Source organism: Amphiura filiformis, chromosome 2 (genome assembly GCF_039555335.1).
Source record: "Amphiura filiformis chromosome 2, Afil_fr2py, whole genome shotgun sequence".
Classification (NCBI taxonomy): domain Eukaryota; kingdom Metazoa; phylum Echinodermata; class Ophiuroidea; order Amphilepidida; family Amphiuridae; genus Amphiura; species Amphiura filiformis.
The window spans coordinates 23,226,195-23,349,812 of record NC_092629.1 but is presented as its reverse complement, the minus strand read 5'-3'; the positions used below and the strand labels follow the sequence as shown (position 1 = coordinate 23,349,812).

At 37.0% G+C, this 123,618-nt stretch overlaps 3 protein-coding genes and 1 long non-coding RNA gene across 6 annotated transcripts; 2 read left to right on the top strand and 2 right to left on the bottom strand.

Moving 5' to 3' along the window:
* Positions 1-9,973: 9,973 nt before the first annotated feature.
* LOC140146002 (1,5-anhydro-D-fructose reductase-like) lies at positions 9,974-24,453 on the bottom strand. The gene is made up of 9 exons (XM_072167740.1): positions 24,225-24,453; positions 17,921-18,088; positions 16,689-16,805; positions 15,886-15,963; positions 15,018-15,134; positions 14,203-14,309; positions 12,698-12,863; positions 11,969-12,051; positions 9,974-10,147 (listed from the first exon to the last, which is right to left on the bottom strand). The coding sequence occupies exons 1-9, from the start codon at positions 24,429-24,431 to the stop codon at positions 10,096-10,098; spliced, it is 1,095 nt and encodes a 364-aa protein (XP_072023841.1). The 5' UTR covers positions 24,432-24,453; the 3' UTR covers positions 9,974-10,095.
* Positions 24,454-62,226: 37,773 nt separating this feature from the next.
* Positions 62,227-81,413, bottom strand: LOC140146001 (uncharacterized). Its single transcript, XM_072167739.1, has 10 exons — positions 81,055-81,413; positions 75,666-75,821; positions 74,108-74,737; positions 71,175-71,227; positions 71,007-71,046; positions 70,341-70,499; positions 69,769-69,996; positions 64,561-64,889; positions 62,667-62,867; positions 62,227-62,347 (listed from the first exon to the last, which is right to left on the bottom strand). The coding sequence occupies exons 2-8, from the start codon at positions 75,715-75,717 to the stop codon at positions 64,765-64,767; spliced, it is 1,287 nt and encodes a 428-aa protein (XP_072023840.1). The 5' UTR covers positions 75,718-75,821; positions 81,055-81,413; the 3' UTR covers positions 62,227-62,347; positions 62,667-62,867; positions 64,561-64,764.
* A 9,524-nt stretch (positions 81,414-90,937) lies between these two features.
* On the top strand, positions 90,938-102,934 carry LOC140146000 (uncharacterized). Its single transcript, XR_011858166.1, has 4 exons — positions 90,938-91,482; positions 93,799-94,193; positions 97,721-97,836; positions 101,389-102,934. It is a non-coding gene; the product is annotated as an uncharacterized lncRNA (long non-coding RNA).
* Positions 102,935-111,544: 8,610 nt separating this feature from the next.
* On the top strand, positions 111,545-122,071 carry LOC140145999 (uncharacterized). Of its 3 annotated transcripts, none has more exons than XM_072167736.1 (3): positions 111,545-111,828; positions 116,328-116,644; positions 117,385-122,071. In XM_072167736.1, the coding sequence occupies exons 2-3, from the start codon at positions 116,455-116,457 to the stop codon at positions 118,779-118,781; spliced, it is 1,587 nt and encodes a 528-aa protein (XP_072023837.1). In that variant the 5' UTR covers positions 111,545-111,828; positions 116,328-116,454; the 3' UTR covers positions 118,782-122,071. The 3 variants fall into 3 exon arrangements, with proteins under 3 accessions (XP_072023837.1, XP_072023836.1, XP_072023839.1); XM_072167735.1 differs by having other exon boundaries at positions 116,253-116,644; XM_072167738.1 differs by having other exon boundaries at positions 116,201-116,644.
* The last annotated feature ends 1,547 nt before the right edge of the window (positions 122,072-123,618 follow it).

Sequence of the window (123,618 nt, the reverse complement as noted above, 5' to 3'; positions counted from 1 at the left end):
AAAAATTTGATGGCTTATAATTTATAATTTTATCCCATCTTTATGTTGCCGAATTGATCTTCTTTGACATGAAACTAATGGGAAAAAAATATTTAGCAAATTTCTCAAAGACAAATGCGCACAAGCAAAACAAATGCCTGGCAGCAGCTTTGTGATAATGCTGTGCTGACTTTCGCCACCTTTCTTCACCGCGAGTATTAGCTGCCACTAGTACGCGAAAGCGCCGGGCGTGACATGGGTTCAATCAATGCAATGGTAGCCTACGGTGACTAGGCAGTAGCACGCATTATATTCGTCCCAGAACATACCCGTACCGGATCGATTGCTTGACATAAGGTGTGACTTCTTCAACCCATTATGTAATGAATGGCTTACGGAAAGCGCCGGGTATGGTGTGGGTTCAATCAATGGTACCGTAAACAGACTCGCAAAAGTGCCATATGCCTAGTGACGTACGATCGATTGCTTGACAAGCCCCCGGGCCCCGCGGCCGCGTGCCGGTATAAACTTGTCAAGAAATACATGCATACAAAGATATTTATTTACGAACAATATGCTACGATTGCACATTGAGAAATATTACAATTGCATCCTTATTCTTTGCCAAATACAAAATATTATTAATCAGGAAAGTTTTCTGTTCGTTTTAATGAGAAATGTAAATAATGAACCAAATGTTTTAACTTTTATGTCTTTTAATGAATGATGTATTTCGTCTGTGTTCTTAATTAATTTAATATATATATATTTCTACAAGTGTTACATAAATTGTATAAAACAAAGAAATGTAAATACTTTAATGAATTTTGATATATTTGATGTATGATTTTTTGATGTTTATGTTTTTAAAAAATTCTTACATATATAGGGCCTATGTATAATTCTACAAATTGTTATGTATATTGTTTTCATGACACAGGGCAGATTTAGCAGATTTATCTGAAGGGTAACCCTGTATAAATATGGTTTTAATAAATAACATAAGTAAATAAACAAATTTGAAAAAAAAATGCTATCCAATTCTGCATTGTAAATGATTGACATTTATATGTTCATGATTCATTTTGTTTACCGGCCTGTCAATCACGGACTCATTATGACGATGCTTCATTAACAGCTATTAACACCACGGCATATCTTACGCGGTATCTTAATCCGCTTTATACTTTATACCAGGGAATAAATAAAGATGTTTATACCAACAATTTTAAGGCAGGATGTTTGAACTCGAAGATGTCAATAATGTAATAGCATCTATTTCTTAGATATTAATAAAGAAGATCGTGCAAAGGGGATGACTTTCTTTCTTTCTTTCTTTTTTTATAGTGCCTTTTTTTTCTTTTTTCTTTTTATCAAGAAAGCTGCTTTGTCTTTTGAAACATGTCTTGTTTTTGGATGTTGCTGCACATAATAATTTATTTCTATCAATTAGATTTGTTCAGTTCGTCTTAATTTCTTTGTATTTATTATTTTTTCTTTTTCTTTTTGTTCTTTTTTATCTTTCTTTCTTCTTCTTTCTTTCTTTGTTTTTCTTTCTTCTTTCTTTCTTAACACCCCGGGGGGGGGGGAAATAATTATTGCACAGCCCCTTCCCAGCAAACACAAAACGTTTTCGACATCATTCGCAAAAGGTTATACAAGGTTGTCAGAAAACCTTTAGATGTCGGGTTATATAAAGGGTAGATTAATGGTATAAAACGTTTTTATAACATTAAATTTGTTCGTAATTTACTGCACAGCAAACACAAATGTTTTACAGAAAACATTTAAATGTCGGGTTATATAAATGGTATAAAAACGTTTTAATAACATTCCAAAAACGTTTTTGAAAACTTGGTGCAAATCATTCTAAACAGAATGTTATTTTGGGGTTGAAAAAATAACAAATGTTTGCCCAAAATATTTACAATAACGTTTTTAAAATGTTTTTGTGACCTTTATATAACCCGACATTTAAATGTTATTAAAACGTTTTGTAAATAACATTTTAAGAACATTTCTGTGTTTGCCTGGTGCAAATATTTTAATATAATGTTATTTAAGTGTTGACAAAATATTTGGCCAAAAATGTTTGCAAAAATAGTTTACAATGACATTTCGAAAACATTTTAAAAATATTGTTGTAGTGTGTTTTCATACAAAACGTTTAAAACGATTTCATGACCTTTATATAACCCGACATTTTAATGTTATTAAAACGTTTTACCTGAACCAAAACCCGTATTATAACTTATTTAAAACGTTTTAAAAAAGTTTTTGTGTTTGCTGGGTTATTATCATTGTTATTATTCTTATTATTCTTATTATTATCATGTTATTATTATTATCATCATATTATATTTTTAAATTAACTTTGTTTATATTATTATCATTGTTAATATTATTATTATTATTATTATTATTATTATTATTATTATTATTATTATTATTATCATTATTATTATTATTATTATTATCTATGTGATTATTATCGTCATATTATGTTATTAGATTAACTTTGTTTATATGTTTTGTGTTACTCCCCATTGGATTTTGTGTCATACTTTCATTGTTTTTAATTTTATCCATTGCTTGTTGACACTTGTATGATCCTTTTGGATCCATCCTTTGGTCGTCAGTTGAAAAAAAATTTCCCCTGTTTTTATACATATTATAATTAATAATTAAATATAAATTTATTATTATTACTATTTTTATCATTGAATTCTAATTATTTCATTATTTTGGGTAAGCCTGCTGCTAAAATATATGGCCTGTAATATATTCTGAGAAAAAAAATCGTTCCTCTATTTTGTTTTAAAATATCCTTTCTTTCCTTCCTTCCCGGGTTTATCATGACTTAATAAGTGCATGCCCGACGGCCCAGTACTATAAACATACTACCCCGCATTGCCGGGAGTTCAAGCAATCCATCGTGCATCAATCAACAGCATGACAGCAGCACAATACCCGCGGTATAAAAAAGGGGGCGAAAGTGCACGGGTGCGAAATAGAAAGGGGGCGAAAGTGCACGGGTCCGAAATTGAAAGGGTGCGAACCGTCCAGCATTCCTTTTTGACGTGACCCCCCTCCCCCGGTATTTTTTTCATATCAAAACCTTTAGTAACATTTCAGAATCAGTGAATTCACGGCAGATTTGGCCATTCAAAACGCAACAGAAAACTGGCTAAAAATGACCAAATTTTTCTTTAAATCGCCGTCAATTTCGAACTAGTGAACTCAGAATTCTATACCCACGTTTATATTACCTTGAGATATTCTTTAACCCTAAAATTATTTTTTTTGAAGCTGTAGGTGCTTCCATAAACCCGCCTGAATTTTTATTTATTCCATCTTTTCACTCATTTTGTTCCTTTCCTGCGTGAGATCAAGTTTTTCTGGGTTTTCCTGTCAAACCTGCCCTGTTCCAACAGTCACTCTACGAAATAGCGCCACGTTATTAAAAATGTTCTCGGGTTAATCGACTGTATAGACATTTTCCCTAATGGTCATCTAAAAATGGTTATGATAGACCTGAATTTAGTCTCGCCGCATACAAAAAACTATGGGTACCCCCTAATCAGAAGTCAATTCTAGTCCCTTCGATAACTCGCTGGGTCTGCCAGTCTTAGTCACAGCCTATATGGCACAGCATAATTCGCATTACGTGAAATACGACCAAGCGTAGTTTGCGTAGACTATACGTTCATACATAGGCCTACACGCTATGTAACAGCGCGCGTGATTGGTCGAGAGCCGGGCATAAACAGCGTTTATGCCCGGTGTCCCGGATGTTAGATCGCTGGGTAGGAAAAGTGCAGGAAAATCGTGCATTTTAGTAACTTTTTTGTTATTATTTTAATGAAATAAGAATCACAAAATGTTCTGGTATGTATGAACAGGGTTCATTCATATATTTCATGACTAAACGGTTGTTTATGCCCTCGGGCCGCAAGCGGCCCCTCGGGCATAAACAACCGGTTAATCATGAAAATATATGAATGAACCCCTAAATCTATTTTTAGCATGACTCCACACAGCTCGCGTTCATCAAGGTCACTATTGCTTTTCATTGTGTAGTGAATATTATTTTGGGTAAAAAACATGTTACTTTTCACATAGACTATGCCATAGTCGATTTTTGATAAATAAAAGCATGTTATTAAGTAATCATGATGAAAGCATTCAGTTGAACTCGAAATTATACTGATATTTATTACATCAAAATACTAGTATAAATTGTTATGAAAAAGTGTATATAATAATTATATTAGTGACAGTAAAAGTAAAGTGTACGTAGGCTTATATTATTGAATGCAACATATCATAATGTCATAATTATATTGGCACTTCAATACTGAACAATTCTGATTTTAGAATCTACCAGTAGGCCTATTAATCGCGTAAGTCCCGAGTTAAAAATCGACTATGGACTTTCACTTTTAAGCAGATCTTTACCCCGGGACTTCGTTCTCTAAAACACACTGTCAATCATACTTGTTTATCATCAAATCTAACCACAAGATTAAGCATGGTGGTACAATACGCGCTAGATGCGTACGTTCATCCACCAACTTTCGCGCCAGCACAAAAGCGCCGCATTCCATAGATAGTTGTGTACCATGTATAGTTAATGGTAATGGTACGTGTCGGGAGGATTTAAACAATAACGAGATCTGGGCGACCAATCACAAGCTAGATTCATTTAAAGATGCATTACATCATGACCAATTTTAGTTAGGCCAGAAATTGGCCTAACTCTCCATAGAGTCCCGTGTTAAAAATGCTAACCGCAATCCAAAGTCAGTAGTCCACTTGGGAAGCTAACAAACAGAGGGAGTACGGTGACTGAAAAGATCAGTTGTGAAAATCTATCAATTGTGCACACATTAATTAAATCAGAGTTTTCCAGAGTATGCACAATGGGCAAGTGGATTACAGAGTAGTCTACTTTTCACATAGAAAGGTTTTGATATGTTAGGGTTAAAAAACATCCTCTGTGCAGTAACAGCTAGTAACGCCAACTCAATCACAACTTTTTTAATTATGTTCAAGTGCGGACATTTATTTATTTCATATAGGCCTATTTCGTTGAAGTTCAGGGTGTTTTTCACATCATATGACTTGTAATATAAAGTTTAGTTTAGTTTAAGTTTCATTCCAACCAATAATTAAATAAATAAGGGACCGTTCACAAACACTTGTTAGGGGAGGCCTGACCCCGGGGGCCTGACGCAAAAAGGGGAGCCCGTAAAAGTTTTGACCCTAGGTGGGGAAGGGCTGAAAAAATAACCACAATTTTTCCTGGGAAAATTTAGTTTATATGCTTTTCTATGGGGATGACCCATAATTTTCATGTCAAAAGAGGGGGGGCTGAAATTTTGAGAGATCTGGAAAGGGGGGGGGCGAAAAATTATCGCGATGTAATTTTTTAGCATCAGACTCCCCCAACAAGTGTTTGTGAACGGTCCTTAAAAATAACACACACACACAAAAAAAAGGAAATTGAGAGCAATTTCTGGGCAATTGTCGAAATTCTGGAATTTTGACAATTCCAAGATTCTGACGCAGCCTGTCAAAAACTTGGAATTGTCCGCAAAATTCTAGAATTCCGACAGTTCAGGTTTCTGACGCAGCCTGTCAAAAACTTGGAATTGTCAGAATTTTAGAATTTCGACACTTCCAATAATCTGACACACCAGCACATAGGCCTACTCCAAGATTTTTAATGCTTAAGACTTGTTTTTTCTGGGGCGTAGCCAGCTTTCTTGATCGGGGGAAAATATAAATGTCCGGGCAAAAACAAAAAATTCCTGGTTGCATCATTTTGACCCGGTATTATTAGTGGGATACATACATTATACCCGGGGGGGTTCTCAGTACAAATGACCATACGGGGACGTGCCGCAAATAGGCCTATGGGTAGCATTTTCAGCCTGTTGGTATATCAATGACCCCTTTTTCAAAGCCTATTTTAGTATATAAATGGGTCCTTTTTTCAAAATTTTCTCACTTTTTCGGAAAATAGCCCAATTTTTCCTTAATCTAGCCAAAATTTTCAAAATTTTCCCAAAATTTTGGGAAAATTTGTAAAAACTAAGACAATTTGGGTTAAATTTGGCCGAAAATGTTGACTTTTGGTATATATATAAATGGGTCCAAATTTCTTGAAAAATTGGTATATTTATGGGTCCACTTTCAAATTCTCAGCGGCACGTCCCTACCAAAACCAAACTTGAGTACCCCCCCCCTCCCGGGACATTATACCCTTTTCTTATAGGCCTACTATCAGTGGAAAACTTTGGTACATCTGCTCACGCCACTTTCAAAAGTTTTTTTTAACACATGATGCACGGTCGACTTTTCTACATAGGGATATTTTCAACCACTACAGGAAAATGTAAATTGTTTTTAAATTGCTTCCCTCAGTATTAAAAACTTTGATATATCTACTTTCAAATAACATAAATTATAAATACTTTTAGTTTTGGGAAAAGGTGGCACTTTTTACTTTAAAAACTGTTGTACGTTTTTAAATTTTCAATGGGAAATGAGACATTTTTCAAGTTTTTTGATCAAATTAATTGATTAATATTTTCAGAACACTTCGCTGGAACATGCTAAAAATTTTCTTCGCATTGCAATAAACACTAGAGAAATTTATCTTGGTGATATAAAATTCATGTTTATTAGTGGATAACAAAAGGTAGCACTTTTTGATCCAAAAATGATAAAAAGTATCACGAAAACTTATTTTTTAGATGTGCAGGGGAATTCCTAACAATGGAAATCGATCAGCCATGACGGCTAAACAATGCATGGAGCACAATGAGTTTTCCCATGCTTGTCTAGATAAAAGGTCGTGCAGTAAAAAATGTTGTTCTTCAAATGCTACCACTTTTCTGCTCATGGGAAACCTTTTCATAATTCTACTGTGTACAATTAAGACTCAATTACATGTAGGCCTAAAGTCATCGTTATTGGGATGTGCTGTGCTCGCGTCGTAGCGCGCAAAAAAAAAATGTATTTTACACTATTTTTGCCTATGATCATGATGATCGGGGTAAAAAGTGCTTTATTTGTACAATTTTTGTTCGTTCTTGTTCTTTTGGTATTTTCTTGGTAAAAACTATTTTGACCCTCCCTCCTCTAATACCGTAATCCAAAATTGTTGCCCCCCCCCCCCTTGTGCAACTTCAAACTTTTTCTGTCCCCCACGTTTCCAGCCTCCTAAAAAGAGCGCTATAGACCTATTATAATTATATATCGATAATGCGGGGTAAAAATGCTGCCCACCGAATTGTTCGTCTATGTCCCCGAAATTAGAACCACCCTCCCCCCTTCTTACCAATCCACCAGTAAGCCAAGGTAGGCATACTGAGCAAGTCAATGCTAACAGATTTTCATCTTTGTTCTGAGTGGATCACGCTATGTCACATTCAGTACGATAAATGTATTTTTAGTAGCGCTGCCAGCTGGGGGGGGGTAAATGGGGAATACCTCCCCCTGATGCTGGCCACTCTTAATATCTTAATGCCTTTCTTGTACTTTTTAGCCCATTTTCGTCAAAACTAATGTTGCCCCTCACTCTTGCAAATTGCCTTGCCCCCAACCCCCTGAAGTCCTGGCTATGCAGTTCAACTTACAGAAAACTGGATACAATTTAGCTTCATTTAACAGAAAGTAAAGTCAGGAATAATATACTGGGTGCCTTTTTATCTGTCAAATTCAGTATTCTGGGGTCAGGTTTCAGAATTCCAGCCCCACACATACACCCCCACTCCCCAAATCCAAAAGAACACACCCCATTGGGTCCTGGAGAGGATATCATTGGACATTGGAATAAATTTCTTTTTGTCTAAACCAAGTATATTCTGGGGCAATCCAAAGTCCCCACCTTGGGAGTCTTCAAGAGGCTATCAAATTCCAGTTGTATATGTAAGGTTGTGATAGCCTGTACAGCAATGACAACCCAGCAAGTACTAATAATAACCTCTCATATCAAAACCCAATAAAGACACCCAAACCAAATAGAAATGGCAAGAGCTTGGTTCTGTTTCAATACTTTTTATTATTCAAATCATGATCTTAGAATGAATACAATCAACTAAAATAATAAGACATTTTATAAAGTCCTGAGATAATAATATTAGAAGCGCATGGATTAAAATCAAAAGTATTACAGAAATTAACTGCACTCCCCCTAAAGAAGACATGACATTTTTTTATTTTTTAATTCCCAAACCAGAATTTTGTTGTGGGAAAAAATGATTCCAAGTTTCGAAAATTCCATTGAAAAAGTTAAATATAACAAAGAATTTTGGGAAATCCCATGTTTTCTTTAGTCGTTCTAAATTAATATGATGCTTAGGAATTCCCACTGCTAAGTCCGGGGGGGGTGGGGGGGGGGGGGGAAAAGTAATGTAAGGTTTTATTTCAAACTCTAATGGTAACCCACAGGTCAAATTGCTAGAATTTAAAACACATAACATGCACCTAAACAGAAACAATCCAATTTGCAATCAGCAGCTTATAATCAGCACCAATATTGCAACATCAAAACAAACAACTATACAAACATCCATCTCCACCAGTACCCCAGTAGGCAATGAGGATAAAGTGCCTTGCCCAAGGACACAACATGTTGACCCAAGTGGGGTTCGAACTCGCAACCTATGGATTATCCACTCGGCCACACATGCTCCATGGAGAATACAGGCTAACATTTTGGGTGATCCTATTTCTTCTTTGGTGGAGGAGGTGCTTTGGAAACCAGAGCCTGAAATTGTATTTGAAATTTTGAAGGCTTGTACCCGTACTCGAGTCCCAATTTCCATACCCGTAGCCGTACTCGTACCCATGGCTTCGGATCTGTACCCATACATGTACACGTACTCATGCCATATTTTGACCCGTACTCATACCCGTACTCATGGACTGGGACCGGTACCTGTACTCATGGCCTGGGACCCGAACCCATACCCGTATTCATGGCCTGGGAGCCGTACCCGTACTCATGGACTGGGACCCATACCCATACCCGTACCCATGGGTACAGGTACCATACAGTACATGGCTATACAAATGCAGGAAAGTGAGAACTTGCCAGCGAAGTGTTACGTGTAATCAGATTATCACTATGTCAACTGGATCACGCTTTTGAGTTACGCACCACGATCGAAATGATCGCAACACAAAGTCTATGCCATGGACTACCAATTCCAAAAGGTGTGTGATCCAGTTACCAAGGAGTTATGTAACCATTTTGCTGGCGCATAAAATACTTTCACTTCCCAGATGCATGTTAACTCCACTCATATGAATCCCATTGTGAGTCCTCTGATCATAATCAAAACAAATATGCTACATCATGGATGGGGAGTAATGCTCGGATCCAGATAGCAAACTATAGCAAGTTCCCAATTTTATTTTAGCCTGGTCCAGGATCCTGAAAAAGGTAAATCCAGCCCTGGCTACACAAAATGTACATGAATGCTGCACACATGTAGATCTACATTGTAACATAATTCACTCATTTCACTATGGTGACCTCTGAGGATGCTGCACACTTTTTTGTTCGGTCTATATCCAAAAATTTTGTCACTTCATGTTGAGATAGGTCAAGTGGAATTTCAGAATTAGAGAAGGAGAACCGGGACTCCCTATACCGCGCGCCACGTACAATCGCGCTGTCAGCTATGGAGAGAAAATTGGGAGTATTCGGGTCCTTATTGGCGGTGGGCGAAGACAAACAAAAACAATTCTGCGTCTCATCTGAAGTGTTGGCTAGTCGTGTGCAGGTCACATCAGGTGCATCTATCAATTGACCTTTTCGGTAAATCCCATAACCCTTTGCGAGTACACCTAAGAACTCGTCATTTTGCGTCACGCCGCTCTGCAATGCGCAGTAACGATGTTCGATAAACGATGTGCGCATCGGCACAGAGCGACGTGACGTCAAATGACGAGTTCTTAGGTGTACTCGCAAAGGGTTATGGGATTTACCGAAAAGGTCAATTGCGCCCATCATCCATGTTGAGCTAAATCATCCATGGGAAGTGTGTGGATTTTAAATAGAATCACCCTTTATCTCTTTCTTTCTCCTTTTGCATCTGCTCACTTCTTCATGTTTTCAGGGCTAAATGGGTGCAGAGGTGAATTAAAAGATCTGGAAAAATAAATCATAAAATATATAATATTAATAATTTAGTATGAAATAAAGATCCACCAGTTTTAATCAGCCATTACTAACTAGTTTATACATACAGCACATCCATGCTTCACTCATCAGATAACTGATTTCGTTATGAGTAACATATGGGACATAGGAAGCTAGTTCCTTGCCCAGGGGAATTTCAAGTTAGTGCAATTATTTTCACAAGAGCATTTTCCAGGGACTGGAACTTGGGACCTCGTCGCACTGAAGTCTGCTGCTCTATCAACTATGCTAATTATATTGCACTTATTCATTGTTATAACCCAATGTTGGTATCTTTTGTTGTCCTAATTTTAAGCACTTCAGACGTTCAATGCAGAATTCCGCCAATGCTTGGTCCCATCATGACCAAATAAAAGAGACTGAACTGTAATATAATTATATTGTTGTCTGTACTACATACTATCATCCCAAAAGGCTGCCTTTTCTGATTTTCATTATCATTTTTGTATTTTATCATATTGTCATTTTACATTTCAGCATGCTTCTTTCTTTCATGAATGGACATGAGGTTGTAATATTATGATAATACCTCCAAATTAATATAAAAATTAACTTTACTGAGTGTATCACACAATAGTGAAAATAAGAGAGCTTGAACCAAGGGCCACTTTTGCAAAAAAGTGGCCCTTGTTCTCCAAGATTTGGAGTGAATCAGGGGCTCCTGGTTCCGAAAGATTTGGAGTGAATCAGGGGCCACTTTGGATGAATCAGGAGCCACTTACCAGGGGTGATGGACCAGGAGGTACTTTAATATAAAAGTGGCACCTGGTTCAACAAAAACAACAGTGGCTATTATCAATCACCAAGAGGCCAATAAAAATAAAGATGTGCTGAATAAGTTAAATAAGTTATAAGTTATATTATACTAAGTGTACCATACAGAACTCATATAAACGACATGTTACGTACTTTAGGCTTCATGAATATAAGAGACCGTATTATTTTCTTAACTGGATGTATGATGTTTAAAGTTAAAAATGAAATTGCACCTCCTACCTCAATGATTTGTTTCGTCCAGTTAATATCATTCATTCTGTTAACACTAGAGGTAGTGTAAATGGCGATCTATATGTTCCAAAGTGCAATACAAATTATGGTAAAAGCTCTTTCCAATACAAAGGTAGCGTGATTATGGAATGTTATTTGAAAGATATTCGTCAAGTCAACTCACTAATGCAATTCAAAAAGAAACTCAAAGAAGACCTGAAATTGTAGCACTACTAATTCTGCAGCTCATATATGTCAAATGTTTTTAAATACTTTGTGTTTCTCTTTCAATTATTTGTAATTACAAAAACTTGGTTTTCATGCTGTATAATATTTATATAATGTATTTTAATGCTGTGTAATATATTTATGTAAGCTCAATTTTTTATGGTTTTTAATAATGTATATTCTATGTGTATTCAATGCTTTTATATGTTTGTCTTAGGGCCCTACTGAAAATCAACATTGTAATATTTGTTGAGTAGGTTACCCTGTTTAAATATGGTTAATAAATAAATAAATAAATAAGCATTATACTGCTTCATATTTTATATTTTTGGTTCACTATCCAGGGGCCAGTTTAGTGAGGAAAGTGTCCCTCGGTCAACTAAAATTGAGATGGAACCAGGGGCCATTACAGAGTTTCTGGGGGCCAAACTGTTCCCATCTCCCACTTATTTTCACCCTTGGTATCACATCACAAATAGATGCCAACAATAAAAAAAAATCACATAAAGCAGCCTTTTGAAATAGTAGATTATGTGATGATATTTCTATACTTACTCATGATATTTCACAAATCTCATATTCTTGTTTAAGGACAGTAACTCTGCCATCTCACCCTCAGTCAACTCAAAGTTGTAGCTCTGAAATAAAAATCATAAAACCATAATATTTTATTACTTAACTGTATTTCATAAAAGAAATCAAATGAACTTTATTACTAAGTTCACAATATGTACAGTATACAAACATTAACTGTCTATGTCCAGGGATGTAGTGTACTTTAACACCTGCCTGAATGCCAGAGGGTAACTTTGCTGATGGGCTGATAATGGGTAAGAAATTGACAAACTGTTAATATTACAGCCCTGAGCAGAGCTACTCTTTTCTGAACTTTTATAGGTCCACTTTTTGGTGATAAACCAGTAACAAAGTATGTATAAGAAAGTACAAAAAAGGGCAATATCAATGGGATTTGTGTAAAAGGTCCACATTTTGGAAGTCCCATAATAAGTGGTCCTCTCAATATGTTAAGGCAAAAGACCTAACATTCCTTTTTCCATGCATCAATAAATTACACACACAACGCAACATGGTCAGTTAGTTAGATGCTTCTAAAAATGTGCTTATTACTATTGAGTGTTAGGCTCTAAAAGTATATGTCGGGCATGTACAATTTTTGACTGGCTGGTAACTTTTATGAATTACTTGCCCGACTGGCTAAATTTATTTAAATCATTAGTACTGGTATGGCACGACACACATATAATATATACCCAATAAACATACCTCAAAATTCTCTGCTATCCTTGTTGCATTAGTACTTTTTGGTACAACATTTATACCTCTCTGCATCTGGAACCTGATGAGTATCTGTGCTGGAGTCTTGCCCTTCTTTTTAGCCATTTCTATGACAACTGGGTCATCGATTGGTACTGACCTATTGGTGTCAAGACTGCAATGGTAAAAAGAAACAAACAAATATAAGCCAGTAAACACAAATGTGTTTTTAACACCGTTTAAACAGGTTAGGCCATCTTAATTAAATCCTGTGTCTCAAAGCTTGTGAGAAATTGAAAACCTAATGTGGAATGCAAGCCTTGGGCACGGGGAGCAAATTTACCCTTGTAAAGCCACCAATTGCTCCTGGTCCTTGTAAAATTCACATGAACCAGGAGCAATTTTCTAAAATAAATTGCTCCTGGTTACAGTTTTGCACTTGATGCAATCGTGCTGGTATGCTGTATTGTATATATGCAGAAAAGGATTTAATATTGAAAATTGCTCCTGTTTCTTCAGAAATTGCTCCTGGTTCTTGTAAAATCCCAGTGAACCAGGAGCAAGGTTCAAAACAAATTGCTCCTGGTTCCAGTGTGCTTATTTCAAGGCTTGGTGGAATGCAGTGTTTTTTACTGTATTTTTTTATTTTAATTTTTTTATGTGTCACTACAGGATTTTGGACAAGCATTTTGTGCAAAAAATATCCAATTTTGTGCAAGAAATATCCAGTGCTACAAACTATTCTTCTTCTATTTTATTATTTTTGTGTCCAAAGTTTGTGAAAAATCGAAAACTTGAAATCAAATACGAACTTTTAATTTTCACCTTTTTGTTAAAAAAAAATAAAAAAAGATAAAAAATGAATTTCCTGATTTTCAAAGAGGACTACGTGCACAATTTGACTAACGAGCACAGCAGCTTTGAGACACAAGATTTAATTAAGATGACCTTATAAACATATTTTGGTCTTGGTCAGAACGTTTTAATTTTGTTTAAATGTTGGGTTATATAAAGGGGATGAACACATTTTTTCAAAAAAGGAAACTACAACATGTTAACTAGAATTCCGCGGTTCGTAATTAAAGTGGCCCCACAGAAAGGTATGTAAATAACAAAGGTTTGTAAAAAGAAATAATGTGCAATATGCAAATAAGCTCATTAATATTCATAAATATGCAAATAACATGTAAAAATGTTGTCAAAATATTATTGTAAAATGTACTTTTTAAGTTGCATTATGTATTATTACATAAAATATTCTGTCAACACTTATATAACATGATATTAGAATATTTTGAAGCCAAGTTTGCAATATCATTATAATACTCTTTATAGGTAAATGAGTTTAATATTGTGCAAATTCAGAATTAGGTGAGCCGAGTGGACTATGCACTGTTACTGTTATTCTTGTTGATTTACAAAACTCAACCACCTCCCCAATTACACTAGGTAGATCAAGGCAGCTTGCTACCCTATACACCTCTGTGTAGTGAGGCATGCAGTTAAAAACTTACTCTGGGCTATTAGGTGAGCCAAGTGGACTATATGCTGTTACTGTTATTCCTTTTGATTTACAAAACTCAACCAGTTCCACTTGAGTGAGATAGGGGTGAAGCTCAACCTACAAAGATAAACATTGATCAGTATGGTGAGAGTTCATAAGGGCAATGTCAGGTCCAATGGTTACAACAATGCTGGACCTAAGATACACACACTAATGCCTGAGTGTACTTAGATTTTGTCTTCTATGCCTTAGTTTGATTTCACTTACTATGTGGAGTGACTCAGGGTTCGGTTTTTGCCGGCAAAAAAAACATTTTTTTTACAGCAAAGTGGCAAAAACTGGCAAAAACTCATATGTAGCCAGTGAAATACCGGGTGTAAAAAAGTAACACGGAAAGCTCATAAAAAATAATAAAAACTTTTGATCAATCATTCAACATATTTTTGTCTTGTCAAGTCCTTAAAATGACAAGTTTTGAATTTGATATATGCCACATTGCAGTTAAATGCACTGAGCAATGAAAATCCATGCCTTATATGGCCTTGTTATACTTGTTAAATGATTTTTGTAACTTAATAATTTGTTTTGAGATGAAATAGTGAACTATTCATCACTTTTTTTAGTTTTTGCCATTTTTGCCTGCAATAACTGGCAAAAACTGTTTTTGCCAAGTGGTTAAAACCACAGTTAAAACCGCTGTTTTTTCCACCTGTGGCAAAAACCTGCGACTGGAATGTTTCTCGTAAACATATTTTGTCCTTCACATATTCCACTATGTGTTGCGACCAACAAATTGAGCTAACTTGACTGTAAGTGGCTTCCTACCTGTAAGTTAGCAATTGGTACTTTACTGACATCTAGTACTCTCTGTAGCCATTCAAGAGGTAGGTTTGATACACCAATAGCTCTCACTAGGCCTTTCTCATATACCTTCTCCATAGCCTGTAGTAGGAAAACAGAACTGCGATTTTAGATACAGACAGCAAAGGAATTAAGGGTGGTCTGAACCCTGGAATTATAGAAACATTTGGGCATCATAACTGCTACTTTTTTGGGCTAAAGTATATCAAAGTATACATATTTAGAATGGCAAAGACTTGATGAACCCATCTGTGAGGTGAAATTTGAGCAAAAATGTTTAGTTTTGGAAAAAATTACCCCTAAAAATGTTTATTGGGCCAACATTTTTTCTTGATTTTTTTACTTTTAAATAGATTTCAAAAACTAAATATAAATCTAGGACCCATTTCATTTGATTTATTAATATTATATCAAACGTAGCAAGATATTATATTGGTTTGAAGTCACATCAGGTGTTCAATCTGTAGTTACATTGAAAGATGTGGTTTCACTTTCCATATGTCAAAATGGAAGAAGGGCACAAGAAAATTTTTTTTGTTTCTTGAGGGCAAATGCTAACAAACATTTTTGTTTTTTGGGTGGGGGGTTGGCTTTACCTTCCATGTTTCTGTATAGTCATTATCTTGTTTCTTGAGGGCAAATGCAAACAAACATGGGGGGGCTTGGCTTTACCTTCCATGTTTCTGTATAGTCATTATCTTGTTCCTTGAGGGCAAATGCAAACAAACATTGGGGGGGGGTTGGCTTTACCTTCCATGTTTCTGTATAGTCAGTCATTATCTTGTTTCTTGAGGGCAAATGCAAACAAACATTTGGGGGGGCTTGGCTTTACCTTCCATGTTTCTGTATAGTCAATATCTTCACAAAAGTAGTTGCCTTTGTCATCTGTTGGGTACTGGGCATCTCCTCTCTGAAAACAAGAACAAATATTATCTACATGAAGTTATGACTAATATATTCTTTTAGGGAATACTAAAGTCAATCATCACTCCAATCTCATCTTCTGTAATATATAGCCTATGTCATACAGGTATCTTATCCTTGAAATGACATTGACATCGCCTACAAGACCCTGATCAGGTCATGTGACTTGGAATCAATACCCAGGTCACATGATCCGATTCACGCGCCGCTACAACGTCTAGTACCAGCAATCCACCAGAGTGCTGATGAAGTGAGCTTGGATGAGCCACGAAAATTACATGCGAGTGTTAATTCAATTGCTTGTATGAATTGGTCAAAATGTACACTAATATTATGACATTGACCAATGTTTAAGCCATAGGTCAATTATACACTCTAATCCTGCCTTCTCTAATGAATGCCAACATGGATCATGTAATACCTGTCTGTTACCTTAAATGCCATTGGTCAATCATTAGCCATATATTCCAATAAATAATGTCTTCTTGCTGACTGCCTATCTTAATTACCTTGAATGCCATTGGCCATTACGTAAGCCATTAAGTCAATATACTCCAATCCTGTCTTCTCTATTGTATGCCTGAATGTCACCATGCCATATATATATTTCTTACCTTAAATACCATTGGTCAATCTATCAGCCATATGCCAATCTACTCCAATCATGTCTTCTCTAGGATTGCCTTCATGACATACCTATATATATCTTACCTTAAATGCCATTGGCCAATGCATAAGCCATAAGTCAATATACTCCAATCCAGTCTTTTCTATTGTATGCCTGCATGCTGGCTCAACATCATCTGGATGATGAAATGTACACCACAGCTACAAAGAGTAAGTATATATATGAAATCTCATATAAAAGTAAAGTAAAATGATTGGTATTACCATGAAGCATACTCAGAGTCGGGGTTCGAATTTCAGGGAGGCCACCAAGGCCATTGCCTCAACTTTTTCAGTTTTGGTCTTGGTGCTGCAGATCTTTGTCAACTTCCTGGCATATTTTTCATAACTTGTTGGCCTTGGTGCCCTTAATTCTTTGTCTTTGCTCAGTGGCTTTGAAAATGGGTGCCCCCCAAAAAATAAAATTCAAGGCCTGCACAGAGTCTTCATAAACAGGCTCACTGCTATATCAGTTTTCACCTTGATGTGGCAGTGACGTCAGTGTAATTTTATTGCGTGCAGCTTCAAATCGTTATAGCGTTTATTGGAATACACATGTGCACATGCTTTAAGATGCCACATACACCACACCATGTAGCTGCGGGTCTGAAACAGCTGCCTCAGTACCTGTGGCATAGCCAGGTTTTCAGAATGTACCAACAGTAATATGTATGAAATCTGACCCAATGGCTTTAAATATCAAGTTCTTCAAGTACAGCAAGAAAGTTCAACTATATGTAATTAATCAATAAATGTGATGGGGCAAAAATTTGATCAGAATCAGTATCATCAATTGTATAGATGAATCCAACCAGTCAAGTTATGGTCAGAATTCATTCGGCCATTACTGGGTCCCCTCCGCACCAAACTGGTATTGTGACTGCCCAATTGGGTGGATTAAAACCGCATAAAATTGATGTTATATTGTACGTATTGTATTATAAACAGTCATCATTCTTTTTTCTACATGCAACATGGGTGATGGAATGCAGTTTAAAATCCCCGCTAAGGCTGCTTCATTTCACATTTTAGGTGGGATGGAGCCAATGGGGACCCAGCTATGGCTGCCATTGAGGTGTAGGAATGCGTAAAATTGTATTCATCTATACAAACTCTATGAGAAAAATATTTTCAAAATATTTTTCCTTGGGATTTATACAGAAAATATTGTTCTGAATTTTTAACATCCAAATTGAAATGCAGTTAAATTGGTGCCAAATTAAAATGAAATGTGTGTGTCTTTTGGCTAATAAACAAACTTTTTTTTTGTTCCCTACCTTATCAGTGTAAAATATGTCTTCCCTCGTGACCTTGCCCTCTGCGATCTTAGCTCTGATTCCCTCACCAACCTCCCCATAATTCTGGTAGTCATAGGCACAGTCAATATGACGATAGCCAACATCGATAGCAGACATCACCGCTGTTTTCAATAATCCTTGCTTGGACTGAAAATATAAAGGAAGATGACCTGATTAAAATCATTCGGATGTGAGGAGAAGGGAAGGGAGTGGGAAGGGAGGGGAGTGGGAGGGGACCCCTCCTGGTAATCATATGTGACTCTGACTCACTCAATATAAAGGAAGATGTCTTGATTACCGTATTCGTCCAGTAATTTTTTTTTTTTTTTTTTTTAAGTTATTTATTTTAGTTTTTTTTAAAGTTATTTATTTTTTTGGTTTTGGAGTGTCCCTAGACCTAGACCTAAATGCTAGGATCATTCATGGTTGACCTAAAAAAATAAATTCATATTAAAAACACAAAACATAATGCAATTTTTTTTAGGTCAACCATGAATTTAGGTCTAGGTCCAGGGACACTCCAAAACCGAAAAAATAAATAACTTATTATTTTTTTTTTTACAATTTCTGGAATTTTTCGAAAAATGGGGTGAGACTATACTCGAACGTGGGACTATACTCGGACGAATACGGTAATGTATATATATCAATCAGATGTGAGGGGAAGGGAATGTCAGGAGAGGGTATCCAGAGGGGAGAAGGAGGGGAGGGGTAGGGGACCCCTCTTGGTAGTCATATGCCACTCAATAAAAAAAGATGACCTGATTAATGTATATCATTCAGATGTTAGTGGAAGGGGAGGGGAGGGGAGGGAACCCCTCCTGGTAGTTATATGCCACTCAATATAATGGAAGATTACCTGATAAAGGTACATCATTTAGACATGAGGGAAGGAGAGAGGGAGGGGAGGGGAGGGGACCCCACCGGTAGTCCACTTGATCGACTTGATTTTATATATTGAGATGGTTGCGGAAGGGAAGGAGAGAGGGAGTGGGAGAGGGAGGGGACCCCTCCTGGTAGTCATATGCAACTCAATATTAAGGGGATGTAAATTTCAAATGGAGTCACCCATTCAGGTAAACCTATTTGAAATTCACAATCACTGTGTGGAAGATTAAGGTCATGAATGAGTATCTTGTGTATGATTTAGTCTGGAATATATAGCCCAATAGAAAATATCTCACATCTCATTGAAACCATACTTCTGCCTCCCCTCCCCCCAAAAATAAATTGCTGGCAACGTCACCGATTGTCCAACAAATAAATTGCTGGCAACGTCACCGATTGTCCAACAAATAAATTGCTGGCAACGTCACCGATTGTCCAACTTTTTGGAGTTTGTGAGTTAGTACTGGAGTCTGGATCTGTGTTTGAACAATATATATTGTACCAGTCTCAATTCAATTGGCTACTTTGCAGCACTTTAAAAGTTAGATAAACGTATTTGGTCAATTGACGCCCTGAAAACCAACATCAGATATAGCCAGGGCACCGACCTTTGCTTCAGATATGTTTGGTGAGATAGATTGATAGATCTAGAAAGGTTCCAGTAATAGTATTGGTCCTTCTTGATTAAAACAATACTGGTACCATTGCTTCAAATGTAAAAACGACCTCCAATATACATGTATACAAAATCCCTTAGTAATACTATTCTTTAACGTCTTGTTCTAACAAGACCACACTAATTAATGGTCTTAATTATTAATGGTCTTGTTTTAACAAGACTAAACGTATGTGCAAACGTTGCTATCCGATCCCTTTGGATTGGATAGCAACATTTGCACAACATTTTTTGTGGGACCTGAGCATCAGACACTCCAAATTGCATTTTGAATAACAAGAATTAAATAATTTAAAATTTGTGATATAATACAAATTTTATGGCAAATTATTGACAGTCATGGAAGTAAACAAATCTAATTATGATATGTACTTACTATAAAAGCGCATGTAGCTGGAAGGAAAACCTGACCATCATTTGAAAATTTTGATCTTTTTGTATTGGAGATATACATCCCCCCTGACCTAAAAATGTTTGGTCTTTTTATTGTAATTGAAATTGTAATTGGAAATTTTCATGCAAAATCAAATAATAATATGCAGGCCATATCAAAATGATTGTTCTCCATTCATTTCTGGTGTAAAAGAAAAACTTGCCAATTCAAGTGTACCATTGGATTCATGACCAGACTTTTTTACAATGTAGGCCTATAAAGTATAAATTCTGGTCATTTCATGTGAATCCAATGGTGCATAGAAGTGGCATGCTTTATAAAACACCAAAAATGGATGAAAAACAATCATTTTGATGCAACCTGTATACACGTTACCAACAGCAAACACATAGATAAGCATTGATTGAAATGTCCATACCATATCTAGTCTGTTATCATATGAACAAACATTGTTATCCAATGCCATACTCAAAAGTGCACTGACTGTGCTATTCCAGTTGATATCTATTATAAACCCCCTGGAAAGTATTGGGCATTACAATAATCATACAAAAGTAGAAATTCAAGAAGATTTGAGAGTGTTGATGTGGAGCAAATTACACATTATGGCTTTCCACATACAAATGGAGTGGTAATCTATTTGAAATTCACACCTGAGCAGAAGATTAAGGTCATGTATCTTCCATAGTGGGTGTACCGTGTACACATTTCATCTGGATTTAGCCCAATGGAGTGGAAGCTATAGAAAAGTTCACAGTGGTGTTTCAAGGGATATGAGTTCATATATCCACCAACGATAAAAAAAATAGTATAATACTTTCTGAAGTTGCTTAGAAATGCCTAAAAATTGAGAAAATACCATGATCCTGTCTTTTGAGATTGCGTCCCCTGATGGAATTACACAGATTAATGCTCTGTGTGCTAGCCATTGGCATCAACATAAAAAAATCCAAGATTAGAGGTATTTTCTGAAACTATCAAGAGCTATCTTAAGAACCACTGAACCAATTACTATGCTTGTTTGTTTTTATTTTAAAGGTCCTATTTATGTTTACAATTAAATTTAGTTTTGAATTTATTTTAGTATTATACCAATTTTAATCCTAAAGTCACAAGTACCATATTTTTAACCAGATTAGCACCCTTCCCCTATTGATAAAAAGAGTCTAAATGGCATCCATAGATCTCCTAAAGTCACAATCCAGAGATTGTTAATCTCAAACTACAGTATTACCTAACACGCTTCAATATTTTTACAGTTTTCGAAATATTTACATGGTACATACACACTACATCATGTCAAGAGAGACAACTCATTAACTCTCTCCACGTGAGTGTCGACTGCAGACGACAACAAAATTTTCATGACCATATATGTGACCCGGCAGCACAAATGAGCCGTAAATTCCCTAAATTGTATTCTGAGTTACGGTGTAAAATGTGTACGAAGGTCGTATTCATCAGTAACTTAAGCTGGCCCGACATCTGTCTCATTTTAAAAACTAATCAATAATCCTATTGTTGAAGTGGATAATAAGCTTCTACCTTAGATGGCTATAGAACTTTTAATAGCTCTGGTCTGTGTTTGCTTTTGCTAAATCCTGTTCAAGTGGTGGGTTACCAGGCATTGTATTTTGTACAGGTATGCATAACCAACAATTAACAATGAGAGAACTTTCTTAAACCTCGTTGACTTGGGGATGATTTGAAATGACCACCAATTAGGCTAATGAAAGTTGATCCCCAGTTTCCCGTTACATAGTTTTTCATGACTGGGTAGGTGACTGTTTCATTATTCATTATTCATTATTTTCAAACTTTCGTTATCGGTGCAAAGTTAATTACGGAATGCTATGTTTTGAGGCCCAAATAAAATAATAAAGTATAGTTAGTAATGACCATGCTTCACTTCAAAACAAATTTTAATTAAGCACATCTTCTTTGGAATCTTCAAATTAACCTATAGGTTGTGCAACATATGAAAGCACCAGAAGTCCATGATAGTCTTTGGAGAACCACTTTTCCATATAAATACACGGTGTCTGTGTGTTCTATTGCACACTACTTTTTACAAACCAAACTTACTCTCCGCGGCCACTAGCACATCTTTGGAAGCAATATTTATACGGAAATTAGTTTGTCTACTTGCACAAACTGGAGGTTGCTGGTAAAAATCATCACAGGGTGCACGTGTTAATAATAAAACAACCATGCAAGAAATTGACAAATAAATCATTTTATTTATAAGTTTATTTTATTAAATACATAAATATTTGTAAGAAAAGCAGAATAAATTTGACTTCAAATTTTGTTTATTTTATTTATTTTGATGTTGTCTATATATAGCGCCTACATAGTGCACGGTAGAAATGCTTTCATATTTGTTCATACGCTGGTTCCCTTGAACTTGGCTGCCTCTCTTTGTGTTCGGTCTATCCATTTAGTGGTAGGAGAAACTTAGATGCAGGGAATTCCTAGTCTCCAGTAAATGCGCCCCTACGATATCGCCCATTTTACCACGTGTTTTTAACCCAGCGTTTGCAAAGACTATTCGGGCCGGTCATGGTCGGCGTAAAAGTGCTTAAAATACGTGTCGGACGTGAAAGATGACATTAAAACTATCCTTTTTTCTTAAAAACTTGAAAAATGTGAAATAATGAAATAATGGAAAATAATGAAATATTTGATCGGCATTTTTTCTGACCGAGTCGGGTAACGGGAAACTGGGAGTCAACTTTCATTAGCCTTATGACTGTTTGATATTTATTGCCAGCAATGTGGAAAAAGAGACACATGTAAAAACGTAAGCAGCTTTAATTTTGTTGGAGGAGCAAAGTTTTTAACAAACCATAAAACCCCGCTTCTGGATATCGTTTGAAGCCAAATGATATACCATTTTTAAGTTTATGATATTTATTTTTTAAACACAAAATAAAACAAAATTGACCGGGGAGGAATTTACGGCTCATTCGCCGTGAATGGTCACATATTGACCATATTGGGGGGGTAAAATCCATGTGTCTGATAGGTAGGGGTCACTGAGCAGATTTCCATCTTGTAATAATGTAATGATGTGTACATCCATATCGGGAGGGTGGGCTTGTCGGCTGCTGCATGTGTCTCTTTTCATTTGTTGGCCTTGGGTGGATGCGGACTCGTCCCGGGTCCCGGTCGCTTAGGGGTCGCCACCGGGTTGCCTGGTTTGGGAATGTTTTCTGTATTCCTTCATGTAGGCAATGTGGCTTGGGGATGATTTGGAGTGGCCTCCACGTGGCATGGGTCTGGTTTTTGTTCCTGGCTGGTGGGTGGGGGAGACACATGTGGTGGCTGGCGGGTGCATCCTTGTAATGTGGATGTACACAATGTGTTTAAACAGTGCAATAGTATATCTTTTTATGTAATTGCCCCAATGGGTTGGAGGAGTCACACCTTTTGGTGACAGTGTCTTGATGCTTCTGACTCTTCCTGGCTAGCCATGGATCCCAAGCAGCAATATGCTGTATTTGAGATGAGGTCTCACCAATGTCTGGTTTAAGGCGTACCGTAAAGCTTTTCTTTAATGTTGGTAGATGCATGGTGAACATTTCTTTGAATAAAACCCAATCTCCTAGAGGCTTTTGATGCCGCGTGCTGGCTTTGTTTATCCCACTTGAGGTTGTTCTGGATGTGGATACCTAGGTATTGGCAGCCTTTTTTGTCGGTTCAGGGGTGCCAAGCATATTGCATTGTATGGATAATCTTGGTTGCGACGATTTGTGACCCTCATGATGTTGCACTTTTTAGCATCGAAGCGCATTCCCCATGTCTCTGTCCAGCCAACGAGGTTGTCAAGGTCTTTCTGAAGTAGGATTTCATCTTCAGGTCCTCTGATTGTTCCGTAAACTAGACAATCGTCGGCAAAAAGGCGAATTGTACTGGTTTGTATGTTTGAAGGTGCAAAATTAACAATAAAGGCGCCTGGTTATACCGCCGCATTCAGCATCACGACACTTGTAAACAAACCGTGCTTGAGTTTGATTGACAGATGACGTAAAGACGCAATAAATTCTTTTAATCTCTGTGTTTCATTATATAGTATGTTATTGCAACTTAAAATTCATGAAATTTCTGGCAATTGCTAAAATAAAATTGCTTGTTAATAGTTCCCAAACTTTAAAAATATTATTTGGCGCCCTGGCTAAATATAAATATGCGGCTGCAGTAAAATGGTAAACGAATATTTTACAATCACAGGTATTCCAATCACAATGTCAATTGACAATCATGACAATGCATGCATGAATCATGAACATGATGAATGATCATGCCGAATTCAGCAGACTTACATTCCATGTTCCCAAGCCTAGCATCGGGATTTTGCGTCCATTAGGTAGATCAGCGTACACATTCGAACTGGCCATGCTTCTTGCACTTCTTGAAAATACAAACGATCGTATACTTTGATTAAAATAGATTGATACACCGATGGCAGACACCAGGAACGGTAGCACAGGGCTTCTCGCTGACACACATCGGGGAATTACCCGGAGCATCGTATGTGGTATTATATATTCCAACCGTTCAAGGTAACTTTGAATAATTAATGAGGTGACGTATTTCTAGTGCGATACCATGGCGATACTACTGTCCAACGCATTGCACTGCAAGGTCGAACTATTGTGTCCCCGGCCCCCCAACTCAACCCCAAATTGGCAACCATGAGAGTTACCAAATGGCGCGGGAAAGGGGTGATTTTTTTACCAGTAGCAAGGACCGCGAAATTGGCAAAATAGGGGGTATCACTATTTAGTGTCATTGAAAAGTGGTGTTTGAAATTCTAGTCATTGAAAAACCACAAAAAGGGGTTGTTTTTGGCCAAATGTTGTCCTCGATTTTGTATGAAAAATGGGGGTAATATTGATGAAAAATCATTGCAAAGGGGGTCTTTGAAAGATTTGGTAACTCTCATGGTTGCCAACGTTTGTGTTGAGTTGGGGGCCGGGATTGTGTCCGATTTGAGCGCTGACATATTGGACAATGATGTTGCCAATCAATATTCATGAGAGTGTACATTCAGCGTCCAATTTTCGAAATTGGGTGACTTGTGCTTGGTAGGTGTGAAGTACATCTGACTGGGCGTTTTAATTATACGTAATGCATAATGTCATTGACATCATCGAATGGCTGCCTACTATAGTGCTGTTAGCGCTAGGCCTAGGCCTATGTGTTTAGTTTCTATATTAGGCCTACATTTCATGATTTATCATTCCTTTCTTTTCCATTCACTGTACTTATTCTTTCCTTGCTAAAGTATCACTCCCTCTCAATTTCTCCCTTCCCTTCTCCATCCCCTCTTACTTTTTGTCCCCTCTCATTCATATCATTTTCCTTATCTTTCTATTTATTTACTTCTATTTATTTTTTTCTCTTCATTTTTTCCTCTTTCTCTCTTCCTCCAGTCCCCCTCTAATTCTCCATATCCCTTCCTCTTCCTCCCTTATCCCCTCCCAAGACCTCTCACAGAAGAGCTGCCCCCCCCAGCTGTCAGTGAGTGATAACGAACTGTGGCACCCACGCGGCTAATGTGTGCCTTTTGTGCCTATACGGCTACTGAATTACACCCTTGGGATGTATGGGAACAAAAGGTGTAGGCGCTTTCACATGACTTTCGTTTGATCATATTTAATAATACGCTGTCAGGTCAGTTACCGATTTAATGACCGAAGCCCTTTGTCCCGAACAAAAGGTACCTCTCGGAAACTCAAATGAACAAAAAAAAAATTATATGCGTTACGTTTTCTATTTCCCCTCCTTTCTATCTAACCTCCTTGCTACTGTCTGTTCAATTAGCTTAGATTCTTGTGTTTTAATAAGATATTTGAAAAAATAAAAAAAATGTGGTAAAAAGTCATCAAAGAAAAGTGTTAGCACAACCTTAGACCCAACGTGATTTATCGTATATTTCAAATTCCAAAGTTCAATTTTAAAACCCCATTTCTTTTCGATTTTGCCTCATTTGATGCAGTTACTTGGGTCCACCAGAGAAGGGTCCACCAAACCTTATCACAAATCGAGTGGGACGGTCCATTCTCAACGTAGGGCATTACATAGACCCTATCCAATTTAGCAAACAAATATGTCCACCAATCTGTCCTGCCATTTCAATTGTTATACCGTTCCGGTATATTGGATAGGTTCTATAGGTGATGATGGTCCACCGGTTTTCCATACACTCGGTTAGTTTTGTGGGGTTCATTATCGAACCCCAACGGTTTTAGCTTTATTTATTAACATAGACCTAGTTGTTTGTGATATTTTAAGCGTTTTAATATTTCAAAATAATCCCATTCAACTACACGGTTGACAACGGATATGTAGGCCTACTGAATTTAGAGAATGCACGGGCGCTCACCACCTGGTTTGCATCTTTACAAGGGGTAGACACTTAAGAAAGGGAATTAGAACATCAGCAAACAGACAAACAAATGACGAGGGAATTTTCAAAAAAACTTTTTATCAAGAAATGTAAGGCATAACTCATATTATTTGGCTAATTTAAATTTAAAATATATGTATATATAGCGCCCTCACTTTGCACACAAATGTACAGTTTATAGAATTAAAATTATCACAAAAAAGATGAATAAATTGATATAGAAACGAAAATATATGTTAAAAATTACTAATATACATGTGTATATCCAGTTTACTAGTGTGATAGCTGTTGGTATTATTCAGGTCTAGAATAGTATATTATAATAATGTTTTGAAAATTAATTGAAATGATCACATCAAACAACCGTGGTAAATGATTTATTTACACTTGAAATTTGTCGCCGTACTCCCGTTTAGTCCCGTGTAACCTACGTTACCGTAACATGTTATCTAACCCTTGATCACCTTTCTTTAGGTATCATGTTTTGCCTCAATTATAGCGTGGAAATAACATTTATGACTGAAAACATAATGTGATCCTATAGGGCCGATAGGCCTACAGCAGTCGCTTTGGGCATTTAATTAAATAAAGGCACTTAATGTAATGCCCACGTGGCCAGATGGGCGCTGACATTACAGCGTCTAGACAGGATGTCTGAAAAAGTGACATTTGGCACGGGGGGTGGTCTACCTGTGTATTTCAATTGGAAACGCGGGATGCATGTCCAAATTTTCTAGCAAATTTGTCATTTGTTTGCAACTTTGTAGTATTATTGTAAAGGTTTCCGTCGATAACCATGATAACTTTCTTTTCCGTCGGTCAAAACTTTCTTGAAAACATACTAAAAACAGAATCCCCTAATGTATAATTAAGTTGCCTTTTAAATTTTCAGCAATTTTTATGATATTTGCCTGAAAAATTCCTATCTCTTAGCATTGTATATCTACTAATCACTTGGTGGTCTTGGTATGGCGGCGCCCATGGGTCACGTGGGCATTAAATTCAGTGGCTTTTATTTTATACCCTATGGTAACTGTACAATGCGCAAACGTGCAAAAAGCCAGACAAAGTATAATAATCTATATGACCGCATAGTTATTGAAAGTAACCTACGTTACCATTTTTCTGAAAATCAAACGGTAGAATATATACCTGGTAGATAGTAAACATTAGCACGTGATACCGTAAAGGTTGTTGCACTGATATTGAAGTTTAAAATGAAACATACTTTTAATACCAAAAGCTACCAAACATTCTACGACCATGATTAAATTTAAGAAAATCACACCAGATCCCGCCTCCTGTCATTTTAGTCCATCTAGCGCCCCCTCGCACGGCTAGCAAAATGTAGTTACCAAACATTCCAGGCCAGCCCCCCATCGATCTCGATAAAATTTCAGTCATAAGCGCAGCTACCCAATATAGGGTTGGGGTCTAAACAGGCATTAATTGTCATTGATTGGTTAGGGTTAGTTTAGGGTTCGGATTAGGGTTATGAATAGGCTTAGGGTTAGGGTTAGGATTAGCTCACATAAAATAATTAGGCCTACACAGGCCTGTAATTACATGAAGGTTGGACCCCGCCCTCAAGTAGCTTGATGAATCAAAAGCTAGCTAGAGAGGGCTCAAAACAAGATCAGAACGCTCATCCAGACGGTGGCCAACGTCATTTTAACGCGGCAACAGCCAATGTCGTAAGCAAAAGATACAATATCGGGCGGCAACACTGCCTGGACGTTGGACGCAATTATTTTTCCCCGAGCCGAGGCACATCGCACACCGTCATCATCCCTATATCTTCGTGTTAAAAATTGCCGTGGTAGTACGATAAATCCTCACGTTTTTCAACAACTACGCATGGTGATTTTGAGCTATTTTGTTCGAGATAGGCCGTGCGACTCAGGCTATGCATACAATTTGAGATTTTGAGAGCCGGCCACACTGTTTCTATTCTATGTTTTACGATTTTTCGCATGATCAGTATATGGCTGGCCGTAACCGCCACAACGTGGAGCTGCTACGCGTAGCTTACTTTTCGCTTCGCGGAGCTAAATTGACCCATCATGTTAGATCTTTTCATTACGCGGAGCCAGTTGATGCATCATCGTTCCAGAGAGAGAAAACTCTTGCCAAAATTAATGTTTACTATGTGGATTTTAAATGAATCGAATGTAAATAAACCACAAACAGTTGTACAGGATCAATACCATTGTTTGATTAGTGTATAGTCAATGTTACCTTGCATGCATGTGCCATGTGTGTGACGTGTTTGTTTGTTTGTCTACTGTGTCAGGCCAGGATCACTGACACCCACGGTACTGATACTGTCATACTATCACGGTGATCATATTGTTGAATGTTGTTGACTTTAAAATAATCATGATGCAGTCATGTCTACAGTAGAATTCACCACGACCTTTGAAGGACTTAAACCCCATTAAAAGCTATTAAACCAAGATAACACTCCATGAAAACAGCTCAACTATGTTACATCAGATCTTCTCTGGTTAAATACACACTGCACTTGTGTCTGTTTTACCTGTGCAATGAACAATGAGCTGGTATTATAGTTTCAGTTGGGTGAATGATTATAAAGCGAACGCAAGGTAACAATACTGTCTGGGCTTTTGTTTACGAAATGAGACAATAGTCTGCTTATTGTTAACCAGCGTTCTTGAAAATGAGAAGCATAATGGTTTGCAGACTTAACACGGTTTAGAAATAATTTGTTCATATTTTTTGGTGTTATCTGTCGTTTACATATCCTTCCTAAAACACAAAAGTACCAATATTTAACCTAAAACACCTAAATTAGCTAAAAATTTAGGAAATGTTACAAAACTATATTTTCTAGAATTTCAGAGAATACTTTAAATATTGACTGGTTATTTTTTACACAGTGACGTCATATAGGCAATGGCATAATACTTCTAATATACACTAGGTCACGCGTCAATGGTGAGCGCACTGAGTATTGTGTATAGGAAAACGGGCAGTACCGTAACTACAGTATGTATGGCCTACTACTAATATATAAAGTAAATCCGAACTGGTTTGCTGAAGGTCGAATTCGCAGAGCCACGCCGCGCAAGATGTACAAATCAGCTCCCGGCGATACACTGCAGATCGCAGAATTGTGTGCATGGTTTACCACCACTCTGCCTAGCTATATAGTTGTGTACAATACTGTATGAGTTTCTTGTGAGTGCATGTCCATCTTAATAATAAGTCGGTTCGTACTTTTCATAAATTACTGTTTGAATCATAACTATCGTGACCGAGGATATCTTGCAACTACGTGAAGCTCGTCTGGCAAATTCTTAATGACTAAATTCGCTTCACGTAATGAGTAAGTCGTACTTGATTGGTCAGTTTTACCTCCGAGTAATGAAAAACTCTAACATGGTTGGTCAATTTGGCTCCACGGAACAAAAAGTCAGCTACGCGTAGCAGCTCCACGTTGTGGCGGTTGCGGCCTACCATATCAGTATCCCATATGATATTTCTATTGTAAGAAAATTTTATTTGTTGTCACGTAAATCACAGGTTTCGTTTAAATGTACTAACTGGAAATTAAATGTACTAATTAGTGAGGACCGGTATTTTGCTGTGGATATGTTTAACTGCAATTTGCGGGTAAAAATTTGAAATCCTGGGTAAAAATTTTGATAATATTCAACTCTTTGAGAAAATTATTTTATAAAGGAATGCTGGTAAAACCAGGTGCAATACAATGTACATTATTGACACACTATCACGCTCTTTATCTTCGTCAATAATAGAATAATCGATTTCAATCGAATTGAATGCATGAGTTTGTAGTTGACTACTGAGCGACCTAAGCGATCGATTGCTAGCCAATCAGATAGAACTCCTTTTCTTGCGTTCAGTGAAATACCACTCGCCTGTCGCTCACTACCACTCGCCCGTCGCTCACCAACGGAGTATTAAATTTATATTTATCGTATAGGACGTCGACGGTGTGCATCGTCTCCACTGTAAATAATTAGGCAGTGAAACGAATTACCGGTATAATGCTCCGCCAGCTGCCGAGAGTCACAAAATAACTCATCGCGGTAAGCGATTGGCCCCGCGATTGGTATTGGTATCTCATTGGCTAAAAAATCCGGCTAAAAACTAATCACTATAGCTTAGTGTTAATTTAGTTGTTTGAGTTGCCCTTCAAAATATCAATGCAAGATTGATTATTCTATTGTTGAATGTCGGACAATAGTTAATCCGATTAACTACGTCACTTCTAACTCGATGGATAGTCCGAATCTACTCGAATTTCTGAAGCACCTATAATTGGATTGATATGAATTGTGTTGCCAAACCACGCACCTACGCTATAGGCCTATGCTAGCTGGTGTGTTTACTATTGATATGATAAAATCTCTTGAATATATTTCGTTATTTGTTTTTATTTGAACAAGACTTTTGAAAGGCTTGCACGTGAATACAGCCTGTCTAAAAAATGTGGAAACGGAAAGCGCCATCTTTGCCAGACATATTTGGCAATTAGAAAATACTGTTGTGACATGATGCTTTACGTCAAGGGAGCAGTCCCAGCTTTCGAATACCGTTTGTTTCATTCATTTTGGTTTCGGCAATCCAGAGATCTGCTTCACTAAACACAAATGTATGAAAACCCTTTTAATGCCACTTTTTAGGAAGTTGAGTAGAATGTTATATCCAAGTACAGTTAATTAAAGAACAGTCATTTTTTGGGTAATTTATTTCAAAATGATCAAGGGTGCCAGGGTGGCACCCGCCAGATTCTGAATCGGTACGTCTCAAAGATACTTTCAGGGTTTTGGCTTAGGCACCAGACTACATTAAATTTTACAGAGTGGAACTTGAGTCAATGACAAAATCAAGACAAAGGGTCTTTCGGATATGCACGGTACAAAACAGGGTCTTTATGGGGGGGGACATACCCGTATGGTAATTTATGTTGATTGGTCCCTTGGTCATTTCCCGGGGTCATTTCCTTTGCCTTCACCATGTTCACGATTTCCGCTTTCATTTTTTACCAGGGTGAACCGACCCCTTCCCCCGCCATGCTGGTTACGCCAATGTCAATAAGTATGATAAATGAGCAAATGGCAGAACAGCTCGTAGCATAATTATAATGGACAGTATGTGGAGAGAGCAAAAAATTAAACGCACGAACCGTAAAGGAGCCATTATCCTAGGGGTTCTTGATTGTGGGTAGAGATAAGACACAATGATGAATCTGTGCACTGCTTCCAAATTTTTGTGACATAAAACAGGTTTCTGAGAATTGCGACCCAAGTTAAAGTTATACCAAAAAGTCTGAAAATGCATATCTAATATGCCGCATATTTCCACTAATACCTCCCCGGAGTTTTTACGTCTTATTAATTTTTCCCCAAGATTTTTTTATTGAGTGGGGGCATAGCGATAAATCTTTGAATGCCGTAGAATTAAATCTCATGTACGTGGACCTACAGTATCGCTATGCAATGTAAATGTCGCTAAGGGATAGGCTACTGTTGATTGCCCGGGGTTGATTGCCAGAAACTTCAACTGGCCGTATTTTGCAGAAAAGCGGGAAATCACGAGCCCCCGAATTTACTTGCACGTCACTAATGATGCACTTTTTGCACCCTCTAGCCATTACTAACTTGTTGATGTATATAAAGTCTTGAAAATTATTTATTTATTTTCTTTCAGAGCCAATACCTCAACCAACTCCCTGCGTTCCAGAATAATATATCCTAGACACATCCCATCCGATGTGTGCAACGTCTCCGTAATTGGTCTATTCCAGTAAACTATATTAACCCCCTATTGGGGACATGATCTTAATCATTAGGCGATTTTCCTGGAATCTCATTTTTAGCTAAAACGCTGTGTTTAAAATAAGGTAAAATACCAAACTTTCGCGCACTGGGCCATCAAATACCAACATTTACCTTACATTATGCGAGTTAGACCGGCAAAAATATAAATAATATCGTAGGACCCCCTCCCGTTGAAATGATACCGCCGCAACTGACCTCAATCTCCCACACAAAGAGTACCGAAGTGTGACGTCATAAAATTTTATTTTTTGCATTTCAGGCCCATTCCATGTCAACTCCAGGCAGTAAACAGTCAAGATTAATAGGTAATTTTTCACGGGAAAATTTTCTGGACACGTGACCAATGCGTATCAATGTGAGTGTAACCTCGAGCCTGATCCCTGACCCCCGGCGGTGACCTCGCTATTCAAGTCTTAGTTATTTTGAATTGGAATAGTATTTTTGGCCGTAGTTTCGATAGAAATTCATGCATTGCAAAATTATTGAATATTATGTGATCTTAATTTCTTCACAATATCATCAAAACGTAATTTCAAAAATATTTACCTACGGAAAAAAATATTTATCTACGGAAACTCTTGTTATAAAATTATTAACTTCCGACAAGTAACTTATTTTGCATCCAAGAAAAAATTCTGCCTATTCAAATACATTGGAAGACCACCCGCTGTGCTCGGGGTCACATTCCATAATGCTAATATGTCTGCGCCCATGGGTGTCATGTGTCCAGAAAATTTTCCCTTGAAAATTTTCCTATTATTATCTGCCAGGGATGTGCACCGCAGCACCTCTTCAATTTTTTTTTTTCTGTGTGGTGGTAGATATTGATGAGAAAGTAAAATCCTGAAAAATTGAGCTTCATACTCCATTTCGTTTTCCCGTGGCATCAATTTGAAATTTAGAAGGGTCAGCGTAAAAATGTGTAGCCATACCTTGAGCGAGCGATGTTTGGAGGTCCATAAATGTATAAAGGGAACCCTTTAAAACTTTGAAAAGTATGTATCCTGGGGTACTTTTTGGTGTAGAAATCAAATCTGGTATCAGGAAACTTGTAACCCTTTTCTTTAAAGAGTATGTACAAAATCAACTTCGTCCAACCAGGACCATTTGCAAACTCCAAAAGTCAAAATAATGTCCATTTTTTGCCAGTCAAGCCTTTAGTAGGCAAACTCTAATCTATTGATATTAGTACATTTAGCTGAGATATTACCCATCAAGACCACTTTTTTTAAGACCCCCTGAAAACCAATATCTCTCAGAAATGTTGTCAAGAACATATCTTCAACATACCAGGTTGATGTTGAAATTGTTCTTGACATTGGTTTCTGAGGGGTCAAAATGTAAAAAAAGTGGTTTTCCATGGGTAATATCTCAGCTAAATGTATTCTAATATGCTCAATATTGGATAAGAGTAATGTCCTACCAAAGGGCTCTGACTGGCAAAAAAATTGACGCTAAAATTATTGTTACTTTTGGAGTTCTGACCCCCCCAAAGTTGGTCCTGGTTGGACGAAGTTGCATTTTGAGGGCCCTATATCTTTTAAAGTAAATGAGTTACAAGTTTTCTGATAGCAGATTTGAATTTTACACCAAAAAAGTACCCCAGGATACATACGCTTAAAAGTTTTAAAGGGTTCCTTTATACATTTATGGACCTCCAACGCTGCTCAAGGCTATGGCACATTTTTACGCTGACCCCTAAATTTCAAATTGATGCCACGGGAAAACGAAATGGAGTATGAAGCTCAAATTTTCAGGATTTTACTTTCTCATCAATATCTACCACCACACAGAAAAAAAAAAATTGAAGAGGTGCTGCGTGCACATCCCTGAGTTGACATGGAATGGGCCTTCAGCATTTTCATGACCATATTTCAGTAGAACATGATGAAAAACATCCACAGTCCAAATTTTGTGGGAATCGGATCATAACTGTTTGGAACCAGGCCAATTTACACTGATTTCAATGGCTAATTAGGTATTCATGCGGCCATATCTCGAACCCTCATGATCCGATTCCCACCAAATTTGGACTGTGGATGTTTTTCATCATGTTCTACTGAAATATGGTCATGATGATGCTGAAATGCAAAAAAAAAAGTTTTTTGTGACGTCATCACTTCGGTACCCTATAGGGTGCAGATTTTGAATTGAGATAAAAACATTTGAAATAAACACTCCCTGTGTGGAAAATTAAGGTCATGTCTTCCTTGGGGTGTATGTATTTGAAAAGGATTAGCCCATTGTCGCCATCTGGAGTCAAATATCCAATGTACATCACGTCTTTTGTAATTTTAAGTTAAACAAGGCGGCTATTAAAGTTTTGTATTTATTTTCAACAATATCTTTACAACATAATTAAGGCTTCTATGACCTTATGTTTTCTAAATTAAACAACACGTTGCTTTATGTATCACGCCATTTAAATCAAACTAGATTAAATATCTTCAATATTATTTTGTATCCAGTCCTGCATCTAGAGTCCCCAATATTGATCAATCAAATTGATCATGTATGGGCCGCATTTAATAGTAGTTTTTCCATGTATCGCGAATTTCAAAGAAATCTAAATTAGTTGATATCAAAATAACATTCCTCGTATTGAGAATGTAATTCGTTGTCTGATTTGCTCTCAGGTCCAAATACTATGTAAACGTTGATATCTGATTCCTTTACCATTAAAGAATAAAAAAGTTTGCAAAACAATCTGTAAAATGGCACATAATTATGATGATATTTTTTCACATGCAGGCAAAAGGGGCTATAATAAGTATGCACAACTTATGAAACTAAGGTCACCCGTGAATGTAAAATGAGTTTGTCTCAAAGCTTCGAAGCTTCCACTTCTCTAAAAATATCTTTAGATATCTTAATATAATTATTTATCTATTATTCATTTAAAATGTCCTTAAAATGTACCAATTTTCCAGATATTTATGTTGTAGAGACCCGTGTAAATTTTGTGATATAGATTTTTAACAATGAAAAAAGTCACAATGCTATCATTTTCAACCACCGAGGAGAGTTTTGAGACAAACTGATTTATCTATTATTAGAGAGCTTGTAGAGAATGCTTGCTTGAGATAATAAACTGGGCACAGAAGGTATGTGATGTTGTTTCTCGTCTATTTTATAATTGGTGTGACTATGTGTGATATTTAATCTTCAGAGGATAATTATACAGCAGTTTTTACCTCTTTCCAAAACAATGGGCTAAGTTCAGGTCTATAACTTAACATCCCTCTGAACTGAAAGTAATTAGACATTGACAGTTCATTGACATGATGCTACAACCAAGTACATAAGAGCTGATTTTATTGATCATCAAACACATGGTGTAATCAATAATTACAACACTATTAATAAGACTAAAATTTAATACAATATTAAGCACAAGTGTATTCAAATATGTTAGCATGAGTATACCTACTTACAGTTTACCGGCTCTATTATCCAAACATGTCAACATTATATAGTACTTGAAGGATATCAAAATAAATTTAGGAAGTACTCATAAGCAAGTTAGGAAGTATCATCTATTGACATCTTCAATACAAAGTACAACCATTCTTTCTGAGAGTAACCTGAAGCGTTGAGTTTTGTATATGAAGAGCTTATTTCCAAACCGTGTTAAGTCAACAACCATATGTGTCTCATTTACTTGTGTGATACAATCACAGTTACTTTGACAAGTTTGACATTAGCAATAATGAGTTGTACCATCAACAAGCCATTATTTACCACAACAATGGTGCATAACAATATGCAGACTATTGTTCTCATTTGGGAAACAAAGGCCTCACACAGTATTGTTACTGTACATCCATCCACTGTTTGCTTTGTAATGGTGCATCCAATTGAAGTTACTATACCTAGTACCTATAGCATCACACACTAGTGGAAAATTTAAAATGAGAATTCTTTCAAAACGATGAGAATTGGAAAAAGTATGAGAATTTAAAATTTTCTCATTTATATAAAATTTTCTCATCAAATGAATGAGAAATATTAATTACCGTGTCAACAACCTGTCACAAGTGGTTAATTTTCTCATTTAAAACAATGTGACAGGTGTTTGACACGTTAATTGGTATTTCTCATTCATTTGAATGAGAATTTTTAAATTCTCATACTTTTGTCCAATTCACTAGGAGAAGTCAAATGGCGCCGTTTTCCCAATTTTGGCGTCGAAAGGCGCCATATGGCGTCAAAAGGCGCCGTTTAGCGTCACTTGGAGTCACTGGATCCATTTTGGCGTCACTGGCGCCAACTTGGCTCCACTGGATCCATTTTGGCGTCACTGGCGCCAACTTGGCGTCACAGGTTCCAATTTCGCGCCAGTGGCGCCTTTTCGGCATCATGAGATTTTTTTTGGCGTCATTGGCGCTGATTTGGCGTCAGGTTATTCTCCGCATGGTGTTAGTGGCGCTAAAGTGGTGATCTGGTGCCAAACCTGCATCAATGGCCAATTCTAACATTGCAATTAAATTGAATAATGAATATTTTATTATTGTGACATTGTCTACCATTAATTGGTGAATAGACATCATGATTATAAAATTAATATGCATCTGAGCATTGAAATCATCAACAACCACCCTGGGCGGCAACCAGCATGCGTGTCATGTACCGTTGGATGTTGGTTTTCAATGCACCCCTTAAAAAACACAGTCCTTGATTAGCACATGTGGAATATAGGCTAAATTCCTGACCTTATCATCTGTATGTAATCACAAAATTACTAAAATAGTGATTCTGGACCTAAAAATTATTTTCAGTTATTTTCAAAATATCCTTTGGTAGTACATACCAGTACATGGTTCCACAAAAATGTCTAATTTTAGCCCAAAATGTATGTAAACAACAGATATACAGCAACTACTTGTGACTTTGAAAAATGTACTAGATGTGGAGGTTTCCATTAATATTGAGTTCCTCTTTCAGGTGAAGAACCATTTTGAACAAAAAAAAATATTGCAAAAAAAATATGGGTATTTTAAGAATCCTTTCCAATGAACAGTCTCATACCATTTATATCCAACAAATACTTACCCATATTAGATATTTTGGGTCTAACAGTAGGTCCATCTTTTCTTAAAAGAGTCATTTTAAATGTTAAAAATCAAAATTGTGATCACTATCACTTTCAAAAGTTGTGTGGTTATTCGCATTACTTTGGTTACCGGTACTCGCATTACCGTGTTACTCGCATTACAGTTTTCAGTTGCTCACTATTTTATTGTGCTGGTTATTCTTTTTTTTTTTGGATAAATTTCACAGTTGGTATTAGCGGTAGAAGCATAATATGAAATGGCATTAAAATAATCTGCACCAATCAAGAGATATCAAAAAACTTGGTCTTTCCGTTACTCGCATTACACATCAATGATAACCTCAATGGCTGTGCATTCATATTTGTACAATAGGAACCCTAGGTGGAAATTGTCTTTTGATTTTGAAAGATCTTAATTGGTACCACCAAAATTCATTTTACTTTTATGGAAACAACTTTTTTGTAGAAAAATATTAGACTGTGAAAAATGTACTATGGAATTACATGATTTTTACTCCAAAATCACAGCTTCAGAAAACAAGATTTTTTCCTGTGAATATGATATAATTAGAAGAAAAAAATTTATATCTCATTCCATGCATATGTTAACAATAACTTTAAAGTGGAAAGGAAGCTCAGGAATGATTTTGAATTTTGAGGTCATGTCCTTGTTATGGAATCGCTTTCAGATACAAATATTGAATGTTTATGAGTTCAATGGTAAGAAAATTTTCATGAGGTGAAATATGGACTGCTCCATTCAACAAGGCTTTGCCGAGTTGAATGGTACAGTTCTTATTTCACCGAATGGAATATTCTTCCCATTGAACGAATAAAAACATTAAATATTTGTTTTATATAACTCATATATGGTCATTTTCACAGTAAAGGGTGTAACTTTTGATTTTTAGGGTCAAAATTTCAAACCACTTAAATATGCTACTGTTTACTGAAATCATGCAAAGAAGCAACTTAAATTCCAGTAAAATAATGTTTCAAGGCTTAAACCTTTTGATTTATAATAAAAAAATTTGACATTTCCATAACATTTTGGTTAAAATCTAAGAAAAAATATTTTACATAAGCTCAGAAAATTATGACATGAAAGCTGGAATACATGTGAAATTACATTCCAAAGTAAGTCAACAGATATAAGTTAAATTTTATACCATGTTTTGCTATGTTTGCAATTGCAGGTTTGAAATTTTTTAACATCAAGTTTCATTTCCAACGGAAATTTCCCAACCTTAAACATATTTTTTAAAGTTTTAATTGGGTTCCTAAATAATTTGGATGCCTAACTTCATGTACAAATACTACTTGATAAAAGGAACCTCCCAGCCAAGTTTCACAGAAATTTGAGTTTTTTTAGAATTGGCAATTCAAGCGATTTGTGTTTCGGAGGCTTTAGTTAACAACACAAGTGATCATAAAAGCAAAATATTTGGCTAACTACTACAAGTTGACATGAAAAAATAGGTAAAAAATATCACAATTACCAATTTTCATGCTTTGCTTCTAAGTATTGAATTTCAGTTGTGACAAAAAGTAAATTGTCACAGCAAGTCATTTTTTTGTTGTTTCTGAGGCTTCATGTTAACAATGGTTAAACATTGCAGAACACTTAGGATCATCTAAGCTGTAAAGCAGTATACAGACTTTTTATTATGCGTACAATATTGTATGTACAATATATACGTTATTTAATCTATTGCCATTCTATTTCCAGTAATGTTTAAGTTCTAACGAATGTTTGATGACGTAAAATCGATAATATATTTCTGCTAGATATTGTATGCAACATATTATCGATTTTTCGTCATCAAACATTCGTTAGAACTTAAACATTACTGAAATAGAATGGCAATAGATTAAATAACGCATATATTGTACATACAATATTGTATGCATAATACTCGAGTCTGAAGCGCTTTTATTTTCTTGTGTGTATTGAATCAATGATTCTATGCAGCAGATATTGTAGATTTATCACACTTTAATTTTTCACCCATTTGTTAAGTATGGTGTTAACTTGCATGTGAAGCCTTCGAAACGGGCTTTTTTGGGTATCAGTATATTTTTCAAACATTAACCACTTGTTTAAATTTATGACATTCTGTATTCTGTACAATCAAGTAACAATTACAATGCAGATATCAGTATGAAACACACCAATTTAGATGTACAAAGATGATAATTAATCTTAATGTTGTTTCGGAGACTTCATTTGTTTCGGCGGCTTCAAGTGTTAACGGAAAGTTTGTATTGGGTCCCATTTTCAAACGGTAATGTATATCTCAACTGTTTAAAAACAAGTGATCTACTTTGCTACATTTTGATAAATAGATTGGATGAGCTCTTTTATTTATATTTGCATAAGCAGAGCTAGCTGAACAGTTTGTTTCGGAGGCTTCAAAAGAGTTAATGGAAAATCGCCTCTATGAAGTCAATATTTTATAAAAAATTTAAAAGCTTGCAAATCAGCTAATTTTTGTTACCCATTTCAAGTTAAGTTATCAACTCTTATGAATCAAGAAGAAATGAAGAAAAAGCATAGAATAATGAACTAAAGCTATACCCACAAAGTTTGTTTTAAACAATTGTTAACGGAAAATGAAGCCTCCGAAACGACAAATATCGAAGGCCGGTTCTCAAAAATACAGGGCTGTTCACAATTAAAACTAATGTGGCAATTTTTACTGAGCATATGACTACACTTTCAGCATAGGAAAAATTATCCATGAACTGAAGAAAACACAGGGCTTTACAAAAATGTTACTGTTTTTTAGTACATCAAAAAGGTCATATTTATGGACATTTTAGCCTGCCAAAACTGAACGCAGTAACCCCCAAAGCTGATTATGCTACCCAAGGTAGCTGCTATTTGGGTGGCTTATGTGGCCAAAAATCATGGAATTCTGTAGCTTTATTAGACCACTACGGATCAAAATGTTAAAAATCCAAAGTTACACCCTTTACCATGAAAATGACCATTATGTATTCATGTATATTCCTTTTCTTGCACTTAATTTTATAAATCACCAGGAAAATGAAATAAATTGAAAAATTTTCACTCAATACTCTCTTGATTGGAATTGCCCATCAGTTGACAAAAAATTTCTTGCTAAATAAAATACATTTGATATTGTAATTTCACTTGTGAATGTGGGAACTGGGGACCGTTGGGAAGCTCTATGGATGCTTGAAGTAGGCCTACATAAAGTTGTTGTAACATAAATGAAATATTTTAGTCCAAATGGTAGGGAAGATGGGAGATCCGGGATGCTACAAACCACACAACCCAGTGTTCACATGCACAATATACAAAAACTTCAAGGTCCCTCGAGTCGTAGAGTTTAAATCTGGGCTCTCATCAATTTGCACGGGCCCAAAATCAAATTGTAAAATTAATGTTAAAATGGTTCATGTATTGTGACACTTTTTAAAACGTTTAAATCAACAGCAGGTAATGCAAGTCAATCTTTGTAGGGCTGTCCACATCTTCAAATAAATATGGGTATCATGGTGTTTGAGGTTTTGGCTGCTGAATATATCTAGCAGTTTGTGTTGATTTTGCTCTAATGTAATATGTCACTAAAAAAAACCTATATTTTTGTCAGTAAACATGGTACCAAAACCTACAAACAATGTAACATATGGTTGCCAATTTTTCAGAATTGCTTGGCTTGAGATATTGAACGGACTGCGGGCATACCGGGAATGAAATATTGTTTGCTAAATAAAATTGTTATTTATTTTTACGCCCTGGCGCTCGAATATCTAAAAGAATTGGGGAGTGAGGGAAGAGACACAAAACATTTTACTATATCATGGTGTGTGATATCATTACCTTGGCATGTTTTAAGTTAAAACTGCCGTGATGTGTGGGCATGAGAAAGTGCCTAAATTTGTGATACTCACACTGAATGCATAAGAGAACCAAATAGGTGTCATTAAATACCAAAGGGGTTGCAAACTGTGCCCTCTTACATTCCCAACAAATTTTTGATGTTCCCAAAACTTAAAAATCTATACATGGTATACTACATTTTGTCTTCCATCATGTGTACCAGCTGCGTTGGGAGGGGTTCAGTTGAGGGACTTAGCCTTAGTTATTATGAAATTGAGGATGAACATTTCAATGATTTCAGTAATTATTGAAAACCCAAAATGCATGCCTTTTACATGTGTGCAAAACTTTGCTTTATCCCAACTAACTGAAATAATGCATACACATAATTGCTTTCCTTTTCTATTCTATTTATGCTGATTTATATTTTTATAATTCTACCAGTGAGTCTTTATCATTACTATTGAACACAAAATATTGTTTTTGATACAAGTATTATTGTAAAACTGTGTTTGCTGCCCCCCAAATGAACAATTGACATGGCAAATCCACAAGTTACATTCATATACTGCCATCTTCTGACAAAGTAAACATTGCAACAAATGTCCAGGTTTCAGAGATCAATTTCTATTGGTGTAAAGTTTTACTTTTCTCCCAACCAAGCCCCTGTTTACATTATGAAACAAAGCAGACTGTTTTTTTATAAGCAGATGTTTCTGCATTGATTACAATGAGGTAGAACCAAAGCATACTGACTCCACCATGTTTGTGTGTCACTCATGGTTGCAAAATATTGTACCTCTTGATTATTTCGCTACATGCTTGGCAAATTTTAATTCAATGTACATTGTTGTTTGCATTCTGCATGGAACGCATTGTGCCATTCCGCGGTATGGGTAACATAATTATTTGGAATTTTCTTCATTTAAGTTTGTTAAATGTATTTGGCTATATTCCAGAAATTAAAGGCACCCCCCCCCCCCTAAAGAAGACACAGGATTCCCAAAATTTTAAACCATTTTTTGCTCTGGAAATTCCCCCCAAAAATGGTCATTATTTTCACAACCCTAAAGAAGAAATGGGAATTCCCAAGAAAAAGACACCGCTTTATTTTAGGCTTGTGAATTCGCAAAAATTTCGGCAAAAATTTGCCTGTCTTCTTAGGGACACTCGGAATTCCCAATTATTTAATCATTTTATTGTTCACTATTGGGAATTCCCATTTTTTCTTGGATAAAATTTTGGTCTGGGAATTCCCAAAAATTATGGTACAAACTTACATGTCTTTTTAGGGGGATACCATTCATTTCTGAATAGCCCATTTAAATGTTATCAACATTTTATGTTAAATGGTATAATTTTGTGGCTTACCAAGAAGTAAAATGGGGGTAAATTACCCTTCTAGTAGACCTTTCCTATCAAATGTTATGATGGGCCCAAGTTATTTCCTTTCCCAAAATCACTGTTTTTGTTATTTTGTGTAAAACCATGTCAATTTTGAATGACTGGTATAGGAATGTATAATTATTAGACTTATATTATTTAAAAGGATAACATATTGATTTTAATAAACAAAAGATGTGAACTTAATTTGGCTTTTAAGAGTACAATGAGCATTTTAAAATGTCTTGTTTATATTTTTGTTGGCCAAAAGCAAGGTTGCAAAATCAGGAACTGCAGAGAGTTTCACCAAAGAAATGATACATTTTTAAATCTTCAATGTCAGCATTTTCCACCCAAAAATATTTTGTTCACACCTTTGGCTGTCAATTTTGGGAAGATTGTAACCAATTCAACTTAATGTAATGGTTCCCTTCATCTTATCATTTCTTATGCTTTTCTATATTCTAAAATTGACAAAAAATGGGTGTAAATGGCTGTTTCCATGTAATCTTGCTTCTCTTTGAATTCTCCTAATAGCTTAAAATTAAAGAAGCGCTATATATCAATACTTACAGGCCCTTTCAGTGATCCCAGTGAAAATGCAAAAAGAATAAAATTGTTTATAAATTGATTAAAAGTGAAGGATAAGCCATGTTCAGCCTTTGTTTAAAAGAAACACGGACTGACTCTAAAACTGTGTCCATGTTCAGCCTTTGTATGTACAAGAAACAAAGATACTCTAAAACTGTGTCCATGTTCAGTTATATACATGTATAGCTATATAATTATGCAGATACCGGTTGTGTAATTGAAATATTTTCACGGCAATTCTGTCACTTGTAAACGCTAATTATAACTTATTGTAATTTTAATTGCCGGCGCAGTTTAAACTTTATATATGCAGACATGGATATGCTCATGCAACTTTCTACCTCAGGTGATATCACCTCAGGTGACTATACCTGAGGTGGTCACACATTACTCTGCCAAAATAATAGCTGACTTTTGTGTATGCACAAAAGATGCAGTATGACAATCAAAGTGTGATGTCAAACTTCAGGTGATGGAAGGGGTGGAGGTTCTGGCCCCGGGTTCTGGCTGTACGTATACAGTGTTATAAATTCCATGTACTTGCTAGACTTGCGTCTAACAAAGACAGTCATGTTGCTTCAGTGGCGTAGCGTGAGTCATCCTATGGGGGGAGGGCACCAACCATTTAATGGTTAGGGCACTGGCCTGATTGGGGGACACAGGCCATTTTTCTGCTTCTTTTCCTATGGATTTTCTAAGTTTTCAAATCGATTGGGGGTGGGACATGTGCAATTGTGTCAAAACAAAGTAAAATTATATCCTGGCTTTTAACTGAAATCATTTATTAGCAAAAGCAATAAACTACTTCTTTAGCTTGATGATTAATTTAAGTAATTTTGCATGCAATAAATTCAGTTTGTAAATAATTGTACAACCACAAAGTAAGATTGCTTTCAGTTAGGCTTATGCAGGGATAGAGGGGCTACCGGTATGTCCTAAACGGATTTTGATTATAATCATTTGATTTCTACATAAACATTAACAGTATTGCATGGTTTGCACCCAAGGCATGTTAGACGACTTACCACTTTACCATTTTACACTTACAGGGCGTGTAAAAAAAGCACCTGTGCGCACTAAATGGGTGTGTGGATTCGAGCTCAATGGCATTGATTCATTGGGGCTAAGAAAGCTCCTAGCAATTGTAACAACTCTCATTAGTGGTACAGTCCCAAAAAATTAGCAGGTAAAATAACTGATAAATCAATTTAAGGCCAGAATAAGGGAAGACACATTTGTCCATGCCCGAATTTGAGATTTTTGATATTTATCAACACTATGTACTCTTTCACTTGAAACTGATAAAATACAATATTGCGATTTGTGTCGCAATATTGTAGCATGTAACTCTGCGCGTATGTCCAACACAGTCAAGGCGTATTCTGTATGTTGTTAATGCCAGCAAATGTGGGGTAAACAAAACAAAAATTTGCAGTCAAAATGCCACAGATTTTTAAAATTATTTTGAATTTTGGCGCACTAAAAGCAGACATTATAGAATCGTTGGTGCAAAAAGATGCATATTTAGACCATGCACCAGATACAGCTTTTACAAGCGTTTTAAAATAATTATAAGGAAGTTTTGTGCATAATTTTGACTTTTTTTTACTAAAACGTCGATTTCTCAGAGTTCACTAAATTAGACAATATTGCACGATCTTTGTGACAAGATATCTTGAAAAATATGCAAACAAAAGGTAAATCTTTTAGAGCACATCAAAGTCTAGGGAAGGTTTCCTCATTTTTTTGTATATTTGTTTTAAACAAAAATATACACCATTATAATTTTAGCTTAATTAATAGTTTGACAAAATTGCTCTTTTTACATGTTTTTTTGAATATTTCGAAAAAAGAGATGAATTTAAAAAAAATAAAAAAACCTTCCCTAACTTCATATCTCTTCTCCATGAAAAGCTAACTGAATTTTTTTTTACTGCAAAAGGAATTTTTTTTAGGTTGTCTCAAAAAAATTGGGGCAAAAAAGTGAATTTTTGAGATTTTTTCAAAAAACTCACCATGGGATTCCTTGACTCATTTTCCTTTCCAAAAATGTATCGTTTTGGACTTTGGACATACAATTCAGAAATAATGATGCTTGAAAAGGTCCATGTTCTCTCCCATTACTCTGGCCTTAATTAGCTATTGTTGCAAGCAGCGGACTAGACTGCTGAATCCAGTTCCAGTCCACATCAAAACCAAATTAAGGTAAATGAAAAAATGAATGAAAATAAAAACCTAAAAAGACCCAATTTTGCCGGACTCGAGGAGGACTCAGCTTGACTCTATAAGCCGAGTCCTTGGGGTACGAATTTGAGTCCTTACTCAAGTCCGAGTCCTTACTCGAGTCCAAGTCCAGGTATGGAGTCCTCCAGCACTGCTTTTATATTACCTCACAGTCACACTACATGTTCTACTATAATGGGGTTTCCAGTAATAATTATGGTTCCTCAAGTATTCCCACAGCATCAATTAGGCTAGTTGTGGTAAACCCCTTTGCCTTTCTGGGTGAATGACACACTCCAATTTTAGAGTACACTATTGGGAACCAAAAAATGAACTAAAATATTGACTTGTTCTTAATGCGGCTATGACCTTTCTAGTCACACATGTCTATTAATAAAACTTCAGACTTGTCAAGCAAACTCAACAAAGTTTCCAAAAATGAACTAAAATGAACTTTTCCCCTTCCTAGTGACAGGGTCTCTTTTGCTATTTTTTTCATTTGCCACCACAATACATTCTCCTGTGTTTATTTCAGTAATACTTTAACTGGAAGTATTTTTTATTTTACACTAATTTTGCCCAAAATCACAAACATAATGCATTTTTACCCTAAATTTTACATCAAGATAAATAAACATGCAATATTTTTTCCCAAATTAAATGCATGTCACTTGAAATCTCTGCAGCCAATATATGAAGTCTGTTGCCGGTTTGATTTCAAATTTATAGCCATTTTAATATATAATATATTGACAATTTTTTAAGTAAATATTTGTGCAAAATCATACAAGATCCATTTTTCAACGCAAATATCTCAACTCACATCTGTTTTCATTTTTCAGCAGGAACACTCTTTAGCACTTTTAAAAAAAATATTGGCCAAATATTAAAATTTGACTTTTATTGCCAGCAGGGCTCTGGTATGATGTTTCAACAGTATTTTGCGTGGGACATGAGAGCACATCAGACATATCAAATTGAATTCTGAATACAAAGAATGTCCTTCTGATATCAAATAACTTTGTTGTTTTTTTTAATTCACAATATAATACAAATTTTATGACAAATTATGAAAATTTGATATTTTTCTTCCAAAAAGTTCTTTCTGTGTTTTGGGGAAAAAAATCCGTATTTTGAATACAAAAGGTCAAATTTTTTAATTGATTGTATGTTGGCTTTTCATCCCACTTTTCTTGTACATCATTATCATCAATTTTGAATCATTTTCCATCAAATGTGTATTATCTCGTGAATTTCTAAAAAATCAAAATTATTTGATATCAGAAGGGGGGGGGGGGCACTCTAGTTTCACAGTGTACACATGCGTGGCCAGAGACTTTTAAAACATAGCCTAAACAGGATTTGCCCTTCTGAGCAAAATACATGCCTAAACAGGAATTTAGAAGGGTTTTGCAACAGATTTTATTCCCTATAAACAGGACTATAAACCTAAAAGATATACCCCTAAGCAGGATTTTATCTGAAATGAACCACCCGATATCTTCATGGCAGAAATCGCCATGGTAGGTTGAATCCACAGCCACGCATGGCCATTTTGTTCCGACCTTTTTAATAGTTTTGAGACGCATAGGACATCTGACTAAGGCTACTGACAATAGCCCAGTGACTGACCTCGCTGTGTGTGAGTGACCATGGTATACGCCATAGTTGAATTGCTTCTACCTCCACGATTGGCATACACTGCACTATAGTTCAGCACATATAAAATCAGAATTTTTGTCAAGTTTTTTAGTTCAAGACGCTCGCTTCTTTTATTTCTCAAGACACTAGCTAACAACTATCATATCCGTTGAACAAGTTCGTCAAATAAACGCCCCTGGGGGCGTTACATTTTCCCAAGGGGGGGGGGCATTTATTAGAGGTCATTTTTAGCACGACAATTCCTGTTAAAATCATTAGGTAAACTTAAAAGTCACGCTAAAATGACGAACTATGAACTTTTGACACTGACTTTTGGTTCACTTCCGGGTTTCTGATGCAGATTTTCGCCATTTATTGCTGCTATTACCGACCATGTGAGCAACTTGGTAAGCTTATTACACAAGATAGCATGGAAATATCGGAATTTTTGAAACATCTTGGTTGAAAAAAGTGGCGGGGGGCGTTTATTTGATTTCTTTAGACAAAATCATTTACGGGAGATATTCATCATTTTCTACCACGGTATCCAAATATTTTCGTCTAAATATCAAATTGTGCATAGCACATTCACGTGTATAGATCCCGGGTATTTATTTTAGTATCTCTGCTGTACCAAGTAATTATTAGCCAGGCGATGTTGGTGTGCCACGTGTCATGTTATTTCATATTTATGAATATTAATGAGCTTGCTTATTTGTATATTATTTGTATTTATAAACCTTTGTTATATACACACCTTTGTGTGGGGCCACCTTAATTACGAACTGCGCAATTCTAGTTATAAAAAGGTTTAAAAGTGCGAGACAAACATTAATTGACAAAAGGTCCACTTAAGTTTTTGGTGATAAGACATTCAAATTCAAAAGGGCCAAAAAGTGCAATTTGTAGCAGGGTTTGAGTTCACAAATCTGCCCAAGTATACAGTAGTATTCAAAAATGGTCCACTTTTTAGAAGTACTGCACCTCGACCCCCCCACCCAAAAAAATAAATTCTGCATATATATATATATATATATATATGTGTGTGTGTGTGTAAGGGCCTGGCCTTCACCAACTTTAACAGGCCCAAACTCAACTTCAGAATATTAGCTAATATTATGGTTATTTTATTTTGTTTATGAGGAACCAAATTTTCAAGGGGTATTCAGGCCTTTACACTACATTGGCTTAGGAAGATTTTCAATATGGGGGGGGGGCTGAAACTTGAAAAAAAACTTGGTGCCCCCCCTTCCTAAGCCTATGAACTTCACACATGATTCTTCCATAATCTAATTGCATATATCTTTATCTTCCATATTTTAATAAATTTCAATACTTTCATGTAGCCTACATTTCTTTCTTTCTTTTGAAGAGATGATGATAAATATTGATTTAAAAACTGCCCAAAATAAACATGCAGTTTGCAGCTGTATGAATTTGAGTCTGAAAGGCATTCAAAACCTAATTTGAATATCTCTGCAAATAAGTTTATAGGCCACCATACTCTTGTTCAAGTTTATTTTAAATTTCCTATAAAATATGTATACTGTGTCACAGTAGTAGCAAGTTATGACTAGTAGAGCTAAAGATAGTTCAAATTTACCACTATTTATCATGTATATTGTCAAATAGGGCGAGCTAGGGCAAGAGGTCAACATGCTTAATGGCATTTGAATTCCAGCACTGCTATTAAAGGTGCACTGGTATATTTAGAGTAAATTATTAAACACATTCTAGTGTTTTGAAAATCCCATAAATATAGCAGTGAATCAGGTGTTTAAAATATATGCCTTCTCTATGTACAATGTATTTAAATTATTTACATGAATAAAAGACTAAAGTAATCTAAAAATGCAACAATTAAGTGGCAAATTCAATCACATTTGCTTTCTAAGAAAAGATCTGTGTAAAGGTTATGTTCTTCATATAGTATCTCAATTTATACTTTAGCACTATTAATTAGGCCTAAAAAAATTGTTTCAACATTTAAAAAATTTAGGGTACATGTAGGTAGGTCGGGACTTTTTTTTGTACTCAATAAAGCTGTATTAAAATTGCGTTTATAAGGCCTTGGAACTTTTTGCTTCTTTTTTTTTAAATTCAATTTTTTATTTAGCTTTACTTCTTTATTTTTTGCAAAAAAACCAAAAAAAACAACCTTAAGGGTCGGGCCTAATTCTAGGGTCGGTCAGGTTACAGCAATCAATGATTTTTTAGACCTTACATAGACCTAGGCCTATATGTATGAATACAATAGCATACAATACAATTTTTAATAAAACAGTGAAAACCCCTGCTTGTTTTTTAAGTTGATTGGACAGTTTTAAATTATAGTATGACTGAATACTAAGTTTCTGGTTAAGGAAATGTTATGTCAATTTGAACATAAACTATGAGTTTCTTAATATGTGTTTGTCTTGCAAGATGATATCTATTAAAAGTGAAGGCCTATAATAATCGCAGGCCTACAACAATCGCATGTCTATATACTTCCCTGATGAGTAAAGGTCTGTATCTGTGGGCCTTGATGCCTTTTCATTTAGTGCTCCATCAATTGCACAACGCCAGTTGATTCATAGTTGTGTGCCCTTAAGGTGCACTGAGCCTGGATGGGCTCTCTCTCTCTGTCTCTGCACTCGTGGAAGCTACATGTGCCTGGTTGTGATTATCACATTAGATTAATCCCTAATCCTTTTATTGGCGTGGTGGCAGCTTGGATTCAAAACCAGTCATCCCTGAAGTCTCTCAGCTGACCTTCCTGACGAAATTGGTGGTCATCTTGAACCCTAAATGTGTGATCTTTCACAAGACTGTGAGCGACCAGTAAGCTTAAAACAGTAAGCTTAAGCCTGCAAGGCTGCATATTAGCTTTTATTCTGGTTCACATACAGTGTAAAAACAATCAGCAATGGCCACAACACATCGTATGCGCCAAGCAATGGCCTCTAACAAAGAAACGAAACAATAAACTCATTTGAAAGCTGGAAACATAACCTCCAGTATACACTGTCATTAGACCCAAGCTTTTCTCCCTACTTGGTTGAAGGAGCGGTATGGGGCAAAAAGTCAAAAACTTCCCTCTTCGAGGTCTCACTAACGACGGTGAGGACATACAGGAAGCCCAAAGGAAAACAGCAGTCCAGAAAAATGCTGCATTGAGCTTATGCTTGGACAAATAGCCAACTATTGTCCAATTATCTCACGAAATACAATACTCAAAAACTGCACCAGCCTGAAAACGATATGGCAAGCCATCCGTCTCCATTTTGGCTTCCAAGCAACAGGTGGCCACTTCCTAGAGTTCAACAATATTACCCTTGGCCCTGATGAACGGCCAGAGGACTTGTACCAGCGTCTAGTAGCATTCACGAAGACAACCTCATGCGTGAAGGAGGCGGCATCAGTCACCATGACCAAGTCATCGATGAAGATGAGGAGATTACGCCTACACTCGAAAACTTTGTAGTGTTAACGTGGTTGCGCCTTATAAACCCTGATCTGCCCCGATTAGTAAAGCAGCGATGCACGGTACAGAGCTAAGATCCGCACCTTGGCTTCTATCAAAGCCGAAATTTCTCAAGCTCTGGATTCGCTCCTGGATGAGCTGAGCTCAAACGATGCTGCTCGCAGCATGCGCACTAGTAGTCAGCGTAGCCCGATGCCTAAATTGAAAGCTAAGAAATCATTTGGTAAATCCTGCCCTCTGTGTGAGCAAGCTGGTCGGCATGACCATGCGCATTTCTTAAGCGAGTGCTCGTACCTCCCTGAAAAGGACAGAAAATACCTGGCCCCCGCTCGTCAGCTTAACATCCTTGATGATTGTGACAGCGACTCAGATTTAGCATGCGCCTTTGTTGACCAATCTGACCTTAGTGCGCAGCCCAATGTTCAGACAGCGCTGCGAATTCATGTTGATCAGTCTCCTTATGTAGATGCATTCCACAAGCACCATGCGGTCCGCATCACCATTGACAGTGGATCCACTGGTAATCTCATTCGCGAAAACACTGTCCAACGATTAGGATGCCCCATTCATCAGAGTTCGCAGTCTGCCCGTCAAGCTGATGGGTCATCCCCTCTTAAGGTAGTTGGGGAAACAACCCTCACCTTTACTCGTGACAGACAGTCTTTTGTCTTTAAAGGTCTAGTTGTTAGAGACCTTGACGAAGAAATCCTTGCAGGTATTCCCTTCATGAAATGCAATGATGTCGCAATTCGCCCTGCTAAGAACCAAATCATCTTGACAGATGGTACCATTATCACTTATGGCGCCAACAAGAGCCCCAAATCCCAGCACACTGTTCGTCGTGCCCATATACTTCGTGGACCTTCTCAAAACACTACCATATGGCCAGGCTCATACATTGAGGTAAATCTCCTGCAGACATCGTTGAATCAGATGCTACTTTTGCCATTGAGCCCGTGTTGATACCCCGCTTTCGGTAGGTTCCTACCGCCCAAACAAGCCTGGCCCAAGCCTGATGTAATCACAAGTATTGCAGGCAGGGTTCGCATTCCCAACAATACTGGTGTGCCACTTGTCATCAGAAAGCATGAACATCTTGGCCAGATACACACTGTTTTTTCACCATCACTAACTTCTAAGCCATCACACACTGCTGCAGCAGCATCAGTCAGTGTCCCAAAGCCCAGTTCACCGGTTAACTACTCAGCTGCTGTTGCCCTTGACCCAGATGGTATACTTGGCACTTGTGAGCAATCCAACTTCCGCAGTCTTCTCGTTGAGTACGATGAGGTTTTTGACCCTAGTTTCCCAGGTTACAATGGTGCTGTCGGCCCTTTCAAATCTGTGGTTAATATGGGACCGGTCCAACCCCCCCAACGCAAAGGTCGTCTCCCATTGTATGCACAGGATAAACTCCAAGAGTTGCAATCAAAGTTTGATCAGCTTGAAAAAGCAGGCGTCTTTGCTAGACCTGAAGATGTCGGTGTGTGTGTCGAATACCTTAACCCGTCCTTTCTTGTCAAGAAGCCTAATGGAGGCTTTCGCCTGGTTACTGCATTTGCTGATGTCGGTAGATATAGCAAGCCACAACCCTCTCTAATGCCCAATGTGGACTCAACATTGCGTTCAATTGCCAAATGGAAGTATTTGATTGCCACTGACTTGACTAGTGCTTTCTACCAAATCCCTTTATCCCATGAGTCCATGAAATACTGTGGTGTTGCAACTCCCTTTCGTGGGTGCGTGTGTATACACGGTGTGCCATGGGTATGCCAGGTTCTGAAACAGCCCTTGAGGAACTGATGTGTCGTGTCCTTGGTGACCTCTTAGAGAAAGGTGTCGTAGCAAAACTCGCTGATGACTTGTACTGTGGTGGTAATACTGTGGATGAACTTGTTGAGAATTGGCGTCAAGTTTTGCAAGCTTTGTCTAAGTCTGGGTTACGTCTTTCTGCTTCCAAAACAGTCATTTGCCCCCAAAAGACAGTAATTCTGGGTTGGATTTGGTCAAATGGAACCCTTTGTGCTAGCCCCCATAGCATCGCCACACTTTCCAGCTGCTCGCCTCCAAGCAAAGTTGGTGGCATGCGGTCCTTCATCGGTGCATACAAGGTTCTGGCTCGTGTCATTCAGAATTGTGCCAGTCTGGTAGCCCCATTAGATGATGCTATTGCAGGGCACCAATCAACTGAAGAGCTTACATGGTCTGATAGTCTGCATACTGCTTTTCACAAGGCTCAAGCAGCACTGTCTTCCGCTAGGGCAGTCACACTTCCCCATCCCAATGATCAGCTTTGGATCATTACTGATGGATCCGTGAAGAAACATAGCATTGGGTCGACATTGTATATTTCCGCAATGACAAACTCTTCCTCGCCGGGTTCTTCAGTGCTAAATTGCGTGATCGACAGCCAACATGGTTACCCTCTGAAATTGAGGCGCTGTCTATTTCTGCCTCCACCAAGCACTTCAGTCCCTATGTTATTCAGTCCAAACACAAGACATGTATCCTCACTGACAGCAAACCTTGTGTTCAGGCATATGAAAAGCTCTGCCGGGGTGAGTTTTCAGCCAGTCCTCGCGTGTCCACATTCCTCTCCACTGTCAGTCGTTTCCAAGCATCTGTTCGTCATCTTGCAGGATCAGCTAACACCCCTCAGACTTTGCTAGTCGTAATGCCCCTGACTGCACTGAGCCCACTTGTCAAACATGCTCCTTTATCAAACGTGAAGAGGAAGCAACTGTCCTTCGTGTTTCCGCACATGACATTCTGTCCGGGAAAGCTAAGCTCCCTTTGCCAGCAAAGCAGCCTGGCATGCTATTCAGCAGGAATGCCCGGATCTGCGGCGAACACATGCTCATCTAGTTCAGGGCACTCGCCCTTCAAAGAAAGCTACTTCTGTCAAAGATGTGAAGCGCTATTTGCAGGTTGCATCTATCGCTAGAGATGGCCTACTTGTTGTTCGTCGTGAACAACCATTGTCCCCAACTCGCGATTGTATTGTTGTTCCCAGACAGGTCTTAAATGGTCTTCTCACTGCCCTGCACATCCAACTTGACCATCCCTCCAAACATCAGCTCAGTTTGGTGACCCAGCGTACTTTTATGCTCTTGATATGGACAAGGCTATTGATCAAGTGACATCAACTTGTCACCAGTGTGCTTCTCTGTCCAATGCCCCTAAGACATTGATCGAGCAGTCCTCAAGTGACCCTCCCGATGCAGTTGGCATTTCTTTTGCAGCTGATATCCTGAAGCGTAGCCACCAGCTAGTCCTTGTGCTGCGCGAAACCTCAACGTCCTACACAGCTTCTTGCATTGTCGAGAATGAACAACATGGCACGCTTGCGTGATGCCCTGATTCAATTGTGCATTGAACTTCGTCCACTTGATGGCCCCCCTGCAGTCATTCTTACTGACCCAGCACCAGGGTTTGTTCGACTCGCCAATGACAAACTTCTCACACGTTACCATCTATCGGTTGAGATCGCTCGTATTAAAAATAATAACAAGAATCCTGTTGCTGAGAAAGCCATTCGTGAGCTTGAAGATGAGTTGCTCAGACAAGATTCTACAGGTGGTCCGGCTACAGCATTATCACTTGCCATTGCTACTGCAGCCCTTAATACTTGCATCAGATCCCGAGGTCTTTCAGCCCGTGAGATGTGGTTTCAGCGAGACCAGTTTACCAATGAGCAGGTTCCTTTCACTGATTGTCAAATGATTCAGGCCCAGCATGCCTTGCGAAAAAGCCAACCACCCACACAGTGCTCATTCAAAGGCCCCATTAGCCTCTGCCTCCCCAGCAGCAGAGTTGGAGGTTGGTGATCTTGTCTACCTCTACTCAGATCGCAAGAAATCTCATGCTAGAGATCGCTACTTAGTCACTACTATCGAAGGCCCATGGTGCAGCATCCGCAAATTTGTGGGTTCTCAGCTTCGGAATACTTCTTATCGTATCAAGAAATCTGAGTGCTTTAAGGTCCAGTATTATCCTGACCTGGATTCTCGTCCCTTTCCCAAGTCGTCTCCACCCACCGAGGATTCCGAGTTTGTTGAAGTGGTCCCTGAATGTACTCCTCCAGAGCCCCCTTTCATACCTGGCGAGTTGTCCACACCTGCTACTTGTGACCCCCTGCCCAGGAATGCTAATCACTGCACCCCAGTTCTGAGTCAGATCCTCGCGATCCCTTGCGCGATAAGCGGTCATAGCTCCAGCAATACCTCCGGTTTGGTTGCACAGTCTAATCCATGTACCGGTAACAGCAGCGAGGTTAGTGACAGTATCCCCCAGGCTAGTATGGTTGGCCCTGAGATCATGCCACCATTGCTCACACAAAGGCGTTCCAGCGCCCTCACAAACTTCCTGAGCACCTGAAAGACTATGTGTTAAACTAAATGGACAGGTCACTGTGTACTATGACATTAATCCATCATCGGTGTCCTCCTATATGGTCACTTCATTGAACTTTGAACTAATTTACGTATGTCATTTGGAATTCTAAAAGAAAACTCTGGAACAGACGTTTACTTCTTTGAACTTTGAAACATTTTACATTCATGTTGAATGTCAGTTTGTCATTGCAGACAAAAAGACTCTTGAACTGTTGATGTTATTGACTGTTGGCACATTGCCTATTTTGAGTGTTCTAACCAGCAGTGTCTTCATTCACATAAGCTGTTAGATTGGTTTCTGCAAGTCAGTTGTTAGTAGTAGTTGTTTAGTAGTGTTATCCTCACTTCCTTGTGAGGAAAGTGATCTTTTTTTTTCTTAAAAAAAACAAATAGAGAGAAAGAGGTAGTTACGCCAGTTGATTCATAGTTGTGTGCCCTTAAGGTGCACTGAGCCTGGATGGGCTCTCTCTCTCTGTCTCTGCACTCGTGGAAGCTACATGTGCCTGGTTGTGATTATCACATTAGATTAATCCCTAATCCTTTTATTGGCGCAATCGTCTTTTTTTTTTTTTTTTTTTTTTTTTTTTTCTTGTACAAAAACTATATTAGAATAAAAAATAAAATATTTTAGTAGGGGTGTGCAGGGTACTAAGAACCGATTTTCAGGCAAAATAGGGACTTCATGAACTTAAATTTCAACATGGGAGTATCTATACTATTAAAGAGGAACTTGCTGATAATCGATACTTTGAAGAGGAACTGATCAATACTTTGAAGAGGAACTTGCCGATAATCGATACTTCTTGGGATCGATTCATCGGTATCATCTCAGAGATTATAAATGAAAAGTAAATTAATAAATAGATAAATAAATAAGTTCTAGCATTTCCAGATGAATGGTAAATGCATAGATAGATAGATAAATTAATAAACACAAATAATTATTTGGATCAACCAATGGTGGACTCGCTAACGCGTTGCTTCATTGCTACGGACAAGCTTTATAAATACGCGTACATTCAAGACGAAAACACTGCTCAGCATTTCGTATTGCTTTGTAAAATTGTATAACCGTTTGCAAGTACTGTAACCGCTACACAGATGATTTTCGAAAAAAAATAAGAGATCTAATATTTTGAAAGTGAAGTTTATCCGTTTGTGGTGACTTTCGATGGAGAGTGGGCATTATTAATAGCATGGTAACCGCAACCGCTATCAACTACATTAGTTTATGATGACTTTCGGAAACTTCTTTTGTATGACTTTCCCGAAGATTTTAAATTCAAGGTAGGCCTATAATATTGGAAAGTAATTTGAGTTTATTCGTTTGTCATGTTGTGATTAATTTCGACGGGGAGGGTGGAGCATCATTAGCATTTCGACGGAGAGGGTGGAGCACCATAAGCATGGTAACCGCAACCGCTATAATATCTCAACACCTGTGCGTGATAACCACCAAGTACCGGCGGTGTTTGCACAGTATAGAGCAGAAGCAGAAGCAATGGCGAGATTTCTTTTTGACATTGGAGGAAGGGATGAAAACATTTCGTGAAGTAGGCATATTAATAGTGAATCCGGCGTCTTTTGGCAACATTAACAATGGCGTAGATTCATGGGGAATGGGTCCGTTTAAATCCATTTTTGCAATAGGCCTACAGTGAATCCAACATCTTGGCGACAGAATAATTTATGGCAAGCTAATTAGGCCTACTGGTAAATTATATCGTGCAAAAGCGGAACAAATGCGCACGAAGACCGCAAAAATTGGCACTTTTTAGTTTGGCCAAAAAATGAGGTTAATTTTGTCAGAAACCCACATCTATCATACATGTGTCAACTTGGGGGTGATTGTACGGACCATTGACCTTATCAAAATATTGGGGGGGTATCCCCCACCCCACCACAGAAAAGGGAGAGACAAACGAAAAGAAAGAAAGGGAAAGACAAAGTAAAAATAGACAGACAGAAAGAAAGAAAGAAAGAAAGAAGAGAGAGATAGAGAGAAAGAAAGTGAACAAGCAAGAAAAAGAAGGAGAAATGGAAGGCAGGAAAGAGAGAGAGAGAGAGAAACTGAAAGAAAAAAGGGAAAGACAAAGAAAAATAAGTAAAAAGGGTGTTTGGTACAAAAATTACGCAACAGAATTTTTGCTAAGGAAGTCGTTTGCAAAGTAGAGGCAGAAATGGTAGGCCTACCATCACTAACCGCGTAATAATTGAGCTGTTAAAAGTGATACCAATTGCCATGATTACCATTTCCATCGTTTATACTAACCGCTTCCGTTTACTACCGCTCCCATTTACTCATCTAGCGGGGGCCCGCACGAAGCGCGGGGGCCCGCACGAAGCGCGGGTACCCGCTAGTAGTTAATTAAAATTAGGCCAAACTATAGGCTGGGGAGCTTACAATTCACAAACTTTCCAAATTTGAGCTAAAAAACTACAATTCTCAGAGTTTGAGGCACAAATTTGGAATTATGGAAACTTTCGGGCCTCATAAGTATAACTGCTAAGATAACTGCTAAATTGTTGGTCTAAAGTATATATGATTATACATATTTACAATGGCAAAGACTTGATAAATTCATATGTGAGGTCAAATTTGGGAAAACCTAAAAACAGGTTTTTGGCCCACTTCTTTTTCATGCATCGTAACAAAAAAAATTATTAGGTCAAAATTATTTTTGTTTTAATTTTTAAAAACTAGATAAAAACATCTAGGAACCATTTTTAAAAAACAAATTTTTAGGAAATGGTAAATTACCATCCCCTAACATGCTGCCTATGACATTTTAAAGCAATTTTTATCTGACGACCAACCTGCAGAAGCAAACATCTTTTTAGCTGAATTGTATCAACTTGATTTGCTCACAAAACTCATCAATATTTGAAACTCAGAACAATGCAGCCTATTTCCAATGTAATTCACCAATGCAATCATAGCCAGGAATCAGAGATCATAAAGGCAGTTGTTCTTCATGACCCATCGTGTAACTGTACTCTGCTAATCCTTTGTTCAACACTTAATTGCTTATCTACAAACACATTCTGTACATTTTACAAGCCCTCTTGAATGCCTTAAAATGTAAAATACAAGAGTATAATTGTGCATAATATTTTAGCTGGTACTATCGTATATTGTTCACATTTGTTTATATGCTGTATCTGTTTTCGTGATTGCACAAAAGTGATTTTCTGAAGATTGTCAGAAACACTGGCCAAGCATTAGATTTTTACCAGTTTTTACCAGTCTTGGGACTATCCAGTAGAAATTGGGGAGTTATTTTGGCACAGTATAGTAAAGGGAGTAAACCTGAACACCTGACCTGAAATTTTGTTACCTTTTCATCAGGAGGATTGGCTTCTTAGTATATCAAAATAATATTAAATTTTATTATTGCAATGTTAGAATTGGCGAAGTATGCCGATTTGGCACCAGAACCACCATTTTGGCACCACTGACGCCATAATGTGCTGTGAGAAAATACCCTGACGCCAAAATGGCGCCAATGACTCCAAAATGACGCCAAAATGGCGCCAATGACGCCAAAAATATCCCTTGATCACAAAACAGCGCCACTGGCGCCAAAATGGATCCAATGACGCCAACATTTGGCGCCAGTGACTCCAAGTGGCGCCATTTGGCGCCTTTTGACTCCAATCGGCGCCTTTTGACGCCAAAATTGGGAAAACGGCGCCGTTTCACTTCTCCTAGTGATTCTCATCGTTTTGAAAGAATTCTCATTGCAAATTTTCCACTAGTGACAAGCCATTGCAATATCGCACAGGTAAATCAGACACGTATGGGTTTGTGGACTTAACACGGTTTGGAAATAAGCTCTTCATATATTACAGTCCATTTTAAGATGGTACTCATCGTCAATCTTATGAAGATTACAGTAATTTCAAACTTGGCATTTTGTAGAAGTACATGTATGACGACCCAATTTAGTCTAGAAGTTGTCTTCAACATATACTAGTATGCCTAAACTTTGGTACGACTATCGTATACTTCGAACAGAAAGTATATACGCTTTAAACAAAAGCAATATCGTACAGACACTAAACCTAATTGCCAAATAAAGAAATCAATATATGGAGAAATTTGTTTTGCATATTTTGACACCTTAATTCGCACGATGCGACTTTATTCCCTCAACTTATTCCAATCTTAATGGAAAAAGAAAGCATTTATAAAGTGACACATTTGGGATATTTCTTCCTTCAGGACTTTTCCCACATGCCTTTGCAACGGGCTCATTACATTCTAACAGATCAATACTCACTTGATGTGCTCATGATTAGCGTGTTTCGAGAGAAAAGTATATGTAAATCTTTGTTACATTTGAAATGCTCTCTCTTTCACGCACAAAGTGGTATAAGTTGGGAAAATAAAGTTGCATCGTACCAACTGACGTATTAAAATGCGCATAAAAATGTCTTCCATCTATTAAATACTTCAAGTTCATTTTTGGTCATTTAAGTTTAGCGTCGTGTGGTAAGTATACCAATACTTTATGTGCCCAGTTTATTTTTGCTTTAAATTATAGTTTCAGGTGCGTAGATAAATCGACGCACATGGGCAGTCCCAGAATTCCAAGGTCAAAGTGCATACAAGGGGGTTGTTAAGGATGTAGAAATTATATAAGATGACCTATCTACTACTTATCAATCTGTAGTTATATAGGCCTATATGAATATAGGTCGGAGGTAAACATTTGGGCTCCACGGAAAGTTTCCTCCGATTTTGATGCAAATGCTCTCAAATCTAGCAATCTAAGCAAAGAATACTTTGTACTACCAGGGACATGTTGTTTACCTAGGAGACACAGCAAAAAAGTAGGACTGGATGTGATTTATTGATAATAATAAGCATTTGCAATGCGCCATCAATCTAGTAGAACTATTCCGAGGCGCAGACATGAAAAACAAATAAGTACAATTAAACACTAACATACTTATAAGTACAAGTACAATTAAACATTAAAATACATACATACATCAGTTGTGTTTTGTTAAATATAATGTTACATAAGTAGACAAAAACCAAACAATCAATGTAGGCCTAAAAACAGGTAAAGTTCGGTGCCGAGTGCCAAAGTTTAATGGCCAAAAATTGCCAATTCCAGAACCCACGGAGGTGTCAAGAAAACAGTACAAAAGTACACTGGAGTGATGAAAATAATTTTGTTCCCCCACTTCGTACTGTCTAGTCTGTATTTTACTTGTTCCCCCCATGTCAAGTTGGTGTACCTTGCTTTTTTCTTTCCAGTTGTTCATATATTTAAGGTATCCTCTTGTATCATTTATTGATCCTTGATGTGTTTTGTGTCCTCGTCCGTTGGATTCACCATTACCTACTTTTTTTTTAGTAAAATATACTTTTTGGAATGGATATACAATCACTGGTATTTTTTTCACATTTGAACCAAATAAATAAATATTGTTATTTAAATTATTTTCCTGGTGAAATATTGTCAAATTACATGTAGCTCATGTGTGTAGAAGTAAAAGTAAGATTTCTCCCGATCTTTTATAAAGTCACCATGAACAATAATTAAGAGTTACGAAGGCCTATGTTGGGTAAGTATGCAACGTGATGCCTGGCCCAGCCGGCAGTGATTCCTGGGCAGGCAGTTGCACCGTACTGGTCATAATGGACCAAATGATGAAAGAATGGGCCTTAAAAACAGTTTAGACCATTTATTCTCTGTGTATACCTCACAATCCTTACTATTGAGTTTTATTCGATCGAAAGCATCCTCAAATCGATTTAACCATAATTCTATTTGTCCGAACAATAATTTTATGTTCCAAGCTAGGGTAGGCTGGAACTGTAACTCCATATGGGGCGCTAAAATTATGTCGGTATTTTCAAGTTAATTTAGAATATCACTAAATGATTTATTCCGGAAGAGGCTTCTGCAGATCAGAATCTACATTTGTGATATTGTCTTGGTTCGCACTCGGAATCTTCTGGATCAGACCAGCGGTTTTGGCCCCAACACTAATACCGGGGCTACACTTTGGCCCTCTTGTAAGCGCCCGTTTACCTTGTCGACTTATCTCTATCTCTATCTTCGAGTCATCTATCATCTGGTAACCTGTGCCAGAGTAGAATTTGGACTTCCTTAGGGGATAGGAATCAACCCCATCACTGACTGCTGTGCATTTGTGTAAAGACGTCACTATTTCCTTGATTGATTGAATTTCCTCATCAAATGCTTCGATCTCGGTCGCGGTTCTTCCATCAGGATCCATGCCTAATACTATGTGTCTACATGATTTTGGCTTTTTACCAGCCTGTCTTGATTTTGACGGAGCTTCACTAGTAACATGTCTTTCTTCAAAAACCTCTATCCCGATTGCGTTCAGGCAATTCTTCACTAACGTACTGCATTGACTGTCAATGTATGCTGATATCGTGAAATTGTATAGCCATGACAAGTCGTTGATGTGTTTGAAGAAACCATCAATGCCATTGTTACCTAGTCGGTTTCCGCTAAGGTCAATCGAGTGTAATTGTGGCCAGTGATGGAAGCTTTCTGCTAATGCCACCATGCCTGCATCTGTCACGCCAGTGTCATATAAGCTCAAGTGTCCCAATTTATGACAATGCTGTAAGTGGTGGGCCAGTGCGTCAATACTCATCTCTATACAAGGGTTACCTCCAAGGTCAAGCCGATTTAAGTTTGGCCACTGGTGCAAGCTTTCTGCTAACACTTTCACACCTGCAGCTGTCAGGTGAGTGCGACTTAAGTTTAAGTCTCGTAATTTCTGACAATGCTCTAAGTGACGAGTCAATACTGCAATACTCTGCCCTACATTATTACTCTTCAAGTCCAATTCCAATAAGTTTGGTGCATTGAGTAGGAAGGTACTTAGAGTATCAATGTGTTTCTCCTCCAATGAGGCATGCGGAAGCTGAAGTTTTTCAAGTTGATGTGTTATAAGAGCACCTATGTGAATGATTGTATCACCAATAGCTGCATGGACATAAATGCGTCTGAGTGTCTTGGTTGGACAGCTTGACATGTGAGAGAGCACGCGACTTACATCAATACGTGATACAAAGATATCTGTTAGCTTTGTCAGTGCACCTATACTCTCAACTAGCTTTGTTTTGATATCCACGGGTACAACCTCTGAAGAGCCGCTACACATACTAATTTTTTCAATGTTGGGCATGCAATTAATTATTTCTGACATGGCGCCCATTGCCTCAACGTTTACCTTGTAAAATTCAACGGCTTTGATTTTATGACCCCATGAGCTTCCTACTGTAGTTTGAATGAAAGTGTGAAATGTGTTCAGTGTTTGTAGATTATCAAGATCAATATCAATAGTTGCAGGACATGATAAAATGCGATCTTCTAGCAAAGACAGAACATTGGGGTCCGATTCTGTTTGACTCTCATAAAGTAAATTAAGTACGGTACCTAAATCAGATTTAGTTTTGCTACCTATTAAAACTCTATTTCTATAGCTTGACTTGTAATTATTAATGGCGTGTTTAATAGCTACAATAGAAGGTGCTTCTTCTTCCTTCGAGGACTGAGTATTTTCCATCTGTATTACAGCATCACTTGGGTGCTGTCGAATAGCTGTCGAATAAAATAATATGGGTCACAAAAATATTACAATAAAATAATAATAATAATAATAATAATAATAATAATAATAATAATAATAATAATAATAATAATAATAATAATAACACTAATACTACTACTACTACTACTAGTAGTAATTATAATATGGTAACGAAATTCAATAAAAAATCCAAAGTTAACAACTAAAGCTGCAAAATTAAATTTGTTTCATATGTAAATAGCTAGTTAATAGCAAATGTTTTAATATGTACACTGCTCTACTATTCGTCTTATAAAACATCAACGAAAAAAGAAAATAATGGAATCGTACCTGAGGCTACTTTAGTTGCTGGAACTGGAGTCATGGGCGCTAAACTTTGCGTTAAAGACGTTGTCATTTGTGGAGTACAGGTTGTCACTCCAGGTGGAAGGTTCGGTCCTGAGGATGCAATGACAACCACTGGTTGGAGACTTGTTGTTTGTGGAGCAGTACTCGTCACAACGTTGTGAGGCGTTGTTGCTTGTGGAGCAGCTGTAGATTCAGATTAATATTGAGATTGGGATTTAGATTCATATGTACTTGTTTTATGAACATGTGTTGATGGATGGGGCATATAAGACATAACATAAGAAATTATTTCATAAAGAAACATTGAAGAATAGGGCCTATCACCTTTTGCTGCATTGATTTAAAGACAGCAGCGAATCTACACACTTAAATTGTATGCTCATTGTGAGTGTGTATTTAGGAGATGTCATTTGCGTTGGCAGGAAGAATGCTAAATATGTGTGGCGGGCACACATTTTGGGCACACTATTAAACTGTTTTAAAGGTCCGTAATCCGATCGACAGCATCATCCCTCCGATTTTTCTCATTGTTGATAAGTTTTAGGTATTATTTAATAGATTATATTCTTTTCATTACCATCCTGAAATTTGACGATCAAAATCGATATATTTCCGGAGAAATCATGGAAAAACCAACGAAAAGTGGGTGGCCACCTTCGACATTCTGGGTAGGAATAAAATGGTTCGACGAATTTGATCTATTTTTCTCCCATACCGTTCGATTTCGATCTGTTTTACTCCGCATGAAATATATGTCCAAACTAATAGAGGGCGCTATAATAATATAATCTTAAAACAAAAATGAAGAAATACATAAGGGCAAAAAAATTAACAGCAAGACCTTATGATACGCGGAACATGAAAAAAATACGAGAGAGCATGCCCCCACTAGAAAATTAATTATTTAATTAATCAATCAATTAATTAAAAAATAAAATCATTAAAAAAAATCATAAAATAGTGAGAAATGTACCTGATGATATACACAAAATTAAAAGGATATATTTCAGGGTCGAATTAAAATTTAAAAAATGAGATATTTTGTCACAAAAATGATGGGCGTAGTGGTATGGTGAAGCACTCGAAGGGAATACGGCACAGTCCTGGCAGTGTTATTTCTGGATGCCGGACCATAATGCAATTCACACTACCAACGTATTGGCATGCTAATCGTGCTAATTATTCACATTCACGCTGAAACTGTTCTCGTTTTCTCACATAAATGCATACATGGGGCGATATTTGAAATTGTATGCAGGTTTGAAGACAATCCATAACCTAAACCGATATGGTTACCCCCATTTAACATTAAACTATATTGGTCATGAAGCTTCTTATCAAATACAAATAAAAATGGATAATTCAATAATTCATATTTAAAATTTAAAAAGTTTCAAACGAGCTTCAAGGTAGTGCATTATTTATCAGTGGGATTCCCATGCCGGCCAATTCCCTTGGTTTATTTTTTCAATTTGGGTTGTGTACCGGTCGGGATTTGTGTTTATTTGTTGTCTTGTTTAATTGTTACACTTTGGGTTGGTAAACTGCTCTTTCTTTTGTAGTTCACCACGTCGATTTGACAGATGATATTTATTCATTACTACTAAAGGTTCCAGTAATGGCTTCAAGGTGCGAAGCTCCTGGAATCCGCGTCATTTTGCACAGTATTATATTTGTTCATGTGCGAAGGAGGGGGATGTGTTTAACTTTGGATAGGGGATGTACATAAAATAGACTCTGGTCACTGACATATTTGGGAATTTCTTCCAAAAATTATATTACAACCAATTTAATTCAGTAATAGCATTTCACATACAGCTACAATGCTGCTGTTAAATCAATGCACGCAACTGTATAGCACTTTTCATGTACTTACCAATCTTTTTGTCAAGCTGGCTAAGATGACTGTACTGAAAGCCTGCAACGTGGAAACCCGTGACTTTGTGCTGGAGTAACCAGTCGCAGTTGTCAGACAAAAATTGTTGAAGGTGGGTTTTGACATCAATCACCTCTTCTGCACTGACCCTCCATTTCTTTGGTACTTGAAAGATGAGAATTACACTACCCTCTCCAACCGCCACTAGTGAAATGCAGTGACGGGGAAGACCAATTCTTGATATAAAGTCACGCAGTTCATCCACATCTTTAAAATTGTAGTCTCCTGGTTTTCCTTGAGTATTATCTCGACAGGAATGGTCGAGCTGGCTGTGACAGGATAATGATAATAATAATAATAATAATAATAATAATAATAATAATAATAATAATAATAATAATAATAATAATAATAACATTTGAAGAGGCTTTTCTGGATAACTAACTTGCAAGCCGCACGCGCAAAGTGACTGGGCTTTATGCTATCATATTTGAATTGGCAATGGGGCATGGCTATCATAATGCACTATTCTGGCCATGCCCCATTTTTGGATATTTGCAAAACTTTAAATAGGATATCAAAAGAAAAATTGAATTCATTTAATAAATATCTAGATTAATGATCAAAAACATTAAATTGTGACATATCGTGATGCACAAACCTTTAAGTTTAACATTAGTGTTTTTCCATGTATTTTAGTCTAAACATTTATGTGTTTAGAGTAGACCAAAATACATGGAAAAAAAACACTAATGTTAAATTTAGCCTTTTAAAGAAATGTGTTATTTTCTGGCAAAACTCTGCATTACCAATATAATCCCCAAACTATTGTTATCAATTTTAAATGGGACATGGTTCGCTTTGATCACAACCACAATTATAATAGTCTGGGAGTCATGGCCAATTGTTTTTTTGCACCTGAAACATGGGTCAAAATTATCACTTTTTCAAAATGGCAAAACAAGTTTTGCCAGGTCACAAAATGATACAAACGAGCACCACATGAATAATTTTAATTTTTTTTGTTTGAAAGTAAGAATAGGGATTCAACTATAGGGATTAAAATAAGTTTCTTCTTTCTTCTCGAATATTGGAGTTATGGTCAAATTTCAGCATTTAGATGACATATCTGTTCAATAAAAACTTGAATTTTTTCCAAGAATGTTAAGGTAAATATTTTGAAATTCTCAGGAGTTAGAACTGTGTTAGGAGTGCAGTACCACTTGGTGAAGAGGGCAAGTGTGAGAGGGAAGCAAGGGTAGTAGAGAGGGTCAACCTAAGGTCACCTGAGGTCAAAGGTCAAGTGAGGTCAAATGTTAAAATGAGCCTGATTTGGCTTAAACTTCGTGCAAGCCTTCGTTTCATCTTTTCTGTTTCTGTTTCCGGTTTCGGTTTCGGATCTCATTGTTATTTTGAAGTGTTAGCATGGTGCGTGTGAACAATCCTTTTATTCTAGTCTTTTGTTGACTACAGAAAAGTTACTTCTGTTTCGGTTTCGGGAGTTATGTTAATTTCTGACATGAAAAACGTGAGATGAGAGGGTTGATGCTAATCTAGACAAAAGAAGTGTCTAAATTTTATGGTCGTAAATTCGCGATAAATTGTACGGCTTCAATTGACTTGCCTTGGGTGTATAGGTACTGCAGGCGGGAGTAGATCGTGAAAATATCCCAGCGTAGATATACATTAATCAATGGTAATCAGTGTTGCCAAGAATTACGTATACTTGTTCGTGCAATCACGCAAAAATCGGTCATATTATGATTATGTAGAGATTAAACGGGAATTATTTTCGTCCCAAATACACCTTAAAACTCGGTAATATTCAACACCAGAGAAGTGCGTTGAAGTGAAACTAATAGGATTTCTTTCATTGGAATTGGTAATCTGATAATTGCTTCAGGCAAAATTGCCAGACTCAAATCTATTTTAAATGTATATTATTTGAGAGAGTGGGGATGATGAGACGAGGAGATGATCGGGTGGAGGGAGGGGAGGAGAGAGGAGAGAGAGAGAGAGAGGAGAGAGAGGAGAGGAGAGGAGAGGAGGAGAGGAGAGGAGAGGAGAGGAGAGGAGAGGAGAGGAGGAGAGGAGAGAGAGGAGAGGAGAGGAGAGGAGAGGAGAGGAGAGGAGAGGAGAGGAGAGGAGAGGAGAGGAGAGGAGGGGAGAGGGGGCGGGCAGAGAGACGAGGAGATGATCGGGTGGAGGGGAGAGTGGGGATGATGAGACGAGAGGATCCTAGGCCTACTGCTAAAACAGTGAGAGGGGGAGAAGGGTAAAGGAAATACAACATCCAATATAATTCAGATATCTTCATACTTCAAAAGATGGCACAGGTGATAGTAAGGGGGGGAGACAGACAGACTAGAAAGAGAAGAAAGCGAGAGGAGAAGAGGCATGGGTCCTTTTTTAAATGTCACAGTAATTAGACCATAATGACACCACATTTGCGTTTGGACCTGATGAAGGCCTATCCTGCCTTGTTAAATGAGGGACATGATTAAGATTGCCCACTTCAGGCGCCAGTGTTGCATATAATTGACTTATCCAACCTTTATTGACAGACATATGTGTGATTGACAGCACCTATTATTACCTCTTGAAATGAGAAGCATGATGCCCCAAACGTAACAATGAAGTCAACTTACACACCATCCCACTTAATCCTTTGCGTTTTTGTTTCAGAACAATAGAGCTCCCGAAACAGAAAAGATAAACCGACAGAAGGAATCCTTGATATAGATTGAACATGAAAAGGTCAACCTGAAGTCACCCGAGGTCCAGGGGCGGCGCCATTGGGGGGGCAAGGGGGCAATTGCCCCCTATGATTTTCAAAAAAGAGGTAAAAGGAAGGAAAAGAGAAAGAGAAGAAGGAGAGAGAAAAGGAGGGGAGAGAAAGAGAGGAGGGAGAAGTAGAAAAGGAGCCATTCCCCTCCATGGCCATGGTTAGAAGGAGGAAACTCCCCCTTCGGACATCTTGCCCTTTGTGGAATGCTGACCTACAAGGTTTTAAAGTTGTTGGTTTTTATATTTTGGGCCCATTTTGGTAAATTTTTCCCCATAAAAGTCACATGGCCTCTCTTGCCTTTTCTCCAAACTACTTTAAAAATCATGGCTATACGTCACTTTTCTGTGTCATGCAGCAATTTGCTTTCAGTCCGATATCACACAACTTTTACGGGGTCCCATCACATTGTATATTCAAAACCTATACTAGAACGCCACATTTTACAAGAACCTAATTACTAGAACCTCATACTAGGACCTAATATTTTCGCTCGCAAATGGTGGGCAAATGTTGTCCTTTTCTGACTGAAAAAGCATACAGAACTGGGTTTTTTTTTCATTACGCTACGCCGCAAAAGTGGACCTTTTCGGCTTTTTCGTGATCATAGGGGGCGACTACTTCCCCCTCGCTCCTGATTTCGGCTTTCAGTTTGAAATATTTCCAACCTCAAGACACCCCCCATTCATATCGTTTTATCGTGCCAATTTATTAAAAAAGCGGCATATCATATACATGCAACTGACTTAACACACTGCGTTGCGACCAGAGCGTGAGGCTAGATCCGGCCTGGGGTGTGCTGGGGTATAAATCCCCCCAATATTTTGATAGGGTAGATGGTCGATGGTCCATACAATCATTCCCCAATGTTGACGCCTGTATGGGTTTCTGACCAAAGTAACCTCATATTTGGCCATTTTAGCCTAAAATGTGCTAATTTTTTCGCGCTTCGCGCGACTTTCTTTAACATTTCCACCATATTTCAATTCGTGCACATTTGTACCATGAACTTAATTTGTTGCCAAAAGGTACTGGATTCACTAGAGTAGGTCCATACCTAAAACCAGCGGGCTGAAAGTCGGGCCCGTGAATGAAATCCATAAAAATATGAGGTTGGAAAATAAATAAATAACCCTAAAATGGGTGAAAATGGTGCATCAAATGGCTTCATTTGTGCTTTCATTTTGAAAATTTTCCAAATTCTGAGGGGCACATCCCCCTCAGACACCCCCCTGCGTCGCGCAAGCGCGACGGGCAGCGCTGTCGCGCCGCATAACAAATTTCACAAATTGTTTTGCCCCCCCCTATCAAAATACCCTGGCGCCGCCCCTGCCGAGGTCAAAGGTTAAAATGGATACGATTAGGCTTAACTTTTGTGCAAGTCAACCTTACTCAACCTTACTCAAGGTCAAAGGTCAAATGAGGTCACACAGGGGCGTAGCCAGCTTTCTTGGTCGGGGGGAGGCAAAAAAGAATTCAGGGGCACAGCTGAAAAAAATTGCAGTTACAACATGAAATTGTTGTTTTTAGAGAGACTGTACATGTTTTGGAGCTTCAAAAAAAAGCTTTATTGAGGCGATATCTTGTGCGTAGCCTTTAAATGTTTTGAAATTTACACTATTTTTGCCCATGATCGAGACGAAAATTGCTTTATTGTGTCAATGTGGGCGCGTATTTTACACTATTTTGGCCCATGATCTGGGTGAATTTTGATGAAAAAGGGGCTCCTTGCCCTTTTTTTTTCCTTTGACCTTTGGTCAGGGGGGCACTTTTTTCTTTCCTTTTTTGTCGGGGGGGGGGGGGCAGTCTGCCCCCGCTGGCTACGCTACTGAGGTCACATGTTAAACATTGCTTGATTGGTCTGAAACTTGGTGCAATTAATCTTTGATATGAGAGGAGCGTGAATAAAGTCAAACAAGTTCACACGTTAAATTTTGCACGATTAGGCTCAGACAAAGCATCCATAAAGGGAACATGATAAAGTCAACCTGAGGTCACCCGAGGTCAAAGGTTAAATGAGGTCAAAATCCATCGCCTGATATTCGTGGCTCTTGAGCCGCAGTAGCTCTAGTTCTAATTTTTGTTCATTAACTGTGTTATTATATTTTTGATTACTTACCATACAGAGAAAAAAGGGAAAAGACACTGATAAAAGAAATACCGAATACGCACAATGCTACCGTTTGATTTAATCATGAAGCCTTAGTACCTAGATAAGTTTAACATGATAAATGCACAAACCTCCCCAGGTCGTTTTTTTTTTTCCTTTGTTTTATGAAGCATTATGTTTTGTTCTAAACTTCAGTCAAACAAAGTTTATATTGAAGTCTGAGTTTGACGGTACAGTTTTAAAATACCCCATAGATTTCTCCGTTTTCCTAAAATGAATCGCCATATTTTGATTGAGGATAACCTGTACATACCTATTGCTGAATGGGTTGCTTCCTGGATGTGTAGAACATGGTCATTACTTTCCTGAGCATATTTGTTAACATCAGCTGCCAGTTGAGTTTCACCGATATCATTAAGAAGTTTTTGGAGATACAAAACATTCCTTGGACCTAAGAGCTGACACTCTTCTAATTCAGAAATGAGTTGTTCAGCGCTCTTTATTCTGGTCCCATTTGGAATTCCGCAGCCGCTTTGCTTATCTAGAAAGAAATTAAAAAATACCTAAAGAAAACATGTTGAGGGTCCCTCGTATGCACGCGTATTTCACATTTATTGGTACTTATCACCAATTATTTAATTTGTTATTAATAAACAATTTAGTTTTATCGGCCTAGTACTGTCCCAAAGTGCGTTATGTATCTACCTTAGTCTAGTAAAAAATGGGCAAAGTTTTATCATTGTTAAGAAAAATGTTTCTTACTGAAAATAGGTTTTTGCTACCAGCCAAACAAACAAAAATTTCTTTTAACAATGTATGACGGTAAATGATCTAAATATGTATATTTTTCAATGCCTATTTTCCCCGATATTGCGTTTTTCTTACCTTCGGTAATAATATAGATCAGATCCTTTAATGCACCCTCCTTTAAATCCAAATCTTTCTTGATCTTCAAACACAGTAGTTTATACGGAACATGACTTGCAGCACTCAATCCGGTTCTTTTAGTTGTTCTATCGGTATTGATTATAACTTCATTTTTACCTATTAAAAGAAAGTTAAGAAAGTCATTTCTGATAAAATCCGAACATTACCATATAAGAAAGGTTTTAGTGCAGTCTTCAACGTTTCTGACGCATCAGCTTATAAACATTATTGAAATTGAGTCCAATCTATATTATAACACTGTCAGACCAACATGTGTTTTGATCTATACCCCAATACTTGTTGGTGCAGTGATTGGTACTCTGAATCCGGATCATGAAGTGTTAAAATTCTTATATCTCAAGACCTAATTGAGCAATTTTCAAAATTCAAAACATATATGAAAGCTGTTTTACTGTGCCAATGCATAAAGTACTTGGTTATGCTTAATCAGAATATTAAAAAAAATTACCCATTTTATATTCACGCAGACTGAAATACCAGCCAAGAACAATTAAGGTCATTCAAGGTCAAAGTAACATGTGCTGATTGGACCATTGTCCCTTTGTTTTTGAGTTCAATGAGGAGTGTTACTGTTATTTTGAACAAGATAGAAGAAAAACTCACCATTTATTCGGCAATTGTTATTATGCAGATGTTGAAGAACCTGTAAAAAGAATAAAAATGATAACTTGATATGTCTATTACGTGTTTATTTGTTTGCACTATAATACTATGAATACTATTTTCATGTTGGTGTTGGCGAATAAGACACCATAACTTCACTCTACCAACCTGATGTTGTACATTATGTCCATCAGCTCCTGATACAGCAGCTCCACTTGCTTCTGTCAATAAAAGGAGACAGATAGACAGGCGTTAAAAGTTATTACCCCTACACCTTGCCGGCAAACGGGATTCTGTGCTGGACCGCAAACGGAGACGTGTGTTTTCTTATTTTCTGCGCCTAATTGGGCCATTTATGATTTACATAAATTACACAGCAGTGTTTTCAGTTTAACCTATCAACCGTGGACTGATTTTTATATCAACAATAAGGGACGCACTCCCAAATGATTTTTAGGCTGTTTACAGTCAAATTTAACATCTCAGCTAAACGGGGACGGTCCGCGGTTGCAATAACGTCCACAGTTGAAATTTAAAGTTTCATAAAACGTCAGTGTTTGCCGGTACAATACTCATACTCTCACCCATACACATGTGTACATTGTAATTTTGCCCTTTATAAATCAATATGCCACTGATGTAACCCCGGAAGTGATTACATGTACAAAACCAATTTAAATTGTAAATCTGCTAAAAACTGCTTAACTTCAGAAGTAAGTAGTTGTCATTCAGTGGTGTAGCCAGGAATTCTTCAGTTGGGTGGGAAAGGTAACTTTTAAGGTGGGCAAAATTTGACGAAATAGACATGTTTCTTAATAGCTTTAGTTAATTATGCACTGTGTACGTATTTTGGTTGCGGGCGGTGAGACGATTTTGCAATTTTGAAAAAGTCCTGACTCCGCCACTGACTGACAGTTACTAGTTACTGATCTTAACGTTATGGTCCAAGAGATAGCAAGAATTTCTTTGACAAAAATGACCAGGTGTCTTGTTATGATAGTTGGATAGAACATCCCATGGGACATCTGAAAAGTGAAGTCTTGAGTGTTGTGAGCGGTGGAGCGTGACATCAGAGGTCAATGACCTTAAATTTGACCCGTTTTCCTGTATAATTTTTTCACATTTTTGGTGTCTAATGAAAGATATTGAAATTATCTATCAAAAAAAACCAATATCAATGAGATTTAACAATGTTTCGACCCTAATTTTGAGCCAAAAACGTCAAAATTTAGCATTTTACCTATATTTTGCAAATTGACGTGACATAAAACTTTACAAATTTTCTAAAAAGCGTGGGTGCATTACTTAAACATTCTTACTCAAAAACTGACCCATTATGTTCACAAAAAGATGACCAAAAAACAATGTGTGTGGGTAAAGTCGTTTTTGGGCAAGGACATTTAAAGTGCAATGACCTCTTAAATTGACTATGTAAGAGGTTTTCTGCGCATATAGACTGTGGGTTATGCTAACCTCACTCCCCCAGGGGATTTAGGGAGGCAGGTATTTTGGGACCCTAATGCATTGAGGTTTTGAAATCCGCTTGCCTGCACATTGGCCAGCGGTGGGTGAGGCGGATTTTGGAGTTGGGACATCGACATGCCTTATATTAAGTATGCTTGGACCAGGAGCTAAAATGAGCTCCTGGTCCAAAAGATGGCTCCTGGTCCTATAGTTTGTAGTGTAAAATATTGGACACACCAGGAGCCAAAACCTGGCAACCATGGGGTAAAAAGAGCCTGGGTGCCTGCTTAATATAAGCCTTGGACATCGACTGTTGAGTGCCCAAGTGGGTAAGTGCAATAGCTGCCATGTGTAGCTGACATGTGTATATGACTACAATATATAATATATTGCCAAATGTTCACAGGACAGCTATTGCACTTACCCACTTATACTATTAAGGCTTTGATACTTCTTGTGTTTAGGTAATAGACATGTCGTTGATTATTTATGGTGTCATTATTGATGCCATTTTGAAAAAGCGCTCTCACCGCCTCACCCACCACTGGCCAATGTAAAGGCAAGCGGATTTCAAAACCTAAATGTATTGGCTGGAATCCTTGATTCCGACAATACGGCATAATGCATCAGAGACATGCTCCTTAGAGGTTCAACGACTGTGATATAGATAAAATTGATTTAAATGGCAGCCATTTTAAAATTCAGTGGCAGCCATCTTGGAATTTGTGTCCTGGGCTGTTCTTAGTGATTTTATTGGACTCCTTGATCCTGCAAACATGGGTATAGACATCAAAATTATGCTTGCAGACCTTCAAGGACTGAAATATAAATAATTTTCATTTTCAATGTCGGCCATTTTGAAATTTTGGCAGCCATCTTGGAAATTTAGGTCCCCTGTTAATGTAAGAGATACTATATAATTGAAGTGATACTATTGAATTCCTTGACCCTAAAAACACGGGTGTAGACATCATAATTATGTTGCTAGGAGCTTCACTGGCCTAGTTATGTTGATTTTTGTGATTTTGGCGGCTATTTTGAAAAAAAAGCGCCCTCACCGCCTCACCCACCCTCAATGCATTAGGGTCCCAAAAATATCTGCTCTCCATAAATCCCCTGGGGAGTGGGGGGTTAGCATAGCCCACAGTCTATATGAGCAGAAAACCTCTTACATAGTAAATTTAAGAGGTCATTGCACTTTAAATGTCCTTGCCCAATAACGACTTTACCCACACACATTAGTGTCGAAACATTGTTAAATCTCATTGATATTGGTTTTGTTTGATAGATAATTTCAATATCTCTCATTAGACACCAAAAATGTGAAAATCGAGGCTGTTGTTAATAAATGGCATGCAGAATACGAATTATACAGGAAAACGGGTCAAATTTGAGGTCATTGACCTCTGATGTCACGCTCCACCGCTCACGACTCTCAAGACTTCACTTTTCAGATGTCCCATGGGATGTTCTATCCAACTATCATAACAAGACATCTGGTCATTTTTGTCAAAGAAATTCTTGCTATCTCTTGGACCATAGGAAAATGTGTCAATTACGTTAAGACTTTCTGGGACATAAAACGACTTGTGAATAAATGAAAGAGGGCGGGGGGGGGGGGATTAACTGCACCGTACCTTCGTCCTTCTTGTGGTTACCAATGTTAAACACTATTGTTTGTGCCTTATAGCTGTCTCCACTAACTATATACTTTTCGGCGACGTTATTCTGCTGTTCTACCACACTGACGTTGTTGCCGTGGATAGATGATGGGGCATATAAGCTGTCTCCATCCACTAACTTCCGTTCCCGGACGTCAGTCTGCTGTTGTGTGACACTGACGTTGTTGTCATCTACAGATCTTGCAGAACTGTTACTCATTTCATTTTCTCCTGGTTGTCTGTTGTCATGGATGGTTGCTGAGGTACATGAACTGTCTTCATCCAGTAAGTTAACTTCACTACCGTTGGCCTGTTGTTTCGTGACACTAATGTTGTTGCCATTTACAGATGCTGCACTATGATTACTCTTCCCATTTTCTTCCGGTTGGATGTCCACTGGAGTCGGTTGTTCTTCTACACCGCTGTTGGTGCCATATACAGATGCTGAAGATGCTGAGGTACATGTGCTGTATTCATCCGGTAATCTCTGCTCGCTATCATCGTGTTGATGTTGCATGCCACAAGCGTTGTTGCCATCGACAGATGTCGTAGTATTCACCACTCGCTGTTCATTGACTTCAGTCTGGTGTGCCAGCTGATATTTACCTGTGGAAATTCAATTTAATGAGCGCTGTAGTGTATCAAAGAAGATTTTTTTCTATCTTAGATTAAATAATACATTGCTGCAGCGGATTTGATATAAAGCAGAAACGTGTATAACAAGACCCCATACATACACTCTCACGGCAAAAAAGAATGGGCGGCGGAAGATGAAGGGCGGCAAGAAGAATTAATAACAAATGGCGGGACAGAATGGGCGTCAATAATAATAATAATATTAATTAAAATGAGCGGTAAATTATGTAAAACTAATGTAACTATACTTCCAATAGGGCCACATCTCTAGGTGGTGGTTATAATCGGTGGTCCCTTGATTGTTTTCTTATAGCGCTACCATATGCATTATAGGTACTTACATTTGTAGGAAAGGGGCAATTTAGAAAATAGGCTTAATAAAAAGTATCTAATTGTAACGCTAAGTTTAAAATGTCACGTATGTTTCAATTCTTGTTCAACTCTTTTCTAGGCAAATAAATCTCCTTAAAAACATATTTCTTTTTGAACTAAAAGGCGACATTGCGAGTTTGCATTGCTCCTTTCAATCTAATGGTAACGTAGGTTACGTGGCTTACTTTCTTTGAAATTTGCACATTAAATAAAAACATTAAGAATTGACAAAAGATTGAATTTGAAAATGTGACATGTACCTTATAATATGACAGCAAGAATTATCTTACATTCAATTGTTTTACTGTTCAGCATGTTTAATAACCCTTACTAACGTGAGTCTATAAAGCCTATAATTGTCATCTTGGGCGAATTATTGGATTAGATAATAAAAAACCAATTCGGATGCAAAGGACGTCAAAATTCAGACCAAATCTAATTGATTTGCTCACATCTGATCATATTATAATTCATATTTAAGTAATAATTATATATATACATTAAAATAACATCCGGAATCAATTACCATGATTTGTTTTCTGCTCCTTGTTGTTATGTACGTCTTGAGAGTTTTCCATGATATTTCTATGTAATGCTTATCGTTTTTTTTTTTTTAAGCAAGGGAAATAGATATGTTGCTTTACAATCATGTACATCAGCCTCCGCTTAGTCCACACATAACCTAAAGGAAATAAAGGGAAAGATATGTAATTAATACACTTATTTGAACCGTGGCCGACATCTTGAAATCTTAAAAAGTATGAGAGATGCTGATTAGACCGGTTCGGCCGAAAATGGAAAAATGAAAAATATTTACCATATCATTTATTGTAGATTGATTATTGTCTGAATTCTCTCGGAGAACCAATTATTGTGTATAATGAGAGAGAAGTTGAATATAGCATAAAGGAAACAAGGTAAACCAAGGTAAACCCAAATATATCAATATTAAATGAGCTCTCTCCCTAGGTGCCATATCCTAGGACGTTAGTGATCATGTTATGCCACAATTCTCTGTTATAGGCCATCTCCAGAAGCTATGTCGCTTTATGTTCAGCTCCCCTTTCTTTTAACCAGTCTTTCAGATTTGATAACCATTTCATTCTCTTCCTGCCTCTGCTCCTTGTGCCTTCTATCCTCCCTGTCAATACTAGGTTCTTGAAACCATCCTTTCGAATATATGGCCAAGGAATTTGAGCTCATTAACTCTGATTTCACATAACAGCTTCCTGTTCACATTTGCTCTACTTAGGACATCGTCATTAGATACTTTATCAATCCACGGGATCTTCATCATTCTTCTAAAGAATCCACATCTCACAGCTCAAGTCGAAGTCAATTCACAAGTCGTTTATTCCATTCACATGTCAAGTCAAGTCAAGTTACATTTGGTCACAAATTAAGTTGAGTTACAAGTCATTTGGTCCCAGCACAAGTCATGTCACAAGTCTCTTTGTCAAAGTTCAAGTCAAGTCGCACATTATTTTGTGCAGCTGTAATGAGCATCCAGACATCAAATTGGGCCATCCGATCGCGATTTAACCTGTTGCTGTAATATTTCATTCCATCTACACCAAATACAGCATTCATTTGTTCTCCATTATTTCATTTATTGCAAATCCAAGTCAAGAAGCAAGTCAATGATATTAGTTGCAAGTCAAATCATAGGTCACAAAAACTTGACTTGAGTCCAAGTCGTATACAGTCTACAACTCTGCATGTCCTTTATCTCATACATAATAATCATTATATACCTCATATATAGATTCCTCTCATCTGATTGGTTAAAAGTGGAGTCATTAAAATAGCTGTGCCCCCTTTTTCTATCAAGATGACGCCATACAACAACTGTGCCCCGGGCACAGTTGATTCTATGCCCGGAAAATAATTGGATATTCGCAACCCGAATACACAGATCGCTCAGTATACATTGCGCACCCACTATACGGCCGGCGTTGATTACGAGTGTTGAGACTATCGCGGTCACAGTTCGCAATGAATTTGACCTCTCCTTGACGACGATCTTTCACCGGCCGCCGTGAGTGCAGTGATTGTTTACATTCTGTTACATGTCAAGGATTTATACCTGCCAAATGTCACTTTTTAGACAAATTACTACGACCTGGAGACTCGGCAGTGTGTGATGTTAGCACAGAAACGGTAGGGTTGTTTTAGATATGGTCATTTTCACGGTAAAGGGTGTAACTTTTGATTTTTAGGGTCAAAATTTCAAACCACTTAAATATGTTTCTGTTTACTGAAATCATGCATAGAAGCAACTTAAATTCAAGTAAAATAATGTTTCAAGGCTTAAGGGGTACTACACCCTCGATAAATTTAGACTATATTTGCATTTTCTCAAAAACTAATAACACAGTGGTAACAAAGTTATGTATATTATAGGGGCAAGAATCCAATTACTACACTGGAATTTCAGTGACCCAAGACAAGCGGTTCGTTATTTATGATAAGAAATAAGGTACCGCTTCGATGTACCTCATTTCCTATCATACTGAACCACTTGCCTTGGGTCACTGAAATTCCAGTGTAGTAAACGGATTCCTTGCCCCAATAATATACATACCTTTTGTTACCAGTGTTTTATTATTTTTTGAGAAAAATGCAAAAATAGTCACAAATTTACCACAGGGGTGTAGTACCCCCTTAAACCTTTTGATTTCTAATAAAAAAATTGACATTTGCATAACATTTTGGTTAAAATCTAAGAAAAAATGTATTTTACATAACCTCAGAAAATTTTGACATGAAAGCTGGAATACATGTGAAATTCCATTCCAAAGTAAGTCAACAGATATAAGTTAAATTTTATACCATGTTTTGCTATGTTTGTAATTGCAGTTTTGAAAATTTTTAACATCAAGTGTCATTTACAATGGAAATTTCCAAACCTTAAACATATTTTTTAAGTTTTAATTGGGTTCCTAAAATAATTTGAATGTCTAACTTCATGTACAAATACTACTTGATGAAAGGAACCTCCCATCCAAGTTTCACAGAAATTGGAGTTATTTTTAGAATTGGCAATTCAAGCGATTTGTGTTTCGGAGGCTTCAGTTAACAACACAGGTGATCATAAAAGTAAAATATTTAGCTAAGTACTACAAGTTGACATAAAAAAATAGGTAAAAAATATCACAATTACCAATTTTCATGCTTTGCTTCTAAGTATTGAATTTCAGTTGTGACAAAAATTAAATTATCACAGCAAGTCATTTTTTTTTGTTTCGGAGGCTTCATGTTAACAATTGTTAAACATTGCAGAAGTAGTTTTTTTGAAAACAACAGTGTTGGGATCATCTAAGCTGTTATTTTCTTGTGTGTATTGAATCAATGATTCTATGCGGCAGATATTGTAGATTTATCACACATTAATGTTTTCACCCATTTGTTAAGTATGGTGTTTTTTGCATGTGAAGCCTCCGAAACAGGCTTTTTAAGGTATCAGTATATTTTTCAAACATTAACCATAATGTCAATTTTTTTTTAAATTTATGACATTCTGCACATATCAAGTAATAATTACAATGCAGATATCAGTATGAAACACACCAATTTAGATATGCATAGATGATAATTAAGTTTACTGTTGTTTCGGAGGCTTCATTTGTTTCGGAGGCTTCAATTGTTAACGGAAAGTTTGTATTGGGTCCCATTTTCAAACGGTGATATATATCTCCACGATTTAAAAACATGTGACTTGAGGATCTACTTTGCTACATTTTGATAAATAGATTGGATGAGCTCTTTTATTTATATTTGCACAAGCTTGCTGAACAGTTTGTTTCGGAGGCTTCAAAAAGTTAACGGAAAAACGGCTATTTGAAGTCAAGATTTTATAAAAATTTTAAAAGCTTGCAAATCGGCTAATTTTTGTTACCCATTTCAAGTTAAGATAACAACTGTTATAAATCAAGAAGAAGTGAAGAAATAACCAAGAATTATGAACCAAAGCTACACCCACAAAGTTTGTTAACAATTGTTAACGGAAAAGGGCCAGAGCCAAAATTACCGTTTGTGGCGGGACGGAATTTTGATAGACCTTTTAAATTGTAGCTCTGTGACTGTTTATTTTATGGATTCTTCATGTTCTTAATATAAACAAGTAAGTTACAGACTACATTCACACGCAAGAAAAATAGTCAAAAGAATCAACATGTTACCACGGTAACGCAAATTCATCGATGTGGCGGGACGGAATGATAAACTTCATGTATTTGTGAACACAGTACATTTGTTGAATTTTTATCAAAAGTACTGGGATAAAACATTTGTTTCTAACATTGGTATTAACTTCAACTATCCTTCTTTTGTTATGGAAGGAATTATAAAATTCACCCCCCTCTTTATGGTACGCTCATTAATTTTTAAAAATCATGTCATTGTGGCGGGACGGATTGTGGCGGGACGGAATTATGTCCAATTATCAAAATCAAAAAAAAAAAGCAATTGATTCACTTTAAAACTGACAAAATTGTCTTTTCTTTCACTTCCAATGAAAAATTATTGCAAAATATAAACTGAGAAAGAAAATTTTCATCCTTCCTGAACTTAAAAAAATCATCTCAAAATGTGGCAGGGCCATGTTTTACACCACAGACCCTGAAAATAGCCTTATTGCTGGCATCCTACCACAAAAGGCCTGAAAAAGAAGAAGTTAAAATGGCTCTGAGTCTAGCAAAGTTGATGAATTCAATTTTTGTGTACTCAGGAATGTTTATTACCATAATAGTTGATATTTTGGAAAGTTTTGACTAAAAATTTTTTTTCGTCCCTTCCGGAACGTAAAAAATCACCTCAAAATGTGGCGGGACGGAATTTTACACATATTTTAATTTATTTCTTTATTTTTGCAAAGTCCACTGACATTTTTTTTAGTGCTGAAATTGTCCATACAGAAGACCTTTATAATACCATCAACAAAAAAATCCTATCTTTTTTAAATATGTAATAACATCAAATTTAGCAATTCCGTCCCGCCACACCAAGAGGGCGCTACATGTGTATTTAATTGCTTGCAGTCCGAAATTGACGGGCAAATTTTACTTTTTTTTGCCGATTCATAATCTTTGGTTAGTAGTCTATTAAACCAGAGGAGAAATTCACTCCTGTGACAATTTCTAAATTTTAGGTTGAGTGATGACCATTTTTGGCTCTGGCCCAAAATGAAGCCTCCGAAACGACAAATATCTAAGTCCGGTTCTCAAAAATACAGGGCCGTTCACAATTAAATCTAATGTGGCAGTGTTTACTGAACATATGACTGTACTTTCAGGATAAGAAAAATTATCCATGAACTAACTGAAGAAAACACAGGGTTTTACAAAAACGTTACTGTTTTTGATAGTTTTTCAAAATGGCAATATTAAGTACATTTAAGCCTGCTAAAACTGAACGCAGTAACTCCCAAAGCTGATTATGCTACCCAAGGTAGCTGCTAACTAGATGACTTATGTGGCCAAAAATTATGGAATTCTGTGGCTTTATTAGAACACTACGGATTAAAATGTTAAAAATCCAAAGTTACACCCTTTACCGTGAAAATGACCATATATGAAATCGGTAGATATCGGTCCAAATTCTGCACCCTTGCTCTTGCATGCACTGTGTGCATTAAAGCCTAAGGCCTATGCAGTTACAAAGCTTGTAGGCCTTGTCAGTCAGGAAATCTTTTAACCAATCAAATGAGAAGAATCTATATTATTTGGTATATAAAACAAATATTGACTGCTTAATATTCGGGGCACAGTTAAAATTATAGCCGGGCATAGTCATGGTTTTGACATCACCTCGGGCCTATAATTTTAACTGTGCCCCTCATAGCAGTCATGCAGTCAATATTTGTATACTATTACATTCAACGTTTGATTTACGGCATATTGCATATATTGGCCTACCTCTCTCTAGTTCCAGTAACTGTAACTCGGTATCTTTATTTAACATTATGACATTATCTGATATCGGGCCAGTAAATGTCAGTATGTTGAAGGATAGGACCGAAGACATGCAGGCAGGTCTAACCTCTCTCTACATCACGAACACTACATACAACACGTAGACTCGTAGTATTTAGAAACGTTGAAATAATCTTCATTTGATGAGTAGCAAATACGTGTTTCTTGTACTCTGTAGAATTAGCTCTGAATATATAGTAGCCACTCTGGTAATACTGCAAAGATTTTTACATAATTGGTGCGATTTTACTCTGATGTAAACAGTAACTATTAAATTCTGCACCGTTCAGCCAAATCGGCATCAGAAGTTTGCAATGCATTGTGGGACAGTTTTTGCATTTTTAGGACACTTTGTCCTTTGACCTTTCACAAAAATTGTTTTTTGTACATACAAAATATAATCAAAAAAATTTTACTTGAATAAAAACAAATCCGAAAAATATATTTATTATATAAATTAATTATTTAAATATTTTTAATTGTAACATTATTAGAATAATAAAAAAATAAATAATAATTAGAGTAATTTTCCCGAAATGTCAGAGGTCAAAGTGTCCTAAAAGTGCTCTCAAAAACCGGAAGTCACAATGGCGATTGTTTTTTACAGCCATAGTTTTGCCAGAACTTACACCGTTAAACCTGGAACAAAATGCACCAATTTAACGACTCATACGGCGGAAAAACAGTATATTGGTCGACTCTGGTCTCAGTATGAGGAACCGTTGAGTATCAAGAAGAAGGGTTGCGCTTTGAGCGATCGTTAATACCAGCGGCACAATAATTGAGTTCATAATTAATCATCAATTCAAGTGGATTGCTCCAAAGTTAAAGTGAAAAAATAGTTCAGCACATCCGGGCATTTAACAGAAGTTTGCCTTTTTACGGTGGCACGATTGGGCGTTAAATCACCCTCTTTGTAAAACAGGGCGGATAGCATACATTGTTGTGTTGTAGCGTTTCCTGTTCAAGTTCACTGCTTTTCTATAATTGGCATTGCTAGTTGTCAATGGTTGCAGGTCAGGCTACAACGACTCATTCTATATTTAGAAGTTTGGGAATTTTGATATGAGATCAGTATTAAATCTTTTTATTCATTAACTGGTATTTGCCAAGAGCTTTTTTCTCAGGAAAGCAGGCGTGTAGCTTTAAAATTCGCAATTTAGAAGCGCATTATTTTGTTTGTTCATGTTTTGTTTTCATAATATTTTCTTCTTTCTTTCATTCTGAACAGCTGAGAAATTGTTTAAAATGGGCACACACATAAAGAAGGTTTATTATTAGACCTACATTTATTTACTGATTCCTTTCTTTTCATTTCTTTGCACTTATTCTTTTTTCTCCCTCCCCTCTTTTTCCCATTCTCTTTTTTCCTTAGGCCGTGTAAAATTAATATTTTGGTTCTCGTCCCCTCCCTCCTCAATTTCTGGGATTTGTCAGATTTTTTTTTTTTTTTAGATTTTTCAATTTTTTAGACTTTGGAATGATTTATGAAATCTTCATACATATAAATAAGTTTATTAGAGAACAAGCATCACTTCCAAGTCTTTTGTGGTACTCTAGGGGTTTATCCTCAGAATCTCACATTTGAAAAAAAAAAAAAAAAAAAGGGCCTCATCGTTTCCTCGAGCACTGTTGGAGAAGACCGAAAACTACTGACAATGCTAATTTTACATTGAAAAAAAAAAAAAAAAAAAAAAAAAAAAAAACACCTCCCTCCCTCATCAATTCATGAAAATCCTCTGGACGAGAACCAAAACATTAATTTTATACGGCCTTATCTTTATTTCTTTATTTCTCTTTATTTATTTCTCTTCATTTCTTCATCTCTTCCAGACCCTCATTCTCCATGTCTTTCCCTCCCTTCTCCTCTTCCAAGACTTCTCACTGGGGGAAGCTACCCCCCACCGACTACGCGACTATTTCTATGCCAATCACCTTCTTAAATGGAAATTTGTGAAAAAAAACCCTTTATAGGTCCATACTTATAAATGTTACATGTATACATTATCATTACACATTCTTATAGACATATTGGAATGTGATGCGATCAAGCAAAATCACTCGGAACTCAGAAATGTTAAATTGTCTTAAAGTTTCTTATATAAAGGATAGTAAAAAAGCATTTACAAATCTGGATTTTGTGAGATGTGAGCAATTAAAGAGTTTCCAAAACAACAGGAATCAAAAGGAAATATTTCCTTTGTATGGCTATATCTTAAAATAAATATTTCCGAGTTCCAACTGATTTTACTTGATCGCATCACATATTCTGATGTGTAATCGATGAACAAGGATATTCAGTTTATTCAATATTCAATATATCGATTTTCATTTTCTAAATCAATATATTATTGAAAAATAGCACTTTGATATTTTGTAAAAGTTCAGTCTACAAATCATATACTTTGAAAACTTGCTTGATTTATTGTTGTGAATGAGTTATGTACGTTTTACAAAAGTGTTGTTGTTTAAGCCCTCTTCACTGCAAAAAGATATTTTACTCAACAATAAAAAAATACTCAATGTTGACTAATTTTTTACTCATTTGCTGAGTTGTGACCTATCTGAGCTCAATGTTAAGTAATTTTTTACTCAACTGTTGAGCTGTGACCTTTTTACTCACAGGACCTAAAGTATATCTGTGATATTTGAATTCGTATACACACTCGCTATGGAATGGTCAATGCTATTTTTGCCAAATCTCACTACCATTAATTCGCAAGACACTGTTGTTACGAGTAGTACTTGACTCAAGGCCAAAATCACCTTTTCCCCTAACTCACACGAATGCACAACACAAATACACTGTTTGTTTAAGCTAACAAAATCTAAGTCTTTAATTGAAAACAGAGTATGATTGGTACATATAATAACAATATCGCATATACAATAAATAAATAGGGGAATGTTGTATGTATCTATCTATCTATGTAGGCCTATAAAGGCTCCGTCAGTTTCGATCCAAATGTCGCCAAATTCATACGGGAGATCGATGAATATACGGGAACGTGTATAAACTTTATTTGGTTGAAAACGGTCAAGAATTGGCTGCAAAAACAGTGAAAATATGGGTAAAAACGGGTTTTTTGTTATGAAAATCGGTTGTCAGCAACGCGTCACTGCAGCTGGCCGGCAGCGCGTCGGCGCCGCGTGCGTAATGCGCACTACGCCAATGGGCGCGTAAACGGCGCAGAGCCACGCGACTGCGAGCCAGAGACCAGTGGACATGATAATACGGAAAGAAGGAAAAATAAAGGACAAAAAGGTACATGGACGGGTCACGGGATTATGATAACGGGTAAACACGTCCGCAGACACGCTATGAGAGGACGTAATAAATACGGGAAAAAGATGTTTGTTGTATAAACAACATGAAGCGGTACTATAAAGAAAAATAAAATTAAAATGAGGACAAAAAAGTACGAGTAATAGGCCAACGGGTTAAAGTACCGTAACTAAATGAAACGGGAACGAAACAAAGAAGGAAAGAAACTAATCAGGAAATGTAAGAAAAAAAAGAAGCTAAAATAATGAGAACAGAATTAAATAAAAAACATGGAAACGGGAAATCACAAGCAGCAAATAAACAAAGAAGCTGAAGGGAAATGTAAGAAAGAACAGATTTAAAAAATAATGGGAACGAGGTTAAATAAATAAATAACATGGAAACGGAAAATCACAAGCTAAGCAAAAGAAACTAAAAAAGAAAGTGTAAGAAGCGACAGGTTTAGAAAAATAAAATGTACCTTTTTAATGATTCTGCCTGTTCAGTAATTATTCCTGTTATGGTGAACGCTCCCATCTAGCGGGGACCCGCGCGAAGCGCGGGTATCCCGCTAGTATACAATAAAATCACACAATGACAGTTTTACTATATCAGTACTTAACCAGCTGTCTTCTTGTTGGTGATCCTAGAGTTCTTGCAATGTTCTGGACGACTGATGTAATATATCCTTATTCACTTGTCCTGCGAAAATCAGCGAAGTCCATAGTACACTTGCATTTATAAATCCTTGCGTATAAAATCCTCATACGAAAATGATGATGCTTCCTCCAATCTCCTTTGCGCTGCTATCTCCACAAATATATCTCCTTGCGCTGCTTTCTCCACAAATATATCTCCTTGCGCTGCTTTCTCCAAAAATGGTGTTTCTTTCACCAATCACTCTTTTCCCAGGGAACAGGTTTCTTTAACACAGCTCCGCTGTTTTTGACAGATGCGTGGCCTTCACAAACCCAGCAAACTCCAGCAATTTGACAGAAGAACTTTTAATCCTTTGATAAGGAAGAGCCCTTTTGTGTGCTCGCTGTCTTCTTCGTTGCTGTATTAAAATTAGCTCAATTATTAGCTATTATTGGCTATATAAACTGGTTAAAATGTACTTCTTTTTTGAAGCACGAAGACCATCACACACATGTGGAGTTTCTCAATCTCCCACGGCATTCTGTATAAAGTCCCAACAAAAGCCTCCAGCTTTTTATATCAGTACTCATGCAAAAAAACCATCATCTATTAATAAACCATTACTTCAATCACATTTTCACAACATTGCTGCAATCTTGGCCTCTTGGGATTTCCCAAGATTAATTATACACATTCACCTTTCACATTACATCACTTCCTGGGGGGTTCTGATGGTGCAAAAATGAACTGGGGTTTCCAAGTTCCAAACATAGCTCTGACTTTGTTTACAATAATTTGGGGAATTCCAATATGGCTTTCCACACCATTATCTTGCAATTACAAGGGGCTTTCCCATCTCATGAAATACTTTCAGCTTGTAAACAAAGTTAAATAATTAAATTAAATCAAATTACTCAGGGCACATCACACTGTGAACTAATCGCAACAGTTTAAAAAAGTTGTTAACTTTAAATGAAGCGCCTAAAGTCAGGTGGGTGATGAAGAAGCGTACATCGGCAGCTATTTATGGGCGGCCATGAGGGCCAAAAGGGTCTCAAAACCACACAAGGGTCTCAAAAGTACAATAAGGTCTCAAAAACACACAAAGGTCTCAGAAATAAACACACAACAAGGTCTCAAAAGTATAATAAGGTCTCAAAAACACAGAAAGCTCTCAGAAACAAACACACAGTAATGTCTCAATAGCACAATACGGTCTCAAAAACAGAGAAAGGTATAAGAAACAAACACACAACAATGTCTCGATAGTATAATAAGGTCTCAAAAACAGGGAAAGGTCTCAAATACAGAGAAAGGTCTCAAAAACAGAGAAAGGTCTCAAAAACAGAGAAAGGTCTCAAATACAGAGAAAGGTCTCAAAAACAGAGAAAGGTCTCAAAACAGAGAAAGGTCTCAAAAACAGAGAACGGTCTCAAATACAGAGAAAGGTCTCAAAAACAGAGAAAGATCTCAAAAACAGAGAAAGGTCTCAAAAACAGAGAAAGGTCTCAAAAATAGAAAGGTCTCAAAATCAGAGAAAGGTCTCAAAAACAGAGAAAGGCCTCAAATACAGAGAAAGGTCTCAAAAACAGAGCAGAGAAAGGTCTCAAAAACAGAGAAAGGTCTCAAACACAGAGAAAGGTCTCAAAAACAGAAAGGTCTCAAAAACAGAAAAAGGTCTCAAAACAGAGAAAGGTCTCAAAAACAAAAAGAGAAAGGTCTCAAAAAGAGAGAAAGGTCTCAAAAACAGACAAAAGGTCTCAAAAAGAGAGAAAGGTCTCAAAAACAGAGAAAGGTCTCAAATACAGAGAAAGATCTCAAAAACAGAGAAAGGTCTCAAAAACAGAGAAAGGTCTCAAAACAGGTCTCAAAATCAGAGAAAGGTCTCAAAAACAGAGAAAGGTCTCAAATACAGAGAAATGTCTCAAAAACAGAGCAGAGAAAGGTCTCAAAAACAGAGAAAGGTCTCAAACACAGAGAAAGGTCTCAAAAACAGAGAAAGGTCTTAAAAACAGAAACAGGTCTCAAAACAGAGAAAGGTCTCAAAAACAGAGAAAGGTCTCAAACACAGATAAAGGTCTCAAAAACAGAGAAAGGTCTCAAAAACACGTTATGGTCTCTAAAACACGTTATGGTCTCAAAAATACGTTACGGTCTCAAAAACACGTTATGGTCTCAAAAACATGTTATGGTCTCAAAAACACGTTATGGTCTCAAAAACACGTTTAATATGGTCTCAAAAACACGATATGGTCTCAAAAATACGTCAAGGTCTCAAAAACACGCCCGGAAAACACGTACGGTCTCAAAAACACGTTATGGTCTCAAAAACACGTTATGGTCTCAAAAGTACGTCAAGGTCTCAAAACACGTTATGGTCTCAAAAACACGTTATGGTCTCAAAAACACGTTATTGTCTCAAAAATACGTCAAGGTCTCAAAAACACGTCTAGGTCTCAAATCAGGTATTATAATCTACCGTTATATGTGCAGTACCGCATGCAGTACTGCACACATCCGCTTGCAGTTTTGCATGCAAAACTGCACATTCCGTCACGTCACGCACTTCCGCATGTGGAACTGCAATATTTTTGGTGTATTTCCGCATGGGGAACTGCAATATTTTTGGTGCATTTCCGCATGGGGAAATACAATTTTTGGTACATTTCCGAATTGGATGTATTAATCACAATTAGGCTATGTCGCATTTTTGTGAAAGAAAGTCAAATGGCTACGTGCTTTGACATGCAGTGAATAGGCCTATGCGTCATTTTAATAGGTATTTCATCATGCTAAACTAAATTACTACTCATCATAATATATCATACTTATTGGTTTAGATGGTTTGTTTATCATGTTTATAATATGAAGACCGGTGGCTATTGAGACATGCTGGCGATTACCACTGATTTACCTTAAAGAGGAAGCCCCGCTTGACCAGTTCTTCTGTGAAGAACTGACTTACACCTGTTACTTTGATGATAGACAGGGACAGAATTTACATGGATACATTTTAACCTTGACTAATTCCCTAAGGAACTTAGACCAAAAGTGGGGCTTCATCATTGACCCTTTTCTGATCTCGCCACTGCTATTGATGTGCATCATTTGAGATTGCGTAAATTGATAATCGATCTACTTGAGAAATGCCCCGTTGGAACTATAATAGAATATGGTCACAATTTCAAGTTGATTATATAATAGTCATCATTAAGAGGCGTGTGAAATTTATTTTAATAAAATAAATTTCATTCAATACTAATAATAGGCCAATAGGTAATAGATAGTTCTTGAAACCCTATAAATATGAGTTGATATCAAGTTCCGTAGATTGGTAGTTACTGCCGTTTTATGCTTAAGGGTGCCATATTACCCCAAGTTACCCTACAGGTGTGTTGGTGACTTATGTAGCTTGCCTAAGTTTTGTACTCGGAGTGGTATTAATCTTTTATAGAATGGTGTAACCAGGCAGGGATTGGCCTTTTACAATACAAGTCATTTTCTTTAATAGTCACTTGCTTGGGTTTATTTTACTCGGGGATCGCTGGATCTTGATCGTAGGCCTACTGCGAGGGCTCTGATTAAGAGCTACAATTGAAACAAAAAGTAAAACGATAGTAGGCCTATATTGAATTGAATAAATTCATATCTACATTCTGAAAAAGCAATTGGGAGCTGTGCAATAATTATGAGCCCTGGGGAGGGTAAAATTGAAAGGGGGCCAAGAAATTTTTGGCGAGCCGAAGGGGGGGCAAGCAATTTTTGGCAAGCCGAGAGGGGGGAAGCAATTTTTTGCCCACATTCTTCGGGCGCCTTTTAAATAAAACGCTCTAAAAAGGCTAAAACCGTACAGAAACGCTTAAATATAAAAATTTCCTGCTCGCTGCGCTCGCAACAGGCCCGGGGGGGGGGCCACTCATGTATAAAAGTTGTAAGCATCCGCGTGAATTGACTTTCAAAATGACCCTAAGCTAGGATGTCGAAAATTTGTCAAACTAACCCTAAACAAGGATTTTACTCAAATAAAAATACCCCAAGCGAGGAATTTGTTTGAAATTTACCCCTAAACAAGGACAGACAATATAAAAACACCATAAGTGAGGAATTGGTTTGAAATTTGCCCCTATTCATTGCATGTGTCAGTAGAGTGCCATACAGTGACTGTGATGATATCAGTAAGCTTAAAATTGGTGTTGTTGAAGTCGGCTCCGATTTTTTAACAATCTGGTTAGTAAAATTGCTCTTTTGTGCCGAATAACTTGATAAATATGTCACCACTAATGTCTGTTAATTGGGTAATTTAAAAAACTACCCTAAGCGAGGATCGTCCTTTAAAAACACCCCTTCTTTTAGTAAAATGAGTGTTTTGAGACCCTAATCGCGGATCCGCGCGGATCCTCGTTTTGCTTTTCAAAAACACCCTAAATCCGCGTTTTCTTTCACGCGGATGCTTACAACTTTCATATATGAGTGATCCCCCCGGGGCAACAGGTAGGGGAAAGTGGGGCATAACGGACCCCCGGGGCAAAACGGAACCACCTGGAAAAATAGGCCTTCGCAATACTGCCGTCTATGCAAATTATATTGAGGAACACAAGTATGGCTACGAGGATTTACAACAAAAATTTTATCTGAAACAATCCACTAACATTCGAGCAAGATCGAGTCAAAAAATTGCTACCCGTCTGGTGTAAGATATGTAGATGTTTAATGCGCTGAAATTTTACTTCATTAATATCGAATTCCCAAATAATTGTGTATATTGTAAACACGAAGGTACTAGCCATGAGCTGTATTAAGTGCATGGCCTATATGCTACGATGTATTATGCATGCAACCTATTTCTAAAAAATCGGGTATGGGGCAAAACGGAACCCTAGGTGTGGGGCATAACGGAACAGGGTTCCGTTTTGCCCAGGGCGTTTTGTCCCACAGATGGGTTCCGTTTTGCCCCAATTGGACATAACTTGTCTTCACTCAAGGAAATGTAGGCGTTATCTAGGGGCCTACTCGAACATGGTAAACACTTCGCTGAAACATAGGCCGCGATATAACTAGACCTACAGATAGAATTAATGATCAAAAGTTAACTTACTCCACAGAGGTGGTAGGCCTACTGAATATTTCTTTTTGATCAAATATTGGTCCTACATATTATAGGCCTACTAGGCCTATAAGAAGTTAACCACTCACTCCACAGAGATGGTAGGCCCACTTAATATTGTAACTGAATATAGGCCTACATATAACTAGGCCTATGGCCTACCGATGGAACAACTGATATAAGTTTACACCCAGGGTGCCGTTTTGCCCCATAGGGGTTCCGTTTTGCCCCGATAGTGGGGCAAAACGGTTTTTTGAAAATATTTCTTCATTTTTATAAAAATTGTAAGATTCAAGTTATATTGGTTAATGGTATATTAAAGGTAAATACAAACTTCAACTGAACATATAATTTTTACAGTCATATTACTTATGGTGACGTCACAGAGCATCCTCAAAGTTAAGTGTTCCGTTATGCCCCACCTTCCCCTACACCATTCAAAGTTTGCAAATTGGGATCCCAAAAATTTCGCATGTGCAAGGGGGGGGGGCAAATATTTTTTGGCGGGCCGAGAGGGGCGGCAAGAGATTTTGGCGAGAAGTTTAGAATTTTAACCCCCCCCGGCCCGCGGGGGGCTCATAATTATTGCGCAGCCCCTTAATCATTAATATATACATGCGACATTAATTTAATTAATAGTCTCCGCGGCGAGACTACAATATAAACATGCGAAAGTGCAAGCGGACCGCATGCGGTACTTCACAACACCACGTAAAATTAGATGACCTCGACACAATTAAAGATGGATGCTGGCGCGGTGGTCTGCACTAGTCACGATTATCGCACTTTCAGTTTCCCACGCGTTTGAACGGGAATTGGATTGCGTACTTTTTCGATGTCTAGTGAGCGAATTTTTTCAATATTTTGAGAAAATGATGTCAAATTTTCTATTCTGTATTGTTTGGTAATAATGTCTTTTGCCAATAGTATGTTTAAAGTTGTAATTTTGTGTTTTTGATCGCAAAGATCGGATATTTTCGTTCCCGATTCGAATTCTGAACCCTTCGCAAGGGTGCCGATTTCAGGCAGAACTTTGACGATAATTTTGCTTTTTTGGACACTAAAATGCTTTCGATCCTTAATTTTGTTTCAACCGAGTCTTAAATTAGCAAGCACAATACGGTTGGTACCACTTTTATATACATTGATGAAATTTTAAAGATTTTTTTTAAAGTTTCTAACCGGCGCAAATCGTTAAGTGTGTATTTCCCATTGACATCCAAAATGGGAAATACGAGTCTGATGGACATAGGAACGGCGTCCATGAGACTCAGCGAGTCTAGTCTGCACGTAAACAATACCGGTGATGAAATGCTGAAAAAGGTGTTCGTATTGCAAGAGTAACTACATTTTCGAATCGAAGGTAATTATTTGATCTATAATATTCTTTAAATGAATTCGGTTTCATCATCAGCGATCATAAATATTTCCTGAAATTGTACATTACTTTGCACCCTAATTCTATACTTGTTTCCGGAGCTCTGCATTGATTTACCGTGCTGCAACAAGGCAAGGCAGTAGCACTACTGTAGCAGCGGTAGGATTTTCAAATCTGTTTGAACTTTTCCCGTGTTTTTGGGCACTTGGTACACCTTCTTTTATATCTGATCTTGTATGCAAGTGAATAAAAACGCTCTCAATAGGCTGAATTAATGAATGGCCCAAAGTTAAAAAATGTACTTGTTAAAGTTGTTTTTTTAATATTAAATATAAACGATTTCAATATCATATGACAATATTGACATGCGTACAGTGTACATGTATGTCTGATGTCATGTAAACATGTACGTTATGCACAAATCAATTGTAGTCCCGGGCTTTCCCGGCCCCCAGGGGCCTGGCAATAGCGGGGTCCGAGCCGGGACTTGGCCAGGGATGTAACAGCTCAATGTGTCCCCGCAGTGCAGGGACGTAGTGGGGGAGTGTACGGGATGTAAGGCCAAGTAAAATAAAATACAAGTTTCTCGTCCCCGCCCGCCTCCTTTTTGGCCGCCGCCTCCTTTTTTTTACTATTTACTATTAAAAAAAAGGAAACATGCTATACAAATCATTTGTTTTGTCATACATTGCATCAGTATACTCAAATAGCACAATATCGGTGATTAAATATACATTGAACAGCCATATTTGGCATGGCGGTCATCTTGGAAAAAATAGCAAAAAATTGAAAAATAGTAAATAGTAAAGCCCTGCCTCCTCCTTTTTTGAAAAAGTCCGGACGAGAAACTTGTTTGTTTTTTTACTTGGCCTAATGCCTCTCAAACAGGCCGGGATCTACCCCGGGAGTGTACCCGGGACGTAATAGAAGAGTACTTACAACTGTGCCGGGTCGTATGCAGGGGAAACACTGGTGCCCGGGGCTAGGGGGCGGGGACTTGGCCGGGGATGTACCCCGGAATGTACACAGAAATAGTGATCTACAAATCCTATAGCTACTACGATACATGTATCTACTATCCACGATGACACAGTGTGAACACTGATAGAGCATGGAACTATAAACTACGGTCTGTCATTTTGTTCACTTTTCCTCCACGATTCTTCAATTTGTATCAAATGCGACGGAAATAAACCTATGTAGGTTCGGCCAGTTGAGTATTTTTCTTGTGCAAATGACCTTAAAATACCTGTAAAATTACTAAGATCTGTAAAAATTTTGCAATTTTTTTCACTTGCTCCATTCATAGTTTTTTTCCAAAAAAAAAACCACCCAAGACACAAAATCTAGGTCAAATGGGCCTGTAGAACAGGGCTTTTTTGTCACCTAAACCTGTAATTTCAGCTTAAAGGTCCGTAACCCGATCGACAGCATCATCCCCCGAATTTTTTCATTGTTGATGAGGTTTTGGTATCACAGAATAGATACTATTTTTCTCATTACTATCCTGAAATTTGACGCTCCAAGTCGATGTATTTCCGGAGAAATCATGAAACACAGCGGCTTTTACAGGTATACCAGTTTGTAAACAATGGTAAATACTTTGGATCATGGGCGGGGAATTATGAACGAAATAGCTCGTAATATCAGTCGCCTCAACAGCTACTTTGGTTTCGCGTCATACACATTCTGTGAAACAAGCGAACCACACTAACTGCTGAGGAGACGCGTCTAGACGGTGTGCCGTATTTAATTATAAAATTTCCACGATGGAGGCAGCGGGCGATTAGCTCAGTCGGTTAGCGCTTCATGTTTCAACCACCGAGCACTACTATAACCGGTTCAAAATCCGTGTCGGAATGTTTTTTTTCCTCTCCATTTTTAACCCAAACTTTTTTATATTCATTTGAAATGTACATATTGCAAGGGAAATATATTTTGTTTCCTTTTTTTCTGAAACGGTGCGAAAAAAACAAATATTTTTCGTTCAATACGGGCCGGGCATTGATTGTACAGCATGTCAGCTTTAAATTCGTCATACGAACTGTAATGGTTGTTGTTGCTTGCCTACCCAGAATGCAATTCACGTATACCAAGGTATTGGATTGCAAATTTGGCTATTTATTCACATTTACGCCGAAAATGCTCTCGTTTTTTTTTTTTTTTCATAAAGGGGGCGATATTTGATATTATTATGTAATTTTAAAGACAATCCATATCCAAAACCAATAGGGTTACCCCCTTTAAGTATCAAGTTAATCTTTTAATTTTTCTTTTCTTTTATTTGCTCTATTTTCACAGAAAAAAACATGGATGTTCAAGAGAAACTGGCCGAAGACATGTAGTTCCATTCATGAAGAGGGTTGGTGCTGGTGTACATTGTGACATTGTCATCGCATGATATTGACTTAACGACACATGTATACAGGTCTCAAATAATTGCTCCTGTATTACCACGGGCTGCGAACAACTGCGACAGTTGGTTAATTTCGTGAAGGGTTTTCTCAAATTGAGAAGTTCAGTGCCATTTAAACAGAGGTATAGACACAGGATTGGAGGTAGAAGATTTCAAGATGCAGGACAGAAACCTATGGAAAGTCATTGTGATTCGGGAAAACCTCGGTGAAAACTACCCGCCAAGTGCGCTAGCATGGCTAGTGCATGAATCTGGAACACGATTCAAAATACATGTGAACGTAAGTAATAAGCTTAAGGCCCATGAAAGTCAATTCCGAGTTTATCGTCCCTTTTTTTCCCCAGGTTGGTGAGGTGACTTTTTTCATTTTTCATTTTCATTATTTCATCAGATTTCATTATTGACCTAAAGTGCGTGTTGATTTAAAGCCACACTCATACATGTTATCTATAAACATGTTTTTATATGGGTAGGGACTAGAAAAGTTAGAAAAGAGCCTGGTTTTGGTTCCAAGTTATAAATTTATATGTTTTACAAACAAAAATATATGTTTCCAATTGCTAAAACTGGTGAAAACACTGATACTTTGAAAATATGAATTATTTTGGCATTTTGGAAAAATTGACGCGGGTGTTTTTGGTGTCCAAAAAGTGACGCGGGCGGGGGACGATAAACTCGGAATCGACTTTCATGCGCCTAATATGTTCTATTCCATTTCTCCGAAATTTAGGGGCTGTCATTTTCTTTGGAAGAGGGTGGGGGGGGGGGGGGCAAAATGTTGTGAAGGAATTTTTAAGAGGGGCCACAAGAATATTATAATATAAGCACTTTCGACTTTGATGGCCAGATGGGGTGGGTCATAATATTTTACTTCGCATAAATATAGCACACTGTAAATTAAACAGAAGTTTTTGCCCCTCATGAATTTTTGAAAGTGTAATTTGTAAAATTTTCATCAACTAGCCCCAGTTTGAAGTACATGTTCAAGTTGAGCGTGATCCGTGATCAAGTAATTTGCGGCACTTAGGGTCCAAAGGGTGCGCAGTTTACTTTTTCATGCAAATAAATAGCCAAACAATTACTTGAATGCATTTTGAATTTGGTACTGATCAGACTATAGGCCTCACATAAAACTTTGGGGCTAGCTTACAGAAACCTGGAGGAAAACTTCTTCTGGATAATGTCCAACACCCATTTTATTTACATGGAGTCAACCGGACAGGATACTGTGCGCATGCAGTTTACTTGTTATTTTTGTGCTGTTGTTCTTGACTCTTGTAAAAGGTTGCTGATCTTGTGCCATATGGTCATTTTCACAGTAAAGGGTGTAACTTTTGATTTTTAGGGTCAAAATTTCAAACCACTTAAATATGTTTCTGTTTACTGAAATCATGCATAGAAGCAACTTAAATTCCAGTAAAATAATGTTTCAAGGCTTAAACCTTTTGATTTCTAATAAAAATTTTGACATTTCCATAACATTTTGGTTAAAATCTAAGAAAAAATGTATTTTACATAAGCTCAGAAAATTATGACATGAAAGCTGGAATACATGTGAAATCCCATTCCAAAGTAAGTCAACAGATATAAGTTACATTTTATACCATGTTTTGCTATGTTTGTAATTGCAGTTTTGAAAATTTTTAACATCAAGTGTCATTTACAATGGAAATTTCCCAACCTTAGACATATTTTTTAAGTTTTAATTGGGGTCCTAAAATAATTTGAATGTCTAACTTCATGTACAAATACTACTTGATGAAAGGAACCTCCCAGCCAAGTTTCACAGAAATTGGAGTTATTTTTTAGAATTGGCAATTCAAGCGATTTGTGTTTCGGAGGCTTCAGTTAACAACACAGGTGATCATAAAAGTAAAATATTTGGCTAAATACTACAAGTTGACATGAAAAAATAGGTAAAAAATATCACAATTACCAATTTTCATGCTTTGCTTCTAAGTATTGAATTTCAGTTGTGACAAAAATTAAATTATCACAGCAAGTCATTTTTTTTTGTTTCGGAGGCTTCATGTTAACAATGGTTAAACATTGCAGAAGCAGTTTTTTTTATAATTACACTGTTGGGATCATCTAAGCTGTTATTTTCTTGTGTGTATTGAAGCAATGATTCTATGCGGCAGATATTGTAGATTTATCACATGTTAATTTTTTCACCCATTTGTTAAGTGTGGTGTTTTTTGCATGTGAAGCCTCGAAACAGGCTTTTATGGGTATCAGTATATTTTTCAAGCATTAACCATAATATCAAATTTTTTTTTAATTTATGACATTCTGCACATATCAAGTAACAATTACAATGCAGATATCATTATGAAACACACCAATTTAGATATGCATAGATGATAATTAATCTTATTGTTGTTTCGGAGGCTTCATTTGTTTCGGAGGCTTCAATTGTTAACGGAAAGTTTGTATTGGGTCCCATTTTCAAACGGTGATATATATCGCCACGATTTAAAAACAAGTGACTTGAGGATCTACTTTGCTACATTTTGATAAATAGATTGGATGAGCTCTTTTATTTATATTTGCCCAAGCTTGCTGAACAGTTTGTTTCGGAGGCTTCAAAAAAGTTAACGGAAATCGGCTCTTTGAAGTCAAGATTTTATAAAAATTTTAAAAGCGTGCAAATCAACTAATTTTTGTTACCCATTTCAAGTTAAGATATCAACTGTTATGAATCAAGAAGAAGTGAAGAAATAACCAAGAATTATGAACCAAAGCTATACCCACAAAGTTTGTTAACAATTGTTAACGGAAAATGAAGCCTCGAAACGACAAATATCAAGTCCGGTTCTCAAAAATACAGGGCTGTTCAAAATTAAATCTAATGTGTCATTTTTTACTTAATATATAACCGTAATTTCAGGATAAGAAAAATTATCCATGAACTAACTGAAGAAAACACAGGGTTTTACAAAAATGTTACTGTTTTTATAGTTTTTCAAAATGGCAATATTAAGTACATTTAAGCCTGCTAAATCTGAACGCAGTAACTCCCAAAGATGATTATGCTACCCAAGGTAGCTGCTAACTAGATGACTTATGTGGCCAAAAATCATGGAATTCTGTGGCTTTATTAGAACACTACGGATCAAAATGTTAAAAATCCAAAGTTACACCCTTTACCGTGAAAATGACCATATACTGGGGTACCCAAAAAGGTGGCTTTGTTACATTTTGATGTGCAGTTTGGATTTCAAAACACTGTCTCTTGAGTATTCCTTCACTTAGAAGATTCAATTAGGTCTTAAATTGCGGCTAATTTATTCTATATTACTCATGTTTTTATCCTGTTTTAAAATATTTTTCAATTATTTTCTTATGACGTTTGGCATGAAATGTGCCAAGGGTGGCTGAGGATTAGGGGGAGGAGGATTAGGGGGAGGGATTTATATTGTAAATTTGATTTAAAACCCCTTTAAAAAATTTGAATCTAGTAAAAAATGTCTAAATGAACTCTTAGACATCTAAACCAAGTAAATAAATACAGAAGTTCATTTAAAAGACCAATACTTGCTCAGAATGATTGTAAATGTGGAAAAAAGAGGTGGGGTTACATCCTCCCTACTTTGTGATGGTTTTTGCCCACACTCTCTCATTTTTTAACCGATTTCCATAAAAAAGGTGTCAAAATGCTCAGAAGGATGAACCACGTCAAATGAGATGTGTAGGTAAAATGTTTGAACCGTTTTATTTTTTTACTATGTAACACAAAGGTACCCCAGGTTGTGACACAAGACCTGCTCCATTTTAAGACCTTATTTTTTGAATTTTCACAACTAGGTTATCAGTGATGTCAACTTGAAGTGAACTGTACGGTTACAAACTGCTTTCAGATGTTCATTGTGACTTCAAATCATGGTGTATAGCGAACTCAACTGTGAACCATCAATAATCTGGTATGTACAATGAGTTTTAAGGCAGGCATTTTCGGTCTGGTTTTTGGATACCCGACCGAGATTTCGCTACCCGGGTCGGGTTACCGTTTTTGTTCTTGTTTTGATTTGGAGTGTCCCTGGACCTAGAGCTCAATGATAGGATCATTCATGGTTGACCGATTTTTATTTTAATATGCAAAGTGATAATTTGTCATACTCATATCATACTCTACCAATGATTGCAAAATTGATACAAATTTAATGCATTTTGAAATCATTACATGTGTAAAGCCAGGGACACTCCAAAACCGAGAAAAAAAAATTGTTGCAATTTCAGGTATGGTACCGTACCCGATGCGATTACCCGCACAAAACATATGTCAGGTACCCGGGTACAAAATTACCCAAAAATGCCTGCCTTAAATGAGTTTAATAACTTTTTTATGCCTCCACCGCGAGGCATGATACTGTTTTTGCAATGTCCGTCCTTCCGTCCATCCATCCTTCCGTGCTTCCGTCCGGATGCTGTATCTCGGGCATGGATGGGCGGATTGACTTCAGATTTTCAGGATAGGTGGGTCATGGTCAAAAACTCTGGCTACTTGTTTTTGGGTGGTATTCAATGTCATATACTGAGGTCAAAGGTCATTTGAGGTAAAATTACTAAAACCTGTTGTATGGGCATGAAACTTGGTGGGTACAGTCAACATTTAGAGGCAAATTTTTGGAAGGACATTTCAGGGTCATCCAGGGTCACCCAGGGGTCATTTAAGGTCAAATAACTAAATATTGTCTTATGGGCATGAAACTTGGTGGGTACAGTCAACATTTAGAGTCAATTTTTTGGAAGGTCATTTTGGGGTCATCCGGGGTCACCCAGGGGTCGTCTAAGGTCAAATTAATAAAATTGGTCGTATGGGCTTGAAACTTGGTAGGTACAGTCAACAAGCCAAATTTTTGGATGGTCATTTCGGGTCACCAAGGGGTTATCTAAGGTCAAATTGATAAAATTGGTCGTATGGGCATGAAACTTGGTAGGTACAGTCAACATTTAGAGCCAAATTTTTTGATGGTCATTTCGGGGTCACCCAGGGGTTATCTAAGGTCAAATTGATCAAATTGGTCGTATGGGCATGAAACTTGGTGGGTACAGTCAACATTTAGAGCCAAAATTTTTGGCATGTCATTTTGGAGTCATCCGGGGTCACCCAGAGGTCATCTGAGGTCAAATTTCTAAAAATGGATTTGTACACATTTAAATCGCCCCATAGTGGAGGCATCCCATTCGACGCCTTGCGTCGAAAACCGCGACATTTCTAGTTTATTGGTTAATTTAAGGGATTCTAAAGGCAATAAGGTCCAATGCAAATGAATGTGTGCCGGGGTACCTCAAAATGGTCCAGAATGATTGAATGTCCAGAATACTTAGTCATGGATCCCAGTCTAGGTTTTTACAAGAATTTGCACTTGCAGCTACCTGATTTGTACTTACTCTCTGTATAATTATATGCATAAAATGTGTCAATTTCAACGTAGTGCTATGCATAAATCAAATGAGAGCATTCAAATTTCATGGAATTATTCTTTTTACCACTGCAATATCTCAGGTTGTTACGGAGCCCTAGAATGTTGGAAAGAAAAAAAAATCTCAGGAGACTCAGGGCCCTGACTTAGTAGCTTCAGGCCCGACATGGTAACACGGGGCCCTGACTTATATAATTTTGGGGCCTGGAGATAGAAACAAAGGGCCCTGATTAATTATACAGGGGCGTCTATTCTTCCGTTAATCGCGCCCCAAAGGAGAGGGAATAATTTTACCCCTTTGGGGAAGAATTTTGCATTTTGAAAAAGAAAAAAAATAGGGGGGGAAATACAGAAAGAAAGTCAACAGGATGCAAGGAAGATTAAAAATAAAATAAACTAATTTGGGGAAAAAATGTAGGCCTATAACTGGAACAAGTATTATTATGTTTTATGGCTATTTTCGGAATGAAATTGATGGTCACTGGCTGGCAGTGATTGCTGTACAGGGTAGGTGAATTCATCAAGTGTCTTTTAAGTACATTTTTTAACTTTGGGCCATTCATTAATTCAGCCTATTGAGAGCGTTTTTATTCACTTGCATACAAGATCAGATATAAAAGAAGGTGTACCAAGTGCCCAAAAACACGGGAAAAGTTGGGTTAGTAATTCTTCCCCGGCTGCCTGGGCAATAGTGACTAGTGGTCATACTATAGGTAATAATACACCCAAAGATTAAGGGAGCTCTGCTTTGCATATTTCATACAAAATCCATTTTCTTTTTAGTTTTGACATCTGCCTATCTAAGGGAAGCATTTGGGATTCTAAGGAAAGACAGAACCATCAATTAGTTAACTGCTCTATCTTTCCTTTTAAACCTCAGCTTCAGATCCAAATCCTTGATTATCTTTCCCTAGGCCTAGATGCAATAGTTTAGTGGCACTCTCCGAACTCTGCTACAGAAGAATTTTAATTATAAGGCTTATAAATCAGGGGGATGTGAGTCACCACATGTATAAAAGCTGAAAACAGTTATCAAAAAGCTAAAAACGCCTAGCAAAACGCTGCAATTTGGGAAGATCCTACTTTTATACAGAGCAAGTGTACCGGTACTGGTACTAAAAAAGCTGAAAATCAAAACAAAAAGCTGAACTCTCACAGCCCTGTAAATAATAAATCACAGCTAGCTCTGAAAATAATAAAGATCCTAAAGGTGTTTGCCAGCCTGTCTTCCCTTTGAACCATTAGTCCTTAGATGCAATGGTTCAGTGTCCAGACTGTACCATCTAGGAGATAATTTTATGTTTTTAGGGAAGACAGAATAGACCAACTCACAACTTAGCCTAACAGTTGTATAAAGAAGTTTCTGGGTCTGACAACACACCTATATTCAGGTAGGGAAGGGAGGGAACAAGAAAATAAGGAAAAGTACATGTAGATAGCAACCAACCTAACATTTTCCCTTTTGGGTCCATTTTTTGGGATCTCAGTTGGGGAAGAATCTGGGGATGGATGTGACACAGCGCGGTAGGGTGAGGGAATAATTTCAAATTTCTGGAAGAATAGACACCCCTGCCCTGATATGTGTACATCCATATCAAAATGAGGCACTTGTCGGCTGCTACATGTGTCTTCCTTTACACAGTAGCAAGGAATAAATACCAGACTTATCTCAAGTGTAGGTCACTTCAAATCATTCCCAAGTTACATGGTTTAGGAATGTTTGCAGTATTATGTGATTTCGGAAGGATTTTTCAGTGACCTCTCCACTTGAGGTGAGTCTGGTATTTATTCCTAGCTATTATGTAAAAAGAGACACATGTATGTAGGCTGTAGCAGCCGACAAGTGCCTCATTTTGATATGGATATACACATAGTAACTTAGGACCCCAACTTAGTAACTTGGGACCCCAAGATAGTAACTTATTAACTGAGGGCCCCGACGGCCCAAGATATATTTTTCTTTCCATGCCACTTTGTTCAATTTAATCTTGATAAGAAAAATGTATTAAATTTAAATATTTTTAATTGATACTTTGGTTTATTTTACAGATGAAATTTGAACTTGTACTGGAACTGGAAGGAACCACCTGTAGCAACGAGCTAAAGCAAGATATAGATCGTGATAGTGATGACGATGTGTAAAAAATCAAATTTAAATTTGAGGAAAAAAACAATTGACATAAAAAAACAACTTGTCAACAACATGACAGATAGGGTCTACATGTAGGCCTACCTATCAATTAGGCTTGGAGCACTAGTAGACATCACCTGCTGTTCATTTCATATTTTACATTCGTGGGGATTCTTCGAAATATTTTGTACAGGGATGTGCCACTGCCATACAGACTTTTGAATGCTGACTTTCTCTATACCTACTTTTTGTTTTGCAACCCAATTTTTCACAAAAATCACTCAAATATGCCTCGATTGGGCACATTTGTCTCCATTGAAAACCACCTGCCGATATACCAAACTCACTGAAAATGTATGCAGGAAGAACCCCCCCCCCCCTGGATTTTACAACAGTGGAAGTTGTGGAAGTCTAATGTTAATTCAATGCATTGAAATCGAATTGAATTGAAATGAATTTTGGGCGATTTTCATTTCAATGCATTGGAATTGAATTCAAATCAAAATGAGTGGGCTTGGGCATGAATTGAATTGGATTGGAATTGAAATCATCGTGAGCAATGAAGAATTGAATTGGAATGGAATTGAAATCATGTTGAGTGATGAAGAATGAAGTGGAATCGAAATGAAATTCAGCTTTGATTTCAATTCACCATTTCAATTCACAAGCAGATGTCTGTGTGATTCCAGATCATTCCACCTGTAAAAAGTGCCCTTCCCCCATTTGAATTCTGATACACTTTCAGGTCTATTCACACAAGAGACACACATTAAAAACTTTTGGCACTAATCATAAAGCCCCTATTTTTCTCGAGCTCCTAATTTTTATGCTCAAAGTCATTATACATTTTGTGACACGATCTGGTCCATGGGGGCCAAAGGAGGCATTTTGAAACAATAAGCTATCATTCACTGAAAACACCAAAGGTCCGGCATACTTGGTTCTAAAGTTATGAAGTTTTTTGATGTCTATTTTCTTATGTATTTTATTGTTTTTTACTCAATATTTTTACCTTTATCTCGGTTTCAAATTTGCCGCCTTTGGCCCCCATGGACCAGATCGTGCCACATTTGAACAAATTGTGAGAAAACCATTAAAGAAAATGCTTATATCTTTGACAGCTTTCTCACACTTTTTCAAAAGTACAAGGATTTTGGGTGTAAAATCTTTATAGGAGGAGCAGGAGACAAGTAGGGGCTATCTATAATAGTATCAAAACTTGATTTTTGACATCTTTGAGGTCAGTGTGGGGACAGGGTCCCATTATCGATCATACCACACACCTTAAGTTTAGAAAATAATGTGCATGGTGGACAAGAAGTTAAGACAAATGTTAGGAAGTCAGTCACCTAAGAACTAAGAAGTTCCAAAGTTTCATAAAATAGGATCCAGAGGTCAAGGATCACTCGCATTGTTTGAATGTGAAAAGTGAGTTAACATAACAATAAAGTATCTTCTGTTGAAGTTCTTTGTGATGCAGTTTGATCAGCTCATAATCGGCGGGCCTTATAGCATCGCTGATTAATATCAATATATTTTATTTTGAGAATTGTCTTGTAACATCTCGCCAGAAGCATCACAAGTTATTAATGAAGTCCTATACTTAATCTACTTTCTTTAACACACAATACAGACCGTACAGGTGAACTATATTACTTTTAAAGTGGGTCTATTTTTCGGCGTAGTAGTAAAAGCCTGCCAATTCCCACCGATCAAAGTATAGTGTACTTGATTTTAATTTTGTGTTGCTGACTCAAGTGTTATAAAATTGGCAGTAAAATTTAAAGCATATGCTGCAAAAACAGTGTCTAGATATTAAACACCATTCTAGACACCATCTTATCCTCGATTTGTAAACATGTCTATTAAAAATGATAAACATGTTTAGTAATTTGATGCCTTGTGTTTAGATATTAAACACTTGATGTTTTGAAGTTTGACATTTGTGTTTAGATTTTACATGTGTTTACAAATCGAGAACAAAAAAGTGTTCAATCTCTAGACACAGTTTTTGCAGTGTGCCTTTGGTCAATTAACACAAACTGCAACTATATTGGAATTGGAATTGAATTGGAATTGAAATGAATGCTCAGAATTGAATTGAAATTGTTTAGCTGTTAATTTCACTGCATTGGATTGGAATTGAAATGAAATGATTTTGAAATTGAAAAATTGAATTGGAATCGAATTGAATTAATTCTAAAGCAAGGTGGATTGAATTTGAATTGAATAGCAAGACACCAGGTGTAGAAAGAATTGAATTTGAATAGAACTGAAATCAATTTTCTGGAGTGAAATAACAGTAAGTGGAACTCATATAATTATGATAATGTTGACCACATTAATGTCAATAAATACTCCACACCCTTACCCTGATAAACTACATGTATATACATTTCATACACTCCTTAGTGAGAACCAATCAGAGCAAATGTTAGTAAAATACAAGGTGTGCATAAATATTGTGTAATTGCATGGGCGTGTAGTAGTAGTACGCACAGTGCTTTCGGGCGCATTCATTTTTCTTGCGGGTTGATGCATTTATATTTGCTTGTATTGTCCAGCATTTTTAGTGATAATGTTGTTATAAAAATAACAAAATCATTGGATTTTTTTCTTTTGTATGAAATAGGTTAATAAATGCATATCACTTGTTGCTCGAGAAATTGTACAAAATAATGCACTTGTACTGAGCTAATGCAGTTCCCCCTGCGGGGCTTGTGCATTAGACGCATCAACATCTTAGTATGTGTGCATTGTTTTGTACAATTTCACTCCCAACAAGACTTAGCCTAGAAGTATGTGCGTATTACATACTCTAATTATAACTTTATTATAGCTCTAGCAAAGATGGAAGTGTTGTTGGTTGGTCATGTATGATGTACCTGTGGACTGGACAGTGTTATTGGTAAATCAGCACAGTGTTGAGCAATTTCCTGAAAATGTGTTCAGAATTGTAGATTGTAAATATGAAATCAAAATTTATATTAATTAGAAATTAAGAACACACTTTTCAATATAAATATAGGGTTTTAACTAAATAAAATAGGAAGGGGTAAAAGTAGGCCCTGCTTATCACCTTTGTATAGTGGTCAAAAAATTTAAATGGTTTTTAAACAATTTAAAAATTGTTTTAAAAATCCTCATTTCTTCTTCTAGCCCTGGGAATTAAAGGAGGATGGTATTATCAACCATCTCATCTCCAGCTCCACTTTTCTCCATCAAAATGGTGATTTTGGTATCAGTGGAAACTCCATATTTTTTCTCATTGGGACTTAAAGATTATATATTTTGTTTGGAATTTACATTTCCTAAAATTGTTATGAATATGTTACTTCTACTACTTCTGCTGAATTTTAAGAATGTGAAATGTACATGTGCAAGTCTTTGAATTTTGCCATTTCCACAATGTGCTGGCTGCTTTGTTATGATTCTTGTAATTCGCTATTGATATTCCTTAAATCAATTAAAAATTGACAGACAAACAAAACATCTTTTAATGTTAAGTATGCATATTCAAAATAATACAGACACTGCCAGTAAAATGTGATAATTTTAAATAACAATTGTATTAATCTATACTAATAAAATAATGAGCTCTGTCTGTCTGTCTATCCGGCTATGCATTTCGCCGCGCTTCGACGCATCGTTCCGATATTTCGGATATAGATAGGTATCGGGCATTCCACGTTTATGGGGTAGTTTTAAAGGTCATCGGAGGTCAAGGTCAAAGGTCAAAATTTCAAACTTTGTCCGATCGGGCCCAAACTTGGTGGGTGGAATCCTTGATACGAGGCGAATAATATATGCCCAAAATAAAATCGAGGTCAACAGAGGTCAAAGGTCATTACGGAGGGGTCAAATTTAAAACTTTGTCCGATCGGGCTCAAATTTGGTGGGTGGAATCCTTGATACGAGGGGAATATATGCCCGAAATAAAATTGAGGTCAAGCGAGGTCAAAGGCCATTACGGAGAGGTCAAATTTCAAACGTTGTCCGATCGGGCTCAAACTTGGTGGGTGGAATCCTTGATACGAGGGGAATACATGCCAGAGATACAATTGAGGTCAACCGAGGTCAAAGGTCATTACGGAGGGGTCAAATTTCCAACTTTGTCCGATCGGGCCCAAACTTGGTGGGTGGAATCCTTGATACGAGGGAATACATGCCCAAATAAAATTGAGGTCAACCGAGGTCAAAGGTCATCACATAGGGCACAGAGGGTTCAAATTTCAATTGTCCAATCGGGGTCAAACTTGGTGAGTGTAATCCTTTATATGAGGGGAATACGTAAAACTTAAAATCGATCATCCAAGGTCAAAGGTCATCCAGGAGCTACATTTTAAACATCGTCTGATTTGGCTTAAACTTGGTGAAAGTAATTCTCCATATCACGGGAGCACTATCACAGCTACAGGTGCTCTTACAGCTATATTATAAAAATGTAACACTTGTTTTAGGTTTTACAACTTTGTGTATTTTTGTTTGAATTATACATGTATACTGACCACATGTTGGAATATTTTGTGTGTGTTTAGAAAAATAAAGTGACAATAAATAAGAATACAATTTAACATGTATCTATATGTTTGTTTTCATGGTGACTGGTGTAAGGGCTGATCAATATTAGACAAATTAATGGCTGAGCTTTTTTAATGGGCGAGCTTTTTTAATGGCAAGGGGTGAAACAAGAAAGAAAACACAAATTGATTGGGAAAACAGTTTTAAGCAAAATATGTCAAGTTTTTAAGCTGAAAACAATTTAATTAATAAATTGCCTCAAAATATTCTCTTTGGAGGTGATGCTTTTTATCTTTCACATTCACCCCTTGCACTAAAAAAATTTCTGGTGAGGCATTGGTGTAAAACTGCAATTTTTGCCAAAAATAGTGTGGGTTTTCAGTGAAGTTTTGTTTTGATGAGGGGAGGTGCAAGTTGTTTTGATAATGTCCAAATCCGTGAATGCAATGCCTGCTGAACTCCAATCAAAATGTCAATTTTTAAATAAGACTCATCCACAGTGATATTCCAACTTGGATATGGGGTGGACCCTGAGTGATCCCATGTTCCAAATACCTGGACAAAATTGATAAATGCACTGTTATACATCTTCTCGATAGGCCCTTTTCATACTAAATTTCTATTCAATTAATTACACCCCAGGCTCCTGAACTTGTCAGGAATGGACACATCATGCAGTGGCGGCGCCAAGGGACGTGGCATTTCCCCAATCTTGGACTTTGCCATTCGTACCACACAGTTAAATTATAAAATTTGAACTTTTTAAGCCCAACTCGTAATTTTGAAATTTGGACCCGTCGATATACCAAAAGATTTGGCCAAATTTAACACAAATTGTCTTAGTTTTTACAACTTTCCCCCTAGCATTTTGAGAAATTTCAAACATTTTGGCTATAGTGATGCAAAGTTGGGCTATTTTCCAAAAGAAATTGAGAACATTTAAAAAAAATTACCCATCCATATATACCGAAATTGGCCATTTTCAATCCGAGGGCCTATTTCAGGGAGCTATAATTTTCTTCGGAAGGGGGGATGGGGGGTTCCAAATTTACAAATAGTAGGCGTCATAAAAGGGTCGATGTTTAAGGTAATCAGTGGTAATCGTCAGCATGACTCAATAGCCACCGGTCTTCATATTATAAACATGATAAACAAACCAATAGTATGATATATTATGACGAGTAGTAATTTAATTTAGCATGATGAAATACGTATTAAAATTACGCATAGGCCTATTCACTATCAAAGCACGTAGCCATCTGACTTAAACTTTCACAAAAATGCGACATAATTTTGATTAATACATCCAATTCGGAAATGTACCAAAAATTGCATTTCCACATGCGGAAATGCACCAAAAATATTGCAGTTCCCCATACGGAAATACACCAAAAATATTGCAGTTCCCCATGCGGAAGTGCGTGACGGAATGTGCAGTTTTGCATGCGAAACTGCAAGCGGATGTGTGCAGTACTGCATGCGGTACTGCACATATAACGGTCGATTATAATACCTGATTTGAGACCTAGACGTGTTTTTGAGACCTAGACGTGTTTTTGAGACCTTGACGTATTTTTGAGACCATAACGTGTTTTTGAGACCATAACGTGTTTTTGAGACCATAACGTGTTTTTGAGACCTTGACGTACTTTTCAGACCATAACGTGTTTTTGAGACCATAACGTGTTTTTGAGACCTTGACGTAAGACCATAACGTGTTTTTGAGACCATAACGTGTTTTTGAGACCATAACGTGTTTTTGAGACCATAACATGTGAGACCATAACGTGTTTTTGAGACCTTTTTCTGTTTTTGAGACCTTTCTCTGTTTTTGAGACCTTTATCTGTGTTTGAGACCTTTCTCTGTTTTTGAGACCTTTCTCTGTTTTTGAGACCTTTTTCTGTTTTTGAGACCTTTCTCTGTTTTTGAGACCTTTCTCTGTGTTTGAGACCTTTCTCTGTTTTTGAGACCTTTCTCTGTTTTTGAGACCTTTCTCTGTTTTTGAGACCTTTCTCTATATTTGAGACCTTTCTCTGTTTTTGAGACCTTTCTCTGATTTTGAGACCTTTCTCTGTTTTTGAGACCTTTCTCTGTTTTTGAGACCTTTCCCTATTTTTGAGACCTTTCTCTGTTTTTGAGACCTTTCTCTGTTTTTGAGACCTTTCTCTGTTTTTGAGACCTTTCTCTGTTTTTGAGACCTTATTGTACTCTTGAGACCTTGTTGTGAGTTTGTTTCTGAGACCTTTCTGTGTTTTTGAGACCTTATTGTACTTTTGAGACCATGTTGTGTGGTTATTTCGGAGACCTTTCTGTGTTTTTGAGACCTTATCGTACTTTTGAGACCCTTGTGTGGTTTTGAGACCCTTTTGGCCCTCACGGCCGCCCATAGCTATTAGCCTGTTTTATAGACTCGAGCCAACACAAAGTACCTTATGGATACGCAAGGACAACGGTAACACTTTCTCAAGTGGTGCGCCTACACATGACTTATTGTGGTCACTTATTGATACTCGCGTGCTGTATAAAGCGGCAATATGCTGCCGGATCAGTGACCAATTTAATGGCGGAACCCCTTTGTTTGAAACAACGGTACCACTTTATGAATAGCCTGTCGGCAAATCAAATCGGCTCCAAAGAAACAATATAGGCAGTGCTGTATATGCTCTACTAATACACTGAAAATGCCACTATTGAGGTCAAAGATTGGAACATTTTAGCTAATAATGGTCATTGCTTTCAGAAACTCAATTTCCCATTACGGAGAACATTAATAATTATGTTTGTATGACCAGTGTGTAAATATGCAAATAATAATGTGCAAAATTGAGCCCATCTGCACGTCCAAAAATGGGATATACTTTGTTTTTGAACGTTCTATTTTCATAACCAGCCCGTCCAAATGTTTGTCACTGTAACTAATAGTGGCATATCAACTTCCGAAATACCAGGATAAAATTGACCAAATTTGTGATGTTCACATTCAGTTAGACCCATTTTTAGCCACATTTCTTCTTACTTTGGCCCTTTTCAGCATTAAAATTGCCAATCTATTGCTCGTTTCACACGTTATTTTGGTAGTGGGCAATTTGGACGATTTTGCAAATTTTGTCCGAAGATAACTAGACACTAAGACAGTGCCTGAGCATCGACACATGAAAACGAATTAATTACACTTTACACTTCACAGGTTACTAAATTAGGCAAGGCATGTTATTTTTCGGCGCAACCTCTCTTTGGTTCTTGTTGCTTTTTTGCTGAATTTTACTGGTATCACTGGAAAAAGAGCGTTAAGAGCAAACCTTTTGCCGAATGCAGAGTTTGATATGATAAGTAATACAGGATAAGGAGGCCAAGAGAAATTCTACAAATTCTACATGGTCATAACTTATTAAATTGACATGGCTTTTACTACATGCATGTAGTAAAGGTGTCATAACTTCTTATTTATTCACGCAAGACATAAAAAGTATACATTTTAAGGCAAGACATTAACTTTATTAAGTGGTATATTTGAGTGGTGTGGAGGCATACTATTGCGTTGCAGTTTTATCGGTTGTGCAAAAAACAATTAGTGGCATACCATTGGCAAGCTTGGACTTTAAACTTTTAGAAAAACAAGTTTAATAGTTAAATATGTAAATTTTCTGCAAATTAGCTCAAGAATAATTAAGGAGCTCATAGCCAGATATATGATGAAAAAATATTTTGATTTACATTTTTGAAGTGTATGAGTAATTCAATGTGGCATTTTTATGCATTATTAAATACACTGCCTGGTTTCTTCATATAATAAAAAGAAATCCGAGTTAATTTTTACTATATTATTTAAAAGTTTATGGACATTTTTGGGCTATTTTCATGGCAACATTTGGCATAAAAATGGTTACAATATGCAAGATTCAAACATTTTAAACCACTTTATGATTTGTAAATGGTAGATATATTAGGAAAAAAGTTTTTTGTTGATGGAAAAGTGATAAATCATCAAAACTGTTCAAAAGGTAAGACCTTATTTGTGTAAATATTTTTTACATGCATATTAAGCCATATGGCACGAAATTGGTGGGGGTAATGGGGGAATATATACATATTTGGTGTAAAAACAACAATTATGGAGAAAATCACAAAACTTTCACTTTTTTGCGCATTTTTTTGACAAGATATTTGTTTGTTTGTTTTTTCTGAATCTTGAGACTTCATCCGGAAACAGACCAAAATATTATAAAGTAAGAAAACCATATCAGGAGTCAATCTTTTTACGATTAGCATAATTACTTACCTGTAGATCACTCAAAGCACATACCAGTAACCCATAGGTATAGAGAGTTCCCGTGTTTTCAAGCGGAACGGACTACAATAGTGTTTATAACGTGATTCGCACCGCCGTATTCCTCATTCCTTTGATTTGGTCAATGACCCTATTGGTGCTACATTCTACAAAATAACATTTGCTAATTATTGCGCGAGTGTTGGTATTCTGAAAATTGTAAACGGAGTTTAGGTTTCCCTCCAAGATGGCGGGTAACCCAAAACACGGGAACTCTCTATCGGTTACTGGTGCACACCAGTAACCGATAGCTATCGAGCCAATATAGCAAATATATATAGCACTATATGGCAGTAACCGATAGTGAATGAGAAAAAGCGCCTAAACGTATTTAATGCGTATTTACAACGTTGTGAATAAATATTTGACACCATAGAATATAAAAACTAGTAATTTGATAAGTTGAAATGAGATTTTTAGCGGAATAAATCTAAATAATATGATTATGCAGTTTATTCTGTTAAATATTTACCCCATAATTTCCCTCATTCTTCAGGCCCTGCCCTCTATCGGGTGTTAATTTAAAGTTTAAGCTTGATTGCTATTGTTTCTTTGTAAGCCTGCGGCGCAACCTTGAACAATATTGTCATTGAGAAATTATTGCACATTAACAAGTATTGATGAAGGTAAGTACATCACAAGACCAAGATAAGAGGCCTGAAAACGACGTACCACCTTATAACATATAATATATAATAGTGTATTAAATAATCAAAACATATTATACACAAAAACATGAAAAACTCAATTTATATAGTACCAAAAAAGGCCAATTTCGCAAAAGAAGTAGCAGTGATCACACCACAAAAAGTCCATATTTTATTTAGCATATTTCCGTTTTAATATTGGAAATGACCCAAAACCATCGACAATTCTAAGCATACCAATGTTAATTGTAGTTGAGTTGTAAACTTGAAAAGATAACGCTATGCTTTCTGCCCTGCAGTTTTGCCTTTTGTCTGAAATTTACGCCCAATAGAGCTATACCGCGAAAGCAAACTTATTCATTACGTTCCTCTTTCAATAATATTAATTTTACTATAATAGCATTTTCTTTATTCGTTTTTCGTTTTAGGCAATGGTTGGGTTCCGATGTCCTTTAACTTTCAATTGCTACAAATATGTTGGTTTTGCCGTGGCACTTTTTTCATGTTCATCGGACTTTGGCGGTGTAGTTCTGGCAACACTAGTTGTACTTGTAAGTGGTGTATTAAACAGTGCAGTATTCCTTTATTACCCTTCAAAATGTCAGTAAATAATGTGAAAATCTGTTGAGGTAAATCAAAAATTTGACTTACTCAAATTTTCGTCCGTCATCCGACGAGACTTTTTCAAGAGTGGTTGACTGGAGCGGGATTTTGGAGCGGAATGTGAAAATCCTTGTAATAATTACAACGGGTGATATGATATACTACAGACAAGAATCACTTATACCAATAATTTCAATTTATTGTACCTACTTCCTGTTACCCATGCTGTGCCAACCATGTACGTGCAGTTTTTGATCAGGTGAGTCATACTTTCAATAGCGTTAGGAGTAATTTAGTACTTATGTATGTATGATTTCAAGTTGGGAGGTCCCAGACAAAAATTTAGTCATGATCCACACCCATGAACATGCCAAGATCTTGCCAAGAACATGTCAAGAACATGCCATATTTTCGCTAGCAACGGGCATGAATTTTCGTGAATTTGGGATGGGTAATTGTTCATGCTCACACATGACTATTCATGCCTGTGCATGATTTTTTTTCATGCGTTTGGTCAAAGCCATGAATCGCCATCATGGTCAAAATAAAATCATCTCTACTTCCATGCCCATGAATTCCTTATTCAAGGGCGTCAATTACATTTTTAATGAATTCAAAATTCACCTTGATAGAGGATTTTATGGCATGTTCATGCCACATACAAAACAAAAGAATCGGAATGTCTTAGCATAGCAACCAGTAGCGAATTTTAGGAATACCCATGATTTTTTATTTTTTTTTGCCTGGTAGGGTGACTCAGTATCATGCGGCGACTGTGGGGCACACGCCTTTACCGGCCTAATCCGCACCATTTAATGGACATAAGTATGTCAGGTACATTATCTTTTTAGTCCAGTAAACACACTGGGAGATAAAATAGTGCACAATTGCGAATACATAAAAAGTGTAAAATTTGGCCCCTCCTCCCGCAAAATAGGGCTACCCATCAAACCAAATGTGTAAACTGGTATTGATTACCCACTATGCCTTGATTGTTTTTAAAAATTATATTTTACTACATGTTCAATAATATAATATGAAATTAATTATGGTCACTTTGGTATCCTTACATTTGGTGGAAAATAGATTGTAGAAGAAATATCTACACTCTAAATTAGAAAGACTTAAAATTTAAATCTTAGTTGAGACTTGACAATTTTTAAGTCTTTAAGATTTATTTTAAGCGGGGTTTGATTTGAATTTTCTTTGGGATCGGGAGAAAGAAAATCTATTTTTAAATCTTTCGAAAGTCTTAAAGAGTAAACCAATCACAACGCGATGGTGCGTGCACGTGATCAAATCGAAACGTTTTCCTGGACTGCTCAGCAGCTATCTTTCTTTTGCGATTTCGTATGGTGGCGAGCGAATGAATGAAGTGATATGGACGAATTTGTTTTGCAGAATAACGTCGCAGATGCTGTAATAGCCAATGTCAGTGACTATAACTGCCATGAGAAAGCTTACATTGTTGTGCACGAAGGGCCAATGTGAACATTATCGCCGAGGTAGTAGTCTGTGCTTCTGCTGTATAAGCTTACCTATACACATAATATAATTTATAAATGGGTAAGCTTATTTCCATGAAGGATCACACTCGGCCACTGCAGTGACACTGAAATTATCACTGGTACTGCAGACTATTGCTTGAACTTTATGAAAGAAGTAGTTCTGACTTGGTATTACTGCCGTGAATAGACGTATTGCTTGATAAGAAGTCACACAGACTTGTATTTAATATCGATATTTAAATCCCCATAAAGATTTATATTATTTCGAAATAAATCCCAGATATGCTTAAAAATAAATCTTAAAGGACTTGAATATTAAATCCAATGGACTTGCATTTTTAAATCCCTGTGGGACTGAAATTTATAAAACTTTGTAAAGACTTATTTTAATCCTATATTGATTGGTCCCTAACTACAGTCTCTGAAAGTTTTGAAAGTAAGTCTTTTGGATTTGAATTTAAATCCCTGTAATTTAGAGTGTATGTATAGTTCCTTTTTGACCGAGCAAAGGACAATCAGAAGGGTAATGCCGGGTCAGTGATCATAAACAAACCAGAGTTTGGATACGACAATCATAAATAATAGTATCCACAATCATGACAATGCACCCGTCTTTCATTGATATTTTGTGATTTGATAGGTTTACTATAGAATAGTTTGTACACTATATTTTGTATTATACAAATATTGACTGCTATGAGGGGCATGGTTAAAATTAGAGGCCCAAGGTGATCTCAAAACAATGACTATGCCCCGAGGCGTAGGCGAGGGGCATTATAGTCATGGTTTTGAGATCACCGCGGGCCTATAATTTTAACCATGCCCCGAATAAAAAGCAGTCAATATTTGTTTTATATACCAAATCTTAAGATTCTTGTTATCTGTTTGGTTAAAAGCATCGAATTTGGGAAGAGAAATGAATAGTTTCAATGCGAACGGCACACAGATTACAATCTGCGATTTCTGCGTAATTATAGCGCGTGAAAACATTAACGCGTGCGTAATATCATTTTACGCTGGGAAAAACGCGCAGTTTGATCGTTACACACGTGACCGGTCCATAGTTCATTTCCATGGACCGGTCCATAGTTTATTTTGCGGGCATAGTTAATTCAATGACTGCACTTTCAACCAATCAGATGACAGGAATATATATATGAGGTATATAATTTATATTATATACCTCATCTAAAGATTCCCGTCATCTGATTGGTTAAAAGAGCGGGCATAGTTTTGACTATGCCCGCAAAAGTAACTATTCCTCGGGCATAGTTCTGCGTGTGCGTTGTTCCCAGCGTAAAATGATATTACGCACGCGTTAATATTTTCGCGCATTACAATTACGCGGAAATCGCAGAATGTAATCTGTGCCGTTTGCATTGAAACTATTAATATTATTTCTCTTCCCAAAATCGATGCTTTTAACCAACCAGATGACAAGAATCTTAAGATTTGGTATATATACAACAAATATTGACTGCTTTTTATACGCCTCGGGGCATAGTCATGGTTTTGAGATCACCGCGGGCCTATAATTTTAACCATGCCCCTCAAAGCAGTCAATATTTGTATAAATGAACGGCAAATATGTGAACAAATAATTTACCTACAATCATGGAAAATAATGTTGGCACACTCTGGCATACTAACTGTAAATCGCCGACCCTCCCCCAATTCAATGTTGAAAGCAATTTTGACATTGGGCTCTCCAGTCTCCCTAAACATTGGTTGAGGGGGAATAGGGGAGAGAAGGGAAAAGGGGAAGGTTTGTACTCATCAAACAAAGTAATTTTACTGAGCTCGCAGAGCAGCAATGAAGAGTTCCACCACATTGTCAAAGTATGCCAACTCTTTTCCCCTTGATTATAGGTATTGAAAATACATGTAGTGAATACTATTATAAATTCCTAGTAACCTAGCCTCCTGTAATATGGCGCCTATTATCTAGAGTTGGGATACGTACACTAGATTCTTTACTCGCCCTTCACATAATTCACACTATCACCCATATTATACCTATATCTAAATTTGCCACACTGATCAAGATGTTTACCTACGGCCAATGCACCTCTTCCCATAGTTAGTGACCATCGTATACTCGCATTCTGAATGTGCAGTAACGATGCGCGCATCGACGTGACGCATGTATTGTGAAAAAATACACAAAAGCGTTGGGATTTACTGAAATGGTGAATCAATAGTATTTCTCATAATATCTAGTGAATATATTTTGTTTAGGATATATCTGGCCCGTTAAGCACAACCTGAAGTAGCATTTTCCATTCCTGACGCAAACCAAACACTAAACACATAGGGATGGCATCTACGGTGGCAACCACTCAAGCCTTACATGACAACAGCCAGAAGGAAAGAAACACCTTATTGTTGTATGGGTCTAACTTAACCGATATATTACTTACATTATTGGTTAGGTCAGATAAGCAGTAGTAGGGAGATTCACATATTTGACTATAGAGGGCGTCCTTTATAGCATACTAAAATTCATCATCATGGCAAGCCATGTGAGCAGAAATGGGCAGTGTACTTTACTGTGTAAGCGTATGGGGGAAAATTCAAAATTCATTTTTATTCTTTAGAATTCCCATGTTGTAAAATCTCTTTATGTAGGGTATTCCCAGATGCCTATTAAATTACACAAAGCAACTGGACATCATGAAAGTAAAGCGGATTTGAGCTAAAATGGTTTAAAATTTAGCACAGGTTTCAATGGGAAAATGCCGAATCATGCTATATGGCAAGCCATGATTAAGAGGTGAACAAACTTTTTGTAATCCAAAAAATTGCAATTGCCAATGCAAATTTGGGCAATGAAAAGGCGACATACTTTTGGTCATAACTTTGTAATTATTTAACCTGCAGACATGGTTGAACCATCATTTTTTTAAAGAAAATTGTCATCTTTCATTTAATTGCATTTTGAAGGAGATATTTTTAAACTTCAAAATTTTATGATTCTACCTAGCAGTAGGTCTACACTTCAAACAATCTATTTGAGCAAAGTCAATTAATTTAATTGCTGGATTTGATCTACAAATTAATATACATCAAGATATTCGATTTGAGGTATTTTAAACGGCATTTATATATAATTTTATATTACAGGGTATTGTGAGGCTTCAATCGTCTGAAATATGATGAATTTTGCTCTTTGCAGATTTCCTACCCGCCACTTTACAGTATCTACGGGTTAAGTCTATAAAACAGTGATAAATAAACCTCATTTCCCCAGGTGAGCATGAAGTGGCGCATCAGACTGAAGTCAACGAACAAAGAAGTGTGAATGCTACGACATCCGTCGGTGGCAAAAACGTTAGTGTGATGTACCAGCATAGTATTGGATGGAGAAAGCTTAATAAATGCAGCAACATTGTATCGATACGAACAACCCACCCTTCCTGGAACAGCAGAATACAGTCAACATGCAAGCGGATGGGAATGGAGACGTCAATCATACTGCAGCAGTTAGAGATGGCAACAACTTTACTGTCACGCAAGAGCAGATTGATATCATGAGAGCAGCGGACGGAGACAGCTCTTATAAACCAGGTTCGTTGTTAACAATTGCCATATATTTTGCGCATTATTATACGAATTACTTTTACACATTATTCAAGTTACATTGGTTTTAACTTGATACAGTACTTTTGTCTATTCATGTCATAAAAATAGGTAAATATAATTTGCTGTGTCATTAGCTGTCACAGACTGTGCTTTTTTGATTAAATTTACACCGCTTGTATCCATACGATACCTTAGAGATCTGCTAGATGGTTTCCTAAATCTAGTTGTATCTGCAAACTAAAGTCTTTAGATAATCTCAATATCCTTTTGACCCCAGTGAATATAATTTTATATATAACTGAAACAGTTTTTAATTAGGCGATATAAACAAAAATATGGTAGTCTGGTGGTTACCACCCCAGAAGGCATGTAAAGTTATATTTACTACATGGTTACTTCTTCAATAAAAGCATCTGAAGCAATGTAAATCAAAATTGGACGATAAGCCTCACTTTCTGGTAGCAAACACAATGTCTTATAATCAAACCAACCAAGCTCACGTACAAAGCATAATAGCCACTTAACTTGCTCCTAATCTTGAAAGTGTTGCCCCTGTTTATACAGGAAACATGGGAGTATCAGTATATCGGACTTGGTGTTCTTCAATGATAGTGTTTTTATTGTTCACCCCTTAAATAACACCACTATGTGTGTCATAAAATGGTTGAATATTGAAGCTTTAATTGTAAAAATCTCAACTTTTTTGTGACTCATATTGTTTTCAGGTATTCGGCATGGACCAAGTGAGGAAGTAATGAACATGGATACTGCTATATCCACGAAGGAAGAAGATGAAGATCGGACGGCTTCGATTGCAGCTATTAAACATGCCATTGATAGTTACAAATCGGGGTACTGTAATGGTACCGTTGTCATTGGTACCAAACGTAAACACGATATAGGTTCGGTGCTTACATTACTTTTTGAAAATCAAATGATATCGGACCCTAATGTTCTATCTTTGCTAGAAGATCGCATTTTATCACGTGCTACATTTATTGACATTCATGTTGATGATTTACCAACATTGAACATATTTCACACTTTCATTCAAACTCAGGTAGGGCGCGCATGGGGACATAGAATCAAAGCTATTATTTTTTCTCGTGTCAAAGTTGGGTCAATGGGTGCAATATCAGATATACTGAGTTTCATGCCAAACATAGAAAGAATTCACATGTACTCTTCTGTTGATTTATCCAACTGTAATGACATGAAGGCAAAGCTAGGTGAGAGAATAGGTGCATTAACAAAGGTAACAAATTTTGGTATATCAGGATTTGATGTAAGTATCATACTATCTCACATGTCGCGATGTCTAACAAAGCCACTCAGACGCATTTATTTGCATGCAACTATTGGTGATGCAATTATTTACATAGTGGGTGCTCTCGTAACACATCACCTAGAGAATCTAACGCTAGCGCATGCTGCATTGGAGACGAAACACATTGAGACCCTGAATGCCTTCCTCCTCAATACACCAAACTTGTTACATTTGGACTTACGTGAGAATACTTTAGGGGAGAGTATTATAGTATTGACTCATCACTTAAAGCATTGTCATAAATTAATGCACTTGAACTTATGTTGTACTCACCTGACAGATTCAGGTGTGAAGGTGTTAGCAGAAAGCTTCCACAATTGGCCGGAGTTAACTTGGCTTGACCTGGGTGGTAACCCCTGTGTATCACAGAGTATTCGTCACTTGCAGCACTGTCATAAATTACGAAACTTGAAATTACGTAACACTAACCTGACCGATGCATGTGTGACTGTTTTAGCGGAAAGCTTCCAACATTGGCCAAATTTAGGCTGGCTTGACCTCGACGACAATCTTGTACGTAATGACGGCCTTAAAGCTGTCTTCAAACAGATCCAAAACTTGCCAGGGTTGTACTTTTTCAGTATGTCAGCATACATAGACAGTCAATGCAGCGAGTTAGTAAAGAAGTGTCTAAACGCAGTAGGGATACAGGTTCCTGAAGAAAGGCGCGAAGTTCGAACAAACTCAAGATACAGACGCTGGTTGGGAAGGAACCCTCATAACTCATCACCTAAAAGAATCAGGGTTAAAATCAGAGCACGTCATGCAGAAATCCAATCATTTAAACTGTACTAACGTCTTTATGAAATGACACAACAGTTAGGCAGGCAGTTGATTAACCCTAATAAAGAGGCCAAAAATGTTCATATCTTGTTCAACTTCAGGTTCAGATTTAGATTATAATTATCAATGCCTTACAACCTTTTAAAGTTACGTTTTTGAATCACAAAACAGCAGAGTGTTAATATTAAGAGTGGGTTTTTGTCTCATTATTCTTTCTCAAAGTGCTACTGACCTTCAATGTGCTATAAATAAACTTCGAGATTATTGCTTAAAATGGAAGTTGTTGGTAAATATCAAAAAGTCTAATACAGTAAGCCAAAGAATTAAGGTACCAGTTGTTTTCACCCCTGTATATCCTAAATAAAGACAAATATGTTAAAATTAAAACAAACAGCCAATACCTGTACTCTTTAGCTCTGATTTAAGACCTCGTTGGTTGAAATTGGTTGAGAATTAAAGAAACGGTGATCTAAAACCTAATGAAGAAACGAAATCAAAAGTTGCACTTTTGTGTTCTAATCAATGAAAGCACGACGCTAATTTTAACGTGCTAATCAATGGAAGCGCAGCGCTAGTTCTCTTGTTCACGAACATTTTGTGTACAAATCAATAGGGCATTTAATGCAGCAAGCTGCAACTTTCAAATTGGTATCTTCCTTGGGTTTTGGGATCGCCGTGTCTTTATTTCTTGAACAATTTCAACGAATAAGGTCTTAAATTCGAGCTAAAAGATGCAGCCATTGGCTGCTGGTTCGAATTATGACATATCTGTCTTTGTGTAGGATATACAGGAGGTGAACATAACTGGTACCTTAATTTTTTGGCTTACTGTATTATGATATTTAATAAGCGTGGACAGTGGACACATCTTGAAAAATTTTGAATTTAATTATGGTGATGATTGTTATTTAGGTATTATTTTCACACCTTCTGGCTCTTTCAAAAATGCAATGGTTCGTTTGAAAGATAAGGCTTTAAAGGCATATTTTAAGATAAGAGAAACTATATACGGCAGTTCAAGTAAATGTAGTATTACTCTATTCCGTACTCTTATTCAGCCAATTATTTCATATGGTTGTGAAGTGTGGGCTCCTTATTTACTTAATACACTCAATGATAATAATCTTATTAACATATGTGATAAACTACCTGGTGAAAATGTACATATTAAATTCTGTAAGCTAGTTCTTGGTGTTCATAGAAAAGCTACAAATCATGCTGTCAGGGGTGAGCTTGGTACTTATCCACTTCTAGTAACCATGTTATCACTTTCAATAAAATATTGGTGGAAACTTAATATTAAATGTATGAAAGGTCATAATTCTCTTGTTATCAAAGCTCTAATGGATAATAGAAAATTAGAAAAATTTTCCTGGTCTACTGGTATTCAAAATATTTTCACACTAATCAAACGTGAGGATATCTGGTCTAAACCAATTCTTTTGTCTAAGAGTAAAAACAGAAAAAATCGAGCCAAGTATACCGACTTGATGTGGGGAATAAGACAAAGACAAGATAAAAACAGTATATAAACCATGGGAGTGTACACTAACACTGCACTAGTAACAATCCAAAACCACAGGGATAGACAAAAGTAAACAAAAATACAACCGGCGTTTTGAGAAGATAAACTGCCCTTCCTCAGGGACAAACAACAAAAATATATTACAGCAAGTGATTTAAACTAGCCCAGCTACATGTAGGTAGCAAGCACCAAAATTAATCAAATGACAGCAAATAATATAAGTTTGGTTGTTATATTATTTGCTGTCATCTACAAAAATCTGGAAAATGAATCAGTATATGTTTCAGAGAAATCTTTTGGACTTATCGGCATCCCAGCCTTTTCCTCTCCAATATTTCATGTTTAATGTTAATAATGATTTACATGTTATTTAGATCGATAATGATTTGGAAATAAACTAACGTGAGCAAATGATTGGGCGAACGAACTGATGGGACGAATTAATGAATTAATTGAAAATCAAATGTGTATGTCTCATGTTTCCCACTTATTAGACTACTGCTGCGGTTCCTTCCCGTTATTTCGAATAGAGTCATAGGGCCTTATTCTGAATTAAGTAAAATATACATATCCCTAACCCTAACCCTAACCCCTAACCCCTAACCCCAAACCCTAACACTAACCCTAACCCTAACTCCTAACTCTAACCCTAACCCTAACCCTAACCCTAACCTCTACCCAAACCATAAACCGCACCACAACACTTATCCCAACTCTCAAAGTTCAGATTCATCACATAGTGACATAGCGTAAGGATAATTTCGGAGAAAAACCAGTTTGAAGCAATGCCGATTTGTAATAAGCTGTGTTCTTGTGTTCTTGCACTAATTTCGAATTTACTGTATGATGTTCCTAAGTGCTCAAAGCACCTTCTTGTGCTGTTTCACTACACATGATTTTAGCTTTTAAATGGGTGAAAAATGTTAGTATGTGAAACCGAAAAATACCATCAACCTAAGGTGTTTCACATAGTGGGTACGATACACTTCTGTGTTGTGTGATGCGTTTTTCCTTTTTATGAAGTGGGGTATCGTACGATTCGCCACTATGTGATACACTTTTTCTACATTTTTTACCATTTTCTTATCATACGTCAATCTAATTATTTTTTTTAATTAAAATTTCTAATTAATTACTTAATTTTCAACTTTGGGACTTGGCGTGATCGAAGAGGACGATATTTAAAACATATATACCCAAAATTGCAAAAATTAATAAAAAATCATGATACGTCACTATATGATGAACCCGACGAGTTGTAAAATAGCGCCTTTCAGAATAACATGCCGATCCCAATGCTGCACGGTACTTAAATGTACGAAGAAACCAACAATTTCTACTGGACAGTCTATATATAAATTTGTACTCAATTATATGAAGCTAAATGTTTTTAGTGCGTTTTGGTGTTTGCAAACGCAGTAAAGGTTTGCCACAGTGTTATTTTTTGTCACATCGGAAAAAACATTAACAAGACCCGAAAAAAAGGCAATTACCTGAGTGTGCACAGCCGCGAATGGAAATCGCAGCGTTTGTAGGAACAAATATACAACGTACGCAAAAACGTGACTAAACAAGATAGAGCACGAATGCATTACGTATTCATAAACCAAAGCAAATAATAATATAAATGCAACATCAGAAGGTAAAAAGTTCTTCTAACGGACATATTGCTCGATGGCGAGGGGAAAACAGAAGGATAAAAGCTGCATATGGTAAAAATCAGCCGAGACTGAAAAACACTTTGCAAACAGTAAAGGTATAATGTATGAATGGAATAAAAGATGTTAAATGTAATACTATTACAACTAGTGGCAAATGGTGGTCATAGACCACAAACCTAGCTGGGGCATGTTGGTGTTGTGGAGGTATCTGACCCCTACAAAATGTTCCAAAAATGCTCCCCTGGTCATGGGGTTTGTTTTCACCGAGTTTGAGTCACGTACTCCTAACAGATGTCCAAAAAATTAAATTCTAAGATTTGACCCCAGATGACCTTTGACCTGACCTATGCATGATGTTCCATAATGTTCCCCTGGTCTTGAGGTTTGTTGTCACCATGTTTGAGCCCCGTACCTCTTACAGATATCCAGAAAATGAAATTCTACGATTTGACCCCAGATGACCTTTGACATGACCCTTGCACAGTGTTCCAAAATGTTCCCCAGGTCAGTAAGTTTGTTGTTGTGGAGTTTGAGCCCCGTACCCCTAACAGATGTCCAGAAAATGCATTTGGAAAATTTGACCTCTACATGACCTTTGACCTGACCCCTGCAAAATGTTCCCCTGGTCATGAGATTTGTTGTCACTGAGTTTGAGCCCCATACCCCTTGCAGATATCCAGAAAATGAAGTTATAAAGATTTGACCCCAGATAACCTTTGACCTGACCCTGCAAAGTGTTCCAACATGTTCCCCTGATCATTAAGTTTGTTGTCACCAAGTTTGAGCCCCGTACCCCTTACAGATGTCCAGGAAATGCGTTTCTAAAATTTGACCTCTGCATGACCTTTGACCTGACCCCCGCAAAATGTTCCCCTGGTCATGAGATTTATTGTATCGAGTTTGAGCCCCATACTCCTTACAGATGTCCAGATAATGCAATTGTAAGATTTTACCCCTTAATGACCTTTGACCCCAATTCTGTGTGCAAGGTATGGGCACTGGGTAAAGCCGATGCACATGTGTAAGTAACGTCATTGTGCTATGTAATATGTGGCAGAAGAAGCATTTTGAAGATATTTGGTTATATACCGAAAATGCCCCTTTAATGACCTTTGATCCCAATTCTGTTTGCACCATATGGGCACTGGATATAGGCGATACATATGTGCAAGTTACGTAATTGTAGGGTGTAACATGTAGGAGGAGAAGCATTTTGAAGTTTGTTGCCAGAAGAAGAAGAAGAAGAAAGAAAGAAGAATCGGAGAGCATTACAGTACCTAGCTGGGGGGTGTAAACCCCCCAGTAAACCCCCCAGCTAGGTAATAATACTTGTTTTGTATGTTTGAGTGGGCTATGTGCGTCTGCTCTTAGTTTAGCTGCTAAGCTCCCAAATTTGGTACATAACAATTGAACACTTTGTGATAAAAGCATGGGTCCAAAGTTTATTACCCTATTCTATTACCCCCATCAATTTCGTGCCATATGGCACGAAATGGCTTAATATGGAGGTAAAACAATATTTACACAAATAAGGTCTTATCTTTTTAACAGTTTAGATAATTTATTACTTCTCTATCAACAAAAAATAATTTTCCTAATTATAAATACCATTTACACATCATAAAATGCATGATGTAAAATGTTGAAAACGTGCATATTTCAA

Excerpts from the sequence above, each read along its gene's own strand:
- LOC140146001 (XM_072167739.1), bottom strand. The coding sequence starts at position 75,717 with ATGGAAAACTCTCAAGACGTACATAACAACAAGGAGCAGAAAACAAAT. Across the intron at positions 71,228-74,107 it reads TAACCACAAGAAGGACGAAG|AAGCAAGTGGAGCTGCTGTA; the intron begins GTACGGTGCAGT and ends TTTTATTGACAG. Across the intron at positions 69,997-70,340 it reads GATCTATATTATTACCGAAG|ATAAGCAAAGCGGCTGCGGA; the intron begins GTAAGAAAAACG and ends ATTTCTTTCTAG.
- LOC140146002 (XM_072167740.1), bottom strand. The coding sequence starts at position 24,431 with ATGCTCCGGGTAATTCCCCGATGTGTGTCAGCGAGAAGCCCTGTGCTA. Across the intron at positions 18,089-24,224 it reads TAGGCTTGGGAACATGGAAT|TCCAAGCAAGGATTATTGAA; the intron begins GTAAGTCTGCTG and ends TTATATTTTCAG. Across the intron at positions 14,310-15,017 it reads TACCAATTGCTAACTTACAG|GTTGAGCTTCACCCCTATCT; the intron begins GTAGGAAGCCAC and ends TTATCTTTGTAG.
- LOC140145999 (XM_072167736.1), top strand. The coding sequence starts at position 116,455 with ATGCAGCAACATTGTATCGATACGAACAACCCACCCTTCCTGGAACAG. Across the intron at positions 116,645-117,384 it reads AGACAGCTCTTATAAACCAG|GTATTCGGCATGGACCAAGT; the intron begins GTTCGTTGTTAA and ends TATTGTTTTCAG.